Source organism: Pleurodeles waltl, chromosome 8 (assembly GCF_031143425.1).
Source record: "Pleurodeles waltl isolate 20211129_DDA chromosome 8, aPleWal1.hap1.20221129, whole genome shotgun sequence".
Taxonomy (NCBI): Eukaryota; Metazoa; Chordata; class Amphibia; order Caudata; family Salamandridae; genus Pleurodeles; species Pleurodeles waltl.
In genome coordinates this window covers 327,370,693-327,514,871 of record NC_090447.1, presented here as the reverse complement: position 1 = coordinate 327,514,871, position 144,179 = coordinate 327,370,693, and the positions used below count along the sequence as shown (strand labels likewise).

General features: G+C 43.9%; 1 long non-coding RNA gene across 4 annotated transcripts; it reads right to left on the bottom strand.

Moving 5' to 3' along the window:
- Positions 1-34,785: 34,785 nt before the first annotated feature.
- Positions 34,786-135,862, bottom strand: LOC138249935 (uncharacterized). Of its 4 annotated transcripts, none has more exons than XR_011194865.1 (6): positions 135,799-135,848; positions 92,307-92,587; positions 88,273-88,364; positions 88,022-88,162; positions 87,555-87,670; positions 34,786-35,232 (listed from the first exon to the last, which is right to left on the bottom strand). It is a non-coding gene; the product is annotated as an uncharacterized lncRNA (long non-coding RNA). The 4 variants fall into 4 exon arrangements; XR_011194864.1 differs by lacking the exon at positions 34,786-35,232 and adding an exon at positions 74,427-75,886; XR_011194866.1 differs by lacking the exons at positions 34,786-35,232; positions 92,307-92,587 and adding an exon at positions 74,427-75,886 and having other exon boundaries at positions 135,799-135,862.
- Positions 135,863-144,179: the final 8,317 nt, after the last annotated feature.

The following is a 144,179-nucleotide window of genomic DNA, read 5'->3' as shown; positions in this document are numbered from 1 at the left end:
ATGTGGGAAAAATGGGTGATTTCAAGCAAAGTTGGAGGTTTGCAGGGCATTTTGGGTAACAAAATGGTGTGGGGTGCATGTGAAGCACACCACCCTGGACTCACACAGATGTTTACTTTTCAGATGTGTCTAGGTCTCGCAGATTTTTCTACATGGCAGCGTCCCAAAGTCCAAAAAGTGCAACCCTCACCATTCCAAGTGGGACTATTTTGAGAGTTACACAATCTCTCATGTCCCAAATGTGAAACCAAAACCTAAAATAATCAAATGTCCTCTTGCTTGCCATTGGGATAAGATCTTTTAGTGTGCGAGGAGAGCTGAAGGACTCTTACCCCCTTCTGTTCATAACTATGCCCATACTAGTTGGTAGCCACCACCCGACTATTTTTAATTTTTTTGTTTTCCCTGGCATCCAGTAGGCTTTCTGCCCCCCCCCGGGAGCAGATTGGGAGTAATTGCCCCATGTGCCCACCGGTGGGCAGAACAACTTTGTCCCCATTTATTTGGCGTGGGGGTATGGCCATACCCCCACTCTTTTTTGGGAAAAAATCTTCCCTGGTCTCTGGTGGGCTTCTTATCCCCGTTAGGGGCAGGTGGGCCTTACAAAAATAGGCCGATCGGACCTAAGGGGGGGGGGGGCAGAAATGGGCAGCAATAATGTGCCCCCAGTGGGAGCAACACTTTCCCAAGGGGAACAGGGACAGGATGGTGATAAGGTGCCCATGTGCCAGTCTGCACACCCTCCATGAATGCACAGGCAGCTCCAGGACAGACTAGGGCCAAGAAGAGATGGGCACATACACCCGGAGGTTATGTTCAGGACAGTCTGCCATGTCCCTTGGTCCACCCCAGATGACCATTATTAGCCAGTGGGTAGCAGCAGCAGGTCATGATATGATGGCGTTGTGAGACTACAATTAGATTGCGCACTGGTCTGTACAGGGTTTGTTTGACGCACTGACAGTGCTTTCTTTGTTCCATATTTACAAAGTGACCCATCTAGGCAGATGCATCACTTTTTGTTGGGGTGCTTCATTTTTTTGCTTCATTGGAATCGGGTGCGTCGCATTAGAATCAATATATGCAAGGTAGGCGTTCCTTCATGAAATCCCCAGAAAAACTGGCGCTGGGGTATTTATGACTTTTTCCAACATTCACAAATCTTTGGGAAGTGAACCACTACATTTCAGATGCGTCAAAATTCGTAAGCCTCTAAAACCCAAATTTAGAAATGGCACATTGGTTGTTGCAGAGGAATTTGACCAGCTGAAGTGACTTGAAACAGTATAATCTTCAATCAGTTCACATCCCCTCAACAGGTAAGTGCACACATAAGGTAGGTTACACAGTAAATCACACATTACACATAATCAATGACTCATGTCATACAAACGAAGGCATAGTGGTACACATAAGTACACCATGGCTACTTGCATGACATCCAGGACCAATGTAATAGAGTGCAAGTTTAGTTTTTCACCCTACAGGTGGCCCAGGCCCAGGGAAGCGGTCCCATCAGTTGCTATTTACAGCACTTCATTAATAGCAGAGCCAACCACCATCACTGCTGCTAGCTCGAGTGCTTCAGATGCACCATGCACCACATCTGTGGGAAGCTCCCAGCCACATAATAGTCTGCTCATCTTCCATCTCTGTGATAACCTCCCAGTCAGGTATCCTCCTGCCTATCAGTGGACCTGTCACAACAGCACCAACACTCCCAGCTGATATGGTCACCAAATCACAGTTCAGACCCTTGATTTGACTCTACAAACCTCCTCTGCTGCTACAGGGGCCCTCACTTGACTGACTCTGAGTATCACCATGACTTCTAGTACTGCCACCATGTATCAAGTTGTGGCTGCTGTGAGCATGCTGGAAGGGGAAAGGAGGAAGATTAGGATGACAGCAAACAATATACTCATGGCAGAGGCAGGGGCAGACACTGAAGCCTGAGCAGCCGATAAAGTTTCACAGCCATGAACAGGTGAGGGATACGTAGCTCAAGGTAGCAGTTCCAGCACCCTGGAGCTGATATCCATACTCATAAAATTGCCAATGCAGGAACATGGCACCACCACAATAAAAAAAACTCAGGGTATCCACAGCAGCCGTTGCTGTTGTTGGAGGAATCTAAGCACAGTCAGTGGCAACATAGCAAACCCACTCCATCTTCCACAACACATTTCTGAGTCAGCTGCAAGGCACTGGCTGCGGATGCTCAGAGACCTGAGGTTGGCACAATGCCAACACATGGTGGACATAGTGGAAGCACAAGCTAATCCAAGGGGATTACACATCATGACAACTGCAATCCTTACGTTTACCAGCCAGATTGCACAGTAACAGTTTAACACGTTGGCAACACTGGAGGGCCCTGCACACACACTACAACAGGGCAATATGAGGAAATTGCTATCTTCACATATGTCTGCTTATCCAGCAGTTGCAGCAGGTGTTCCCCCCTCCAGTTTATCCCCATATTTCAGGCAGGACTCACTTATCAGGTCTTGGAAGTGTTCTGCCTGTTTGTCCGCCTCGCTTAGGCAGATCAGACCTATGTCAAGAAAAGTGGTCTGTTGGGAAACAGCGATGCATGTGTATATATCTGTATATAGTTTGGGTTAGGTTGATAAGAGTATCAGAGGTTAAAAGAAAATCTATTTCGACAGAAAATTAATTCCAAGGTGGCTGTCAGGCATTACAATGCATGCACACAAGTGTGATGATTAATTCATTATGACAAGTTCGTAGAAGTGTGTTATAGTTCCTGCCCATGCATGTGTGAGGACACCATATGTTCATGCACCATGAAGTGGCTGCCATTTTGTTTTTATTTTAATATATCCAGAGTCTTCGAAAATGTATCAGTTAACCACTCTCCATTCTGTTTGGAGTGCAGAGACAGGCAGCAGTGTAACCCATAGTATAGTTGCCTCCGGATCTGGTGTGGAACAGCATGGTCACGTTTGGACTAGGCTAGTGGGCCAATCAGTGGTGTTTTATAGTAATACAGACAACACACACATCATTTTCGTACTTTCTTCTATTGTAAGGCTAGCATTAAGGATACAGATGGTGGCCAAAATAATATTAAATAACTACAAATGCAATTATTATAATTTAAATGAAATAAAGGATTAGATTTCGAGAAAAAAGAAAATAGTGAAAGAATACAATAATTATTCACTTCAAAAAGGAGTAGAAATTAAATTAAAACATGTGTCAGGTATAAATCGATGTGAATAGCATGTGGGAGGAGGTGGCGCTAACTAAATATGTACAATACAGCAATCCTTTGCTCCATCGTGAAATGGCGGTCAAGGACAAAGCACGGAGGAGATGGCAGGAGCAGGAAAGGCAGGCAAGGTATTTGTCCTTAAAGAACGCAACATCACCAGTCAGAACAACCAACGCAGAATGAGTGTATTATACAATTAGGTCCCCAAAACGAGGATGAGCAACAGTATGCTTTATTCATGGAAAATATGCCAGCTCTCCATCCTCTAATTTTTAACCGGGTTTGTGCATTTTTGAGTTCCTGTTTGATGCACATCTTTACAGAGTGAAACTGGCAATGCACCTGGTGGTGATGGGAAGTAGGCCCTGCTTGCACATATTGCTTTACGTCTGCCATCGTGTTAATATTAGATGGTGGCCTGCTTCACTTCTTTCGCCATGGAATGTGAAATTCTTTCACCTACATGATTGGGTCATTACAGGTTTGTAACATTTATTGGTATGCCTATGAAATGTGCTGAAATACATCTAGTGAGGCTGTGTATACAGTGGACATGCACAATTCTATTGGAGTTGCCTTTTAGCAGGTGGGTATATTGGCAATGAAGGAATTTGTGATGACTTGGAATTTTGGGATTAACTAATGAGCATAGTGCCAGAAGGTTCATGATACTCTGCCAAAGCAGCACAAAGAAAGAATTATCTTTTATGCAATACATTTCTTTTCCATGTGACATATAAAAATAAGTAAACACTTGGATTCGAAGCATGATAAAAGGTCTCCAATTCAATTAAACATTAAACACAAATAAATAAGCCTATTTGGCCGTAGAATTTAACAACACATCACTGTAGCTTTTAAACATTTTTGTTTATGTTCGTTGCACTGTCTTCATTATTTAGAGTGTGCTATAACTGCAGCAACATCTTACACTCAGTTGCATCAGGGAGCTTTGGGATGAAAACATCAGTAACCTAAGATGGCCTGGGTGACTAACGCGCCCAGCTGCAGAGCATCAGGTAGTGAGAATAATACTTCTACAGATAGCTAAACATGCCGCTGTAAAAAAAAAAAAAAGGCGGTACATAACTATTTGCTCACGTGCAATGAATTCTAGACCTCCATTTGCGGATGTCCTAAAGGGGCTTGTGGAGGGAGAGGTGGGCAGACAGACTCTGCATCAAGACGCTGTGACAGCTCCAAGAATCTTGACCCTGCTTCACACTTGCCCTGAGTGAAATTAACTATTCAGTAGCAAACTGATCCGAATTTGTGCCTTTCTCATCCCTTAAAGTCATGTTGAAAAATAAAAAAAAAATAGAATGAAATTTATCAGCCACACAATTTAGGCAAATCGTGGGAATTTATGATCGGTTTCCAAAGTCTGTAAAAGTCGGCGGCTGAGTAACCTAGGAGCCTCTAAGACAGTATGGTTTAGCAGCATTCATGGTCCACTTTAACCTGGAACGTCTGTACTGAGGTTCCTTTATTAGGAACAAAGGGTAGTCCTACTTTTTTCTGATACCGATTTAGTTTTGGCAGAAGCCACGCCTCTGCTTAAGCAGATAAAACGCTACTGCTCCGACCATACAGTACTTCTTAAATGTCTTAGGAGTGGCTGCTTCCCACAAAGAGGGTTCACCACACCTGTTCTTCGCCCTCACTGCTGCCCGTGCTATAGTTCATGTGCAGCAGAGCTGAGGCAATCACATTGGGACGGGATGCGGCAATCGCTAGACTGATACTCTCAATTGTGCGGGCAGCTGCAGTGTTGCTGGTCAAACCATAGTCACTGTAGAGGACTTAACAGTCACAAATGTCAGGGTGAAAAGAAACAACATGATCTCTGGATATTTTAGGGGAAACGAGTAGAGTTAAAGGCCTTCTCCAAGATGGTGGCCCAAACCTCCACCTCCATTATCCACTTACTTCAAATTTGATGGGGCTCATTTTAACCCATTGTTGCTAAGCCTCCACCTCCCCCCTGACCACCTCCCCGTGCTAAGCCTTTTTTGGGGTATTTGGGGTAGTTCATGCATAGGCCCACTTAAATTTCTGACCACATAAGCTATCCACACCAAATTTGCATCCTTTTTTTCAACATTGTAGGAATTCTAAAGGTACCCAGGGTTTGTGAATTTCCCTGGTAAGGACCGAGAAATTAGGCAAAATACAGCTAAAATTTGTTTTTGGGTGGGGTGGGGGAATGTGAAAAAGTGCTGCAGAAGAAAGCATCTGCTTTTCCCCTCAAATGGCATCAATGAAGAGTTTGCGGTGCTAAAATCACAATCTTCCCAGTTTTCAGGAGAAGGCATACTAGAATCAGGAAAACAAATTGTTCAACACAGTTTTGGCATTTTACTGGAACATACCCCATTTTCCTATTTTTTGTGCTTTCGACCTCCTTCCAGTTAGTGACTGAAATAGGTGTGAACCAAAGCTGTACTTTTCTGAAAAGTAGACAAAATTCTTAATTCAGCAAGGGGTCATTTTTTTAGCTCCTTCACATTTTTCCCATAGTAAGTAACAGTTGAAATAAAAACATATGGGAATTGAGTTGAAAAAACCAGCCATTTCTGTCTACGTTTTCAACTGTAACTTTTTCCACCTATGGCATATTTACAAATGCAATATAGTGTTACATCTGCTGGACTCTTCTGGTTGTGGGTATATTTAGAGCTTGTAGGTTCATCGCAATCGCAAGATAATCACAGCCCATAGTTGAGCTGCTCCTTCAAATGGGTTTTCTTTGTGTACGGGTATCCAGCAATTAATTTGGCAAAATATATAGAGTGAAAAATAGGTAACAAGGAAACCTATGTATTTCCAAAATGGGCACAAGGTATGGAGTTTAGAAGCAGTGGTTATTTGCACATCTGAACTTGGGGGTATCCATACTAGCACGTGAATTAAGGGCATTTCTCAAAATTACTTCTTTCTTACACACTGTCTTACATTTGGAAGGTGCAAATGCAGAGAAAGGCAATTGTTAATACTACTTGTTCTGATATTCTGTGTTCCCCCAGATAAAAATGGTGCTAAAAATAATTTGCCCCCCTGGGGAGCGGCCCTTGCCCAAGGGGCCACTCCCCTCATGACAATAACAATAAAAAAAACTCCCTGGTGTCTAGCGGGCATTTCTGCTGCCCGATCGCGTGGCGATCGGGCAGCAGAAATGCTCAGAAAGACATCAAAAGAAAGGAAAGGCCTTTCCTTTCCATTGATGCCTATCTCGCCCCTCCACACGATAGGAGGAGAAATGCGATCGCGCGCTGATGACATCAGATGTCACGGGCAGGTCAGGGGGCCGAGTGTGGAAGGGGAAGCGATTCCCCTTCCATCCCTGCACTGGGGGTGCCGAGGGGAGGCTCATGGGAGGAGTGCTAGTGATCCCCCCATGAGCCCGTCTAAGGCCATAACGGTTACATCCTTGTTGCCTCAGCGCCACAGGCAAGGACGTAACCTTGGCTGCGAAGGGGTTAAAAAAATGTGCTTATGCACACGCTTTGGAGCCCCCTCATTCTCTACACGTTTTTGGTCCTCCCCTGACACAGCCACTTACCCACACAATGGAGGTATCATTTTTATTGGGAGTCTGAGGAGAATGCTTGGTGGTGAGAACTTGTGCGGGCGTAGTGATCCCACACAGAAATGTGTGGAAAATGTGATTTCGTAGCTAAATTTGAGGTTTGCAGAGGAACATGGGTAAGAAAACCTTGGAGGATCTATGCAAGCCACACCTCCCTGAACTCCCCTGGGTGTCTAGTATTCAGAAATGTCTGAGTTTGGTAGGTTTCCCTAGATGGCCGCCGAGTCCGGGACCAAAAACGCAGGTTACCCCTTGCAAACCAAGGTTGTTTTGTGATAGATAATTTTGATGTCTCTCCAATACTGTATGTGTTGGGCCATTTCCTGTCGTGGGAACTAAGTCTACCCACACAAGTGAGGTACAATTTTTCTCGAGAGACTTGGGGAAATGCTGGGTGGAAGGATATTTGAGGCTCCTTTTCAGATTCCAGAACTTTCTGTCACAGAAATGTGAGGAAAAAGTGTTTCTTTGGCTCAATTTTGAGGTTTGCAAAGGATTCTGGGCAACAGAACCTGGTGAGAGCCCCACAAGTCACCCCATGTTGGATTCCCCTAGGTGTCTAGTTTTCAAAAAGGCACAGGTTTGGTAGGTTTCCTTAAGTGCCGGCTGAGCTAGAGGCCAAAATCCACAGTTAGGCACTTTCCCAAAAATAGTTCTGTTTTCTTCGGGAGAATGTGATGTGTCTATGTTGTGTTTTGGGGCATTTCCTGTGGCAGGTTACCCCTTGCAAACCAAGGTTGTTTTGTGATAGATAATTTTGATGTCTCTACAATATGTGTTGGGCCATTTCCTGTCGTGGGAACTAGGTCTACCCACACAAGTGAGGTACCATTTTTTTTTAGAGACTTGGGGAAACACTGGATGGAATGAAATTTGTGGCTCCTCTCAGATTCCAGAACTTTCTGTCACAAAATTTGAGGAAAAAGTGTTTTTTTTCGCCATATTTTGAGGTTAGCAAAGGATTCTGGGTAACAGAACCTGGTGAGAGCCCCACAAGTCACCCCATCTTGGATTACCCTAGGTGTCTAGTTTTCAAAACTGCACAGGTTTGATGGGTTTCCCTAGGTACCGGCTGAGCAAGAGGCCAAAATCTACAGCTAGGGACTTTGCAAAAAACACGTCACATTTCAATGTAAAAATGTGATGTGTCCATGTTGCGTTTCCTGTCGCGAACATTAGGCCTACCCACGCAAGTGAGGTACCATTTTTATCGGGAGACTTGGGGGAACACAGAATAGCAAAACAAGTGTTATTGCCCCTTGTCTTTCTCTATAATTTCTCCTTCCGAATGTAAGACAGTGTGTAAAAAAGACGTCTATTTGAAATATGCCCTGTAATTCACATGCTAGTATGAGCAACCCGGAATTCAGAGATGTGCAAAGAACCACTGCTTCTCAACACCTTATCTTGTGCCCATTTTGGAAATACAAAGGTTTTCTTGATACCTATTTTTCACTCTTTATTTTTCAGCAAATGAATTGCTGTATACCCGGTATAGAATGAAAACCCATTGCAAGGTGCAGCTCATTTATTGGCTCTGGGTACCTAGGGTGAAACTACAAGCCCTATATATCCCCTCGATCAGAAGAGTCTAGCAGACATAACGGTATATTGTTTTTCAAAATCTGACATCGCAGGAAAAAGTTACAGAGTAAAACGTGGAGAAAAATGGCTGTTTTTTTTCACCTCAATTTCAATATTTTTTTATTTCAGCTGTTATTTTCTGTAGGAAAACCTTGTAGGATCTACACAAATTACCCTTTGCTAAATTCAGAATTTTGTCTACTTTTGGGAAATATTTAGCTTTTTGGGTTCCAGCATTGGTTTCACACCTATTTCTGTCATTAACTGAAAGGAGGCTGAAAGCACAAAAAATAGTAAAAAATGGGGTATGTCCCAGTAAAATGGCAAAACTGTGTTGAAAAATGGGGTTTTCTGATTTAAGTCTGCCTGTTCCTGAAATTTGGGAAGATGGTGATTTTAGCACCCCAAACCCTTTGTTGATGCCATTTTCAGGGAAAAAAATCACAAGCCTACTTCTGCATCCCTTTTTCCCATAAAAAAAAACAAATCACTGTATTTTGGATAATTTCTTGGTCTCCTTCAGGGGAGCCCACAAAGTATGGGTACCTCTAGAATCCCTAGGATGTCGGAAAAAAAGGACCCAAATTTGGCGTGTGTAGCTTATGTGGACAAAAAGTTATGAGGGCCTAAGCACCAACTGCCCAAAACAGCCAAAAAAAGGCTTGGCACCTGAGGGGGAAAAGAACTGGCAGAGAAGGGGTTAATACGTTTTTAGGCTGATTCTGCTTTAGGCACCCCACAAATGGGGTATCATTTTTATCAGGAGGTCAAGGGGAACGCTGGGTGGTATGACATTTGTGCCAACCTGGTGACCCTATAACTTCTGCAGCAATCCCCAAGCAGGAATTCACCAGGGAGGTGTACCATTGGAAAGGGAATATTCTCCCCTTTCCAATGATATCTCTCCCGTCAGTCACGGTTCTCGGGGAGCTGAGATAGCCCCCTGAGCATTGAGGCAGTGAAGATGGAATGAGCTGAATTCACTTTCAATTTCAGTGAAATGACGTCAGTGTGCCGTGCGCGCTGATCATCATTTTACTGAAACAAAAGTAACAGCCTCGGGAAATAAGGAAGCTCTCCCCCATCTCCGGAGGCTGGTTCTCTTTAGAAGAAGTCCCTCTGGTGCCCGCACTAGAGGGATTTCAAGTGCCATGTGACTGGACAGTGAAGAGCTGACAACGCACATGACCACTGTAGCGCTGGAAAGCTCCTGGCTGCCCGACACACAGAATAGGTTAACATACAGTACAAATAGCAATTCCACCACTAATTTGATAGCATCACTACCTCCTCCCTGCATCTATATTAGTGACCTAAGAGTTGTGGTGGGAGTTTGGTACAGAAAGGCCAGATCTTCAGTCCTTCTGCGAAAAGGCAGTAGCAATGTACAATTTCTCAGTGACTCAGGAAAAGAATTCCACAGCTTAGGGCCCAGATAGGCAAAATAACGCCCTTTCATACAGGCCAAATGAAACCCTGGCACAGTAAACAAGGCACGGTTCATTGATCTCACTGAGTGAGTCGGCTGATAAGGCTTCACCAGCTGCTGAATATAGATTGGTCGTAGTTCAGCTCTAGCCCTGAACATATAGCATATGGCTTTGAACTTAATGCAGTTGGAAATCTTGACCCAGTGCAATTCACAGAGAAAATGCGAGTCTGAGGCAAATTTTGGAAGCTGATACAAAAGCCTGGCAGTTGCATTCTGAGCTATCTGTAGCTGATGGACCATTGTAATATCCGAGCCCAGATACAGCACATGGCCATAGTCTAGTCGCAATAGAATTAGGGCCTGGATCACTATCCTCTCAGCTGAGGAGGGAATCAGCCAAATTATCTTTTTAAGCCATTTGAGTACTGTGAAACAAGTGGCAGTCACCTTATCCACCTATGGCTTAATGGATAGACTCTCATCTGGGAGAAAGTACAGAAAGCCACAATTCTGGCAAGTGTCATGGACTCCAGATGGAAGAGTTCCTGCCCAGAGCCATGACCTCTGTTTTATCACAAGCAAGTTTTTCTTAATCTAGCACGAGATTCTGCCAGGGCCCAGGTTAAGATTGGATGGTCCATCTTTTGTTGCTGATGACAGAGTAAAGATGATCTGTGTGTCATCGGCATAGGAAAACAGAGTCAGGCCACAATCCACACTATATCCATTAAAGGGTGGACATAGATATTAAACAATAATGGGCTCAGAACTGAGCCTTGAGGGACTCCTGAGTTTAAAGCTCATGGCTCAGACCTGGTGCTTGATGAAAAGACTTGGAAAAACTGATCTTTTGAAAAAGAGGTAAGCCAATTCAAAGCTGAGCGTTCAAGACCTACCAACACGTCTTTCCACCGGGATCGAGTGGGATACAGCATAGATGGCCATGCTAAGACCTAACCAAATAGGTGGCTTCCATACTGAGTCCTGCCCTAAAACCTGAATGTGAGTGATTAAGAAAGTTTTGAGTATTCATATACAATTAGTACAAATAGAAAGGAGAGTGCACTATGTACACTTTTACAAATGTAGAGATAGATATTTTGAGAATGATTCACAAAGGAAAGTAAGAGTATGTAAAAGAGTACTCCTATAACACTACTTCTTGTACTCATAAATGCTTTTGTTAATTAGGCCCTATAAATGTAGGATTACTACAGTATTTCCAGGAGGCTATGTTTAAGCAAATATTCATGTAAATGTCCTAGAGGGCATCATTCCTAAGTTTCACCTGCAAAATCTCTAATAAATAATGAAAAAAAACTTTAAAAGGGATTAGTGCCCGCCCGTTACTTATCATGGTTTAGCTGCAACATCACTCTCATTCCCTTGCTTCTCATTGGGCAGCACCTCCTGCTTTCCTGCTTTTACTTTCTCTTCCTTTCTTTCAGTCTTCCATAGAGCTTGGGCCAAGTACAGTTTTCTGTCAGCAGCAAGTGTCCTTCCACTGGCTGCCCACTTACAGAGGTACCTTTTTGTTACTTTTAAACTAGCACTCCATAAGAGTGTAGGGGCCATATTTATACTCCATTAGTGCAAAATTTGTGTCTTTTTTTATGCAAATTTGGCACAAACTTAACTCCATATTTATATTTTGATGCTAGACATGTCTAACGTCAAAATATTGGAGTTAGAGCCATTTTTTTGATGTGTGAACCCACCTTGCGTCAATGAGATGCAAGATAGATGTTCCCATCCAAAAACATGGTGTAATCCCCATAAGGCCATATTTATCCGCCTGTGCTAAACTGACGCACGGGTGGGAGGTGGATCTAAATAATGGTGTTAATCAAGCTTAGCACCATTATTTAACAACTCAGTCAGACCAGGCATTAGGGGGCATGTGTACCCATTACCATGGTTAATGGCCATGGAATGGGTCCACATGTTTCCACTCCAAGCCCTAGGAACACTCCACCCACACCAGAGGGACACCAGAGGATGGGGGACCCTGCCCAGGAAACAAGGGTAAGTATAGGTGAGTATTTAAAAAAATTAATTTACCAATAAAGTGCCATTGGGGACCCTGACGTGGGGCCCCCTGCATGGCACTGGGTGCAATGGCCATGCTCAGGGGGCACTGGTGCCCTGTGCTGGCCATTGGGGTGGTGGGCATGACTCCTCTCTTTTCTAAGACAGGAGTCATGTGTTATGGATGGTTGTGCGTCATGAAATTACGCTAGGCTGGTTAGAGGCATTTTTTTGCCTCAACCAGCCTAACATAATTTCTTGACGCACCACCTCCTATTCCCATACAGCCACCCCCACCCGGCTAGCGTCATTTTTGTTGACGCAAGCCTATGCTTGTGCCATTCCATAAATATTGGGCCCGCTGCTGCTCAGGAATGGTGCAAGCCGGCACTAAACTTTCTGGTGCAAAACTGTGTTAGTGCAGTTTTGCACCAAAAAGTTTAAATATGGCCCTAAGTGTTTTCCAACGCAGTCTATTCATCCCAATCCCCTACTCCCTCCCATCCTTGCTGCTTGCCCCACCCCCTCACCTCTTCCCACTTTGCCAGTGCTTCCTAGTCTCTCTCACACCCTCACACTTGGTAGTTGCTTGCCCCACCCCTCCCCCAGTAACCTTCTTTCTTGCCTCTACCCCTTTTTATCCTTTGCTTGCCCATGTCCAGTCTCATCCCTCCCGCATCCAGCTTCTTTTTCCCCAAATCAGAAAAAACAAGAGGTAAGACACCGATTTATTTGTTGCTTGCCCAGTCCCTCCCACCCACTCTTGCGTCGTTCCCACCCCTTTCCATGTTCTTCTTCTCCCTCATTTGGTAATTAAAAAATAGTGCTTGGCAACTTCTAGGGGAGGCAGACAAGGTAGACTTTAAAAATAAGCACTGGCAAATTCATTAGATTTTGGCTAAGTGAGATCCATTGGCTTTGTCAATATCTTTTAGACATGTCGCACAGCAACGCAGGATGCTGTGCAGCATGGCTTACAGTAATAAAAGAGTGCTATGATGTGGCCAGCACTGGCCACATCATTGTGCTATTATTTTCTTTACGTTCACCTGGTGTATAACATGTCTAAAAACACAGACAAAACTAATAGATGCTGCATAGGAGAAACCTGTTGGCTTTGCCAATGCTTGTTGTACTTTGCTTTGCAAACTGGGAATTCTGTTTTTAATTTTGTTTCCAAGTTAAAACATTTTAGTATTATTATCCACTTTTGTACCTGTGTCACAAGACTTAAAGGAATCTGGTATCTGTACATTTGAAGAAATCATAATCTAAATGTACACATTCTCTGCATCTCTACGATGATTTCATAAGCTTTCAAAATGAGAAGTTGGCTCAACAAATCCTTTTTCCATTTTCACATGTTGTTAGAGCTTAGGACCAGCGAAGGCCGCCACAAATCTCTAAGGGAGGAGGGGAGTGGTGGGCAGGGGAAGGGACCATGGGGGGAAATAAAATAATAATTTTTTTAAAAAGTATGGTTCTGACAACGACGACACTGCCTCTGCTTATCGCCTCGCTCCTTTGCCCTCCTGGGACACCAGCAGAGGCTCCCCATGCAATCCTAGTACTGCTCTCATGCTATGCCTAGCATGAGAGCAGCATCAGGATTGGTCTGCAGCTCAGAGAGTGCACTGTGGCTGTGCAGGTTCTCCAACCTGGCTGTGCAACTCAGTCAGGTTGGAGGAATCTAAGTACACATGTCATTTTGGCTGGCCTAAGACTAAAGGCCAAACTGACAAGAACACTTAGTGCACTCCACTCCTCCTCTCCCTTCCCCCTCACAGCCCCGCCACTCCCTGCACATGCTGTCTGAGCCAGCAGCTGAAAAATAAAACAATAGTAAAATATTGTTTTATTTTTCAGCTGCTGGCTAAGCCACTGGGGCAACGCTGCTTCGCCATTGAGACGGAGCGGCCCCTGCATATGACTCCCAATGTTGTGAATTTAATTTAAAACAGGATCCACAGCATCCAGAAGAACATTCCAAAAGTGAGAATTGTTGAGTGTATGGACACATTTGGTCTGCCTAATTCCTTTTATGGACCTACAGTCTGCATGACTATAGTGGACAAATTTCCACACTGCTCAATACATAAATCATTCACTGTGTATGATCAACAGATGGGTGTCAGGGGAGGTGTGATTTCAATTATAGCTTTCATATCATCCTTTGCAACCTTAAACAACCTCTTATGAGGGGTTATGTAAGACCTTGGTTCCTCTCGCTCGGTCATCCAAATATCAGTATAAAAATATATAAATTAGACAATATCAATCAAACAAATATTTTAATATTGTTTCTAATAATGAAAAACATTTTAAAATATTTTAAATGAGAAAGTCCTTTTATTTAAATGTAATAAATAAATAAATAAAAAATAAACAGTACAAAAACATTAATAATACGTTGAATCAAGAAACAAAATAATTCACATATAAAACCAAATCTGTTCACTATACAAGTATTATTAAAAAACATATTAAAAACAATACCAACCACTACAAGAAAATAAATATTACAACACATATAAAAAATACAATAAATGAAATGTTATAAATGTATTAATAGAACAACATTGCAGCAAATACACACATTCAAAAGTAAAAGAGATACACTGAAGACCACTAAAAAAGTGATAACTGAAAACAACTTCAAACGGGACACAAAGGCCCTGATTATTAGTTTGGTGAATGGGAACACCCGTCTGCCAAACTCCCAACAGGGAGGCAGCCACTGTAGCAGCGACCTCCCCACCGTGCCCATTATGACTTTGTCGCAGGGCTGAAGGGCAGAAAAAAAGATTTCTGCTCGGCAGCCCAGCGGGAAAGTGGCAGCAGCATCATCATCAGCTTTTAATCAAGCTGGCAGCAATGCTGCCGCCCACATGGGGCACCAGCACCCTCGTCATTTGGAGGAGCCATGAGAATTAGACGGCATTGATTTGGTGGTTCATTTAGAGCGATGATGCCGAGGTTGCGTGATTGGTTGCGGGTGTGGGAGGCTTCCGAATGCTGAGGGCGACCATGAGTTGTCCCAGGAAGAGGGGATGGAACCTAGGATGAGGACCTTGGTTTTGTCAGAGTTGAGTTTCAGGCAACTGTCCTTCCTCCAGGCGGCGACTGCCTTCATTCTGTTGTGGAAGTTGCTTTTGGCGGTTGTGGGCTCTTCATTGAGGGAGATGGTCTGCTGGGTGTCCTCCGCGCAGCAAATACTGTTGAGTCCATGGTTTCATATGATGTTTGGAAGTGGGGTGAAATGATGTGAGTAACACTTTTCTTATGTTCAAATTTACTTGAGTTTATTCAAGATAAAGATGTCATGAAACACCCCAGCCAACAGACGTCTTCTCTCTCCTTCAACTGTCAGATTTCCCCTAGTTACAGTCACCGGGTTCCTCCTATGACATACATTCTACACAAAGATTCTACATACAGAATGCAGGATGCCACATGGGGCTATGTAGATGTGGAAGAGGGTGGGACTGAGAGAAGAACCATGAGGAACTCTGCAGCTCATCTTTGCAGGTTTTGAGGAGAATAGTGGGAGCCTAACATCTGGGTTCAGCCAGTGAAGAAAGAGCGGATCCGCTCTAAGGCTTTGTCGTGGATGACGGTATTGTGGAGTCTATTGCAGAGGGTGTGGTGGGAGACGATGTCCAAGCGCAGGAGAGGTCTAGGAGCATGAGTGCTGTGGTTTCGCCTCAGTCGAAGAGAGTGCAGATGTTATCTGTTGCTGCGAGGAGTGCTGTCTTGGTGCCGTGGTTGCTTCTGAAGCCACATTGGGAGGGGTCCAGGGTGTGGTTGGTTTCGATGAACTTGGTGAGTTGGCTGTTAATGGCCTTCTCAATGACTTTGGATGGGAAGGAGAGCAGTGAGATGGGTCTGTAGTTTTTGAGGTCCGTCGGGTCAGCAGAGGGTTTTTTCAGCAGGGGGATGATTTCTGTGTTTTTCTAGTCTTTTGGGAAGGTGGCGGACTCGATGGAGCAGTTGATAGTGCAGCATAGTTTAGGGGCGATGGTGGCACCCTTTGGGTGTGGTGTTTGTGGGTGGAGTGGGCAGGTCTTGGGTTGCAATGCTGTCATGGATGTCTAAGATCTTGCAGAGGTGTGGGTGACAGAGATGTGGTTGCTGGCAGAGAAGAGGGGATGGAGTGTGTGTCCTGCAGAGTGAGTTGGGGAAGTGACCAGTTGTTTGAGTCCTAGGGTGGCAAGGTTCTCCAGTAGGGATGATGTGTTGTGGTCATTGAGGTTTTCCAGGTAGAAATTGAGGTCACCAAAGAGGAACTAGTCCATTGAGGTGAGGGCATGGTGTGCGATTAAATCAGCCATTAACTGAACTGTCGCAGAAGGTGGTGTTCAGGTTAGTCTGGATCTGGAAGTGGAGGTGCTCCATGTCAGGAGAAAGGTCATCAAAGCTGGTAGTGAGGCAGAGTGTATTTCTGTGAATGATGGCGATGCCTCCTCCCAGTCGGTTGATGCAGTACTTATGGATGATTTTGTAGCCATCAGGAATGGGGATGGCTATGTCCGGGACTGAGGTGGGGCCATCCAGGTTTCGGTGAAGAAGTCGACGTCTAGAGGGATGGTGTCAAGCCAGTCCCAGATCTCCACTGCGTTTTTGATGAGGGAGCAGGTGTTGAGTAGGATGCAGCTGAAATGGCCAGGGCTAGGTTAGCCAGTGGTCGGAGGGTCGGGTGAGCGGAGTGAGGAGAAGATGCAGTTGTGGCAGGTGAATACGCCTTGTGTGTCCTTTGGCGATGCAAGGTGGCAGATGGTGGATTGTCCAGTGTTGAGGGTGTGGAGGGTGCTGGCATCGTAGCAGTGGAAGGTGCGAGGACTAGGGTACATGGCGCTGGGCGTGGTCCAGGTGCAGACAGGTGAAGATGGGATTGCCTTTCGTGCGGCAGTGGTGCAGTGCGCAGTGTCCGCCATTAAGAAGATTTTCAAATGGATCCCCATTGATTCCAGGAAACAGTCACCCAGGCATTCGTCAGCAGCAAGTTAGACTACCGCAACACACTCTATGTAGGCACCACCCAAAAACTCCAAAGGAACCACAGAAAATCCAGAACGCCTCAGCCAGACTTATCCTGGACATCCCTTGCCGCAGCTCCATCACCGCTCACCTGAGAGACTTTCACTGGCCCTCAGTTAATACAAGAATCACCTTCAAGCTCCTCACGCATGCCTACAAGGCCTTCCACAACATTGGACCTCAACCACTGCCTGTCCTTCTACATGCCCACCAGACACCTTTGCCCCCCCCAAATACTCCCTCCACAACCCCAAGGATCTTCAAGAACTCAGATGGAGGAAGATCCTTCTCTTACCTCGCTGCTCAGATCTGGAAAGCTCTTCCGTTACACTTCAGGCAATCACCCTCACTGCCTTAAATCATGATGGACCTCAAGACCTGGCTGTTTGAATGAACTGCCCTTCCATTAGCACCTTAAGGCCCTTACAGGTTATTGATTAGCTGTTCTCTAGAAGAACCTGATTGATTGGTTTGATTGAGTGATTGTTCCCAAAGATGAGGACTTCCACCTTATCTGTGTTGACCTTCAGACAGTTATCGTTCATTGAGTCAGCAATGTTCATTATACAGCTGTGGAAGTTGGCTCTAGTGTTGGAGGGGTCAACTGGCAGCAAGATGATGAGCTTAGTGTCATCTGCTTAGGAGATGCATTGAGCCTGTGAGATCCGACAATGATGGCCGGAGGGTCATGTATGTGTTGAAGAGGGTGGGGTTGAGGGGGATACTTGGGGGACTCGCAGATTATCTTCATGTGTTGACGTGAACTGTGGGATACTGATATGAAGTAATCTCCAACAAAGCTAACACCATAAGTCACACTTACTACACCTACCCACACTCTCTACCCCTAAAACGCTAAAGAAAAGCTTAAAAAAGGTCCTACCTTGTCCATTGAATAGCAACAGGGAACCGTGATCGAAGCAAACAAAATCAACCATTTTGAGCAAGGGGTTGGGCATTAAAAAGTTTACATTGAATAGTCTCCCTCTAATCTAAATTTATTTTGGGGAAGGTGTTGGACACAAAAGTATTCAAATTAACTCTTCTTGCTCCAATGTAAATCATTTTGAGGAAGGTGGTAAGCACTAAAGGGGCTAAATTTACTTCTTGTACTCAAATATAAACCATTTTGGGAACTGTGTTGGATAACAAAGGGGTTAAATTTACTTTTCCAACCAAGATATAATCCATTTTGATGAAGGTGTTGGACACTAAAGGGGGTAACATTTAGGGCCTCTTTCTAAGTTTGGCGGTCCCTGGACCGCCATGGCGGAGGTGGCAGTTCGAGTGCCGTTGGGATGGCAGTCGGACTGCCATATTATGAGTCATGCCGGCAAAAAACCACTGCAGTCCCGCCGGCAGAGCCAGGCAGCACAGTGACTGATGGGCCAACTACCAGATCTCAGATGCCGGAAACCAACAGTATAGAGTGAGACACTGACCTGCAGGCAGCCTTACACGTCCAATGCTGCCATGAAGCCCATCACACACATCCCACTGCTCAAAGAAAGACCACCAAATCAACACTACGGTGGACGCTACTGACCGTAAGTACACACACCTACCTAAATCATTAACCTTAATAACAGATATTAGTGCCATTGTCCACATCATATGGGGGCACGCCACAGGCATCAAGTAAACGTTACATCCTGTACACAGTCCAAAACACACATTATGACGGGCACATCCACAGTCGCAATACACCCCATTTCGGCAGCCCACTCACACTGCACTGCAACACTACACAAAAACACAGGCCACACATCTCAGACACAGGGACAGTGAAGGCTACACAACATTGTCTCATATATTACCAAAAGCACACAAACATCACATATACAGCTACATCTCACACACTCACATTTTACTCTGGCCAGGGACTGTCATCACGGACAACACACATATGTATCGATGTGGCATGGAACACAAACAACACTAATATTTAACAGCCCTGAAATGGACACACACATCACATATCACAGCACATTGGAAGGACAATGGCATGCACAATACAGAGAGAGACAAATAGACAAAGATCACTATGCTAACAATACCTGAACAACAGGGTTTAGGGCATCAGAAAAACTCAAAGAAGGAGGCTGCATTGGGACACATCACATTGCACAGACCACTCAAACAACATGTGCAAAGGAACTGGCCCTATATTTGTCACAGGGACAAACAGTACTAGACCCAAATGTCATGCCTATCTATTCAAAGTAGAAGTGCAAGTCAACAAAGCATATACAACTCCAAATGCATGGGACATACCTTTACAGGAACCAGCTGCAAGGGACACAGACCTAAATGAACGCATGCACAGTCAATTGCAAAAAGAGGTAGCACAATTGAACACACTGCATATCAACACAAAAAAAAAACTCAAGCTGACACACATCAGATGAATACATAAGCCATATCGGGGACAAGTCTAACACCATACATGCTCACATTGGACAACACAAGATGAAATACTTACCACACCAAACAGTACACAATGCTGTGTCACCACCATTGTATTTACACCCACATATCCATTCATACAACACATACTCTTGCCTTAGGGGACACCAGCACTGCCCACAAAGTCACATACTGCAAACAACAGCACATATATCAGCAAGCAGTCTGAAGCACACACAACTGTAGTCACAAAACACAAGTCACGCAGGAACAACATAAAGGTAGAAAAGGAATTGCAGGATAAATGTATACCAAAGGGTTTATTTTTTAAGAAAATGTAAAATGTCCAAGGCCTTTGGCCAGTCCATGATCAAATGTTCCTGCACATCACTACACTCACACTTGACTCCTTAACTACCAGGGAACCTCCACAGGAAGGGGCATCAAGAGGGTAGGCAGGCACCTCAGGGATTATCTGGAGAGGGCTGGATTTGGGGGGGGGTTGGGCTTTGAGGGGTGGTCTTCTTTTTTGGAGGGGTGGACTTCTACTTGGGGAAAGATGTATGGGTGCTGGCAGGTGGGGGTGCAAAGGAGGCCTTGGAGGTCGAAGGGACGGTCTGGGAGCTGGGTGGGGTCCTCTTGTGTTTGGAACAGGGGTTGGAGGCAACAGGGCAAAGATCCAGGTCAAACAAAAATACTTTCTTAGAGACACAGGGATGGACATCAGAAAGGGGTCAGGATTTGCAGGTTGAGGAAGTGGTTGTAGGATGTGTGGTATGGATGACGTGGGTGCGTGCTTCTGGGTGGTAGGCTTGTGTGTGGTGGGTGTCTTTTGGGTGGGTGAGTGAGTGCGTTTGTGTTTCTTGGGGGTACGGGAGGTGTAGGTGCCAGGGGATGGAGTGGTGAATGTGTGTTTGTCTACTGGGGGCGGTGACTGCGGTTATGCTGGATGTGGTGGATGTCTGTGTGTTTGTTGTTATGGTTTTTGTGGGTGTGGTACTTGTGGTAGATGTCTTTGGGTATGATGGGTGTGGTAGGTGTGTCTCCGACTATTGGTGTGGTGCCTGTGGGTATGCTGGATGTCATGTGTGTTACAGCGGGGGTCGTGGGGGTGTCCGGGGAAGTTGTGACTGTTGTTGTATCTGTGGGTGGCTGTTGTTTGTGCGTGTGCTGGTGTGTTTTGTGATGCTTGTTTTTGTGTGTGCTCCTCTTGGCTGTTGATGTGGATGCCTGTGAATCTGTCTGTGTACTTTAGGTAGGGGAAGGGAGGACTTGAATTGGGAAGCGGAAGTTGGAGGGGGGGTGGAAGGTGGGGGGTGACAGGCTACCATCAGAGAGGAGGAGAGAGCCTGAAAAGATCTCTTTAGGCCAGCCATTGCACCATGAGTGCCTTCCATTAGTGCATTCGTTTGTTGTAGTTGAGTGGCCAATCAGGATAGCAGTCACAATTGCTAACTGATCCACAGAGATAGTTTTCAGGAGTCAATAGAATCCTAACTGTGGGCAGCAGTGGTAACAGGGGCTCGGGCGGAGGTGCCTGCGGCAAAGGAGATGCCGGGCACTGCCAACTTGGTGGGGAGCAGGAGGGAAGGCAGTGATAGAACAGGGGGTGGTGGACAAGGATGGTACAGGGGTTGACCTGATGGGTCCACCACCACTAGGAAGTGGCTAGTGGAGGAGGAATCCTATGATGTTGAAGATGTAGGTCCAATCTACCCCAATCCACTCCTCTCAGCCTTTGGGCCACTGGGTCCCTCTGTGTCAGTGGTGTCTTGAAACGAGGTTCTGTGGCCAGATTATTCCCCACTTGGCTCTGCACTGTCTCCTCCACTTGCTGGTGCTGATGCTGCCAAGACAAAGGGGAATACGGTCATCACAAGTCCATGATCAAACTTGAACAACAGTTCTGATTAGCAAACATTACCATGATGTCAAGTAGGCCCCAGCAATAAACTCCACCTAAGTTGCCCATACATGCGCCACACCATATGCATGCATGCATTCTGAATTATCAACATTTGCCCACAAGAAATTGTGGTTCTCAGACAACTACAATTGCATGGCTGAATCTGTGTATTCACAATAACCATTCAACAACTAGAAGACCTCATCACCCTCAAAGCTCTGCCCCATGGAGTAGACCTCAGTCACCTGGTGGCTTACAATAGTAGGCCAATACAAAGTCCATTTCCACAGATCCCACACAAAGTCATGCACATATCTATTTGTCACATACATAATGACTTAACAATAAGAAATGATGCTCCAAAATTCAGCCATGTAGATGAGAAAAGTAGCCTGGAGAAGTCGACATGGACATACCCATGTCACACTGGAAACATATAAGCAATGTACACTTAACCAAGTGATATTTATCCGAATAGATTCAAGATGGTAGTATTAATGTTGCTCTGGTAGGTCACACATGTGGCATGGAAATGTCCAATATGTCAGGGAGAGATGTCCCCAAAATACACAACACAGTGAATCCGAAACCCCTAGGATAATCATCACTAATGTTTGGCACCCCTCACAATGACATTCTCCTAGTGTTTCAGTAGAATCCATTAGTCCTTTACATGTTGGTGAGACACAGACGTTGCAAGGACTTTTAGAAGGCCCTCAACAGGATGCCCAGTAGGAAGCTACATCACTGTCCCTATCTTGGTCATGCAAACCCAGATGTCTGTCTGTGGATGAATGCCTGTACCCAAACACGTGTCCAAAACATTACTGAAAGTCACTCCATGATGCATGCCAACTGTCAGGGCACATACCTTACCCATTACACATGTGCAGTGTATTTTTCCACCAAATTCCACATCAAGGTCATAGCTATTCATATTGTGGCTCTAAACTCTAGGCCTACCTGTGATGTCCCTCATTACTCATACAGTTGTACTTGCCACATTACATGCTATGATGCATAAGGCAATGTGTCAGACAATGCTCAATGGTGATACACACCTGTATGTGACACAACCTTAAACGTAACCCCATTGAAAATGCACTATTCCATAAACAGTTTACCATGCACATATATGTGAGGAAATACAGACATCATTCCATCTACATAGGTAGACCATGCATGAAACTGCAGCTTACAAATGTTTTCTAAAGAGAAATGGACACATGCTGACATGTAGGCACAAGGTATGTTAGCAACAATTATGGGGCATAATTCATGCCAATGGACATTCCCCACGTGGGTCCCTTGCTCACTGTGCCACTGGATTCAAGCTAGCCTAGCTGATGAAGGGTAATACTCTGAAGCTGGTCCTAGGATGCTTTTTTCCGGTCCAGGGAGGACCTGGCCTGGCAGTTTGGGCTGGAATGTTCCCATGGGGAACAGGGTCAAGACTGATTTGCATATGGCTGGGTCCAAACTGGGGTGGCATGGTGAGCAAAAGAACAATGGATTAAACCCATATCTGTGACTGGGGGTGAGTGTTTGAAAAGTTTCAACACTCCGTCCATCATCCTTTTGTGTTGCTAATGATCATATTCTCCTGGGCAGCTTACAACGAGACACCACGGACCCACACCCTGCCAGCAAACCACAATCCTTGCATGTACTACAAGATATTTGTGACACACGCGTGCTGCGAGACCCTTGGCGCATCCACCACGCATCTCCACTGATATATATATTTTACTCTGCTCCCCACAATACATGGTCACGCATAGATTTCCGGCTACTATTGACTACAGCGATGCATTGGCTTGAGTCTATTACACATCTTCCGTGCACCCTTTCCGATCATTCCCCGGTTAAACTGACATTTCACATCCCTATCATAGGGAAGATTCCAGCGCCCATGGTGCTTTCCTGCCTTGGTACTGCACAACGAGGTAATCCGTACTGAGCTGGGTACTGTGATCACGGAGTACTAAGGACTGAACAAGGACTCAGTTACCTCATGTCATCCTTTGGAAGGCCTTCAAGGCATTTATCAGGGATGTTTACATTGCAAAACATTTCAGGGTGCTTAAGGATATACACAGGAGCATTGCTTGGGACAAAGCTGCATTAACTGAACTGAACAGGGAAGACACACAGCACCTACTCCGACCTCAACTTCATAAATGTGACTCTCTATTGGAGGTACTTTGTGACCTGGTGAAATGTAAGGTGAATTACCCTGGCAAGTATGCTGGGGCGCTTTGCCATTGTGGTTCTAAAAATTCTGGACCCATGTAATTTACTTTGCCACAGCAGTACGATTTTAGTATCAAAAGACCGATAATGACTAGTACACTAAGCATGAGCATTTTCGCTCAATTCCAGCAGCGTTTTCACCTCGAAATCGCCATTTTCGTCCTGCACTCGTGGCTCTCATTTTATACACGGCAGCCATTTTTAAAAGTTGCCCTCACATAGGCTTATAATACAGTCAGATTTGATTCCAAGGACACGTACACCTTGATTGACTTTTCTCTGACCTGAGCAAGCTGGAACCATTGCCTCAGGCCAAACCTGTTTGGTCAGTCCCTCTCCCAGTGGCCGAATCAGATAGCATCAAGGCACACCATGCCATAAAACCCTTATTATCGCTCACACACCCTGCCTAATCTTGCTCACACCTGCACCTGCTCTTTTCTTCTTCTTACTTTACGAGGGGGAGGTGCCCGTTTTTATTGGGGGTCCACACTTATCTGATGTAAAATACTAGGCCTTGCCGGGTAATTTATTATGGGTTGGATGACATGAAATATGAGGTTTCATCATGACACTGTTTTTTCCTTTGTAGTGAAAACATGTGAGTGACCAACCAAAATGTGAAGAATGTTTGCCTGAAGCTTAAAAAACGGTATATAAGGAAACCTGACTTTGCATTGAAACACAGTCTCCTGAGAACATACAAACCGTGCTGTTGTACTTCTAGGACGCTTGTTACTTGGTTGCAGCCAATAAATTCGATCTTTGACTTCACCTAGAAGACTCTGAGTTTCTGTGGTCTGAATCAGGAAAGTACCCAAGGTCTTTGGGTGTACCCTGGCACCACTGGGTTACCGGATCAGTACCGGTTCTGAATAACCCAGTACCTCAGTTGGCGCCCAACGTGGGGCGATACCAGCGGTACCGGTCCAAGCCTGAGGTCCGTAGGGAGCTTCGTGTGAAAATTCTGGAGGAAGGCCGCCACTTCATCGACCCCTGCATGTCGACGTGGTCCGAAAGTCTTTGCTGCGAGGTTCCCCGCTTCCCGACGGCTACGAAGGACTGCTGCCCTGGCTATCGCCCTGATTTGGACCCTTGATGTTTGGTAGAGCGAAACGATAAGACGAGTCTTCTGGTGACGTCATCGATATTTTCAGTTAAGTATAAGTGGAGCGTCTCCCAGTCCTTAGTTGGACACTTGGTTTGGTCCTTAGTTGGACATTTGGTTTGGTATCCCTTCGGGATCACTTTGATTTGGAACTTGCAAGTACCAAAGCCGAAGGACTCGTGTATTCAAAAGACTATCGTAAACGATAATCCTTTGAAGTTTGAAGCTAGACTAGTGAGCGAAGATGCCTGGTCTTAGCAGACTTGGAAATTTGTTTTGTCTTGGTTGTAAAAGGGACTCCTGGTTGGAGGACTCATGTCCGGTTCCTCCGATTGGAACTCCAACCTATGAACTATATGTGAAGCACGGAGTGGGCCCCATCACGTTTAATAAAGTATGGGTCCGCTATTCTTGGAAATAAATGTCTGTGAGGCTGTTTTTGCAGTTTTTTGGAACACTATTGAGAAAAGTTTTCTTTTCTCTTGTAAATATGACTTACAACTAGGATCTGCAAACGGTTCTGTAAGTAAATTGCGACGGCGCTATTTATGAAAAATGGCTAAAGCGCGCTGTATTGTGTGTCCTGAGTGTTTTCTGTTTATATCTGAAATGAGCTCAATGTGTGTTTGTGGGTCTTCTTGATGTTTTCAGTTTGTTAAGTAAAATGTTGGTTAATTAATATTAAGTAGAAACTTAGAAAAAATCCAGAAATGAACCATGTGATGTGCTAACATAGCTATATGTTGCTCTTTAATTTATAGAATGAGCAATTGTGCACATATACAAAACTGCCGTTAAATGCTTAATAAATTAGAAAACACATTCAATAGATATAAATAGGGCCCCCCAAAAAAAACGAAATTATCTATTTTTGCAAAAAAATAAATAAATTTACAGCATTTTTCTTAGATGCATTGTATTAGATGTTCACAGGCAAACTTTTCAGCTGCAGTATATTTGATAGGAATGTTCAATTCAGCCAGCACTTTCCCAGTTAAACACGGGTGGAATTTTGCATAACCTTCCTTTTAAATGAAAGTGGCGCAAAAATGTGACGCTTTTCAAGTTAGGCTTATGCGCTTAGGCTTGTGAGTTAATGTATCCCAAATAATAGGCAAGGGATGCAGCTTGCTTTTATATGTGGAATTATCACACAAAAAAAAAAATTTTTTTTTTTTTTAAAGAAAATTATTAACTATGGAAAAATTATTACAAAAATAAGTGCCTTTCAAAATCGTTTTTTAAATTTATAAAGCTTAATACCTATACTATGACCTCCTAGCATTAAAATTTAATTTAAGTTATGTTGCACCGCTAAAATGACATTTGTATGTGCAATTTTCCCTTGGCGCAGGAGCAAACAAGCTCATTTCTATAAAGTATAAGTTAATATTTTCAATGGCTGACTCATGGATTGTGGAATAGACATTCTGGTAATGCATATTATGCAAGAAAATTGTAGGATATTGATTTTTAATGCCTAAAATATCAAAGTCGATTTTGGGCAAAAGCACTGTTTAAACTGCGTTTTCTTTCATTCAGAGTACTTTTTAAAGTGTCTCAGGCTTCAGTAAATGCATACATTTAGGTTTGATATATATTTGCAGGTTGTGCCTTCTTATGATTCAATGAGTCAATGTGCCAGTACAAAGGCTTGTTTTAATATCGAGGTTGAAGGTTCTAACTTCAGCTGGGCCTACTGAGACGTTCATTCATTCGAGGTTGATGAAATATGTACCATTGCATGGGATTGCAACAAGCATTTATTCTAACAACTGGTATGTGTGTTAATAAGGTTTGTGAATTATTCACAGTAAATGTAGTTTAATAATCTGGAAATAGAGATAACAAATTTTAGCGCCTAAAAAGGAATTTTTTTTTTTTTTTAAATAGAGTGAATTATTGCAGGTTAGAAGGAAAACAGGAAGGCCTACTGTCTTTGACAGATTCAGAGTGGCAGAAGCTAGGAGAGCTACAGAGGCTGGCTCAAGTCACGCTGCTGAGATGCTATCTTTAGTTTTCCCATAAACAATGGAGGAGGCTGTCATGTTCACACTTGTGACCTTTTAAATTAGGGCCTTGTCTCTGTGAAATGCAGAATGACCCTACAAGCCTCTAAAAGTGGGATTTCTGGTTTCTCCAGAAGAACATCAATACAATTAAAGAACTTAATTCCAAAGGGAAAATATAAAAAAAAGGGGTTTCTTCGAAAGTCCCAACATCATGTTAAATGCTCTGCAGAACTGATACATTTGTGTCTCCGCTCTAAAAAAATAAAATGATGCCTGCTAGTTGCTTTTATTTGACAGAAAACGAAGTGTTGCATTAAGTCTTAGACAGAAAATAAGATGCAGCCCTTTTCTAAAATTTTGAAGACTACATGCCTTAATGAGAACGATTTACCAATTAAGACTTATTTTTCACAGTGGAAATTGTAGGTGCCAAATTAATATGGAGTGTCAGTGTAACAATTTTTACTTTTAGAAAGGTAAAACTAAGGTGGCTTGATGTTGCGAAGTAACTGACAAGAGGGTAACAGTTAAGTAATGGAAATTTATTTTCGTGTATTTGGTCCTATCATGAATTGTTCTTGCTGGTCCTGTATGTTAGAAGAGAAACAGTAAAGTTATATTTGACAGCAGATTTCCATTGCCTGGTGATCTACTGTCAAAAGGAGGGTAAGGATTTTAAACCTGACAAATTAAACAGGCCCAAATATTGGGTTTTGGGCTGCAGGTTTACATTGCATAAAGTACATGACATGGTGTTGTGTGTCACCGCTTATTCACACATGCTATTGTTTTGTCTATGCTTTTTGTGCTTGATACACAGCAAGTATATCTGATAGCTTGACGTTTTGTGCGTTTTTATTATTTTTTATTTGTTTTTTCTGCATGTTTGTTGCTGCTTTTGATACTATTACAAGCTCCCCTGTGTTGTGAGGGGATGGTCATGACGATGCCCATCGCTACGCAACAGTTGGTTGAACTTGTTCTGGTTACTAAATTCCACAGATAATGATATTTCATGCTGTGAACATAAAAGACAACACTTCACCAGTGCATGTCTATTTGGCTATAATGGTATTGAAGGAAAATAAAAAGAGATATACAGGATCAAAGTGTGTCACCTGCAGTTAGTCACGTTACTGCCCCTTCCCTTAAAGGAACAGGCAGCCCTACATTTATGTAGCCTTGATTGGACCTAAGGATGACATTATAGATCTGTTACTCAAGGTGGCCTAATTTCTATATTACATTAGTTAATGATGTTCTGTTTCCTAAGTAGCATATGGCTTTTGTTCCTTAAAAGAAAACCAGGTTTTCATTTTTTCCTGAAGAAGGAACTGAAACATTAGCTAGGAGTACCGTATATGGTGTAGTCACCAACGGTAGAGTTAAAATTTGTGTAACTTTGGCCTTTGTGTATCACCCGTACTCTCGGTGTTGTGTCACATGCCTGACTATCACCCAAATAATATTTTTGTTCTTCCTATAGATTTTTTCTTTTGTTACTTCCCCTGACCAATGTCGCATCATGCTTAGTTATTGAGATTTTAGCTATGTCCTAGTCCCATTTCTCTTTTTCAAATTCCTTTCACCAGTCAGACCTTTTATTATTATTGATGTATTGTTCAGGTTCACATTTCCAGACTGCAGTGATGTACCAGGGACCCCCATGTTATGTATAATTCCCTTTGGTATGACCAGACTGGTTTTCAAGAATTTGCCTTAGGCCTGCTTCAATGTTTTCCAGCCCAACTGTCAGGGTAGCGATAGACTGGTTAACTGACTCAATATTATAGTATGACAAGTTTTCCATCTCAATAGGAGATATCTTATGTTTACCTTTTTGAACATGATGAATTTTCAATGTCTATGTTAATTTGGTTTTCGGTTCCCTTCTGTTCCTGCTACTTTAATTTTTGGTGGGATCAGATGTGTCCTAATCATGCAAATATCAGGACCCTCTAGTTCTTGTCTTTTTGTTTGCACATTTGACTATTAGCCTGTGTATTGCATAGTGCACCTGATGCACAGTTTTTAAAGGAAGGTTTCTACATGTCCCTGATAATCGGTATCATGTGATTTCTCTATTGAGATGTTCTAAGATAAGGAGGAACACCTAGACTTAATCATTGAGGAAAATATGTGTTTACCCCATTAGACAATGCCACTGTGTGAGGAAATCCATTCAGATAGAATTCTCATGTAGCTATAGATGGCAGAGAATAATGGAGAGAACCCAATTAAAGATGCTAGAGACCCTGTTTTGCCCTTCTGCTTTTGTCTTTGTATTTTATGCCCATGGTGTATGGCTACTCCTTTGAAGATTGCAGACCACCTGCTTGCAGTCCCCTTGTTAAAAACCATGAACTGTTTTTGTACTAAATTGAAGGGAACTAACAACTGTGGCACATTTCCTACGTCACTAGATTCTGCGGGTATCAAGTCATAATAACCTGCAGGACATTGATTTAAGCCTAATTCCCATCAGTGACAGCTACAGATGAAAGACGGATGTTTTGGCCCTACAGTCTCAGCACCCAGAAAGTAGCAAAGCTGGACAGCGATCGCCAGCGCATGGTATCGTACTTGCTCCATCAGACGGCGTTGGACATCACAAAACCAAAGTTTCAGTGTAAAAGAGCTAAGGGAAGGATTCCTGTTGTTGATGGCAGAGCTGTTTTGAGGTTTCATTTCTCTACCTGTCATGTGCTGGTAACCTCTGACAGTGTGCAATCCCTTGAGCCCCTTGGCCTGAGTTTTGGCCACACACCCCCTTTTCTTTGCCCCAACGGAAGAAGGGCAGTGCACCGGAGATTTCAAGTTTGGAAAAAGGCACTATATTGTGGTGCCCATGAAAGAGCAGCTTGAGCGTCCTCTGACACTAAATAATGAGTGTTGGAGTCTGAAAGTGCTGCTGAGCTTGAGCTATTTCCCAATTAATGGTGCTTGGGTCTGCACGAGATGATTTGTGCCCTTGATCAATGAAGAGCACATTGTTTGTAGTGTCTGCCACAGAGGAGAGACACTGGTGCATTGCTTTAAGACATTGAGACTTTCGAGTGAGCTGTGGGTGTTTGCCAGGAGGGCACTCCAACTAAGCAGTACTTTTCTCACGAAGAGGCCTGAATTGAGAGGCCCATGCGAAAGAAAACAACAAAAGAAAATTTGATGGACAATAGAAGCCTGCCAGAGAGGCTTTTTGAACGGACTCTGGGCATAGTTGGTTTCACAAGAGGTTTCCGTGTGATTGTATAGACTAGGTGTTAGGAGACTGATTGTTTTGCTGGCATTGTTTTAAAGTACTATTCTGTTTAGTAAAAGCAGAATAAAGTCCATTTTCTGTGGAAAGAGTACCCCCTTTTCACCTTAGAGCATTGATGAGAGTCACCACTGTTCCACCTGAACATACCAAAATTACTGAAATGCAGAGGAGCCCTAAAAATGTTACTAGATAATTTTAGGATTTGCTTTTTGGTTAGGGTTGTGAAAAATTATTTCATTTGTAATAGTGGTCACTACTTTCTCCCGTTGTCTATATGTTCTTAATAACGTGTTTTCTAGTGTCTTTTAAACATGACGTTGTCATTTATGGGTGGGATTGTTTTTCTCTACTCAATTGACTTCTGCACCCACTTCCCAACCTATGTCTTTTCCTACTATTGTTTCTTTGCACTCTTTTCACCCTTTTCCTGAACATGAGAAGGTTAGAAGATCAGAATTCGTAAGCAAATCTTTTGTACAGCTTCTGCATCAACACTAGTTAGTAGTGAACATCACTAATTGTTGGGTGTGTGGACTCAGTTTTGTTATTTACAAATGTAGCCAAATCCTCGCTAAAAGAGGTCGGAGCTTTAACTGTCTAATCCAAGGCGGATGGATGAGCTAATTCTTTAACTATTTTAAATAGATCCCTAGATGCACCACTATTTTACACAAGCCTCTTAACAAAATATTGCCTCATAGCATATCTAAGATGTTTTTTTTATGATAGGCTTTAAGTGCATTTTTATAGGTCAAAGAGGTTAGAGGTTAGATTTTAACGCAAATGGAGACATGATACCATAAAGCAAATTTAGCGAGATATACATTAAAAAAAAAAAAAATAGTGTGCACTGTGGGACTGTGTCTCCTTTTTCTGATGGAGCTCTGCATTTACAATGTTTATTTTCGTGCACTGGAAAGGATTCACTAGAAGATGTTTGCACAAAGGATGGGTCTGCAGAAAAGAGCTGATCAGGTGTGCTGATAATTGTTTTCATAGCAGCACTGTCTGTCATTATAAAGGTATTTTTTAACAGAAGTGAAAGAAGAAAGACATGGGCCCATATTTATGCTTTTTGACGCAAACCAGCGCTAAGAGGCTTGGTCCTCAGGAAAAAAGTATTTCTCCTTGTTATGCCTCATCTAGGGAGGTGTAGGTTTTTGAAGCATTCCCAGGCCTACTACTTCTGGAAAAAACCTGGAATGCGTCAGAATCCATGGATATATTCTCGGAATGTTGTTTAAAATTGAATCCATGCAATTGTAATGCCCAGTAGATGGGATTTCGGACCTTCTATGAAATGTGTTGATCCACTCTCCATTTAAATTTACACCTGGTCCTGTTTCTTTCAAATACCATGATCTTCGACTTTAATATATTAATAATTACATAATTAGGTTGGTTCTGGTGACATCATAAACCACAAGACAAAAGGATGAGGGGTTTGTAAATGTCACCAGAACCTCAAGGTGGCAATATATGACCATGTTACACTTGCAACCTAACATTAATTTTAATATTACATGTTTATTTGGGGTAGTTACCTTTCAAATGGGTGTTCTCATGAAAGTGCAGCTACCGATGGGTGCTTACTGGAATTAGAATGTGTAGATTCTGTTTAACTCTTATGACTAACTTGTTGATAAAACAATGGCCAATGGTGAGGGTCAGTGGAATAATGAAAGTTTGTGGCTGCTGCATTTATTGCATAATTCTGAATTTAGCACATTTGTCACATATTTTCCTCCAGATTTCAGATTTCACAAAATAAGCTGTTTGTAGCTGAAATGTATGAGGATAATTTTTCCAGAGAATGTGTTCCACAATTTGCATTTTTACCACATCATTTAGATATTCTTGTTGCATATTTTGATTTTCCATGCTGCATTTTTAAAGTAGCTGTGATGCTGGTTAAGCTTTGCACAGTGGTTGGGGGCTGTCATTATGATAATGACCTTCAAATTTCACGGGAAACTGTGAAACATTTTCCATATTCCACAACAATTTCATTTCTTTTCAAATATGGATTTTTATACATTTGTTTTATATATATATATATATATATATATATATATATATATATATATATAGAGAGAGAGAGAGAGAGAGAGAGTTAGGTCTTATTATAATATTCCTCTATCACAACCCACAGTTAAACTACACAAATGTTAGAAAGACAATAGCTATAACTATTGGTTTCTATTTTTTTCTTTCAACATTAATCCTCACTCTTATACAACACTCCACAGCATCCCATCTGTTCTCAACGTGACTCATACCGTGTAGCAACTATAACTTACCATCTTTAAATAGACTATTATGAAAACATGATTCATATAATGTAGGGTACAATAGGTATAAGCAAAGAAAGCTTTTTTGGGAAAGTGCTTTTTTGATACAATAAAGAATGGACATCAAATGTGCAAGTTATAGTTGCACATTTAACAATATGTACTATATGTCCCATTGCTCTATTCACAAGTCCATGTTCCACATCCAAATTTTTATAAAATCACAAAAAAAATGTAACAAAGAAACAGGTCTTTTTTAACTCCACAGTCCATGACACAGATTTGTCCATGTTTAATAATTTGGTAAATAAGCATTTAGTTATAGGAAAGTTTACTCCATGAATTTCCAATGAATCTATACAACGTAGACATCTAATACGTCTATTTTCCAAAGATCTAATTTCTATATTTAAAACAGAGCTTTCCTTTATGGGTGGCATCAAACAAACAATGGGTAGAGTCTCTAAAAGAAGATAATGCATAACTTCTGCAACACTTTTAAAATGTGTGAATATAAAAGATATATGGCCTCATTATGAGGCTTGCGGTCCTAGGATTGCCAGCCTAGCAGTGGCAGTCGGAATGCCGCACTCCAGGCAGTCTAACTGCCAAATTACAAGCTTGGTGGGAGGACCAACCTCAAGAATGCCATACCCACCAGGAACATGGTTCCCAACATAGTGACGGCGGTCAGGGTTGTAACCAGCCAGGGCGGCACTGAACTAATTGCCGACTGGCTGATTACAACTTCACTTTCTGCCAGCTTTTTCAAAGGCTGGCAGAAAGCCAGTGCTGGGGGCCACAGGGGAGGCCCTGCACTCTCCATGCACATGGCATGGAGAGTGCAGGGGCTCCCCTGCCCAGCACAGTCAGAATGTGCACTCTCTGCCTTGCAGGCAGTGTGCATTACGAGGGTGTTGGAGTGCTAGGATATTGGCCTTAGCTCCCTTAAAAGAGCTGAGGCAATATCCTAGAAGTTTTCCCGCCAGTCAGCCTGGCAGGAACGCATATTACAATGTTCCTGTTAGTCAGCCCTGGAGGAACATTGTAATACTCTTGGGGGGACATCACCACCAGGGCAGTGGTGTCCTCCCTCGTGCCTTGGTGGTCACGTGGTGGGACTGCCAAAGTCATAATGAAGGCCATAGTTCATCTTTGAAGCATAGCCTTTGCCTGTTTGATTATAATTCTGAGCCTAATATCTTTCAATATATTGCAATATTGCTCATGATTGGCTGATCTCATATTTTGTGTGAGTTTACTATATGAGAAATGTAATCGAATATTATCATTACTTATACTTCCCAAGGAGTTGCGAGTTTCTTTTTCTGACTGTTTTTAAAATTGGTTCATCTTTTATAGGAGTAAGTTGAGGCAGATTGCGAAAACCTATAACATGTTTACTGCCAAACAGATTGTCATAGGATATCTTTAGTATTTCAGTCATGCGTAAGTGACCAAAAGACATCATTAAGTCAGAAACCATACCAAACCTGTCTATAATCAATATTTGTAGTTTTTCAGAACTCTGAGTTCCTCACAGATATCACAATTTAATTTTTCCTATTTTAGTTTGTTGTCATGTTCCACTGGTAGTAGTAGTTGTCTGTGTAATGTAATCCTTTTAATATTATGCGCTGCTAATTAAATTGGAGCAGTAACAATACATGATAAGTTAGAATTAGCAACTTTCTGAAGGTAAGCAGTTATAACTTGTATAAGCAAACTTTTACTCGTAACAGCCTGACCTGAGATATATTGTAATAAAGGCAAAAATGTTGAACATATATTTATATCAACCATGCTCATGTTGAAGGACATAATGTACACTTGTTTGAATATGTTGAAATATTAAGTTGTGCAGTATTTCATTTTGATATAAGGTAATCTAAGTTTTGACCATCTTTGTTATCTTCCCCATAACAAATTCTACCTCACCCATAGTGACAGTAGTTTAGTTACCAGTATTTAGTTTTCCAAGCGGGTCCGCAGGTGTAATATTGGTAGTTGCAATATATAATAATATTTCAGATTGTATTTTTTTCCTCAAACATTTCTTGGTCCAACATTTCTAGATACATTTGGAACTCTGGTATTGAAATCTGAGTTTTATATGCATAAAAAACCTTTCAGAACTCTTCGTCAAGAGCATCCTAAACTAAGCCACATAATGGTGTGAGATTAAGCATATAAACTTGAAGTGCTTAAAGGTCAAATGCCTCATAACTGCTCACCTGTCTGCGAGATAGGATTTGGAGGCTCAATCAATATACCCTTTTAGTTAAATATTGCTCAGCAGATATCTCTTTCCATGATCTGTTTTTTTCAGCCTTAGTAACATGTGAAGTATCAAAATCTGTGTCCATATTAGCAATCCAGCAATCCACATCTATAGTATTAAAGGGTTGTATTCATCGATTTGCTGTGATGCATGTCCTCTTTTTAAATTATATGTGTTTTTAGCAGACTTTCCTGTACAGACATGCTTGACAGAAGACATACAATTGATCACTCTTGCTTTATTTAGAATTGGTCTTGGGACTCCAAAATGATGTTTGGTGTAGTGTTTGGATTTGTTTATAAATGTATGCAAGCAGTGTTTTCCGCATTTATGATTTTGAAAGTTTATAATTTATTCAAAGAGCTTATTATTATTTTGGTTGTTAGGGAAATCACAAATAACATATCGCACAATAAAATTAAGAACAGACTCACCTGAGTCATAGGCAAACGTTGGAGCATTTTAATCCATAAGAGTACATAAATGTGAGGTGCAACTCTTTTTTGGTACTTGCTTTCCAAAAGAAATCAAAGACCTCTTCTAGGAGATATTTTTTCTATTTGTTAAGAGCCGAAGCATAGTATTGACTTTGTGATAAAAAAATCTGAAAACATTTGCCTCATCAAAAGAACACAATTTAACAGTTGTCTTAAAGGCAACATCTGTTAGATTATTCTTTGCTTCAAGTTGTCACAGTGTCCTTTCCTCAGGATCTGCACATCGCTGAACAAAAGGCCCACCTTCCGGCGTCACCAACTCAGTCGGTGGGGAAGGGAATTAGGGTGGGAACAGCAGGGAGAGAGATCTGAAAAGAAAAGTTTAGAACAAATATGCATTTACTCATTCATAGAAATTTAACTCATCAATAGACTCTTGACTAAACGCGTCTCCAAAATATCAGATGGAGACCCCTTTTGAAATGAGGGCAAAGCCCCTTCTTTGAAACATGGAACAAGAATAAACTACGACCTCAGAACCAAGAGATGGCAAGAGCTTTGGACTATGATTATACTCAGAATATGAATCCTGTAACATCTATGCATTCACAACATAAACCTTTGATCATGACCTAGAAAATCTCAAAGAATTAAATGTGCTTTTCACATCTTAAGCTTTTCAAAGAACAATGAAAACTATGATTTGTTTATCTCCAACAATGCTTTCACATTCACAACTATAAAGGCCGAAAAGTTTTTACTCATTGAACTTGAAGCACCTTACTTAATAATACCAGGAAGCACTTTTACTTGTCTTGCCTTAAAGCGCTACGCTCATTATGCTAAGGGGGCGCTTTTTCTCAAGTGGCCTGAATCACTTTGATTGTTGTGCCAAGAACCTTTACCCCTGTGAATTGAAGCGCTTTGATTGTCATGTCAAGAGAGCTTTACACCTGTGGACTGAAGCGCTTGAATTGCCGTGCCAAGAGCACTTTACATCTGTGAACTGAAGCGCTTGAATTGTTGTGCCAAGAGCACTTTACATCTGTGAACTGAAGCGCTTGAATTGCCGTGCCAAGAGCGCTTTACCTCTGTGAACTGAAATGCTTGAATTGCCGTGCCAAGAGCGCTTTACATCTGTGAACTGAGGTGCTTGAATTGTCGTGCCAAGAGCGCTTTACATCTGTGAACTGAAGCGCTTGATTTGCCGTGCCAAGAGGGCTTTACATCTGTGAACTGAAGGACTTGAATTTCTGTGCAAAGAGCGCTTTACACCTGTGAACTGAAACGCCTTTAATCTTTGCGCCTATGCCGCTGTACTCTGGAAACTGAAAACGCTTTGCTCGTTGTGCTAAGTGGCGTTTTACCTTTGGAAGTTACAACTTCCTCCAAAATTGGATTCATCAAGGCCTTACCACTACGAGTACGACCAACTCATTTTTTAATGCACCATGGAAACAAGGATACTTCGGTTGGATGTCGCTCTGCCATTCAGGAACTCTGCTCTTCTTCAGAGAAACCCCCACGAGGTCCGACTGCATCGAAGTCTTCCAGATAGTGAGCAATGTCCTTGGGTGTGGCTGGGCTTTATAGGCCTGCCACAACCTAAGATGGCTGCTGCCTCTAAAAACATGGGAATTGTAGTCCCTTCATGGAATAGCACTGATAAGTGCATCTTCTCCACCAATGTCCTGAACCTGCAGCTCTATGAGCTTTGCCACAGGGCAGACAACACTGATGGCCACCTTTGGAACAAGAGGGGATGACAAGTGGTGTGCATAAAGCACCGCAAAGCCGCACAGCGGAGTTTTGGGCGAGACCTGGACCGAGCATGGCCTTATTCCTGACCCAAGTAGGCAAGTGTATAAATCATTCAGCAGAACTCAAAGTTGGAAACCAAGTTAGAAATAGTTTGCACTGTATCCAATTCATAATGTTTCAAGTCCATAATTATATTTCCGTAGTATTTTTTGACTATACAATATCTTGACACAACAAAGTTTTTGATTCCACATCAAAGTATTGTGACTGTATGTAGTCTGTAATTGAGAGCACCTTTTGTGAATTATACCTTAGTAGAGCATAGTTAATTTGCTCCGACTGCATTGCTTGTCCTTTAACAAAGAATAAAGTCCATACAAGTTGTCTTATACTTGAATGATGAGTGTAGAGCATTTTTGTCATGGAAAGATGAATTACACATCTTGTTTTCAGAATGGCCTTGTAGCTGGGTTATATTTCTAAATGGGAATTTGCCCAGTTTTTGCTAAATATTAATTTTGCCCTGCAGATGTGTTTTCTTAAAAGTAGTGATACAGTGTCATGGATGTTTGATGGAATGGTTCTGGATATTGCCCATTGAAGTTCAATTCCATTCGTAAACATGATGTATAGTAGATATCCCCTCAAAATGCTGTTTAAACTGTTCAGATATATTTTGACTTTTTTTCCTAAGTCTACCACAGACCCATGCATCACTTCATAACAATGTCCTTAATCAGTGACAGATAGGGCCCAATTAGTGTATGTATGGTAAGCCTATTGGTGAAAGTATGGTTCTCTATTGGCCTAATGGTCACAACAGCCTCCACTCCAAATATGTTACACAAGTTTAATAAAATCAAGTTTGTTTTTCCTAAGTAATATATTTTAGATGTCAAAAACATATGAGTGTTTTCATGTCCTTTATAGCTAAAATGAATAATTTCCTTTTTACAAATGCTTTCTCCAAAATATGTTGAATGCATTGTTTATGCATCAGTCTGGCAGTATTTTTTCTGGCAGTGGGTTTACTTTGGAGCAAATTTGCAATTACTCTATTTTTATCCGTTTACGTATGATATTTCTAATGTTCTGCCTTCTTGTATGGGTGTACAACCCAAATAAATTCACCTTATTCTGTTTGTAATATTTTGAAGGTGGGCAGCTCAATGTAGTTTGATTTTTAAAGTAAAGTATGAATCAGATATTAGTTGTACGAATAACAAAGTGCTGTGATTTCATAGCAGGATAATTTTGTTGTATTTATCTTCAATGGTGGTCAGTGTTCTGATGTTGACTGTATTCATACTAGATTTTGTAATATTTAGCTCTATGCACAAACATCTGTTGTACTATAGCAGTAACCTAAGCTCAGTGCTCTTTGCATACATCTAATAGTAAAGGGCTAAGTTTGTAGCTTATTTAAAATATAATCCAATAAGATCTTTGTTACTGATTAATTATCTTTGCTATGTAGCACCCTATTTGTTTTTAATAAACAGGTGATTAAAGTTAGCATGACTTTCACATGTCTTTCTACCAAATCACCAACTAAATTACATCTAACTGCTGGCTTTCCCTTCTAGTATGGTACTGGATGGTTTAAATGGTCACCTAACGTGAAATCTGTGTGACATAGCCTTAGGTTTACTGTTATATTATGAAGGTATGCAGTCTAGTCTATTTGTCATTCAATGTTCTTCTTTAGTACTCTTTTGGAGATGGAAGTACCCCACTACTTCATATAACCAATTGCAGTCTTTGTTCTTAGCTCTCAAATATCATTCAATTGAACAATGTTCTACCGAACTACATAGATATTGTACTTTTATTTATTCAGTAACTCGGTTGAGTAATATGTTTCATAGTCTACAAACAACATGGGTCCTATGACAATTTTTGGACACAAATATTTTGGGCTAGGTAGTATGCCAAAAAGAGCGGTGTTGACAGTACGTTAGCTTTGCCAAACATTTACATCACTTGGGTGGCAGGAAGAGATTTGAGGTAAAATAACATCCTACCTCCAATTTCATATCTTACTGGTTGTGAGCATCCAGAGTTTATAATTTTTTATTGTGGAGGGAATGATATACATCACCTCACTGGTGTTCGAATAGAGGTAGAGATGAAAGCTATTTTTCAGTGTTTTATGACTATGGGCCTGATTATGACATTGGCGGTTGGACTAGCCGACTGCCAAAGCCGCGGGGAGTGCCCCACCATCATACCTGCGGTGCCCCCCTTGCCCTATTACAATGTTACAGCTGAGCTGACCGGTGGGAACATTGGAAAAGAGCATTCCCGCCAGTCAGTCCAGCAGGAACAGTGCTAAGGTATAGGACTCGGCTACCTTACCAAGTCCTATATCGTAGCAATGAGGGGGCCGATCAGTACCCTCAGAATGTGAACTGTCTGCAAAGCAGACAGTGAACATTCCAACAGTGCTGGGCAGGGGGGCCCTCCACTGTCCAAGCCATGATCCCCGGCACTGGCTATCTGCTAGCCTTTTCATGGCGGGGTCCCTGCCATGTAAAGGCTAGCAGAAAGTGAAGTTGTACTCTGCCATGCAGCACTGAGTTCAGCATGCCATGGCTGGTTACTAGCCGGACCGCTCTCACCCCATCTGGATCTATGATCCTGGCAGGGATGGCGATGTTTAGGTGGGTCCGTCCGCCTAAGTTGTAATTGGGCAGTCGGACCGCCTGGAGCCTGTCAGTCTGACCATCAACTCAATTGTGGCAGTCCTCGGATCACCACACTCGTAGTAAGGAACTACATTTCTTCACGCCTATTTTGCATTTTCAAACATTTGCCAAAGCATACAATGGAGGTACTCATTTGAGAATGCTAGAAACTTTGAGAAAACCCACAGACATATAAACAAAACTGGGTCTGCATTCCTATGAGATCCCCACATGTCTTCCAAGTATCACCTAAACAATGTTTTTTCCATACCCTGTCTTTGTCATGGAGATGGTGTACATTTCACCTCCCATGGCAATAATCTGTTCCTTACTAACATCAGACAAAGGTTTAGAAATTATGGCCCTCATTCTGACCTTGGCGGGCGGCGGAGGCCGCCCGCCAAAGTCCCGCCGTCAGGTTACCGTTCCGCGGTCGAAAGACCGCGGCGGTAATTCTGACTTTCCCGCTGGGCTGGCGGGCGGTCTCGTTCAGACCGCCAGCCAGCCCAGCGGGAAAGACGCTTCCACGATGAAGCCGGCTCGGAATCGAGCCGGCGGAGTGGAAGCTGTGCGACGGGTGCAGTTGCACCCGTCGCGTATTTCACTGTCTGCGCAGCAGACAGTGAAATACATGTAGGGGCCCTCTTACGGGGGCCCCTGCAATGCCCATGCCAGTGGCATGGGCACTGCAGGGGCCCCCAGGGGCCCCGCGACCCCCCCTACCGCCATCCGGATCTCGGCGGTCCGACCGCCGGGATCTGGATGGCGGTAGGGGGGGTCAGAATCCCCGCGGCGGTGCAGCAAGCTGCGCCGCCGCGGAGGATTCAATGGGGCCGCGGTACACTGGCGGGACCCCGCCAGTGGTGCCGGTCCGACCGCGGCTTTACCGCCGCGGTCGGAATCCCCATTGAAGCACCGCCGGCTTGTCGGCGGTGCTCCCGCGGTCCTCCGCCCTGGCGGTCAAAGACCGCCAGGGTCAGAATGAGGGCCTATATCTAAATCCAATTTGAAAACTTAAATTCAAAGGCTCTTTTAAGAACCAGCCTATTCCTCAAATTAGTAACCATGAAAATACTTTTCCCAATCTATTACTACTTTACTAACGTGATGATAGATAAGGAAAAAATACAAAACTTAATAATCAACTTCTATTAAGGTTTAACACAAAACACAAGCAAATAACAGTATGTAAAATGCATTGGCATTGAAGTCTGTTTTAAGACCCCCTTTTTTTCTTTGCACCCCCTTGACCAAATCCCATGAAACTTTTAAATTCTCTGAAGATGTAACGGAGCAACAGGTCTTCAAATGTTCACATAGGTTTTTCCAATGGGTGCAAACTTCTTAAGGGAGATGTGGCACTGTCACCTAGTTGGGAAAATGCACTCCTTAACTATTTACAACTGCATTGTAAAACAACAAGAATGAAATGAACGAACCAGGAAATGATGTTCTCTGGAGAGGAGGGAGCACCAAAAGCACTGATGCATATTCCATGAAAGCATTTTTTCTGTACAGACAAGTCACATATTTCTTCATTAGATCTTAAAAAGAGGGCCTACTGCAAGGGCCAACCAATAGGTTTCACTATGCATTCTTTCACACTAGACAACATTCTATAGTTTTCCACAAGGTCCCACAAGGACCCTCTTTACTTTCCCACAACTCACACTCCGATCACCAAGCCAGCTTTCTGACAGTAAAAATAGAGTGATCTATAACTGTTAGTGCTGGTCTCCAAGGCCATAAATGGCACTCCCCCAGCTACCTTTCCACAGCCATGGATGTCATTTAGGGGTAGCTAGGGGTCACAGCTGTGACTCCTACCATGTCCCTTGTGATCTCTGGCACTGCCTTTGTGACCCCTACCCTCAGAGGTAGCAGAGACAATGCCAAGAAAAAAGCAGAAATTAAACGGTGCTGCAATGTGCATTGTTTCTTGCAGCTGTGGTTGTGAAACACAAATAAGTACTCAGCAGTGCAATGTGTAGTTTACTGAATAAACATTTGAAATGAAATAAAAATTGCACATTTAAATAAGATTTAGCCAATTTTGATAGTGATATTGCTTTACAAGTGATGCTAATAAAAAAGTATTAACAGTGCTAAGGAACAATGTATGTGAACGCCATTGTTCATACTGGTCTAGGCTCAGCTGGACAACACCAATAATGTTTTTTTTTCTGTTTGTTTCTTTCTGATATTTTCCAAAACATTTTGTGCTTAAGGTATACACTAGGGAAACTAGTGACTCATTAGTTTGAGGTATAAATCATTTTCCTTCTGAGTGTTATTTTGTGTTTTGGTTGCACAATACCTTTCTCTTCCAATAATCACATAGTTTTTCATTCAATACAAACATTTAAATGTTTAATGTTTTGATCATCTTAGTACACTATTTACCATGTTGGCTGTATATAAAATGGGCATGTATCTATGTTAGTAATTTGTGTCACTATGTAATTGTGCACTTAAATGCCTTTTATTATTAGCATTGTCAGGTATGCAATGTCGTCAGAATTAAGGTGATGTCACTTCCTGGGAGAATCCAGTGCCAAATTATATGATGTCACCTTCTGTGATGTTTTTGGGTCAAAGGGAAGTTATGTGATGTCACTTCTGCTTCCTCTGGAATTTGGGGAGTTGATAACCATGCATAACCCTATTACACTCCAACCTCTAACCTTTCATTTTACTGAAACCTCCTGGTAGTATCTAATCAACCATGTGTGTCATTCAGATTCATCTCCTTCACTTACTGAGATCCTTACACTGGAACTCTTCTTCTAAAAACTTGCATTTGGCATCAGTGCCCAATTTATTTAAGACTGCCCTCAGAGAACATTACACGGACATCACACGAATAGACATAACAACCCACTCTCCATGCTCTTTTTCTCCCATCTTAGCCTCAAATATGCTTAGTTGAAAAATATTTTATACTGAGCCATCACCACATTCTATCAATCCAAACTCTACACATTCTCTGTATGTACCCAACAAAACTGCTTTTAACCTATGAAGTGTGATTGTGTACTTTTGGACAACATTCTGTGTCTAATTGCCTGTGTTGTTCATAAGTAATTCAATACATAATTAAATAAATACATGAAATCTTCCCCAACATTGCTTCAATTTAGAAAAGAGTTGAAGGCTTGCCTCTTTAAAAGAGCCTCATTACAACAGTGTTGGTCTGAGGACCGCCACACTCATGTTGATGGTTGGAACGCCTCACTCCAGATGGCCCGACCGCCCAGTTACAACTTTGGCAGGCAAACCGGCCTATAGATTGCTGTCTCTTCCAGTATTATAAATCCCAATGGGGTGACAGTGGTCAGGCTTGTAACCAGCCATGGCGGTGCTGAGCTCAGCGCAGCCTGGCTGATTATAAACCCACAAACTGCCAGCCTTTTCATGATGGGAGCCTCACCATGAAAAGGCTGGTGAAAATCCAGTGGCGGGAGCCGCAGGGGGGCACCTGCACTACCCATGGCTTGGGCACTGCAGTGCTTCCCTGCCCAGCACCACCGGAATGAGCTCTCCCTGCTTTGCAGACAGTGCACATTCCGAGGGTGCTGGGTGGCCTCCTCAGTGCTATGGTATAGGACTCAGCTCCCTTAAGGGACTGACCAGCAGGAGCGCTGTATTATAATATTTCTGCCAGTCAGCCTGGCGGGAACATTGTAATAGGGTGAGGGGACGCCACCGGTGTGACAATGGCGTCCTCCTTGCTGCATTGGCTCTCAGATAGTCCTACCAATGTGGTAATCCGGCCCTAAATCACAACACAAGCACTCCACAACTTAGCTTATTTTACTATTACTATTACTAAACTTTACGATTGTCCTGACCATGTACATCACTCTGCTTTCTTTTGTCTAGGTGTGCTATGGAAATACCATATACATACATACATATCAATATGCTCTAAATGCTTGCAAACAATCTCTGAATTCCTTAATATCCCAGAGGAATTTTCTCTACACGTCTACCAAGTTTGTTCTTCTTTGTCTCTAGAGGTAATGGCATAGTTCTGGCCAGGAAGATTCTTTTGTGTGATCTATTAATCACAAATATCCAGATGCAGATCACCACTAAAGAACGGCAACATTGATCAATATGAACCATTCCTCTTTTTTCATGCAGTTGATGAGTTCCATGAAAGGGGACAATGTTCTTCAAAAAGACTACCACTCTATTCAGTTTGTACAAAACCAATGAACTGTATTACTCTTCAGCATTCTTTTTCCTAAGTTTATTGTGACCTGTTTTTTAACAAGTATCTTTATTTGTATTTAATAAGGTAAACGGTATAGCACATGTACTTGAGATTATCAGCCTTGACTGCCACCAGGAAACATTGCAATTACATTTCCCTGAAATGGGCCATCCAGCAATTAGAATTAAGTGCCAAGTCACATACATAGAACTGCAAGAAAGGAATTATGGGAAGGGGAATTGTATTTGTACAAACTGAGGTCCACTATGGTGTAACTGAATTTCCCTTTTAAATGTAAAGGGCTAGCAGGGCAACCACAGGTCTTAGGGCACAATGTACAAAGGTAACAAGCCTTGCAATTTAGAAAATCACAGGGTTGTGACTGCAAAATATTTTTGAACGTATTAAGCTCCTTTTGTGATTCAGCAAAGTCTTTTTAAATCACAAAGGGGTTTTGTAACTCAGTGTGAATAACAAGTAGAAGGGTGCATGACAGAGATGTCCCCTTTCCTCCTACTTATGATTCTCAATGAGATGTATCAATTGTCTGTGACCGCAATTGAGGTCACAGACCATTGAAATGTTATAATTTGTCAAAGAAAGTGGTGTCAGATTTTGCAAAGAGGAAGCTGTTATTGGTGAACAGCTTCTTCTTTGAGAATTGTGTTGTGTGAACTGGAGAACAGGATATATAGATATATATATATATTTTTTTTACAATTCAATTATTTTATTTATGATTTGGAACTCGACTGAGGTCCACATAAAAGAAGAAAGCCGAAAAATCACATTTACCATTTACATCTAGCTGAGAACCACATAAAATGTACAATATTGGTGAGCAGAAGGTCGGATCTGCAATTTACACTTTATATCCAATCGAGTACCAAAAGGTGAGATAAATGAAAAATATAGTGAAATGTTGCATCAAAATCCTATGCCACCTGACATGCCTTACAACGAAAGTTTCTTAAAATAAACTTAAAAAACTATTTTAAAAGTTAAATATTTTAAAACAAAAACTTTCATTCAGAGGATCATACAGGGCTTGGAGAAACTCAGGCACTGACAATAGAGAAAACTGAAGACGGATTGGATCTAGCCATTTACGCCGAAATGAGGCAAGAGAAGGGCAGACAAACAATAGATGGTGTAAATCTTGGGAATCCGCCAGACAGAAGTTACACTCTTTTGCAGTACCGTACCATTTTGCCAATAGTGTATTCAAAGGGAGCAATTCCTGTCGGAGCAATGTCCAAAAGCGCCTAACACTATGGGGGATGTTCCAAGTGAAGTACGGTTGTATTTTTTTTATTACTAGAGTGTTAACTATATTCGCAGAAAAACTTCTTTTTTTACAGCACTCCAAGTCTTGGCGGAAGCTCAAGGCCCACGTTGCACTCTTCAAAGTCACCCTCAAGAGCAATGGGGAGAGTTCTATAACTTGGCTGCGATCCAGCTCCAGCATCTCCAGGGCAGTAGAAAAATTCTTAAAAAAGGCAAATTTGGGCTTGCTATTATCTAAGAAAAGTTCTTTCTTCAGAAATGATCTTAAAGTGCTTTCCTCACTCTTTAAAATTGAGGTAGCCAATCGTATAACCCCCGCTAATCCTTGAGCATACGCGCTTCGAAGCTCCATTTCCAGCCTCAGAGCCGCCACTGCGGCTGGCGTATTAACAGCTAGTAATTTTCGGAGAATTTTACCTTCTGCCTGATTTAAGAACCCCCATTTGGAGGTATCAATGAGTTCCACCCCATATAGCAGGGATGCAGGAATTTTAACTCGATAAGCAGATAGAAGGTAAGAGAAGTGCCTTCTCCCTGTAGCTGTATAAAGGGCCCCCAGACCTCTTGCCTGACATTCAGCCTTTGCTTTATTAGAGTCAATGTGGGCAACATCGCTAAGGTTCCCGCTCACTATTTTCCCTAAAAAGGGATAAGATTTGACGATTTCAAGGATTTGGTTGCCCAATGTCCACTGATAATTGGGGAAGGTCATCTTTTTTTCCCCAAGAAACAAAGGACCTTACTTTTAGATACGTTAACCTTCAAATAATGTAAGTCCGAATATTTTGATAAGCGCTGCAAGCGGTTCTATAAGCCTTTGGGGGTTAAATCAAGGATTAAGATGCCGTCCGCATACAACAGGCAACAAATTGGACGCCCACCCACCAGTGGGGGAAAACCCTTGCCCTTGGACAAAAAAGAGGGGAGATCTGAAATATGGAGGGAAAAGAGCAGGGGAGCCAATAGGCATCCCTGTTTTAACCCATTAGATGTAAAAATCGTATGGGATAAACCTCTATCACCCCTCAAGAGGATTCTGCACCAGGTGTTGGAGTGGAAGGCAATTATTAACTCCAGAAGTGGTAAAGGTATCCCCAGGCTGCATAGCTTAGTCCATAAAAGATCTCTGTCTACTTTATCAAAAGCTGTGGAGAAGTCGATAAAAGCGGCATAAACAACCCCCCCTCTCAGTTTTACATATTTTTCAGTAATGGTTTGCAGCACCATGATGTTATCTAGAGTGCTATGTTTGCGTCTGAATTCGGATTGTTCCAAAGGGATGATGTTATTCTCCTCCGCCCAAGACATTAGTCTAGAGAGTAGACATTTGGTAAAAACTTTTCCCACCGCATCAAGGAGGGCAATCTGACGATAATTACCAGGACAAGATCGATCACCCTTTTTAAATAAGGGTACAATTATACTGCCTACCCACGAGGGAGGAATACATCTGGAATAGAAGCATCTACTAAAGACCACATGTAAAATCTTAGTCCAAGAGCTCCTATCCTGTTTTATAACTGATAAAGGCAGTTCATCTGGCCCCATTGCAGCAGAGGGGCGCATTTCACCGATAGCACAGTCAATCTCTTTTATTGACGGGGGAGGGAAAGTGAGAATACCTGGAGACTCTGGAAACCGGAAAGGTACAACCCCATTTGAAGCATACAGGGAGGAGATGAAATCTGACCATCGGGCTTCGGAGATTGGAGCGGGGGGGACGAATTCTAGACCCACAACCTTGACCCACTAATGCCCACAAACGCCTAGCCTGGCCCTTTGTAGCGGCTTCCCGGAGCTTAATCCAGAGCCTGTCCCCCGCTTCTTTTGCAAGGTGGATCTTCAGCCGCTTCTTTCTCCTTTTTAATAGAGCAACCCTGATTTTCCTTTCCTCAGAGAAAACTAAAAACTGGGCCCTAACCATGTTATTTATTTCTCTGTTTAGGTCAAGCAATGCACGGGGAATAGCTTTCCGGGCTACTTTATGCCCACCAGACAAGTTGTTAGACACCAATTGCATCAGGAGATCAGAGAAGTATTGCAACTCCATTCCCTCCCAACTAGTCAAGTTAGCAACTACAGGTGCTAAAATCACAGTGACACCAGCTATCCTCTTAAAATTCCATTGGGTCCTCCCAGTCTTATTAGAAAAACTCTGGGTAAACCCACCAGATTTCCATGAGTCTAGAGACAATATGGAGATTTCTAGAGTGATAGAAAGCAGGTTATGATTGCTATAGGGGGAACATAATATCTTAAGATCTTCCAATAGACAATAAGAGGAATTACCAAGTACTAAGTAGTCCAGAATGGACCTTCCCCGTGAAGAAATATGTGTGAAGGAGGCAGGGGAGTCCGAAGTGGACCTACCATTAGCGATAATACAGTCATTTTTTTAAGAAGACTGAGGAGAAGTTTACCTCTTTTGTTTGTTTTAATTAAAGGGGGGAAAACACAATCTGGAATACGCAGCGCTGTTTCTCTCTCTACATCGCGCACTTGACATAAGGCGAAATTGGAGACTTTGCAATTTAAATCTCCCATTAGTGCTATCAGTGGAGGGAACTCAGTATCTAAGGAATCCTCAATAAAGGCAAAGACCCTTTCTAACAGAGAATCATATACAGCCTCTGGGGGCACATAAGCATTAATTAAAAGCAGTGAAGTCGGACCTAGCGTAGTATTATGCAGAAGAATCGTTAGTGCCATAAAGAGGTTGCTGGGATCTTTATAGCAGGAATAGTCCCAATTGAGAGAGTTGAACAGTAGACAAGCTACCCCCCCTTAGCATGACCTCTTCGAGACGAAGAGGCCTTACAATCGACTACAGAATAGTCGTCCCACAATAGATCCGTGTCTGCCCAAGTCTCCTGGAGACAGATTAAATCTGGTTTAAGTGTACTGAGGTAAGATAGTTTTTCCCTGCTAAATTTTACCACAGCAGCATTTTAAGAAATTAATTTTAAACCTCTATTAGGAAGAAGGTTGGAGTAAGTCCCTGGATCCCCGTTCTTGAACAAGAGCTCCCGAGAGCCAACCCCAATCATCCAGGGAATAGGTGGTTTGAAGATTCGGAGCGTGTTGTGTCTCCCGCAATAGCACCTGTCTATCCTTCCCTATTAAGGATACTCTAAGGGCCTGTAGGTCTAATCTAGATCTACATAAGGAAACGTCAGTGCCTTTAAAGTGGACCGGGGATCAGGGTCTCACAGGGCTCTTAGTCACAAACTTTTCCCCTACGAAAGCGAGGTAGGGTAAGAGTGGGATTACATCGATCCCCCTACACTGCAGAAAGTCAGCGTGAGAGAGGGCCAGGTTCGCCACATGCAAAGAGCGAAAGGCGACCCTCGCCCTGAGACCTCCACTAACCATCCTTAGGGAAACAATGTCAATATTATAACTGGTGATGTGTTTCAGTTGAATGCATTCTTACAGGACCCCTTTTAGTGGAGTTGGGCCTACGTAGTGAGGGCGGACTAGGCTGCTTCACGAGTGGCTCTATGTGGATTCGGGGGGAGGTTGTCCCATCAGTTGTCACTTCGGGGAACAGTACTTTCCTTCTCTTTTTCCTGCTAATCAGTCGATTTAGTTTCTTCGATCTCTCATGTTTTTTCCCGCGTTTGGTGATGGTTCCCCTCTCAAGGACTTCTACCGGGGATGGCAAGTAGGGGGAGATTGTTGGCCCATTTTTTTGGGTGACTGCTCTTTCGAAGATGGGGAACACCTTCACAGGGAGCTGATGGCAATGTGCCCGGTGATTGCCTTTCAATGTGGGAGAGTCAAAGATAAATCGAACGGAATCCACAGGGCTAACCAGCAGTGGCTTTACATCACTAGGACGAATGCCTTGAAAACTCCCCACTTGGGTGCCTGCATCCATGAAGGTGCGCATTTTTTGTGGTGCCCTGGGAAGAGCCCGGGAAGCCCTCTGGTTGACTAAAGACTGTCTAGGAACAACATTAGGCTGAGTCGGGTCGAGAGATACAGGCTCCTTTTGGTCTTTAATCATCTCAGCCAAAATTGCTGTTGCAGAGTCAAGAATACAGTCTGAGCCCCCTACGAATTTCTCCAGGAGCTTTAAAATAGAAGCGAGGAGATATTCCAAATTAAACAAAGAAGCTGAGAGCCAGACCTCTGAATCCAGAGGAGAAGTGGGCTGGATTCCGCTGATGTTCGGAGCCGGCGACACAGACAAATGAGATTGAATGTATAATGAGTCTTGTAACAACGGAGTACTATTAAACAGCTCCAGACCAGTAGGGGTCGGCAGGCCCTTGGACCCGAAGATCGCAGGCGGACTCAAGGGTTCTTTTACCTGGGGGCCGTATCTCTGAACTAAAACTGGGTCCAGGTCCGGCAGAGTGAAGTCACAGGGTCCGATAGCCATAGACATTGAAGAGGTGATGGCAGCACTTTCCTGAGAGTTTTTCGGGACCTGATCGGCTTGGGAAAGAGAGCTGACTGACCAGGCAGAAGAAAGATAGGGAACATACAGCGGCCCGACTGGCTCCAAATGGGCCGGACAGACCCAGTAGGCTCAACAAGAGGGGCAATAGGGCCCTGCTCCGAGACCCCAGCTCCTCCTCTCTGGCTTGTTTCCGCCTGAGATGGTTCGCTTGAGAGCCCCCCTGAAGACTCCCTAGGAGGACCTCCAAGGGACTCTGAGTCCGGGGATGTGATGGAAATAGCTTCACCTTTTGATTCCTGCGATGGAGGATTCTCTTTACCCCAAAAAGAGAGAAGATGCTTCTGCGGTTGTCCCTTCAGCAAGAAAGCCGAGTTGGTTTTGTTCCGAATGGGGTTGGATTTGGTTTTCAGGCAAGATATTCCTAGGAGAAGGCGACCTGAGCGGAGCTTCTTCAAAGTCATAGTGTAGAGTACACACGGTCGGGACGCGAGGAGGCTAAAGCAGCTGACCTACGATTGAACGCAGCACAAAAGAACAGACTCACTCTTTACTAATTTCACCCACCTTTTCTCTAGCTGACCCAGACAAGGTCAGCTTTATGGGAATACAGAGCCGACCAGCAATGGCCTCCGGCTGCTCGTTGTTCCTCAATGCGCTGCGTTCCTTGGCTCACTGCTGCCTAGTCCGCGTCAGTGACGGACAGTCCGCAAAAAAACGTCAAGGAGTGCCCGCTAGGCTCTGGCCTAGCCCCCCTCGCGCTAACGTTGGCAAAAGCGGGAGTGGCTGGAGGAGGGACTGTAACCTGGAAGCTAAACTGCAGAAGCAGAGAGGCTGAATTCTCCCTCGCTCCCCACAAGCTGCACCAGAACGAACCGATTCAACAGGGGTCTGAGAGAGAGGCCGCGGAAAAGAAAACTCCTCAAAGTGGCCCAGGCGGGAGGGAAGCGCTGCTAACTACTGCGGCGAAGGGGCTCCCAGGTCCACAGCCCCACACAGTGGCCCCACGCAGTGCAGACCCGGGGCGCTAACCCGACAGATCCTCGATCCACCTCCCAGAGTCTGCACACCTCTCACACTGCTCCTCCAGTGCCTGCACTGCTCTCACACTGCTCCTCCAGGGTTTCAGCTCTCACACTGCTCCTCCAGTGCCTGCACAGCCCTCACACTGCTCATGTAGTGGTTACACACCTCTCACACTGCTCCTGCAGTGCCTGCACAGCTCTCACACTGCTCCTCCAGTGCCTGCACCACTCTCACACTGCTCCTCCAGTGCCTGCACTGCTCTCACACTGCTCCTCCAATGGCTGCAGCTCGCTCTCACACTGCTCCTGTAGTGGTTGCACAGCTCTCTCACTGCACCTCCACTGCTGGTCTTTGAATGCTTCTTCCAAATGCCAACACAGCAGGCAGAGCAGGGGGAACGAGGTGTCCAGGGCAATGCCAAAAAGTTCTGCGGTAGCCCTCAGTCTAGACAGCTCTCTCTTCTGCTGACACAACTTCAGTGGCGTCTCTAACACTTTTTGTCACAGGTGACCCTGCTGTGGTATTCCTGACCCAAGCCTGTGCCCTCCTGGCTCCTTACATGACACTGCCGGGACACTGTTGAGTCGAGCCTCAGAGCTTCTATGGTTTCACTCCAGAATGAGTTGTTTGCGTTGAACAGTCTTTCCTAATCACTTCACTCACAGCACAGATATTGATATTGCCCAGTCCCCAATGTATTTCCAGATGGGGAAAATGCTTTAATAAGCTCCAGTTTCTTTGAGGAGTACATTCGTTTTAGAATAAAAACTACTTTTTAAATGAACTCATAGGGATGGGTGTGGGGCCAAACACATGGGGGCCACAAATAGCAACCTATCCAATTAATAATTATTAGATAAGTTGTTCTTTCAACTCCTATGACTAGACTTCTTGTGACTTAACCTATCAGTATATTGAGTACATTGCAAATTTACAGATAGGTCCCAAAAGGTCAGTGTGCAGTTTTCCCCTAATTGTTTCTGACCTGTCTATTAATACTTGGGCCCCCATGATGATATACAAATATAAAATATGCAGTCTTGGATTAATTTTTAAAACATATTTTTACATTGCAGTGAGTCAGCAGGTACATCTCACTCCATGATAGTCTTCAAGTTAGAGGAGGCCACTTCAACCTCCAAAAACATTGAGCTTTTATCTCCCAGGATTACTGAGAACTGTGCTGATTAAAGCACTGACTTGGGCTCCACAAAGTGTTTCTAAGGTCCTACAGTTTCTTACTTCTGGTGACAGTTGTGGGGGCACACATCCAGTGAAAGAGCAATCTCTGATTGAAACATATGGGGCTTCATTACGACCAGGGTTGCGGTGGCAGTCAGACCGCCATCAATGCAGCGGTCCAACCAACACATTACAACCTTGGTGGTAGCGCCGTGGTCAGACTGTCAGCACTGCCAGTTTTCGTCTCCACGACTCTCTGGTGGTGCTGTTGGTCCTAATCTGCCAGGGCAGCACTGCAAGCAGAGCCGCCCTGGGGATTACGACCTTCCTCTATGCCAGCATTTTCTTGGCGGTAAACCCACCATGAAAGGCCTGATGGAGATGGGGTGCAGGGTGGCCCAGGGGACACTTGGCATGGGCAGTGCAGGGGACCCCCTGACCAGCCCTGATGCAATATTCACTGTCTGCTTAGACAGTGAACATTGCAACAGGTGCTGGGGCACCCTATGAACTACAGCTCTGCCGCCGGCTCTATTACGAGCTGGAGAAAATGATGTAGGCCATTTCCTGCTGGGCCAGAGGGTGGACACTGGGTTTCCACCCGCTGATCCAGCGGGAAACTCATAATGGCCTCAGAAGGAAGGCAGCCACATTAGCGGCAACCTCCCCATCGGAACTTTGACAGACAGAGTTTTACATCCTCCTAAGTTGTAATGACGACCATAATCTTCCCTTGCTTAGTGGTTCACCTCAAAATCTTGTCTTGGTGCAATACAGCCTGTAGGTAGAACTAACAGCACAGTGTACCAGTCTCCTCCTTTGTTGTGTTTGTCTCTTTTCTGCAATTTCTCTGCTTGCTTCAGTTATGGGCATGGGGCCTTTTGGAGTCCAAATTTGGTCCATGAAAAATCCTCAACAGTACCCTGCATATCAAGATCTATAATGAGGTTCTGCCAGCCCAGCAGATGGAATTTAGATATCCTTTTTCCATGTTCATGTCTCTCCAACAGTCCTACAGTTTCTTACTTCTGGACAGTTGTGGGGGCACACATCCAGTGAAAGAGCAATCTCTTATTGAAACATATGGGGCTTCATTACCACCAGGGTTGCGGTGGCAGTCGGACCGCCATCAATGCAGCGGTCCAACCGACACATTACAACCTTGGTGGTAGCGACGTGGTCAGACTGTCAGCACTGCCAGTTTTCGTCTCCACGACTCTCTGGTGGTGCTGATGGTCCTAATCTGCCAGGGCAGCACTGCAAGCAGAGCCGCCCTGGGGATTCCGACCTTCCTCTATGCCAGCAGTTTCATGGCAGTAAACCCACCATGAAATGCCTGATGGAGATGGGGTGCAGGGTGGCCCAGGGGGCACTTGGCATGGGCAGTGCAGGGGACCCACTGACCAGCCCAGATGCAATGTTCACTGTCTGCTTAGACAGTGAACATTGCAACAGGTGCTGGGGCACCTTATGAACTACAGCTCTGCCGCCGGCTCTATTACGAGCTGGAGAAAATGATGTAGGCCATTTCCTGCTGGGCCAGTGAATGGACACTGGGTTTCCACCCGCTGATCCAGCGGGAAGCTCATAATGGCCTAAGAAGGAAGGCAGACACATTAGCGGCAACCTCCCCATCGGAACTTTGGCAGACAGACTTTTCCATCCTCCTAAGTTGTAATGACGATCATAATCTTCCCTTGCTTAGTGGTTCACCTCAAAATCTTGTCTTGGTGCAATACAGCGTGTAGAACTAACAGCACAGTGTACCAGTCTCCTCCTTTGTTATGTTTGTCTCTTTTCTGCAATTTCTCTGCTTGCTTCAGTTATGGGCTTGGGGCCATTTGGAAGTCCAAATTTGGTCCATGAAAAATCCTCAACAGTACCCTGCATATCAAGATCTTTAATGAGCTTCTGCCATCCCAGCAGATGGAATTTAGATATCCTTTATCTATTTTCATGCCTCTCCAAACTCATAATGAAGGCAATTGGGCACTGATAAAAGTCATCAAATTAATCTTTCAGCTCTCATTGGGTAATGAAGGAGGCTTCAAGCAGTCAAGGCTTCCAGTCTGTTTCATCTCAATTCTAACCACTTTCCCATGAATGTTTTCAAGTAACACAATCATTGTTTTTTCAGCTTCAGAAAGGTCAGAGAGATCAGAATCAGTACTCCCACTTGCCATGCTTTTCTCTCTTCTAGTCCAGGATTTGGTGTGAAATATTCTGGCCACAGGGTCAGAGCGCCTTTTTTTGTTCACTAATTTTAAGTAAAAACTGAATATTTTTTCTGGGCTCTAAAGATCCCACTCCTTATTAGTCAACCTCACTAAGCTCTCCGAACTAAATCAAAAACCCTCAAGTGAGGTGGGTAAGATTGAAAGACCCTTGGGCATCGATGCCCTCAAAAATGCATTGCTACATGTTACAACTTAGACTCTGGAACACAGGGGTACTGGATATTTTTAGACTACTCCTCCTGCCTGCAAACAGTAGACTCTTATTGCTGTCAAAGTACCGGTCATAGCCAAAAGACGGACTCTGTGCCTGCATTCATTAGCACCACTGTTGTTTACAGGACTGGAGCCACAATGCTTTAAAGAGTGATACAATGAGGATCCAACAGTCCCAGGTGTCAATGTTGCTTCTGCCATGGCAACAGGTGCACCGGCCACAGGGAAAGCTGCTCTCAATTAATAGCTTCCATTTTGGAAAAGGACACCTTTTGTCCTTAGCAGGTGATAACTAGTTAAATTATTTTTAACAACGTTGTCTAGGAAGTCATTAGGAGGAACCGATTTCAACTTTCTGTTCCCTTGAGACTTGCACGAGTTTGATTTGTGGACATTGTGACTGGCTGTGACAGCTGCAAAGTTGCAATTTCATTTCATGCATTGTAAAAGAAGACTTTGTACTCACTATGTCCTGTCAGTCATTTATTTAGGATTTAACACATTGGCCATTATGTTTCTTAGCTTATTTTTCCTTTATACCTTTTTTAAATTTGTCAGAGTAGGAGACAAGAGACTGTGCAATTCATTCAAAAAAAGGGACAAGCACCCTTAGCGTGGGTTGTAATACAAGTCATAAACATATTGATCCACCCACATTCATCTTACACTTTAGTCATTGCTTGATTGTTAACAATTGTACTGGTACAGGTAGAGATCATGGTGATATTAGCTAACTGTGGAATATGTGTAAATGGGAAAGTGAAACAGATATTACCATCTGTAGAAGATGTTTTGTTTCGTTAATCATTGGGGATCACAAAAATGCACTGCCATACATATTGAGCACTGTTGAATCTGAAGGAGATGGTGGGCTTCAATATAAGCTTAGCTAAATCTTTCATTTTTCTGTGAGTCCAGTAACTTAAATGGATATGTCACAGATCCCTACATACCTAGAGACAAAATGACCTTAAGTTTTCCTGAGAAGTATCAGCTTCCCTAGAAAAAAATAAAAATAAATCATTGATAAGTTTTGTGAAAAGTTGCATTCTAAAGGAAACTACTATTGTCAATAATAGAGTGATAATGCAAACGTCCTGCCTATACTCATATCCAATTTAGACAACGCCCTCTATTATATTGAACATGGGTATTAATTATGCAAATTTATGGTAATTTCACCCAGTATTAAGTTAATTTACTACCATGTGGTAGGGACAGGCCATTACGTAAGGCCTGAGAGTTAGTGGTAGAGGGTTTGACTTGTGGGAGCCTTCGTCCATCTGACCAATGGCTAGGTGGAGCCTCATTCGTACGGGGGTACACTCAGTTGCAAGGGCCTCGTTAGCATTATGGAACCGGTGTGGAAGACTGCAACAATATTCTAAAGTAGACCAGCATTTTTGTACTGGGTAAAGAGCTCCCTCACTTAGGAGGCCAGCGATATTACAAAGCCATTATCAGCTAACCAGAAGTGTTGCTACTGGAAATTAAGTAGCGTTTTGCAGACATTTCTGCAAGGGTGAAATAATAAACGTCTTAGGGCCAGATGTAGGAAAGGTTTAGCGACTCGCAAACGGCGAAAAACGCCGTTTGCGAGTCGCTAAACCCCTTCTGGTATGTAGAAATGCATTTTGCGAGTCGGAACCGACTCGCAAAATGCATTTCCGAGTCGCAAATAGGAAGGGGTGTTCCCTTCCTATTTGCGAGTCACAGTGGTATGCAATTTTCGCGGTCGCAAATGGACTCGCAGTTACCATCCACTTGAAGTGGATGGTAACCCACTCGCAAACGGGAAGGGGTCCCCATGGGACCCCTTCCCCTTTGTGACTGGACCTAATAATAATTTTTCAGAGCAGGCAGTGGTCCAATGGACCACTACCTGCCCTGAAAAATACCGAAACAAAAGGTTTCGGTTTATTTTTCAAAGTGCAGCTCGTTTTCCTTTAAGGAAAACGGGTTGCACTTTGAAAAAAAAAAACTGCTTTATTTAAAAGCAGACACGGACATGGAGGTCTGCTGTTCCCAGCAGGCCTCCATCCCCGTGAGTGCCCTGAGTTGCTATGGGGTCGCAAATTGCGACCCACCTCATTAATATTAATGAGGTGGGTCTTTGCGACCCCATAGCGACTCGCAGAAGGTGTCTGAGACACCTTTCTGCATCCCAAATTGCGACTTGCAATTTGCGAGTCGCAGGGACTCGCAAATTGCAAGTCGCAATTTGGGAGTTTCCTACATCTGGCCCTTAATGTAATCCCTCTCTACCACATTGGGATGACAGTCTAATGGGAGGTTTTGCTTCCTGATTAGTGAAACAAATTCTAAGGGTTCCAAAGCATTTAATGGACTTGGTGGATTACTGTGATATCTCAAATGGAATGATCTGGCACTAAAGGTGAAGGGAGGCATATTTCAGGGTGACTATGAGGGCAGCAGACTGAGAATACCTAATGTCAGAAAATACATTATTAATTTAGATTGGTGGGTCTTAACAACCTAATAACATAATTGAGTAAGGAGAATTGAAGATACAAATTCTACAAGTTTTGAGGCAAAAAAGAACCTAGAAAAAGTGAAGGACAATTGAAACCAGTTTGCATTTTTCTATTCACCATTTCCAAATGGAATGTTAGACCTTCAAGACTTTCAAGTCTTCACCTACTCACATGAGTGTAAGTCTCCACTTGGAAATAGTGAATTGCAAAACAAAGTTGAGATTTACATTTAGGTGTAGAAGTAGCTCTACCCATGTAAACTTATCTCTGCTAATCAGCCCCAATGGTTTCCCTTTCTGAATTTGTTTACTCTTTGTAAGTCAGAATCTTCCACTGGAGCAAGATCCAAGGCTGAAACCGGTAAGGGTTCCAATATACCATTGTAAAGCTCTTGCTGAAGCTTCTAGTTTTGGTTGCAAAAAGCTCTGACCGGAACAAAGCTGGATTTTGTGCAGCCGAGGTCACTTCACAGATGGGATAGATTTGCTACCTCACACTGATTCTAGGCGTTACTTTTGGAGTTAGTCACTTTTTTATCTATTAGAATCATCCAGTGGGGCAAGGCAGAAAGCTATATCCAGCCCCATGAGGCCAGCTCCACAAGGCTGGATATCTTTACCATGAGCTCCAGCTGAACCCATTTTCAGCATGGCAAAGAGATCTGAGAAGGCTGAATCTGGTTTAGTTGCTTGAATACAATGTGACTTCCATGAGTAAGACTCAGCACCTTGCTCTGATCCTCTTGATATGTTCTGTGGAAATACCGCCCCTAAGTCAAAATGATTGTGGCCCATATTTATCAAGGTTTTGCAATGTCCTTGTGCCATGCAAGGGGATGCAAGGGCAATGCAAAACGCAAATGTGATTTACCAAGCAACCAAGGCCACTTTGCGTGGCTTTATAAATCTGGAGTAACGCAAGGCAGCACAGGAATGCACCATATCTAACATTATATTCCTCTCCTTTCCTTGGGCTGGCGTAGAATGTGCTGCCTAATGCCAACACAGGCATCCATGTGTGGTGGTGCAAGGGTGCCTGCATTTCAGACAGGGTTGTTTCTGTGCAGGAAGAAGCACCTTCCCTCACAAAAACAATCCTCTGTGGCATTTTCCACTTTCAATGCGTCCTGCAGAATGCAGCATGCATAGAAATATATTTCTCCTCATTATACCTCACCTAGGGAAATGTAGCGTTTTGGTGCATTCTTAGTTCTACCAGTAATGGTAAATCTGGGAATGTGCCAACGTCTGTGCTTCACCCATGCAGCGTCTCCCTTGGGGCAGACTAACTCAGCACAGTGATTTGTACTGCGCTGTGTTACTCTAGTTTTATCAAACCACGCAGGGCCAAGCCAGGCTTGATAAATCTGACTTAGTGGTTGCATTGCCCTTGCGCCCCCTTGTGTGGCACAAAACCAACGCAACTCATTGATAAATATGCCCATTAGTGACTATGAGGACAGAACATTTCAAATATGTAGTCTGCCACTTGTTTTTAATATACTAAGCACTAAGCCATATGGGCTTAAAATTCACACTTTAGATGTGACTTATTAATATAAAAAATTTGTTTTTCCAAAGGACAAATAAACATTTCCTTCCCATGTGTTGCAATACTTTTAAACTGCAGCCCATGTAGAGCACAGTGGTATTCTTTGCGGCAATAATTTGGCCATATGAGGCTACTGGAAGTACGCACTGCTGCCTGTAACATTTAACTTCCACTTCACTTCTGCAATTTTTTTGCCACCTAGCATGACTTAAGATGAAATTTAAATACACCAATTGGGTGAGACCGATTTTGACAGCACCATTTTATAATCAGAGCACACACCATGACAAATCCAGGATGACCAGGCAGAGAATATGGCTTTGCTATATCGGACATGAAACTTTATGACAGGTTGGTGCCTATACACCACAAGGCCAACTTTAACTGGTTTAGAGATAAATACACATTATAAGTTAGGAAACCAGAAGTAAGACTCACTGTAGAATGTACAATTGAATAACTACTGTGTGCAGCTAACAAGGGATGTAATTAAAAACCATGTTTGGGGACAAGCCTTTTTTAGCAACATTGAAAATGGCGACAGAGTCATATTCACTTGATCAGTTATGCTTAAGAGCGCCTAACTGCATTGCGGTTGGCGAGGGACATTATTCACATTGAGCAAAGAGTTAAGAGGAGTTGCCTCAAGCTAAAACAACTTAATGTCAAGCTGGGATTCCTTGCACGCTATGTGGTATTGAATCCCAAATGTTCCAGTTCAGAGCAGTACCCCGAAAGTTGTAGTCCGGAGTGGTGAAAGTGTTCGGCTTTATCAATTTCAAGTAATGACGTGTAAGGAATCAATTCCCCTCAAATGACAATTGTGGGTGAAGTGGGAAGTAATCAGATGCACAAGATCTCAGATCCTCATTGGTAGATGTGTGCACGCAGTAGGAACATATCAACCTTTGCAAAACATAAACTGAATATTTTATTTATGACCAAGAAAAACACCAGTGGATCTGTCTATTGCAAACTATTGCCCAGTGCTTGAAATTTGCCCCTTTCTGCAGGGTCACCACAGATATTTCTTGCTTCAGAAGAGTTAGAACAGATGAATGCCACTGCAAAAGATGCAAATTGTCTGTGTTCATTCACCTGAGCTGGGAAACCCATTAAGATATAGATTAGTCTACCCTAGCTTTTGGCTGAGTGAGGGGGGTTGTGCTGGAAAATCACCCTTTCTCCAGGGTCAACTCAGTTTTTTACTTTTGTACTAAATCGTATTTCTGCTGACTTTTGGCCTCTGTGCACTTTACTCTTGCTAACAAGTGATAAGGTGCTGGTGCACACAATGATGCAACTGCTATTTACCCGAGTTACATATTAACTTACCTATAAGTGCCCATTATATGTTACCAAGGTGTACCCAGGACCTGCAAGTTAAATGTCACTTATGAACTGCAGAAATATGTCATCCACTACACTGACAAGTAAACATGGCTGTAGGTCTTCCACCAGTGTCCTGGCTGTGCAAGGGTTTACTTCAAATTCAACCTGTCAAAATGACAACTTAGGCAGGCGTTCCATAGGATAGCATCTGAATACATTATTATGCTGAACACATTTTATCTCTGCCTAAGAAACAGCAATAAATTACATTTTTGGACTTTTTGAAGTATTTTTACAAGCCCAATTCACTGATGGTGTCAGATTTGCAATAAACATTTTGGAGGGATGACTTTCAAAAGTCACCTTTGCCCTGCTGGTTGTCCCTGGAAGCTTAAACTGCATTTTGCTCTCTCCCTTTGCCAGCCAATAATTAGCATTTTAGTGGGTGTTAATAAAGTGTGAACTTGCTCCAGGGCAGGGGCAAAGGGTTTTGGGTGTGGAGAAATGTTGCTGTGCCCTTCAAAAAATGACCTGTTGACCGGGCCCAAGGTCTTGATTAACTTCAAAGAGGCCTACCCTATCACAAGAAGACATAGCTAACACCCAGGCCTGCATCTTTTTTCTCCCTCCAGCCAGACCAGCGTCCATCACATCTCTGGATGACATCACAGTGTCAGATGGATCCTGTTGCATTATCAAGACCTGCTTGATCGATCTGCTAGGGTTCTCAGTTTGACATTGGTGGGCACTCCAAAGGAGGGAAACAGAAGGCCAAAGCAATTTGTATTTACCCAGTATCAGGTTGTTGAAAGCTCAGCTTTATCCTACCAGTGTTCTGTCTTCAAGTTTGTTGGGAATACATTGAGTGCCTAAAACTGAAATTGAGTTTTAGGTGTGAGAGGAATGTTCATTGATTGTTGGTGTAGCCTTCATCCACAAACCCATGGGTATATGTGTCATTATGTGATGCACAATACCTACAGATGTTTGGACAGGATTCTTATAAAGCAGCTTGACCCGGGATCCTTACAGAGGGTTGATCACCTTGGAAGGTATCTTTCAGATTATTCCCCGGTATTACTCTGTGCTGAAGGGGGTGCTGATTGCTCTGTGCGCCGGTGGCGCATGCCTCCCGATCTTCTGATGGATGTAACTTGTAGGGAGACATTGGGGATGGAGCTTCAACAGCACCTAGATGGAAATTGGTGTTCCACTGCAAACAGGGCCGCAGAATGGGAGGCACTTAAAGTTATTCTGGGAGGGGTCTATATTGGGATGACATCTACTGTACCAGACATTGAGACTGGTAAGCAAACTTTGGCCTGGTTCCACAAGATTGAGGCAAGTTCTGCCATGGCAAGAGTAGAGATTATGTGCACTCAATGTGAATGGCAGTGACCATGGGACACCCTAGGCAGGCTTGCACTTACGTTCTATGGACAGCTTCTTCACAGGGAGGGAGATAATTCTGGCCATCTGTTGGCTTGGATACTGAAGCATGAGCAGGACATCCCACCAATTCTTAGACTTCGGTTCTGGGAGGGGTGGATAGTGACGAGTCAGCAGGACACACTGACCACCCTGGTAACTCACTTTTGGACAGTGGATGAGCAGATGGTGGTACTCACCCTGAGAAGATAGAGGGGTTCTTTGAGGGGCTGGTCCTAGCTCACCTTCCCTCTTTCTAGGCAAACAACCTGGATGAAGAACTAACGTTGGAGGAGCTCAGAGCTGCACTCTGGGATCTAAATAGGGACAAAGCCCAGGGGAAGATGGTTTCCCTGCCAAGTTTTATCAGGCCTACTCGGACACTCTTAGGGAAAAATTGCTGGAAGTTTTCTTAAAGGTGCGGAAACTTGGTTTCCTACCCCGACTATGCGTGAGTGGATAATCTGTCTTAAGTTAAAGCATGGGGGGGACCCTGAGGATCCTTCATCCTATGGACCATTCACTATGATCAATTCTGATATGAAAATTCTCCATAAGGTGTTGATGAAGCGGCTGCAGTGTGTCATCCGGGGATTGATTCATGATGGCCAATGTGGGTTTATGCCCTCCCGCAGCACTTCCCTCAATTTGAGGCATCTCACTCATGTTATACATGAAACAGCTGGCTCAGACCTCGGGGTGGCTCCCGTGTCGCTTGACATCGAGAAGGTGTTCAACACCTTTGGGTGGAAAAATCTCAAGTAGGTGCTCTGGGAGCTGGGAGCTGGTCCGTGTTTTCAGAAGTGGGTTTAGTTTCTCCATACTGGACTTATGGCCTGCATTAGGGTAGGGGGAGAGATGTCAGAAGCCTGGGCACTGGAGAGGGGTCGTCAGCAGTTATGCCCCCTCTCACCACTTCTATTTGCCATGGCAATTGAGACCCTTTGTGGTACTGTTGCACAGGGAGCTGGAACCCTGGGGAATTCGGGTGGGGACTCAACACATTGTCTCGATGTACGCAGGTGACACATTGATATCTGTTCATACACCAGTCCTGCTGAGTCACTTGGAGAGGTTCGGGAGTATATCTGGCTTACATGTCAATGTTAGTTAAATGTTGTTGTACCCTCTCTGAGGGTTAGCTGCGTTGCCGCTAAGTCAATATCCAGATTTGGGTATACGATGGGAACAAGAGAGCTTTCGGTACTTTGGAATCATGATCGGAGGAGGACAAGCGGCACATTAACATAGATAGGGCGGTGCAGGGCCTCACCAGACCCATTGAATTTTGTAACACTTTGCCATTGTCGGTCATGGGGATGGCAGCTGTTGCTAAGATAGTCTTACTTCCCTGGTCGTTATATTTGATACAAAACGCGATTTTCCCTCTCCCTGCCCACTTCGCACTTTAAACAGTCTCCTCGTCTCATTGGTACGGGCAGCGAGAAGAAGTAGAGTAGTGCTTCCTGTCTTAAAAAGGGGTTTGGAGAAGGGTGGCTTGGCCCTTTCCAACATTCAACTTTATTATTATGTTGTGCATCTGCAACGTGCTGCCCGATGGTTGATGGAGACTGACAACTGGGAGAAACGGCACCTGTGGAGTATGATCAGTGATGATACTTTGCTGCCCATCTTAATGCGGGAGCGTGCAACTGTCCTGATACCTTATCTGGTCTGTCTTACTGCACAAATATGGGAATTAGTGGTGAAAAAAGTGATTTGCAGAGCCCCCTCTGCAAGAGAATTATCTCTCTGGGACCTGGAGCTCTTCCAATCTATTGACCTTGATATGTTCATGGAGCGGTTTTGAGAAGGTAAATGACGCTTGACTGGGGATTTATATCCAGGGCAGGTCTTCGTCACTTTCTTGGGAGGATCAGGACACCTTTAACATGGTCACTTCCTACAATTTGCCAAACTAACGAACACTGCGAAGGAACTCTGGTGTACGTACCTGGCAGTACCCTCACTGTCGCAGGTGCTGGGAGGGCTGATTCAATGGGTGGAGAGTTGGCATCTTATTCCTCTGTTCTATAATGTACTCCAAGTAGACCTGGTGAGGACTGTGTATAAGACGAAGGCAGCATGGGAACATGATCTGGAGGAATTCATTGACGATTCAACTGAGACAAATGCCTTTGAATTGGTAAAGGCAGTGTCCTGCAATAATTAGTTCAAATTAATTCACTTTAATTTCTTGCACCGCACACATGTAATGCCTACCTGACTTAACCATAAACATCCCAGCAGGGCGCTGGGCTGACAATGCCCTGGGAGGTGGAGGCCACGTTCCTACACCTGGCATGGCAATGCACAGGGGTGCTGGATTTCTGGAAGGTGGTGGTGCCACACATCAAGGAAGCAGTGGGAATTGAAGTCACTCTGACACCAGAAGCATGCCTCTTGGGTAGGGTGGTGAATCCCAGGGGTCTCAAGATTTTCTGCAAGCTTCTGCAGCTGGCACTCCTGCTTGCTAAGCGACAATTTGCTACAGGTTAGACAGGGACTTGGATCCCAAGCGAGGCACTGAGGGTTAAAGATGTGTTGGAATGGGGAGTGCCAGAGGAACAGCACATGAGACTATCCTTCACAGATGATAAGGCCATAGATGATTTAGCAGCCTAGGGAACAATGCTAGATTAATTCAATGAAAATAGTGACTTGGAGCTGGAGCCAAGTCTGGGTGATTTGGTGACATGAAGTTGTGGGCCGACTATTCTTGAATAAGAGAGCTGGCATGTCAGATGGGAATTAATCTGATCATTGTTAGGTGTGTTCTATATGTTGACCTGGCACAAGAAATGTTTGTTATACTGAGACAGTTCTAATGCTTTCTGTACTGGGGTGGGGGGAAGGATGTGTTACTCGCATTTGCCACCATGCACCAGTTGCTGTAACTGTTTTTTTTTTTTAACAGATGCATAAATAAAGCTTAAAACAAAAATGTGTGGGAGGATTACTGTAATACCAGGATTACCATATTACAGTCCCCACATACACTCCCAGCCCTCAGAACCCAAGTTTAGTGTGGTTGAAGACTTCCGCCATCTTGAAAATGCCTAACATGGGTTGGTTTATACCTCGGAACCTTTACCCTGTAGGTTATGGGATCCTCAGGGCTCATTCCCACCTAATAGGTCATGCCAGACATTAATATGGCATCTCCAGACACCCACTTGAGACACTCCTGGGCCTGTGAAAGAGCAGAGGAGGACTGAACTTGCTGACTTGCTGTCTGACACCTGAAAAGAGCCTAGAAGACTTGCTCAGCTCTTCCTCTTGTACCCAGGACAAAGAAGGGGGATCCAAGGGTCAGAAGACTGACCTCCATTTCAAGCTATAAGTAGCTACAAGAGGCCTTTTCCTGAAACTGCCAGTTTAATCAATGGCAACTGGATCTGGACGCAGTTAGTGTCAAATCGTGTACAGGTCCTGTTCTACCATGACCATTGGTTAACATTGATATTTTGTGCTTCTTGCCACAGGTTCACAAATTCAAATATCTAGTTCCCTCTATTGGATTTAAATCATGTTGTTTTCATTTTATTTAATAGGTTTTACTCTTTTTTTCTCATTTATTTTCTTGTTGTGCATTTCAATTTTATTACTGTTTTAGCACCGTATAAATCCTTTACACATTGCCTCTAAGTATGCTAGGCCTGTCTGCTCTGTGTCACAGCTACCTCGGGGTTGATCTGAGGTTTATTTAGTGACTTTAGTGGTTCACCACATTATTATTACTTGAAGGGGTGCTTATACCACTCAGCTATTAGCCCCATTTCTTGCGCCCAATATTCACTAACTCTTAGGATACACGCCTTAGAGGAATGTCTTGCAGTGTAAGAATACTGATGGAAATACATTACTTTCGTAGATGCAACACAAAGAAACAGGTACCATACAGTATGTGTAGATGCTTATTCGTTGTATTCTGGATAAGGAGACAAACGTGTACAAAATTAATTTACTGTTAGTGCTGATGCTCATTTTGAGAATATCACTATTGAGGATGTAAATGAATAAACCTCTGGTGTTACCTGGACTTGATGGAATGTGGAGGTAAAATGTTTGACCAGGATGAACCTGGTTAACGTATCCAACCTGTGATCCATCGCAGTCAGTGTCAAATAGCGCCTAAGTTCTTTCCTATTCAGACCATTGACTCTTATTGACATTTTGTGCTTTATAGCAGTATTTCATTTTAAAAAGTTAAAAATTCATATCTCTGGTTCTCCTTAAAGGATGTGAGTCATATTGTTATCTATTTGTTTAATACATTTTACTATATTTTTCTAATTTGTTTTAGGAGGAAAATAATTCATGTCGAAAATATCCAGGAAGTCAGTTATCAGAAGCCTTCAAGGTGGAGTGGAAATGATTTGCACAGGAGCATGAGTCAGGAAAAGGCTGAAGACCCTAGGAAAATCCAAGCGCTATAAAAAAGGAAAGGTCCTGGAACAAAAATAAACTGGGAATGGTGGACACAGTGAAAAATACCCCTCAGAATGCATTGCTGTGCATGGAAGTGTTCCCAACCTCCTCCTTTTACAGGAGGGAAACAGGAAGTATCCACCACCCCACTCCCTCCTCCAAATGGAAGTTGTGTCTGATAGAAGGAAAATTAGCACCATCTTGGTTTGGGGAAGGAAGGCCCAGGGAATGTTGGGCATTCAGGAGGCTGCAGTGTTATTCTACTGTGGGGCAAACATAGAGGGGTGCCAGGACAACAGGTGGGACAATTTGCACCAGGTAAGAGGCTGACCACACTGAATCATGCCTATTCTCCCCTACCACAGAAGCCCAAATAAAAAGGAAGGGAGAGCAAGAGTCTTCAGTACACTTTGATTCAAAGGAAGAGATCAGTAGGAAGGGGCCCTAGGCACATCTCAGGAAGACAGAATCATAAAAAGTAGGGCTGAGGACCTGGGTGTAATCTTTTGATTTGCTGACATCCAGATGTGAACCTCTAGTCACTCCAGTTCCCGCAATTTTGGGCTATCAGATTTGGAATCACTCCTGCTATGACAGACTGCTTTCTGGAGGAAGTGGAAGCAGAAGAGAGGGCACTTCAAACGAAAGCAGACCCCCAACCTAAATCTTCTAGACTTAGGCCCTCATTACGAGTCTGGCGGTCTTGAGACCGGCAGACTCGCTGTGGCGGTCTGACCGCCGTGGAGCCAGCGATAAAAACTGCCGTATTATTAGTTGTGGGGTTTGGGTGAACCCAAACCTCCACAACTCTGCCTGGCCCACTGGTGCGTTTGCACTGCCACGGCTGGCAGTGAACTCCTCTAATCCGGCAGCAGGCCTCAAGCCGCCGTCCGGATTATGAGGTTGCAAACCACCAGGCTTTAGGTGGCAGTCACCCCACAATGGAAACCCTGGCAGCCACACACCCAGTGACAGGAATCTCCATTCGTCGCCGGCACACACATATACACATGTCCCCACACATGCACACTTCCTACCACCCATCCACATACTCACACCCCCTTCATGCACGCATGCACACACATGCAGCATGCGCAGACATCCACTCAGCCACCCCCACTTACTTGCATGTATCCACTCAAACACCCCCACTCACTCGCATGTATCACTCAGACGCCGCCATACACACACACACACCCATTCACATTAATTCGCATACACGCATGCATTCATCCACCTCCGCAGACATGCACACACTCACCCAAACACAGAGACCCCCTCCCCTTTCGGACGCCCATTTACTTCTGAGTCAAAAAGGACGTCTGGGAGGGGATGGGTCCTGATGGTCTTCCCTCACCTCCCACACCATGCCAGCAGGACACTGCGGAGCCGTATTACGGCTCGTAATACAGCAGGTGAAGTCATGCTGTCGTGGCAGTGCCAGCGAGGGAACAGCCTCTGCACCGCCGACCGCCAGAATTAATGATGGCTGCTTTCCACCTCAAAAATGGCAGTGAGTAGCCAGCACTCGTAATATGGCAGTCTGTTGACCACCAGCACTGGCAGTTGTCTGGCGGGTTCCGCTTTGGCGGTCAATGAAATTGACTCTCAAATTCGTAATGATTGCTTCAGACTCTAAATCACTTTTGGTGTCTGGAAATGGACTGTAAAAAGAGGAGCTTGAGACACTCAAATTTGTCAATAAGACTACTGCCAGTGATCAGGACTGGGGGCCAAGGCTTACTAATCTCCCAGTTGGGTGAGGGGACATCACCCAGGGAATCCAAGACCACCTGCCCTTGGAGCCTGGAGCACCAGCATCTGTCTACTTGCTAAGACCGGTGTGCTCTGTGAGGGAGAGAGAAGAACTGGAGGGAGTAAAGTCCAGTGGGGGATCCTAGCAAATAGATCTCCGTAATTAGGTGTTAGGAGATGGCTGATGCACCGATCTGGTTGCTGCTCTTGTGCAGGTACCAAGTCACCAACCAATTTGCCAGGTGGTGGAGCCGTGAAGATTGCTACCTTGCCGATCAGAATGTAGCCCAGCTGCAGAACCAAGTCAGCAACACAATATTCTAGGTGGGGCTGCCATGAAAATGACTGTTGTGCTGATCAGGTGAAAGAGAACCTGTGCATAGAGGAGGAACAGGGATCCTGTATGCTGGGGGGACCACCAGGACAAGGCAAGGAGTGTGGTCTGGTTGACTGTCATTGGAGAAAGTAGGCATCTGTGGTGACCCAAGTGGGCCCAAGCCATGACTGATGACCCGCACCAAGAGCGGTGCACTCCCTGCCTGTTGGGAGGATCACAAGAAACATATCAGCTTCAGAGACTCCATGTGCAAGAGAGCTGGAATAGGGCTCCTGAGACTCGGACTACTTGTGGAGCTTAACACAAATGTTGAGGGGGACTGTGTATATGGTTTGTGAATGTCATTTTTTACTTTTTATGTTCATATATAAATACCCCTTTTTTCATAAAAGCAAGTATGTGATTGGACAATCATTTATTGCTTTTGCTGAGCATATTTTGAGTTGTGAATATGTGTTCACTCCCCTCTGTCTACCTCCGCCTCTCAGAATCCTAAGAGTGCTCGGCCTGTGGCCGCACTTTGAGACTGGAAGGGGTACTTGGCTCAGTTGCTCAGGATCTGTAGTAGGTTGGTATCTGGGACATCAGGCCTAAACACCCACAGTTGGGCCCAGAAGCTCCTGCTTGCCCTGTGGCTCTCTGAATGGGGTTCTAACAATAACCACTAAAACAATATTACATTTATGCTGTTCAACGTGAATGTTGGAGATTTTTGGTTCATCTGAGATTACATTTTTGGCTAGTGTAGGGATATGAGTTCTGAACCATTTAGCCCCCTCCAGATTTTAGCTTTTTTGATTTCCTAATTGTTAGACTTCTGTTAGGAGGGACTCTCACTGAGTCTCACTCACTGTAAGTACTGTTAAAATGGATTGGGAGCGCTAACCACCAGTGTCTTCCTTTTAAAACAAGCCATGTTGCTGCACACCTGGGGTAAGAGGTTCTGGGTTGGCTGCATGTGAATATGTGCACATATTCCTGTGTTCATGTCTGATGGCTGAGTGACTACCCTCCAGCTTAACCCAGTACAGTCTATTTATTACGGCTGACCTAGGGCAAGCCTTTTGGTGTGGCCACTCATAGTGTGTATAGTGCTTCACTGAAAATGGTGTATTCTTCACTATATTATTATACTTTATGAGTAAAGTCACCCTAGATATTCCACCTGCAGACTTGTATATACTTGTGTATTAATGCATAGTATTGAGTAGTGTACGTGTAGTAATGTACTATTGTTTTTTTATAAGAAAAAGCTCTGAGTGGAAATGGATTTATTGGGGGTGTTTTGATGCACGCCGGTGGACTGGGGTACTAGCCCACACCACCACCCCTGAGTAGACCTTGATCTGCTCTGCCAACTTACCCAGAGAGAGTCACGTGCTACAACAGGATGCTTAGTTCCCAGTAGACTGAAGGTTGCGGGCTTATTACTTGAGAAGGACTCACATTCTTAACAACAAATAACACACTTTCTTACAATTAGCCATGACACACAAATCTCCACTGAAGCAAATCATAAAAAGGCTTCAAAACCCAGAAAAATACAATTTCTTAAATGTATTCTCTTTCTGCGACTACTGCTAAGCAATGTTTTTCTATTTTCTTGACCAGTTCATTGAGGTTAATTTTGAGGAAAACACACAAAAAGGTAAAAGGGCTGGTTAATTCAAGGCTAAGATTGTTTAATACATAGGAAGTGGAAACTTCTATATTTTATGTGACTCCAACATATAATTATGATGAATAGTCAGATGTCTGAAGTAGTTAATTATGTCATAGCACTGTCGAAGATTTTCTCATTGAAAGGAATCACAGTAATACAGAACTAATGCCAAATTTGGAGCACAATTGCAGAGACAGTCGTCAGTTTTTTGTTATCGACCTGCTCCTGATTAAAGACTTCATTAGTTCTTAGTTTGTGGCTGATTTATTTCCAAAACGAGTATAATTCTGAAAAAATGATGGAGTAAAACATCTGCCTTTCCAGGTTTGTTTGTTTTAGGCAAAACAAAGCTAGCGGTACTTGACATCCAGTTATATGAATATGTTCCCATTTGGAAGAAGTGGATAGTTTGGCTTTAAAAGAACGAACATAAAGGTAAACGTCTTCCAAGACCATGACAGTATTTCAACTTGAAACTTCCTAGCAAGATACTGAAGGATAGTCCCGTTAAAAAAAGAAGTGTGATCCTTGATACATGGTTGCTTGAATCTAACCAGTCCTTTAAAACACTGCCCATTCAATCCAGTTGGATGTAGCAGGAAATAAAAAGATCAGGACTATCAGGATTGTTCAGATAAATTCAGTGTATTCACAATGATACGCCAACATTTATCAGATTATTTAAAAAGCATATCTTTCTACTAATACAAAACCGGACACATTGGAGCATATTTATGAGAGCCTTGCGTCACATTTGCACTACACAGAGTGGTAAATGCATTACACAAAGCTCTGAGTTAGATTTATGAAGCCACGCAAAGCCACATTACATGACTTTGAGTGGCCTAATAAATCTTCAGTAAGGCAACACAGCACAAATTGCTGCATCACCTTACTCTATGCAAGGAAAGCATTCTATGGGTGTTGTAGTGAGTGTTCCCACACCACACCCATGAGTTTTGATGCATTCCCAAATTTACAAGGACTTGTAAACCTGGCAATACGTCAAAATATTATGCCTCCCAGAGTAAGTGTAACAAGGAGAAATATCTTTATTTCTCCTTGTTTTCCCTTTTTCTGTATGTGCTGCATTATGCAGCACACATAGAAAGAGGCAAGCGCTTCTATGGATTGTTTCGGTGCAGGAAGGTGCCCCTACTCCAACAGTGTAAGGGTGCCTTTGTTGGCGCTAGGTTGCCAAAATGGCACCAGTGCATGGAGAAAGGCTAGGAGTGCACCGTATTGAATAAAAACGGTTCATTTGCCCTTTCACTTAGCCCTGCCCTTTCATCATCCCCAATGCTTCTGATATAAATCAACAAAGAAGGCTGAGTAAAGGTCAAATGTGACTCCACACTTCGTAATAATGGCCCTCATTTATGGAGATTTAGCATAGGGCATAGAACCAACGGGCATATTTATACTTTTTCATGCAAAACTGTGCTAACGCAGTTTTGTGTGAAAAGTATACTGCCGGCTAGCATCAATCCAAGATGCCGGCCGGGCATCATATTAATGGAATGGTGGTAGCAGGAGGTGAGGCCCGGCTAGCTTCTTAAAAAAGGATGATAGCCGGGTAGGGGAGGAGTAGGGGGAACAGGAGGTTGTGTGTCAGAGGATGACGCTAGTATAGGCAGAGGCATAAAAAAATGCCTCTAACCTGGACTAGCGTCATCCTTTGACGAACAACCCCCATGGACATCACACCTGCCTTAGTAAAGACAGGAGTAATGCCCACCATCCCAATGGCCATGCCCAGGGGACTTATGTCCCCTGGGCATGGCCATTGGGCTCAGTGCCATGTAGTGGGGCCAAAGTTAGGCCCCCTATGGCACTTTAAATTAAAATTAAATATAATCAGCTGTACTTAGCTGACTTACCTGGGATGGGGTACCCCCATCTTCTGGCGTCCCTCTGGTGTGGGTGGGGGTGTCCCTGGGGTTAGGGAAGGGCACCTGTAGGCCCATTCCATAGTCTCTGAACATGGAAATAGGCTCAAAGGTCCCCTAATGCCTGCCCTGTCCCAGGCATAAAATAATGGCGCTAAGCATGCTTAGCGCCATTATTTAAGACCCCCTTTACCTTCATGCTTGATTTTAGCATGGGGGGGATCAATTTTGCGCTAAGGCCATATCGTCATTTTTTTGCCCGGGAATGCCTACCTTGCATCTCAAGCTAGCAAAAAATGACTTTAACTTCAAAACTTTTGGAGCTAGACAGGTCTAGCACCAAAGTATAAATATGGAGTTAAGTGTGCGCCGAATTTGCATAAAACAAATGCCGCAAATTTGGCGCAAAGCAAGTATAAATCTAAGCTTAAGTCACCTGCTGTGCTGCACTGCATGACAGGGAAAGGGCAGGAATGTGCCATATTTAAGTCAATATGGCGCATGCCTGCGATTTTCCCTGCGCTGGTGCCCTTCTGCCAGGCTAGCACCAATGCAGGCACCCTTGCAGCATGGTGCAAGGATGCCTGTGTTGCATGCAGGATTGGTCTTGTGCAAGAAGAGGCACCTTCACACAAAAACAATCCCCTGAATCATTTTCTTCTTTCTATGCATGCTATAGAATGCAGCACACCAACAAAGAGGAAAAAATGAGGAGAAATAAAGATATTTCTCCTCATTACACCTCACCTGGAAAGAAGTAGCATTTTGGCACATTCCCAAGTCTACTATTGCTTGTAAATCTGGGGATATGTCAAAGGTAATATTTATTATTCCCACTCCAGTCCGTGCAACAGTAGGGAACAAATTGGACTTTGTAGTGGCTAACTTTACCATTCCCACTGTAGTCTGTGAAATAGAGGGGAAAGCGTTTGACTTCAGAGGGGTTTAAACTTCCTATTTCCATTCAAGTCTGCACAACAGTAGGGAAAGTGTTGCACTCTGGAGGGGTAATAATTACCATTCCCTCTCCAGTCTGTGCAGCAGTGAGAAAAGTACTTCACTTCAACACATAACATATTTTAATAACCCTATTAGTTTACAAGAAATATTAAACTCTTATTAGGAAAATTATATATATAAAAATAAAAACAATGAAACAATTTCATGATTATTAAAAAATAATTATTTATCAAATAAAAATGTTATTAATTTATTTAATTAACGCCCCACACTAGACCCCTTCAAACCCAGCAGACAACACCTAAAATATAACTACAATGAATAAGTATAACACGTTTATCATACTTAATAATCAATTAAATAATTATGAACATATTAATAAATAATTCTAAATTAATAGTTGCTTACATAACTTCCCACGCTATACCCCTACAAACACAACAGCCTGCACCTGGTATATGACTTAAAAAGTATAATTATTGCACAGTTGACATAATTAGTAATCAATTGCATAATTAATAATAAGTTAATAAATACATTGTAATTAATGATTACTTAATTAGCTTCCCAACCTACACAGAGGAACGCACCAGCCCACACCTAATTTATAACTTAAAAATATAATTACTACACAATTAACATAATTAATAATCAACTAAATGACATAATACATTAATGATTCATTGTTAAATAATTATTACTTCGTTATCTTCAAACCCTATACCGCTATAAACCCAGCAGCCCACACCTAATATATAACTAAAAAAATATATTACACAATGTTCATAATTAACGACCTGTTTAGCAACTAATAATACATTAATAATTACTTAATAGTTATTACTTAATTAACTCCCAACTCTATACCCTTGGAACCCTTGAGGCCTGCACATAATATATAACTTAACAAATATAATTAGCATGCAATTTACATGAGTAATAATCAATTAAATTATCAATAATAAAGTAATAGTTAATTGGAAATTATTACTTAATTAGCTTCCACCCTATACCCCTAGATACCCACCAGCCCACACCTAATATATAACTTCAAAAACATATTTACTACACAATTTACATCATTAATAATCAATTAAATAATTCATAATAAATTAATAAGTAATTTTTAATCAATTATTACTTAATTAGCTTCCCACCTTATACCCCTTGAAATCCAGCAGCCCACACCTAATATACAACTTAAAAACATAATTATTACACATTTTTCATAATTAATAATAAATTAAGCGACTAATAATAAATCACAAATTAATTAATATTTATTACTTAATTAACTTCCCACCCTATCTCCCTAGAGACCCAGCATCCAGCACTTAATACATAGCTTAAATTATCTAATTTCTATACAATTTGCATGAATAATAATCAATTAATTTATGAATAATACATTAATAGTTGATTGAAAATTGTTACCTAGAACCCCCTAGAAACCCAGCAGCTTGCATGTAATATATAACTTAAAAATTCAATTATTACACAATTTACATAATTAATACTTCATAATTGTTACTGAATTAAATTCCCACCCTATGCTCCTACAAACCGAGTAAAACACACCTAATATACAACAAAAAATGTAATAATTGCACAATTTACATAATTAATAATCAAAAACCTCCTCTGCAGTGGTCTTAAGGCTAGAATTTGGCCTGAGAAGTGCGTTTGTTCAGGGTCTTGCAGGGATGGTGTGTTGGGTTGTGCATCTCGCCAAAAAGCGATGAAGGCTCCTTAAGGTCTTGTATAAAGGAAGACATTTTGGATCATCTAAAAGATAAATCATTAATCCAAAGGAACCTTGCTGTTGTCATTGAGATTTTGCAATTAGATCTTCTTTCGTTTTTTTGTTAACAACACAGCAATTAAAATCTAGTCTAAAACAAGCTATATGGTCCCTAAGTTTCAGTTCAGACAAGGAGGCATGTACCAAGAAAAGGGGTTGCCAAAATGTAATAGACTCCTGTATGGTAAATAAAGTGCAACCTTATATTTCTTGGAACTTACTCCATGGACTGAGACGTTTTCGGTATCTCTTGAGGCATGGTATGCTTCCACTAAGCACCTTGCTGGATAAGTGGTATGGTACTTCGCCGACTTGTAATCTGTGCCAAAGCGGCCCTCAAGACCTAAATCATGCTCTTTTCTTATGTTGTGCTCTACTATCATGTCGGGGGAGTGGCTGTGGCCCATTTGTCTGCAATTGCCTATCCTTTCTGCCCCAATGCTGCTAAACTTTCTTTATGTCCCTCCTAATGAAATGTTTTGCCATAGAGTTTGTAATTTTTGTACGTGTTTTTTAAAGTTTCATTAATGATGTTTTGGCATAATTGAAACTGAGTTTGCTAGGCATTCTTATTCGACCCATTATTGAATGCTCTGTAATCAGATAAGGCTCTTTGGGCCAGATGTAGGAAGCATTTTGCACGGTGCAAACGGCGAAAATCGCAGTTTGCGCCATGCAAAATGCACATCGCAATGCACGGTAACGACTCGCAAAATGTGAATGCGACTCGCAAATAGGAAGGGGTGTCCCCTTCCTATTTGCGACTCGCACCGCGATGCTAAATTGCTTTGTGACCGCGGACGCAAAGCAATTCGCAGTTACCACCAGTGTCACACTGGTGGGAACCCATTCGCAAAAGGGAAGGGGTCCCCATGGGACCCCTTCCCCTTTGTGAATGTTGCCAATAATGTTTTTTCAGAGCAGGCAATGGTCCAATAGACCACTGCCTGCTCTGAAAAAACGAAACCAAATGGTTTCGTTATTTTTTTTGTATTGCAACTCGTTTTCCTTTAAGGAAAACGGGCTGCAATACAAAATAAAAAAACTGCTTTATTTAAAAAGCAGTCACAGACATGGAGGTCTGCTGTCTTCAGCATGCCACCATCCCTGTGAGTGTAGTGACTCGCTATGGGGTCTCAAAATGTGACCCACCTCATTAACATTAATGAGGTGGGTCTTTGCGACCCCATAACGATTCGCAGACGGTGTTGAGACACCGTTCTGCATCCGAATTTGTGATTCGGAAATTGCGAGTCGCACCGACTCTCAATTTCCAAATCGCGAATTCGCTACATCTGGCCCATACTGTTTTATTCTGCTTAGAGGTATGATAGTCACTTTAATTATTTGTTATGTGCAACAGTTTGCTTACACCGTGAAATTGATGAGGTGTCTTTTCAAAATGGAGAAGCTTTTCACGATAAATGTTGTGGCCATTTTATTGTATCTTATATATGACAATTGTTTCCTTCTTTGTGACTACATGCTCTTGGTAATTTTTATGTGGACCATTTCGAAGTTCTGCAACATAACTAAAAATACAATTGAATTGATTAATAATTCATTTTTAATTAATTACCATTATTAAACTTCCCTCCGTGCACCGCTACAAACCTCACAACCCTCTACAGCACTAACTTACTATTAGAAAATTCAATGAAAATCATAAATCACTTAAAATGACAAACTATATGCAAAAATATTGTTAACAGTCATAAAAACAATATTTTGGATATTAAATTAATATATGAACTAAAATACAGAAACATTATTAAAAAACAATATTTTTTACAACAGTATTATTGAACACAACATTAACAACAAAGATATTTTTGAAAACAATATTACTTTCCTAAAAAATCGATATTCTTGTCAACAATATTTCAGGCTCACACTATTTTTGTATATTTTTTCCGATGTTTCTGTATGTTGATATTAAAAACTCTATTTTGACCAAAAACCATGGGAATTGTAGTACAACCAATTGATATGGTGTAGTGTGTGTCGATGTATAAACTACATATAGCTAATTATAAACTTTGTGTCAAAAACACATAAATCACATTGTAAACTATAGTAGGTGAACTTGGTTACCACTATATATTTACAATACCTATATACTTAAATTTCCACCGATCACACCCAGTACGTGTTTGAAAACATTGAGACTGATGACGCAATTGACACACAATTGCTACATCTATCATTCAAACTCCAACTATTAGGAGAGTAAACGCAACTTCATCTGTATTCAGGACATACAGACAACATAGAGCCCAGCAAATGATGATGTCTCTGATGACACGTCAGACAGTTCACAATTGTTTGGTGGGCTTGAGAAAACAAGAGCCACAGTCCCACATCTGCAAGCCAAACAAATTATAACAGTGAATAGGCAAGTGCAATGCATGTCACGTTCAATGCTGAAATTGTGAAAAGGTCAAGAGTGTTGGATTATGGAATGGAAAAGCAGCAACATATGCAAAGCCGCAAGCACAAGCAGCATATGCCATGCTATGACACATTATTAGCTTAATGGGATACCTTTCATCAAACTCAAAAGTAGGTATGGCTTGCATAAAGTGGTTATGCCCGGAAGTCCCTCCCCGGAAGTGGATCACTTCTGTCTCATGTGATCTACCAGTGATGTCACCGGTGACCCCTAACCCAGAAGTGACATCACTTCTGGCCCATGTGACCATTTTGTGATGTCACCCCTTGCCCCTCACCCAGAAGTGACATCACGTCCAGCCTATGTGATCAGGTTGTGATGTCGGCAGTGACCCCTAACCTGGAGGTGACATCACTTCCAGCTCATGTGACTAGGTAGCGATGCCACGTATGACCCCTAATCCAGAAGCCCCCCCTCTGGAAATGAAGTCATTGTGCTGTCACGTTTAGCTCATGTGACCAGGAAGTGACATTGTCGAAAGTGATTTTTTTCAGCTATGGGTAAATATATAAGGAGGTCCTGAGACAGTCTCAGCTGAAGCCTGTGCTATGCTGCTCCCAATAGCGACGTGCACCAGGAAGAAACATAGTTACCACAACAAAAATATGCCTTCTGCTAGAGGTCTGAATACTATTGATAAATATTACAGACGATTGACGCCTTCATCACCGGAGGGGGAGTCGCAGCACCCTATATTCAAAGATCAAAGCCATGATGTCACAGTGTTTGAGGAAGAGCTCTGTCCGCAGTTATCCAACCTCAGATTGCATGATGTGCCACAGCTAAAATCTCCTATTAAGGAGGACCAAAGCAGCACTGCCTCAGCCATTGAAAACCCATCTGAAAACAACTTTGCTGATATGGAAATTGTAGAAGAATCTAGAAATTTTCCTGACTCACCAGTGTATGAAGATATGTTTTTTTTGGATGATATAAGAGCTCAGCACCAGCCCTGAAGAAGGCTATCCATCTATGGAAGTACATGACTCTTAGGAGCAAAAAGGTGCCTTTATACAAGTAGAATGCTCTAAAGTGTGTAAAATATGTTCATGTGTCTTGCTAAACTGTATTTACATTCATATTTAATAGGAACTAATAGATTGTCTTTCTTTCAGAAATGTACTAAACACAATAATGGTGCACAATACATATTGACTGTTATAGATGTACTGTCTAAGTATGTCTTTGCAGAGGCACTAAAAGATAAGACTGGTCCATGTGTTAAGGCTGCCTTTAGGGCCATATTTAGCAAAGGCTGAGCACCTCAAAAACAACAAAGGGATGCTGGGAAATAATTTTTGAACAAGCCTTTTCAGAGAATATTAAAACAGCACTCAATTCATCATTTTATTAAACACATAGAAGTGAAAGCAGCTGTAATAGAACATTTTAATAGAACTTTAAGATCTAAAATATGGCTGCATTTCACAGCATAAAACACCTTTCACTACTTGGATATACTACAGTCATTTGTACGGTTTATAACGCTAGTTACCATCAGACTACACCTGATTCTGTAACACCCCAGTGATGCTTTAGTAGTTTGTAGGACTGTGTACAGTGATCGATTCATGGCTTGAGTAAAGACCCCCATTCTGAAAGAAGGGGATCACATTAGAGTATCTAAGCTAAAAGGTGTATTTCCGACAGGCTATCATCAGACTTTCAGTGATGAAATATTTATAGTGGAAAAAGTTGAGCTTAAACAAGATGTTTATATTTATCACTTACGAGATTATGCCGGTGAAGCTGTTTCAGGGGGCTTTTACAGTGAGGATTTACAAAAAGTCATGAGGATCCATGTAGGACCTATAGGGTTGAAAAGGTGTAAAAATGGAAAGGCAAAGGTGCAAAGAAGCAAGCTTTTGTCAAATGGTGGGGGTGGCCCGAAAAATTTAAAAGTTGAGTGGAGGCTAGCTCCCTAAAGGACATAAGAAGTAAAGGCTCTTGAAGAAATAAAAATATAGAGACCTTGTAATTTTATACCACCTTATCTTCAAATACCTCACCACACATGCTCCCCAACAATCACATTTCTAACATTACTGTGAAATTGGCAAAACAAGTGGATTTAGAAGGGGATTGGGAATTCACCCTGGCAGCAATTCAATATCCCCAGACCTGGGACACCTTTACTAGATCCAAGTTTACTATGAAGAGGCAACAATCTATATAGTTACTTCATGCCGAATTTCCTTATGGATATTATCTAAGTGTCGCATCAGTGGTTGAGACCATCAACAAAGCTCTCGCCAACATTGACAAGTATTCAGACATTACTTTTTTTTAGATAGTGTCAAAAGATTTTTTTTTTTAAGAAGCACCCACCTTGATACAGAATTTATTTGCACCTGCAAGTTAAGCACAGTTTTAGGAACAGTACAACATGTGAAAAGTTCTGCCCCTTTAGATCCATCATGTTCAAATATTAATGGTGGTTTCTACACTCTCTATGTATACAGCGATATTATTGAGCCACAGAGGGTCGGTGATGGTTAAGGCTAAGGTGTGTGCAGGTCAAGGGCGACAATAGCACATTTGTTAATATTCAGTATGTCACGCCTGACTATGTAGACATTTCTAAGAACCACTTTGGCACTTTGTCAGTTTTGATATTTGACGATCAGTCTCAAGAAGTGGCCTTGAAATATGTGATTACGAAGCTTCATTTAAGTCCGTGACATGACATTGAATACTAAAAAGAAATTAACATGGTGTTCGTAAAAACATATGAAGATCTGCAAGTCAGAAGAGGTCTTCCAAGAACAGGAAAACTGCTACACGTGTAAATATTTTTTAAACTCAAAAAGCAATAACAATGGCCTGTGCCTCCGGAGAATGTGCCCAGTTAGAGTTAGAGTTGTTTTCCCTCAAGCTAACACAGACCAGCAGTGAAAACAGTTTTTTCATGGAAGTTTCACCGTTAGGAGCTTTAATACCTCTGACCCCAATAGAGTTTTTTGTATCTGGGTCTTCAGACATGTATATGGATATCAACAATACTCTTTTACATCTGATTTGTAAAATCACAAAAGCCGATGGGACCAATATTGAAACCGATGTCAAAGTTGCAAAAATTTCTTACCACATTGCTACTATTTTTAATGAAGTAGACATGACCCTGGGTGGCCATCTCAAAGCACAAAGTGATAATATGTATGCTTATAGAGCCTAGTTCAATAGTATTCTCAATTAAAGCAATGTCGCCCCGGGTACCCAACTTTCTGCAGGGCTCTTTTACAAGGACCCGTTTACCCACCTTGAAAATACAGATCTGGATGGTGACAGTTGGGGGTTTGTAAAGAAAACCAGCTTTGCATCTAGAAGTAAGCAGTTTGACCTCCTTGTCTGCATACATTCTGATCTCTTTTTTCAAGATAAACTACATATCAATCAGGTTGATCTTAAGGTAAAACTTTCCTGCAGCAAAGATGCATTTTGCCTTATCACTGAAAATGCTGAGCAATATAAATTGGTAATACTTTCAGCCAGTTTATTCATAAAGAGAGTGAAGGTGTCACCCAGCATCAGATTGGCACATGGTGAAGATTTGCAACTGTCAAATGTCAAGTACGGTATTGAGTGGCTTTGAAGATATTCAGGAAACCTGCAGGGACACGCTTAACTCAGCAACAAAATGTATTTTGGGGGCAACTTCCTAAGCTCATCATATAGGCCTCTTTGTAATACTGCTTTTAGTGGGGAATATGCAGCAAATCCATTCAATTTCAAACACTATGACATCACCTATGTGGCTCTGTTCCACAAAGGGGCTGTGATTCCTGCAAAGGCCTTACATGCCAAGCTCTGATAATAGAAATTATTTTCAGGAATTTCTTGGTTTGGTTTCAATAAATAGAAAACATTTTACAGGACTCTGGTGTTGCTGTAGTCACAGAGGGATAAAGGGGCGGATACATACTGTTTGCCTTTGATCTGAGTCCTGATATGGAAGATAAATGGAAATCTGAAAGCCGATATACATTTTAAACAACCACTTGCAACAAATGTGAATGTGGTGGTGTTCTCTGTGTTTGGCAATGTGCTGCAAATCAATCACGCCAGACCGATTTTGTTTATGTATAAAGAATTATTTTTTTTTTACATTTTTCAGATATCTTATTTTTTGAGCAGACATAGAAGTGCAAAGACATTCTTTCAGGGGTTTTTCAGTTGACACCCTTCCTAAGGATATTCCGCATAAAAAGCCTCTTTCTCTTGTATTTAACACAGACCCCCACTATAAGGAAGGAACTCATTGGGCAGCCCTGTTGTTTAGATATGGACACAGTAATTGTCCTTGATAGCTTTGCAGCTTTTCCTCAACATAGCATATACACAAATCTCCTAATTAAAAAAAAGCAGCAACTGTGTTAAAGTATAATAAAGTACCAGTCCAGGATACTTTCACGTGTGGGAGCACTGTATCAATTTTATAAGTAAAATGTCAGAGGGTATGTCATTTGAAAATTTCTTGAAACTGTACTCCGATGACCTTTTGAAAAATGACCATCTTGTTATCAAATACATAAAAGAAAACTTGTGTGGCACAGCAAAAATGTCAAAAACTGCTTATACATTCTGCCAAAAATGTTAAACTATTTAACTGGATCAGTAACGACTCTCTAATATTACAATTTGTAAGCAGTACATATTTTCATATATACACATAACGTTTTTTGACATACGTTTAATATTCTGAATAATGAGTTTGCTATCCTTATCAAATACCAGGCCCCATAGTGATTCAAAATAGGAAAGGAAACTATAAAATGTTTAAAAGTGGTTTATTTATAATAATTAATTATGTTCAGAAAGGAAAACAGAATTGGAAAATAAAACAAAAATATATGTCTACACACAGACATAAATAACATTTTTTTAAAAGCCTGTTCCACGGAGCAAACCCTAAAGAAATATTAAAATAATTTAGAATTAAGAATATTAGGCAACCATGTGTTCATCTTGAAAAGTTTTGCCTTAGGTTCCAGAGTTAAGCTCTTTGGGTTTGGAAATGGTTGATTGCCCACATCTTTTAAAGAGTCTAAACCTACCTACAATGGAAAAAGAAATGTTAATTTCTGCAATAGCCTGCATAAAAATTTCCCAGCCTCTAGGAGTTTTCCACCGTGTGAGAGCCTGGGGTTGTGTGATGCCACTAATCCAATCATAGATGTTAGATCCTTTGACAGGTGGCCCTCTGTAGATAAACTCTCCTTTCTCGTTCCACGGGGCAGTGTCTTTTTCGCTGGACATTTAGTTTACCAACATTTCAGCATTTTTTGTATCGTTGGCAGATGTTGCTTATTAGTTCATGAACCAAATGGTATGAGGTTGGTGAGGGTTCTTGTGTGGCTGGTTGCTGCAGGATTTCAGTGTCAGAGGAATATAAAATAAGCTATTTATTTTTCCTCCATGCCCTGTCGAGTTCTGAAGAACTGTACGGTTTAGGATGGTTTTAATTTCAGCATCTAGTTTCTGTGTCTCATTTTTCTGTAGGTCCCAGTCTTCATGCATAGTGGCCCGCAAATGTTCCATCTGATGTCTGGGTACCAAGTACTTTTTGATGTACTCCATCAGTTTCCACTCAAAAGACTGACAATGAGATTAATTGCTATACCCAATAAAGACCCTATAAATCCAGACCGCTTCACCAATTTCTTTTTAGAAACCAGGAATGTGTGTTTATTACTGAGCTTTTTAATGAGATGATGCTTCTTCTTTTGACCTTTGAACTGCTGATCTGATAATGTGACATTACCTTTAAGGGTGTTTGGGGCATTCTCTGAAATAGCAGCCACTAAATCATCAGAAGTGGAGCACAAGATAGCCTTTCTTTGTTTTTGTTTTGGGCTTGCTGTGACTAACAATTTTAGGAGGGCTAGATTCCTAAGTAGGCATGCTGACATAGTGACCTTTAGTGCAGCGTTTAGATTATAAAATGTTGATAATGAGTCACTAACAATTCTTTTTATAGGGTTTGGGTGCATAAGCAAGTGGGAGATCAGGTGGAAAAATATCTGTACAGATTCTGTAGTCTTCTAGAGTTGCTGTTAATCAGTCTACCAGTAAGTAACCATGGTGTTTCTCTGCAGGCTTGGTAAAAGAATCCAAGAAAAATCTGGTGCTTCCGGAATACATTTGTGTGGCTATTACTGTTATTTGTTGTTTATCTCTAGGGTTTTTAACAGCACTAAGTAAGGTGTGTTAAGAGTTTTTGAGTCCCTACTCCTACCCTTATAAAACAAAGCATCCACTATATAACAAATGCTTAGGTTCTGGTGGTTTGAACATTGAGTAAAAGCTTTCTCTATTACTGGGCTATCACCAGCTTAACTCATTAGATCATCTGCAATAACCATGTTTAAACAACTTGGGAGCAGCATATTATCATCATTGAGAGTAGCAGGTATTCCTTCAATAGATTTTATGGATGGGAATGTATGTGCTAGCTTTGGATGTAAATTTTGCCAGCATGAATGAAGCCATACAATATTGGTTCGAGTTTGGCTTAAAACACTAGCATTTTTCTAGAAGCTTTTTTATCAAAAAACTTTCACCAAAATTTTAAAGACCTACTAAAACACTCAAAAATGGATGTTGCAGTCTAGTGCCAATTGTGTCGGTAAAGACATATGTCTGTCAATACCCATGGGGCAGTGTTTTGTCCTCTTCTGTCAGTACCTGTTTATCAAACTCTACATGTAAGATTTTATGCAGGGGCCTGGATGGAATTTGCCACTGTTTTTTGAGTCTAACAATACAAGGCTGTTCTATCACAATAGTTTTATTAAATTTGTTAGTACGTTCTTCAGTATAATCATTGACCAAATCCTTTAGGCAGTTAAAAATAATTTTGATGCTCTTGTTCACATTCAGTTTAATACCTTTCACTTTCATGCACACTACGGGGCATATTTAAGACCCCCTAGCGCCATTCCAACTGCACATAAGTGTCATTTTTTTGTGCTAATGTGGTGTTAGAAGGCCAAAAACGCAGCAGCATATTTACAAAGTGGCGCAATGCATGCATTGCACCACTTTGTACCCCTTTGCACTACATTATGCCTGCGCCATGATGGCAAAGGCGGAGCTCCCCGTTAGGAGGCCAAAAAAATGGCACAAGGAAATGTAACAGATTTTGTTGCATAATTTTTTCAGCTCCTCTAACACCTGCTCAGAGCAGGCATAAAAGGTGGCATGTAATTGAATACAAGGGCCCCTATGTACTTTGCAGGTGTGGCGCCAACATTTTGGTACTACTTCTGCAGAGAACATAAGTAGCGTAAAAACAAAAATTGACTCTATTGCCGCCTACCCTGCATTATGGTGAGCTGTATTTTAAATGCGGCGCACACATGGTAGCGGTAGGGGCAGTAAAAGGCACAAGAAAAGTGGCGCTGCACTGTGTGCAGTGCCACTTTCTTAAATATGCCCCAACATTTTTGGATGTGCAATAGCAATAAGTCTTAGGACCAGTTGGCACATCATTAACTACAGCATGTCCATTTAGGTAATATAGGCCCACCTGATATTCCCCACCCATCAAAATGTTCTGAATAAAGATGTTTTCTTTTTCAGACACATACATTAGTCATTGAATGGAAGGTGTAGATTTCCTCTTTTGTTTGCCATTATACAAATGAGGCAGCACCAGTGCTATACTTCCAGGTTGTAAAAACGTGCTTATATGATAGCCCTAAATATTGAAGTCAGAGTCACATATTGAAACGGTTCTATGCACTCAATACATTTTACCATGTCAGGAGTGTTTGGCTGTAAAACCGTTTCTTGTTTTGTCATCTGTATGATACCGTCTCTAAAGAGATCACAAATCTTCATTAGGATAAATACATTTTCTTGGCAGTATGCTTTCAACTCTGCCTGAAAATCAAATGCATTGTCAAGGTTTTTTGTGTACCATTTTAAAAATAATTCTTTCTCATCCAGCATCATAAAGGCTACACCATAGTGTTCAGTCAAAAGAATAGGCCCTACATAATTTTAGTTTGCTGAGGTGTTCGGAAAGTGTGGAAAATAACCCTTGGACCCCTGAAAAACCAAAGGCTTTTGGTAGTTTGCTGAGCTTCATGGGTAAAAAATTAAAGGAATCAATAAATCTTATTCTAAGTGGCACCACCAAGAACAGCATCCATTTGGAGCTTTGAGTGATAATTTTCACCTCTATTTTTTCAGTAATTATCTGGCGTAAGATGAAGAACGAGTTAGACACTTTTTATTTATGGGCTAGCGTTGCATAACCTGTAGATTTCTTTTGTAAGAACGTGTTAAGAAATTCATTTACGCAGGATGGACATGCAAACTTCCATTTTTCATTTGAAGTTAAATGGTGTGCTAAGATATAGTTGGGTTCATGCACTTTATGTTCTTGTGTACATTCAATATAAAATATGAAATAATTTGCTGTTTTTGTTTGTCTTAGATTTCTTTGTGCCATTTTTCAGCTCCCCTAATGGGGGAACACCCCCCTTGCATACATTATGCCAGGTGGCAGTTCTAATGTAGCGTAAGGAATTACAAAGTGGCGCAATGCATGCATTTGGTGTTCTCGATTTTGGCCTCATTGGGCTACATTAGCATAAAATAAATGACTCCAATGGGGCGTAAGGAGGCACAAGGGGCTCTTAAATCTGCCTGTTTGTGTTATATATATGGTTACAATGCGGACACACATATTTCGTCCCAAGAAAATCTTTTAAGTTCAATATGCCATATAAATGCTTGTCATGATATAGAATATACACAGTCTTGGATCCTCATTATGAGGGCTGGTTGTCTTGAGACTGCCAGCCCCACGGTGATGGTCAGACCGCTGCACTCCAAGCGGTCCAATCGCCACATTACGACCTTAGCGGTTGGACAACTAGGGGCCTGCCGTCCCCACTGTGAGCAAGGTTTCCGATGGGCTGGCGGCAGGCAGACTTGTGGTAAGACACGGGGTGCTGAACTCAGCGCTGCAATGCTGATCACAACTCCTGTTTCTGCAAGCCTTTCCATAGCCGGGACCCTGCATGCAAAAGCTGTCAGAAAGACATAGGTGCAGACAGTGTGCATTTCATGGGTGCTGGTGTGCTATGGTATTAGCCTTGGCTCCCTTAAGGGACTGTTCCCGCTGGTCCGACAGGCCGGAACATCATAATACAACCGGGGGAAGGCAGCGGGTATGATGGCTGCCTCCTCCCCGTGGCTTTGGCAGTTGGAGTTTTCTGATCACGAAAGTCGTAATGAGCCCCTTAGTTATTACATGCTCTCCAGATGAGAAGTACTTCCATGACCCATCACAGTAGAGAACGTCACTTTAAAGTAATTTTCAAACAAACCCAATTCCCCAAATTCTTCCATACAAATGTGTTTATTTCAAGATCAGCATGGGTTTGTAGCACCATAGATAATATAAGAGCGTCTGTTGTGCTGAGAGCAGCCCTTTTATACTCTCTGCCAGACATGTGATGTTCTTACCATGGTTAAAATGTAATAACCAACATATTTTTTTCTCAATGATTTTACTGTACATAGTAGTCTTTAAATGTCTGTACCCACCACCCTCTCTCCCTTGAACAATGTGAGATACTATTCTGAAGGTACAGAGGGCTGTGACTTCTGATTTACTTAGTACAAGTTTTTCAATATTTTCCCAAAATTCCACAACATAAAATGCTTCCCGTGCTATAAGTCTTGTAAATAAATGACTGTCAAGATCTTGTCAGCTGAAACAGACCTGGAAAAAATCATTTGGGCCTATATCTTTTAAGAGGAGTTCAATAAGCACTTGTATTGCCTGATAAATAACTACAAATCCTTGATCTGTAGATCTTATTCACTCAAGTACAACAAAAATTCTTCATAGAACTCTGTAGCTTGAAACCTCTGTCCATTTCCCTGGTATCTTCTTATCCTTACTAAAAATATGTTCGCAGGCATGGGGGATTGAGGATAAGGAGGTATGTAGGGTTCATTAGGAAGGCTCAATTTATTCCTGATGGGAAGTTTTTTTTAATGCCCCTGGTCACAATAATATTAGCTTTAAAAAAAAATGTTGAGTAAAATCTTCTGTTTTTTGGAAGTAGCAGCTCACGTCTACATTTTGTTACTGCAACACTGTTTAGAGTTTGACATCAATCCACCATGGTTTGTCTCTTGAGCAGCATAACTCTTTGAAGTGGTGCCTTTTACCATGACTGCAAATGTTGCTTTTGCTAGGGCAATTTTTTTGTTGTACCTCGACCTCTTTGTTTTGTATGCTAGTGAACACTTGTTTTATGAGACTGTTGGGCGCTAGTTCCTGGACTACTACAGACTCTTTGCCTGTTAGTTTTAAAGTGTGTGGGCTGGGCCTTTGAACGTTTTAAGACTCTTCCAACAATGTTTATACCTCCTTTTACTTTGTTTTGTAGTAAAAGATAAGGTTTAGAAATTGCTTTCTGTACCTAATTTGAGTAGTATGTTTTTTAATGCAGCTACTAACCAGACTATTGAATTTTTTTATGAAATGATTGTATTTTTTGTGTCACACGGAAACTAACCCTTAAATAGAGTGCAGCTAATTTTGTAGCCTTTAAAGACGTAGTTTTAAAATTATGCACCATTTCATCTGGTTTTTTTAAGAGAATATTCAGTTTTTCCATCTTTCTTTAGTTTTTTTAATGTTGAAGATTTTGCAGCGCACTTTGTTTTTAACTTTCTGACAGCCATAACAACCTCTATAACACTTGCAGTGAACTAATTTTGTAATGACAAAAGGGTGTCTTGTTGGCTAGAGCGACTATGACAAGGGATAGTCTGAATATTGGCTGCAACCTCAGAGAAAACCGGTCTGTTTAATATAGTGTCTAACACCTTTGGACACTCAGCACCTCATAAGGAGTCAAATCCTAAAAGTGCGTAACAAGCTAGGGGCTTAGGTACTGCTCTAGGGGAAGTAGATAGTACATTTTCAGTCTCAGCAATAATATTTGTGAAATTCCCAACTGGCAATGATTATGCTGTTAAATTTGTAGGATAATATTCATAATTGGCTGCTGAAATGGGGGTTGCACTTTGGTGATTCTTTGTCAAGAGCGGTAGTGGTTTCATAATCTTTAGAGTCTGAAGTCTGAGGGAATGCTGTTGGAGAATATGCTGGACATAGCTAGCCTTTTCTGCTCTTATTCCTGAACCATAACCCCTAGGGCCCTCTGTGGTGATGCCCTGTGTATGGCTGAAATGACAGCCTCTTTCACCTACAGGAATCGGGGGAGTAAGTTTGTGGCTCTATTGAAACCTCCAGCTCTCAATCAAAGGTCAGAATCTTGGGGGTATATACTGCTTGTTGTAGAGCCTTCTCTGGAGTTTTCTGTGCATAGGTGAGGTCTATAAGCTCTATACAGTTAGAGGCTATATGCACAGTTTCATCAGGTTCTATCTCTTTGGAACACTTTGCATTACTATCGGGTTTGGTATTGCAACATGAATCTTAATATGATTTGCAAGGTTGTTGTGTGCAAGAGAGGTCAATTATTTCCACAGTTTCAGAGCCTTTACATAGTCTTTCAATTATGGGATACATTTTTTAATCTCACCAGTTGCATGCTTTTTGAGTAGACACTGTATCACTGTGGCATGGTCCTTTTGCTGTTTAGAATATTCATAAAAGGTTTTAAGATTTCTGCTCCTGGTTCAGTAGCCTTCTCAGACGCTGTGGATTAAACAACCAGAACAACGTACATGTAATAGGTATAAAAAGTAGAATGCTTCTTGTAGCTCGTTAAAAGTAGCTAAAAGTACATGCCCAGCAATTTTTAAAAGGCGTAAAAGTAAATCAGAAATTCTTTTTGACACAAATGTTTTGAATATGTGGATATGGTCTACTTAAGAAGAAGATAATTTAAAAAAAAAGGAAAGCTCACCCTGCCCCTCGCATTCCCCTTTTGCCCACCATTGCTCCATTCACTCCCCCCGCAAGCGCACATCACGCACGTACACACACACACACACACACACACACACACTAAACACACCTGTTTTAAAATGTTGTGATGTAAGTTACCTTTTCACGGTCCCCCTGCTGTAGTTTTCCACTTCTTTACAACAGAAACCTCACAATCTGTCTCAGGGATTTTGTCAATGTCATATTCAGGTATGATTGGTTCTCTTTCTGTGTAACCATAATCTTTCTGAGTGATGTGCACTGTTACATAAAGACAAAAGAGGAATATAGAGATCTATATATAGCTACATATATCAATATCACGATTACAACCTCAACAAAGAAAGAAGAGAAAGTACGAAAAAACTGACCATTAGGTACTTTTCAGCATTTTTCAGATTGGCCTAAATATCAAACAAATCAACATCAAGAAGGTCAGGAATAGTATCATATGAGATGTGGTCTGCAAAAAACAAACAACCAAAAAAGGCAAGGTTAATTAAACAAACCAAATCATTCATAAAATGACTGTGAAAGTCACAATGGTATTTCATAGTAGACCTTTTCTAATATTATTATTGGATTGGTACTAAGTTTAGACATTTCTGACTGGCAGTGTAGCTGGCACTTCAAGCTATGTCTCCTTTTCTTTCTATGTGCTGCATTTAGAGTGCCACATCCACCTAAATGTAATACCTGTGCAAAAAAGTCTTAGAATTAGTTTTTTAATATACTTTGACAGTTTGGTGCAAACTGCTTTTGAAGTACTTTAAAAACAAGTATTTGACTATCTACCACCCCTCCGGCCTTCATATAACCCACAGCCATATCTGTCACTATGGACACATTTTGAATCTAGGCTGTGACACGCTTAGTAAAAATAGCATAAAAAATAAGATTATCTGCAAAATTCCAGATGGTTGCACAAAGCTAGAACAGTCTAAAATTCTTTAACCTAAAAAGTTTTATTTTAATACTTGTAAACTAACCCTCACAATTACTTTGCTTCTTTCACAAACACATCTTCATCAACGGTCAACCCAAAAAGACACTTAAATATCCAAAAGGCATATTACCTGTGAAGCAACATTAGTTTAAAACTTTGCATTTGAAGCAGCTGGTGTGACATGGGCTGTCATACTGCTGCACTTTTTTAAAGGAAATCATGATGCATTTGGTTCACAATAGTTGTAAAAACAGGTTTTGCTTGCATTTTTAATTAACCATAAACATTGGCTAAACATGGGCAAACCTGCGTTAAAACACTAAATAAAACAAATTGTGCTTTGCAACATCTAAAGCAAAGCATATGTTGGTGCTTCTGTTTTCTACAGTTTGAAACTAAAAACCCATAGACCCTTTACTTGTAGTATATATTGCCATTTGCATGTTATTTACACACCACATTAACATTTCTGAAAAAATGCACATACGATAACCATAGCATTTCTCTCAGAATTTGTTTTTAATATACTTTGACAGGTCGACACAAAATGGCTTTGAAATACTTAAAAAACTTAACAGGTGTCTACCAGCCCCTCCAGCCTTCATATAAGCCACAGCCATATCTGACACTATGAACATATTTGGAAACTTAGCTGTAAAATGCTTAGTAAAAACAGCATTAAAAAAAGGTGTATCTGCAAACCTACATGAACAAATTAAATAAAACAAATTGCTCATTGCACCATCTAAAATAAAACATGCGGTGGCTACTCTATTTTCTACAGCCTGAAACTAAAGGACCAGAGGCCCTTTACAGGTAGTACATATTGGCGTGCATACATTTTTTACACACTACATTAATATTTCTATTAAAATTCACAAACCAAAACCATAACATTTTTTTTACAAGACACTTTGCCTATATAATTAACTGAAATGCTACATTATGCAACATGATGCTTCAGTGAACTACAGTAGGCATATAGTTGCTCTTGAGATAGTTTGTCATACCAAAATAAATAAAAATACATTATTACACGTAGTTCAAAATAATCATCAACTAACCTTATATATGAGTAAAGTTCTTCACCAAGTCACATATGTAATTAAATGGACTACTTGTAAACAATGCACACTACTATACATATTATAAAACAAATATAATGTTACAACATATTGTTTATATATTTCAAAATATATCTTTTATTTACCTCTTGACTGTTATGTTGGAGTTAATTTTGAGGTCAGCGTCTTCGCACTGTGCTCTGCAGGACTAAGTTCTCATCAGTAGCACAATTATTAAAACCCTAACAACTTAAATACAGTTCTGGGGAGGGTCCCCTTATGACACATCTTATCTTAAGATAATACACAGACTCAAGAAGAGTCTTATCTTGAGAAAACACTAGGGTCACTTACATGTTCTGAGTGTATTCTTTTAAGCTTGTCCAAACTGTAAATAGAAGTAGTTTTCATTTTTCCAGCTATATTGATAAGTCCTTAAAACAGCCCATTTTTGTCCTGACTTAGGAGTCAGTATTTCCTGGGTTTATCTAAACAGAAAGTAAAAGCAGGTTTCCTGTTTTATTTTGTGCTACCATGTGCCAGTCCTTTCTGTCCTGAAAGCCTATAACTTTTTCCATTTGTGTGAGCAATGAGGTAATTCAAAACAACTTTTAAAAAGAGACCCTTTTAGAGCTAAGCCATGAGTCAGTGTTTTGTGTTTGTCTCTGAACAGAAAGTAGAAGCAGGCTTCCCTTTTCATTTTGTGCTGAATCATGTGTCAGTATTTTCTGTCTTAAAAGGCTACAGCATGTTTTTCATTTTTGTTTGCAATGAGGTCACTCAAGACAGATTTAAAAAAGACAGCATTTTTAGGGCTGTGCCATGAGTCAGGAATTTATGTGTTAAAAATAAATCCCTGGTGTTTTTTGTTTTTTGAGCAATTAAGTCATCCAGGACAGCTTTTCGGAAAAAAAAGGAAATACCTCCTCTCTTGCATTTTTTAAAATAGCCATGAACTCAGTTATATTCCTTGATGTTGAAAAAAGGCCTAAAGTCCTGTGTGTAAAAACTTGGCACATTCTTTAAGATTTCTGGCATAGTTTTTAAAAATAGCTCTAAGTTCATTTACATTTTTTGCACACTTTAAAAGGGCCTCCTTTCATCTGTCTAAAAATGTGTTATACTTTTCTGCTTGTAGCACTGTTACAGAAATTATTATGGTTAGTAAGCCCACCTGCTGTGTGCTCACACACTCTCACACACACACATTCCTTCATATTCATATTTCTCTTTCTTTTCAAAAAGGCAATTGAACTCTCATGATTACCAGCTATGTGATTTCTGGTGCATTGCCTTGTGGGATAGGTTTTGGCCTAATGTCACTCCCAGGGTCTTGGTTCCTGTGCACTTCTGAGGTTAGGGGTTACAGACGACATCCCTACCTTGTCACATGAGCCAGAAGTGACTTTGCCTCCAGGTTTGGAGTCACAGGTGACATCCATACCTGGTCACATGAGACAGAAGTGATGTTGCAATGACTTAAGTTTTGGAGGAGGGGCTTCCGGGTTAGGGGTCATAAGATTCATCCCTCCCTAGTCACATGATCTGGAAGTGATGTTGTGATGATTTCATTTCTGGAGGTGGGGCTTTCTGGTTAGTGGTCATAAGTGGCATCCCTACCTGGTCATATGAGCTGGAAGTGATGTCACCTTCAGGTTATGAGGTACCACCTACATCACAGCCTGGTCACATGGGCAAGAATTGGTTTCGCCTCCAGGTTATGGGTCTTAGGTGACATCAAAACCTGGTCACATGGGTCAAAAGTGATGTCACTTCCGGGGTAGGATGTCACTGGTAACAACACTGTGGTCACATGAGCTGGAAGTGATGCCACTTCCAGGGAGGCACGTCTGGAGTGTAGCCATCTGTCACATTATGCAAACCACACCTACTTTTGAGTTTGATGAAAGATATCCCATAATACTACTCACATTTACCAAATCTATAAATCGATTGTCAGTAGCCACTACCACTCTTGTCTGGAGTAGTGTGAACATCCAAAATTACATGGGGCGCTGCTGTCAAGATGTAGCATGTGGTTTGGTCCAAGTGGAGAATATTCAAAAACATAACCTGTTCATCCCTAACATTTTACTACCAACTGAAAGTGAAGATGACTCCTGCCTCAGTGGCATATCTGTGCCAGACGGATGCTGTTCAAGGCAAACATGCTGGCAAACATCTGGCACAGATATATCCCCAACTCCACAGTCTTACTGAGAAGGCGACCAACACCAGAGATCATATAAAGTAACGTTTGTATGAACTCAGATGCATGTTGCTAGATTTATGTTCACATTTTTTTGCTTTGCTTGATACAGTTGATGATATACAATTGCAAAACATAATTACAATCTGAATAAAAGTGAATCTTTCAGTAATTGCAAAACATTACCATCAAGTGGGTTGACTATTCTTTAGAAATGGTCAACATATTTCCTTTAAAAATAGTTGTTTGTGATCTTTGTGTGTAATGCTCGACTCTTTTTTGCACATGCCTTGTCCTGCTGAATCTGTAGTGGCAGTAGTTCATCATATAACTCTGATCCTGGCTATATGTTGACCTTGTGAAGACCCTTCCTCGTGGCTATGTTGTGAAGACTAGCAGATGAGGCAATGCTTTTGCAACAGGTCTCCATTCTGTAGAGTAGTGCTCTGCCAGTCTTATATAGGCATCTAAAACATGATTAGAGTATTGCAAAAGTCATTCAGTCAAGAGAACTTTATTTCAGCCACAAGAGCCATAAAAGCAAGTAGCAGCAATTAATAAATAAACAAGGTTGTATAAAATATGTACAGTACATATAAGTAAATAAAAATAATAAACTAAATGCACTCCTGGAGTGAATATATACATTCTTACTAAAATCATTACACAGATAAAAGTTTTCTTCTAACAATCCAGCTAGCCCCAAGGAACTTGACACCAGCAATCACTAACATCGGGCAAGTGTCTGATCTGAAAATTCGAAGGGCTATGGCGGACCTGCGGGCTCCCAGGAGTCTACAAGCCAGGGCCAGCCATGTCCTACAAAAGGCAGCGAATGCAGGGCAGACAAATCAAACATAAGGGAAGTTTTTAATGGGTGCTTTGCAAGCTGGGCAGATGGTTGTTTCTTCATGTGACCAGCGATTGGTAAGTAATCTTAGTGGCAAGGTGCCTATGGGGAACTGGAAGTACAATTTCCTTTCTCTAGGCACCGTGATTATGTCTGAGAAAGCCTTGTATTTGAACGTCTCTTTTAGGTTAGCAAATTCACATGATAGTGTGGAGTGAAGTGCAACCCCCAGATCTTCAGAGTCCACCATGTGCCAATATAATTTTTGAGGTCAGTTTTTGAAGGAAAGGAGGCAGTAGTTTGAGAGTCCCAGAGATCTCTAAGCCCAAGCAAATAAAGTAGCCCCTTGATGTGTCTGAGCCAGGGGACACTATGAGAATGGTCAGCTTCCAAAATGACCTTCAGGGCTACAGTAAAGGAAGCAAGGTCTGGGGTTGTCCAAAGATGCTGCCAGAGCAAAAGGGGACGTGAGTGGACCTTATGGATAATACGTTTCATGCCTGGGTCCTTAAAAAGGGGGGAACAGTTGAGTACTTGGTGGGAGGGACACGAAATTTCTTAGGAAATTATTTTCAGAAACTGTTAATTTTTGGGCTTTAACATAGCCCCATAGTTCAGCCCCGTAAAGGGCCGCGCTCACAGCCTTGGCTTGATATATCTGGATTGTAGGGTGTATTGGTTTGGTATACGAGAGGGTAAAATCCTTTATTAAAACCCCTGTTGTTTGCTTTAGTTTTAGTGCTTGCTTTGCAATATGTGATTTCCATGAAATGTTTTCAGTTAACATTATGCCCAGGTAACTAAATCTGGCCACCTTTTCAAGTGGGGTACCCTCAAGGATAAACTTCCCTCTGAAGGATCTGTGAGGATTGAGCGTCATTAATTTAGTTTTAGAAGCATTATTTCAAGTCCCCACTCTGAGTAGTTAGGGAATGATATAATTAATGTACAAAGAGAACAAAGTGGGGGCAAGTACACACCCTTGCCATACACCACTTGACACCTGAATTCTGTCAGTTAGCTGCCCCTTGTCATGCCAGCTGACACATGCATAATTACCCTCATGAAGCTGAATTAACAGTGCAAGAATGTGCTCTGGGATTTCCATTATGGAAAGAACGTCCCACAGCTTGTTACGGGGTACTATATCGAATGCGGAGTTTTCAGATCCACAAAAGCAACATACAGATTCCATTTGCCAATAAAAATTGTCTTCCAGGGTGAAAACAAAAACCTAGGGGCTTGCTCAATGGTAGATATTTTTTTGTGAAAACCTGCCTGAAGGGGAATAAGGATGCTGTGTTCAGTCATCCAGTCTTGAATCTTGCCCAAAAGGCAGTGACAAAACACTTTGGGCCATATTTATACTTTTTGCCGCAAAACTGCGCTGGTGCAGATTTGCGTCAGAAATATTACCGCGTCAAATTTATACTTTGATGCACGGCGGCGCAAACCACAGGTGGGAGTCTTTCTTTTTGACGTACACCGCAGCGTCAAGTCGTAAAGCAAAACGACGTTAACGTGGTGGAAATGACTGTGGGTCAATTTACGACCACGCAAACCAGATATGCACATAAGCTGTGGGAAGTTCTTTCCATAATGGAAATCTCAGAGCACATTCTTGCACTGTTAATTCAGCTTCATGAGGGTAATTATGCATGTGTCAGCTGGCATGACAAGGGGCAGCTAACTGACAGAATTCAGGTGTCAAGTGGTGTATGGTAAGGGTGTGTACTTGCCCCCACTTTGTTCTCTTTGTACATTAATTATATCATTCCCTAACTACTCAGAGTGGGGACTTGAAATAATGCTTCTAAAACTAAATTAATGACGCTCAATCCTCACAGATCCTTCAGAGGGAAGTTTATCCTTGAGGGTACCCCACTTGAAAAGGTGGCCACATTTAGTCAAATAACATACATGTGACATGCAGGTGGGCCATAGGCCTGGGAGAATGCCCATCTGAAGGACTGGAGCAATGAACACAAAACAAGATCACAATGTGAATTCATCACAAGGCAGGCATGTCACATCACTCATGCCACAGCCCAGACACACTAAGTGTACCCTGTTTCATTGCAGAGGAAGATGGATCTCCTGCGGACATGCCTGTCCCAGATTAGCCTGATGACATGGATGACAAGCTGATAAACATTCCTGAGGAGACTATCCAAAAGGTCCTTGAAATCCTCCAGACTCCACCTTCAGTCACAAGGAGGAGCATAGAACAAACAGCCATCGCAGAGGATCCACCCACCACCCCAATTGTAAGACCTGCCACCTCCAATACAGCTGAGGACTCAGACGACACTGGCACCAGCTTTGAGAGAACTGTAGTTGGAATACAGCGGGAGCTGGCCAAGGAGGTGCGGGTGGGGATGCAAACTATGGCAGCCAGCCTTGAGGGGGTGCGTTTGTGCATGATGTCATCTGCAGATCAGGCAGCACCTATGCAAGCCCTAACATCTATCTTGCAGGAACAGCAAAAAACCCAGAAGTAAATCAGCACAGCTGTAATACAGGTGACCCAACACCTACAACAGCAATCCTGTCAACACGTGCACGAATGCAACATTAAACCCCTCAGGGCCGACCTGGCTGCCTACCATCGTGATGTGGCTGCTATTCTCAAAAACCAGCAGACCCTCCTTTCTGCAGTACTGCCCTGAAGACCTTCACAGGGAGCAGTGACTGGGATGTCTGACTCCATGTCTTCTAACACTGAGGTGTGTGTTGCCCCTTCACAACCACCAACAACAAGGACAGAGGAGACAACACACATCAGAAGAAGAAGACATGGAACAGATCACATTCACAAGGAAAAGTACCCGGAAGCACTAGTCCCTGCCATATGGCCAACTATTACCAAGGTCCTGCGCTTTGTAACATGCCAGTCTTGCAACAACTCTACTTAATGACTGTTCTGCTTACCACTGTATATCTTGTCAGCCTGCCCAGTGATTGTCTCTCTCCTACTCATTGGAAAATCCTGTCCCTCTGCACTGTCTGAAACATCAACCCCAGCATGTCAAAAGCATTTCCGTAACCCCTTGTGTAGGATCACAATGTAAGATATCACTATAATGGACTCGCAATCATGGACAATGTACAGATAGCACTACAGCACTTTTCAATAAATAGCACTTACACAACAAATCTGTCTCTGGGTAATGTGACATATCAACTGTGCAGTAGATAACTGAAATGTGCCTACTGTCAAATTACGTAGCTTGTCAATACAACTGTCCTGATATTATGTAGTCAGATAAATCTGCACAGTGCCCATGACTGCATCATACTCTTACCATCCTGAGGGACATATCTGATGAAGTGAGAAACCATACACCATCATGCTGTGTTGGACAGAAGAATGCTTCCTCAAGGATATCTAAGTCATCAAATAGTGGCCGCAAAATGTTGTCACCATGCAATACTAACACATATAACAGTGCACACTAATCTAAGCAAAAACTTCAAAAACTGCATAAAGGAAGGTGTCTGAGTTTACATACAAATAGGTAATCATGCTGAGCTGTGTCACAAATGACGTATGAGAGTCATGAAGACAAGAATACAAGAGTGCCTACGAGAACTCATCTTATAAGGGTGTCCTTGATCATCACACAGCAGTCAGACCTAAAACTGTTCCCCCAATACCAAGTCTGGAAGCACTGTTTGTGACGTAGAAAACACACTTATCAACAGAAACACATTGTCATCCATATTAACTGTTGCAACGAAGGGTGGAAACTTTGCAAGGTAGCTCTGGGGTGGCTGCCAATCATACAGCTCAGTTGGGATTTGTTTGTAGCATAGGACACAAATGTAATAGTACAAAATTCATGTACACTGATTCCAAACCAGGATCAAGTACCATTTAACACATACTGTTAAGGGTTAACCAAATATTTATGAAATGCTAATCACAGAAGAGGAAACTGATGGAAAAATCTTACCTACCCTAATCTACACTGACTACCCATTACCCACAACTGTCCCTAACTAACCTAAGCTACACTTACTTATCACATGAAACAAAACGTTCTAAACATCCACCCCCACCCCCCTTATGAAACGGGACACATGGAGGACAGCACATACTAACCTAAACACATACTATACTATCCTAAACAAATATATTCTCCTTTTTTTAAAAAATGTCTTTGTTTTTTATGAAACACACAAGAACCCCAACATAGCCCCCCACCGATCCACCCACACATATAATAAGAAAAAATAGAAACAATCAGACCCCCCCACCCACTAACACTAACTAAACTAATAGCCTATACTAACCTAACACTAATCCCCCTAAGCCCACTAACTATAAGAACAAGGAAAGAGGAGGGAGGGGAGGGAATCATGTCCATATCAAAAACAGTCTAGAGGTTGGCCCTGCGGAGGGTCCTCTTGATTGACTACACACGCCGGTTAATGTGGCACACATCCCGGCTCAGATGGCTTAACTTGCGCAGCATACGGTCCATCTTCCGTTCCATGTTGTGGAAGGCTGCAGGGTCAACAGATGGAGCTGGGGCAGTCTGGGTAACAGAGGAGGAGGTCTGTGTGTGTGTGGAGCCAAGGCCAGTCGGCTGTCCTGCACCTGTAGCAATGCTGGGGCCTGGAAGTCCAGCAGATGTAGGCACAACAGCCCCAGCTGTGGGTGGGGCCATCTGGCTTGAAGTGGTGGTTGTGCTGTTGGTGGCTGTGGTGGGCAAAGTAGGGCCACCCTGTGGGAAGGCCCTCCTTGCCCCGGAGGCCCGTTCATGGCGATGTCGACGGGCCATCCTCCTGAACCCCGACTCCACCAGCAGGATGTGCTGGTATCTCATGGCCCGCCGCTGGAATTCACAGACCTGGTCTGGAGTCGTGTTTGCAGCTGTGAAGACAAATGTAAATATTCTACATTAGTAACTGCATTGTGTGTAATGGCACAAGAAGTTAATCAGACAATACATCTACTGTACTTGTAACAGCTCATATCACAATACAGATCATTGAATGTCCCTGAGGAAGTACATGGCAGGCCAGACTACAAAGGTCACATCACACATAGCACATCCATAACCTACAAGTTGGGTAACAACTGGCTTTGACTTGCCATCTGAGTTCTGCCAGTTATCAGCTAACAATCATGCTGCATATCCTCCGCCAAGACCTGGGCTACAAATGTCAGTGTACGGAATGCAAAACTAAAGCCACATGGTCTGCAAGTTGTAACTGGACTTGCCAGTATAGTATCAAGTGCCAAACCTGAGTGTGTATAATAGGTTCCAACCAAACAGTCACTTATTCACATGTATGTGTAACATACTGGTAGCATCAGTACTAGGTACCCCATTCACAAACCCATGCCTGTGTTTGAGGGTGGGGGGGGGTGGATAAACAACTATCAATTTCCAACAACATGTACACCGAGGAGTGTATAGAAAACTCCACACGTGGTTGGCTCTACACACACACCACAGGTAAGGTCTATCAACGATTAGGAGTCAGCAAACCCTGGACCAATCATAGGGCCCCACATGTCAGGAAATGCAGAACTTGGTACACAACATATACTTCCAGTAAGGCCTGACTTACATCAGACACAGAGTTGCAAGAACAACCATGATCATGATTAGCATACACACCTAGGCCATTGCACTCAAGTTCCACATACTTGTAGCACTACATGTGGAAGTACATGCTGCTAGGAGGTTCTACCTACAGTTTAATAAGTACCTTGGTAAATAGGGAAGCAGAAGTCTATTGGAAAGCAATTTGCTGTACCAATCTTGGAGAATGTGGGTCTGACAGGATGACTAAATCTGAGCTGACTTCCAGTGCGACTCTTGTTGATACAAGTGTCATCCACATGACTCACCCCAGTACTCACTGTGGGGCCTACAGGAATGGCATACAATCCCTAGATAATACCATAGGATACGCATTGGCCAACTCAAAACATTTGAGAAACTGAAATCCCACTCATGGAACAAGACAAATGATTGCCCAACGCATCACACCTTGCTATGCGTTCAACACACACGAGTCCATAACCAGCAAACACAAAACATAACAGACATATTAACACTTACTGGAGTGGTCGGGGTCCTCCAATGTAGCCACCTCTCCCACAGTGTAGGGTGCCGGTCCACCTGTAAGGCATGGAAGGAAGAAATGTGCTCAAAATCTGTGCACAGAGCAACAATTTCATTAACATATACAATGTGTAGGCTGAATAAGGAAATGGCAGCCATTCAGACATGATGATACTGCATCTGATATATTACGGCCAACTTGTACATAGGATGGGTCTCCTGTGACAGTTACAGACATATCTGCACACATGCATTGGCCCTAACTATCATGTGGTGGCAAACATGCCCCGTCATTGGTGACCTGAAAAAAATATGGAGTGTAATCGTCTCATCATGTGCATCCAAGAGAGACATCCAAAGCCTGGTTACTTGAGGACTGCATTACCAGTCAAACATGCTATGTGGCCATGACACATTTATGACACATAGGTACAATGTACAGAGGGAGGGGCAGGGACTTTTGTAAGCCCTCCTGTTGTTACAGTTTATTCAATTGATGTGGCCCAGCTATGGTGATTTGCACCAACCATGGAGATGTGAACCCATGTGCATACCTTTGGACTGCCATCCCTAATTGGAATGTGGCACAACTAACTCCAACAAACATTCTAAGATGTTAGCTGAGTGCACCTTACACCTTTTTACGATGTTTCTAAATCCAGATCTGACATGTATCCAAAAAGATAAAGGACCACAATAATCCCAAACATTCATAGTACTTCCATGAACGCTTTCCTTCCACACTCACCAGAGTCACATGAGACATATGTCTGAGCCACTTTGCTATAATCAATTGATGTGAAGCCAGCACTCATTTTCTGCATCATGTAGTGATTCTAAAGTCAGTCTAGCTATTGCGTCAACAAAGTTAGCCAATATGTTGGTACATCTTTACTTCTCTGGCAAAAGTGCCCAATATAGACATGATTGGCTCCTATTTTGTTTGGTTGTCTGACACAAAGGCCGCACAAATTTACTTCATGGAAAAGCATCCTGTAAGTTTGCTGAGCACGTGCTACCTGACAGCTAGCAATTGTGATCCTTACCATAGTGCATCAATTATCCCTGTATGTTTCCCCAGCATTACACACAGTCAGCAAGTTAGCTGGCAGACATGGTACAAATCATCTGATGTCACTACAGAGCATTTAATCGTGCACATTTACATGATTAGTACTCACCAACAGGGCCACCAATCACGATTCCCAGGTGGTCCAAGAGATCCTGCTCCCTGGTGATGAGGTCAGCCCACCAGTGCTTCAGCTGGTGGTCACTCCTCTGGCTGGCATACACACGCTGCAGGTGATGCAGCACCTCTCCCCACCCGATTCTGCGCGCCTCTGTGTGATACCCCTGTATAACCCTGCCCCCTGCCTCGATCATGAGTGGAAAGAAATAGCACACAAGCCATATGAAGCCCCCCACTCCTCTTCACCCATCCTGCCAAGACGTGGCCTACCAGACATTGTAGAAATGTGAAATGGAATAGGGGTTAAAGAAATAGAAAGGGGAAAAGGTGTAAAGTAGGGGTACAAATACAGAAGAAAAGTAAACTTAACCACTAAAAGAGCCCAACTATCCCCAAACTACCACTACCCACAACAGACTCCCACAAACAACAAAAACACTAGGTAAATGGACAAATGTACACAAAACACAGTAGGACAGTATACACCAACAATATTTATTTTACAAATTGACAATAGAGACAGCACACAGGACAAAAAAGCACAAAATCTTAGGACACCATAATCTACACAGCCACCCAGTCTAGAAGAATCATAGACTGCAAAGTGAAAGTGAAAGTACACCCACTGTACGTGATCTGTAAACAGGATATCCTATTACATCACTTCCTGTATGAAATGTCCGCCCTTTTTCGTGTTATGTGTCATTTTTTGTCCACCAATACTGTATTTGCGTCCTTTTTTTTGACGCACAGGAGTGAAAATTAGCCCGCATCCAAATAAGTGGCCTGTACAAATATCTGGATGCGGCCTAATGTTCACTCCTGTGCGTAAAAAAAAAAAAGACGCAAATACAGTATTGGTGGACAAAAAATTACGCATAACGCTAGGAACGTCAAAATTTCAGTGCATGAACTGGTTTGGGGCATTTTTTCTGTTTTTATGTTATGTTACATTTGGGACACATCAGAGATAGGCTGATTGCACCCACTATGGTGTTGATGGTGTATGTGCACATGTGTGACATCATATTGCAGCGGACAATGATTAGCTACTTCCTTCACAGTATTTTTACGGTTGGCTGACGCACAAGATGGCCATATGTGTGGCCTACATATATGTGTTGCACAAATTGGGCATGTTTGGCATAAGGAGAGGATAGCAATGTGACGCACATATGTACAATACCTAAATGCCTTTGGCTCAATGTGTGTGCTTTGGCAACTAATGTATTTGTTGACCAAGTGTGTGTGTATCACATGAAGCATTATTGCACATATGCTTGTATGAATGTGATGTCCATGTGTCCAATCCTTAGATGCAAGTCATTGTGGAAATGAGAGAGGACATGTGTTAGTCATACATGTAGCAACATCCGTAATGTGGACTTCCAAGATTTATGGTAACATAGACACCACATGTGACAAAGCATGCACCAGATAGATGGCAGACGCTTGTTCATGTCAATGGTCCACATTTTCAACATCCTATGTCCTAGAGTTTTGGTAACAGCTTCCTAGGCACTAGCTGGTGAATCCCACAGTGAGTCATTCACATGCATTGAGGAAGTGGGTACCATGTTGTTTGCCCAGACAGACAAAGGTGAATCACAAATGTATGATGACACCACAGTTGAGGTCATAGAAGTGAGCCACAACTCTCAAGTGGTTGTGGTGGACCAGCAGATGAGGCAGCACGTGTCCACATATTTCCAGTGATCAATTGCACATAGGTGTCTTGTTCATGTGTGTGGTCCAATGAGGATCCTGTATATTTTTTGGGGTGTAATTTGTCACAGTTCGGTCCAGGACTCATCATGAGTCAGTGGCAGCTATTCCTGTATCTACTGAGTATCCTTGGTTGATCAATGTGAGTAAAGTGGATGAGGACATGAGAACCTACATGGGGATGGTCCCACCCTGTCACTAAAGACGTGTAATGAGACAGTCAACAGGGCAACCTTGGTGTGCTGAGTGAGAGAATGTCTCAGGTGTCATGTTCCGGCAGGTGTCATTACAACATTTGTACACAGGTTAGCCTCTGCAATTCCCACTGCATCTGGGAACATCATAGCCTCTGTGCTGATTATTCTCGCAGCTATTAACCACACACAGCCCATCAATATGTTGTGAGCACTGTGATTCTGTGTGTGAACTGTCAGGGTCCTGACATGTGTGGATTTTTCATGGACATTATCAGAGGTTGCTGGTTCTGCTGAAGACCCCGTACCCAATCCCTGGATACGGCCCTTGGACACTGTCACACTTTGTCATTCATGCATAAATGAGACCCAGACAAGGGATGGGCCATGAATTCTGCTTTTCACAGAGGATTTAACTCAAATGGTACAGTTAAAAGGCAGATGATGCTATACAATGTATTTGTGTATGCATTGAAGAAGCCCATGCCCAATACCCCCTGATGAATGAGAGGTTTGCTAACGCAAGTGTGGTACATATGTAGACACAGGGATACTTTAGTGTGACGCACAGACAGATGCCAGTCAGGCTGACAGAATGCACGGTGATTCACGATCCAGCAATTTGACAAGTTACATAATCAGTGGTCTGACTCAGACTGTTTGGAGGATGAACTAGACAGTTGACATGTCAAACTGTGTATGTCCTGTGTTTCTGAAGGTGACAAATGAACCCAAGGGCTGTGTTACACGCCTTAATTAGTATCAATGCTTAACAGTGTATTTGACATAATGGCAACTCCTATGCTGTTCCAGGCATCATCAGGAGGGGCAGTGCTTGTTGAAATGGGTGGTGTACATGGAAGTGATCACAGGTGTGGGCTGCATCTGTTTCTCACAAGTCCTGTAGGTGAGATTTGCATTCTAATGGCCAACAGACTTTTTCACACGGGAAGCAATCTACAGGTGCTAACTGGGCTTAGAAACAAGAAGCCAGTGTATTATTTGACCTGACGTCCATGCAGTCAGATGTTCTATGACAATGGCATACCATAGGAAAGGGTGTAGCACACTGGATTGCTATTGTTAGTCTGTGTCTGTAGAAGAGGGAATATCAGGGTACACATCTTAGTATTCCAGGGCCCTCTTCAGACAGGTGGGTTGTGATCAGGTGCATGGGTGTGTCAGGAGTTAGGAAATGGGCTGACATGTACATGGAATGTCATGTGCGCAATGCTGCTCATATGAGTGGCACTTGTGCTGTCTATGTTCTGCTTCTATGGAACTCTGGTCACAGATAGTCCTTGCAAATATTGGATGCAGTTGGACTTACTGCTGTCAAGGGTCTGGTCAGACATTCCTGTTACTGATGCAAAAGCACATCGACTGCCTCATGTATGAGGCTTGTTTTCCCCTTATTGAGTGATGGTGTCTTAGTTGTGTGCCATATGCTGCGTTGGACCTTGATTTCAACATGTATGTGTGAAATAGGTGTGGTCCTCTGCTACTGGCCTCCAAGGAGAAATGTACATGATAATGTCATTTACAGTGTGTGTGTATGTGACCATTGTATGTTACGCATCACATTAGCTCTGGGATTTTCAGTGTCCTAATCAGTATATCAGCAATGCTCCATGAGGCAACACTCTTATTCTGATAAGTAGAGATGAAGGTGTGCAAAAATGATTAGCCAGACCATGATATGGAGATTATTATAGGTGTTTATTTAAATTAGTTCATTAAAGTGGTGATGGTGATTATATTTAAAACAAATTGTTGATGATATGTTGCCGCCTGCGTATACCAGCGGCCGTGTTCTGTAGTTCCCCCTCATGTTGCAGGCCACCATCCTCCTCTTCCTCCTCTTCAGGCATGTGTGGCTCTGGTTCCAGGAGGGGAATGTTCCTTTTGATGCAAAAGTTGTGCAATATTGCACGTTAGGATAATCTTACAGACCATCTCCGGGGAATGTAGGAGGCTACCACCAGTGATGTCGAGGCACCAGAACCTTGACTTGAGGATGCGGAAGGTCCTCTTGACTATGGTGCGTGTCCTCCTATGTGCGTCGTTGTAGGCACGCTCTGCTGCAGTACTCGGGTTGCCAATAGGTGTCATTATTCATGGCTGGATGCCATACCCCTGATCAGCTGCAAGAGAAAATGAATGGGATCATGTTGATGTAGCTGGCCCGATTGAAATGACCTTTCATGGCAGTAGTTGTCTTGTGTTGTCTGTGACTCCTTTGTGTTATAATGACGCATCCTAGGCTTCTGGGATGTACCATCTGCATTGTGTTGTTTCCTTGGCTGAATGAGTGTTTGTCTGCTGACCATTTGTCAGCAGTATGTTTTGGGATTTCCAGTACAGTGTGCCCTCATTAGCATTGTGACTTGTGATACAGGTCCCTGTGTCTTCACTGGGGGTGAGATGATAGTTCCATACACAGGTTAAAATTGACAGTGTTGTTAACACGTTCATATCAATGTACCCAGGACATCCCATACCTTTAAGACTTATGCAATGGATTAATGTAAATGTCATTGGGACACTTACAATTTGCAAGGTGACATTTAGGCAACCCACTCCACACGTTGTGATCATTGACCTCTTAACATTAGACTGTACACTAATTTCAGATGTGTGACAGGTTCACTGCAGACCTATGGAACATGGCTAGCGATGTCCCGACCTCAGTGTGTTCCTGTTCACATGTTGCTGTTGTGGTATATGTGTTGTGTGTCCTAGAGGGTTGCTGTGCAGTGTATATATAAGTAGGTTTTTGTACTTACCAACAAGTAGTCCATTGCCATACCGTCCATCCTGGAAGTGTTCATTGATGGTGCAGTGACGGAAGATGAAGGAGTCATGGACACTCCCAGGATATTTATCCATGATGTTGGTGATCAATCCCTGGTGATCGACAATGGCCTGCAAATTGATGGAATGTGTGTGCTTCCTGTTGCGGTAGAGGTGTTCAGTTGCAGCAGGTGGCACAAGGCGTACATGTGTGCAGTCGATTGCACCAAGGACGTGTGGGAAGCCACCTATGAGGTAGAACCCCTGTTTTGTTTCCTGCTGCTTCTGCAGTGTGTTAGGGAAGCAGATGTGGCGGGGTGTAAGTCCAATGATGGCATCCAGTACTTTGGGCAAAAAGGCAGAGAATGATGGTTGTGATATTCCGGCAACCAGGGCACCAGTTGTTTCAAAAGAGCCACTTGCCAGCATGTGGAGTACGGCAAGCAGCTTGGTTTCTGTTGGGATGGTGTGGGGTGTCAGCAAAGTGGGTGCCAACTGCGGTTCAATGTTTCGCAGCAGCTGCTGAATGGCCTGCCAGTTCAACCTGTACCTTTGGATGATGTTGTGTTCCCTGAGGCCATGAAGGGTTGTTCTGGGGCGGAATATCCTCTCCTGCCTTCTGTGCTGCCTTTGGGGTCCCTGCTGGTGTTGTTGTAGCTGCTGTTGTAGCTGCTGGGCTCTGCGTCTGCGTGCACGCTGGATAAGAATCACCTCCATGTCTCCCTTTTGCTGCTCTGCTGCTCCGCTGTTGCTTCTGTGTGTTCTGATTAAATACAGGTGTGTTTGCCCCATTTTAACGACTGCCCTGACACAGGCGTTAAATTTTTACGCAAATCGGGCTGTGCGTCATTTTCTGGCTCCGCCTCCCGGCCGTGCGTCATTTTTGCCCGAAAGCATAAATACGATGCACGGCCATTTAAGTCATTTTTTGGACGGGAAGGCCTACCTTGCATATCATTAACGCAAGGCGGGTTGCCGCATCCAAAAAATGACGCACACGGAGGAATTTTGTCATCCGCGGGCTCGGGCGTCAAAGTTTAAATAGGGGGCAACGTTTGCGATGAATGTGTGTCAAACTTTTTGACACACATTCGGCGCAGATGGAGCATAAATATGCCCCTTTCTGTACACAATCTATTAAGCTAATTGGCCTATAATTACAGGGGAGGGCTCTGTCACCCTTTTTAAAAATCGGGACTACAATAACATCTTTCCATGACTCAGGGATTGGCGCCCCAGATGCTATTGCATTCAATATGATGGTGATATATCCTGACCAGATTGCAATGTCGGTTAAGAATAGGTCTGCTGGAATACCATCCGGGCCAGGTGCCCTACCACGCTTTAGAGTACCTAAGGAATATGCTACATCTGCTTGAGAGAACAGTTGCAGCTCTGGAGGGGTGGGTGTTAGAGTGATAATTGAACAAGGGTCCTTATGTTCAGAAGTTTTACTAACATGGTCATAAGAGTACAACCCACTAAAATGGTCTACCCAGTCCTTTGGGACAATATTAGTTGTAATGTTCAGTTCGCTATTTCCTGGGCTGTGTGCTGCCAAGGACCAGAACTCTCTACAGTTCCTCTCTCGTGCAGCGTCATTAATTGCACCCCACCTTGTTCACACTTGGCTTTGCAGACAGCTGATTTGTAAGACTTTCTAGCTGAATGAATAGCGTTTACATCCTTAGATTTAATAGCTTGGATTAGATGCTTGTTTGAGGACCAACACTCTGTATTAAACCAGCTATGCCTACCCTTAATTCTCTTCCCATCAAGAGCTATAACTACTGAGAAGTGGGCCGCAAGAGCCTTGAAGCATGAGGTGTGAGTTAAGCTTATTTCCTCATGTGGGATTGTGGGACCCGATTCTAAACACATCAATGTGGTCCCCAATGTGTTGTTAGCAGAATTTATGAGCGTTGGTCGAGCCAGAACCTTACTCCACTTTAGGTGACGTTTGTCATTAACCAGACTAATTCCCTCTGGTGCTGTTACTGAGGTCTTAATCATGGACAAGTGGTTACACAAAGCTGTCATATAGACTGAAAGAGGGTTATGGCCGCTTTCAGATCTCTAAATAACTATTATGTCAATGACTAGGGGTAATAATCTTAAATCGACTAGACAGTAATCAATTCTACTAGTATGGTTGACTTTGTTATATGTATGGCAACCCTTTGCGTCAGATTTGGTCCTGCCATTGAGTGCCCTGAGTCCTAATTCCATGGTCAATCATTTAACTTGGATAGCAACCTGCGTCCACCTTTTGATGGGCAGCATATCCAAGGCAGGGATAGACTATGCCCGATCCTCCTCGTAAGTAAGCCCAAGATCATCCCAGTCAAGAGGTTCAAATGTGACATTGAAGTCACCTGCCACAATGATTTTATAATGCCAGGGACAGTTTTGCAAAAAATGCCTTCAGAACCCAGAGAGTTTTGGAGACCCGATCCCCCCAACCCCTCAAGTGTAGACGTTAAGAATCATCACAACTGTGTCTGTTCCTAATGATAGGCGAAGACCTAATAAGTCAGGGGAATCAATAGATAGCTGTGATATGCTGCAGATTAATGATGTCCTAGCCCAAATGGTCAAGCCCCCGGAAGGCCTGCCCCTGGTACTAGGCAAAGCAGGAATATAAAAATATGAGTAGCCAGTCTGAAAAAGTGGATCGATCGACCATGTCTCCTGGAGAAGACATATGTCATGTTCCTCAATAAAAGCGGTAAAGGACGGTATGGAAGGACAGATCTCAAACCTGCCACATTCCTTGAGACAAGTCGTACCCCAGTGATTAGAGGGACCGCCCTGTCCACTAATGTGATATTTGAAGGCTTTGCTACCAAAGCTTGATTTGGCAGGTGGAGTTGGTTGGGGGGAGGGGGGGTCGTTATCACTATTGCCCAGCAGGTTCTGGATTGACTGGCAGTTTCCATCTAGGGAAGCTAGCCTAACCATAGGTGTAGTGTTCTCATGCTTAGCTGTCTGTTCTTAGATTGGTAAGTGATGTTCATGGGAAAAGGAAAGTACGATGTTATCACGGTTATGCAATGGATCATGGGTGGTCTGATGGAATCTGTTAGGAAGAGGAGAGTGAATGCTCATGGTGACAATGTTTGGAACTACAGCCAGACCAGGGACAGTTGTTTTATGTGAGTCGGAGGGTAGTTCAACATGTGTTTTGGATGGTACTTCAAGCCAAACATTCTGATTGAGAGCAGACAAGTTACCTGCTGGGCAATGAGTAGTGCGAACCTCATAGTGCGCAGGCGGCCTAGGGTATTTGAACTGGATACAGGATTGCCCTGGAGCGCTTGTCCTTACTTCCAGAGCCACCAGGTTATCCACCATGCTCCTGTTCCTAAATGTCAACTGTAACATGTCAAGGTGTGTGTCTGGGTCAGGCTTTCTGACTGCATCAATTATATCCTCACGTGTTACAGAGTAGCATCCTCTCACATGGCAAATCCAATGAATTGCGTTATTTCTGATAGAATCTCCCCCTTCCCTTTGTGCCAGTGGGTGTAGTTTGGGAACGTTGACCACTAGAACAGTGTTTTTAAAGTGGAACCAGTCAATAACAGGCTGTGCAGTGCATTTAGGGACAGTGGCGCTCGTAAATATATGAATTTCGTAGCAGGCACCAGATGCCTTTCCTGCGCCTAAGCTGTTATATGGGGGAGCTGATAAGAATTCTTGATCTTAGCACCCACTAGAGGTTGGCCTGCACAACTAGTCGCTGGCATTTTGAGGTACCTGATGGATTTGGCATTGGGCTACAGATATGATTCATGATGGCCGTAATGTCTGAAGAAATTAGCTGCTTGAGTATTGCGATTAAGGAATTAACCATAGACTTGAGTTCTGATACATCGCTCTTTAAATCTTGGATGCATAAGATGTACTGTGCATTTGTCTGGGCTGAATAAACATTTAGGTCTACTGACCCACCCTGATGCCTGGGTCGGGGTCATCATGTGGGTCTGAGATATTTATTAAATGGCTAAAGCAGTTGGTACACTGAAGAGTGTCACTAGGATGTGATGGCTCATTCACTGGTAATGAGGGAACGTGGGTGATGACATTCCTACCCTCCCCCTGCCCTACAGTGGCTGTGACCTGTTGACCTTGTTTTACAAATATGTCAGCAATTTTCTTGTGACCCGCCCCTTTCCAGACTGGGGAACACTCGCCCCCAGTTTCGTTTGAGCCATTATCCGGGGAAGAGGTTAAAAATTCTTTGCATTCACCCAAAAGTTTGTCAATTCTGTCCATAACACAGTTGTTAGCTGCATGCTTGTGCCTTTTCTGACTTAGTTTTTAACACCGCCCCTGCCCCACCCTCTGTTGCTTTCCTTTTACCCATCAAAGGACTGTAATTAGTGGATAGGTGTTCTATAGAGAGTTAGTTCAATGATACAACCTGCAGGAGGATACAATAAAAAAGGCAAGAGTCAACAAGACCTACTGGAAGATAGATGTTAGGGGGGTAGCCCAGCCTCCTCTGGGCTGCGACAGGAGTGGACGGGCCTGCCCTTGGTCCGGGCTTCCCCTGAGTGCGTCCCGCACTGCAAAGTGCCCCCAAGCGCTTTATAGTGCTCGTTAGTCTGATCAAGTGGATGCAGGTGCTGGTGAAAATAGCCACCTCCTGGGGCCACAAAGCAGTCTGGGATATGTAGTCCCTTGTCAAAGTTGCTAGCGTGTCCCCCGCTGCGAAGTGCTCCCAAGCGCTTTATAGCGCTCGTTGGTCTGGTGAAGTGGATGCAGGTGCTGGTGAAAATGGCTGTCTCCTGGGGCCACAAAGCAGTCTGGGATATGTAGTCCCTTGTCAAAATTGCTAGCGTGTTGCAAAAGTCTGTTCAATTATTGGTTGTATTGTTTTATGTTCCCTATTGTACTGTCTTTCAATTTTGATTTCTGGACTCAAGTATGGTGTCAGTATTCAAGGGAGTCAGGTATAAGCACTGTCTCCTGCAATAGTATAAGAAGGAAAAACAATTAGGATATTTTACAATCATGCTATTGAACACAGTATGAATTGAGTTGCAATCCTCTTACCAAGTAAAAAAAAAAATCACCAAAATCACCCTGAGATATACAGTTATGTATTTCACTCCTGCAGAACATAAAGGAGCTGTGTGTGCTGTCTGTGAATCTGGCTACAATGTCAATTATGATGCATAAGGCATCACACACTACCTGAACATTGAGTAAAAGAGTGTTTTTGTTTTTCTGTAAATAAATTCACATGCATAGGGGGAAGATATGGCAATATATGTGCCATCAACACAGCCAGCAACATTTGGAAACTGGGGTACCTGTTAAAACACTAGTGTTGTGTGTTGTATATGTTGGGGAGTGTTTGGAAAAAAAAGAATTGATTCAAGTTGACATCCATGATGTCCACAAAACTATGGAAAAAACCTAGAAAATGCATTTTGAGACACCTCCCTGCCACTGCTATAACTCCATGGCAACTATCAGAAGCTAAAAGGTCTAGATACCACAATACCTGCACACGTGGTAGAATTGCATTACTTCTGACTGTTGGGGTTTGTAGCTGAGGATGTAACTCATCAATCGAATCCAAAATTACCTCACTACCAGCCACAATCTTCATCCTCCTCACCAAGACATAATAAGACACTACTTTGAAAAGCCAGATGTATTTTAGGTGACTTTTTATAGTTTGCACGATTACCACCTGAAACACATTGGTGTTATTTGCATCTTCTAAATGGACATTTTACAACTAGTCACAATTAGGAAATCATTTGTGCATACTGTTAGAAAATCACTATTTTGTAATACCAATTTACAATTTCCAAATTCAAAATGCAAAAAATTTGATTTCTACATTATGGAAAACACAATTTGCGCTATTCTAAATGCCTTTTGTACACATGAAAACATCATTTTGCAATTCCAAATGACCTAAAATAGTAATTCACACCATTAGGAAATGCTAAGTGGCTTCATAGATATGGCCCATATTTATTTATTTTCTCTACATGTCTGGGTCTTGTTGAGATTTACTACAGCTTCCCCCTCCAAAACATGAATAGATCCATGCATTTTGGTTAATTCACTCTCTAGGATCTTTCTGTGATTTGGCTTAAACAATGTCCATCACCATCACCTTCAAGGCATCTCACTGAGTGGTCACTATTTAGTTGTGTTGCAGTTTAGTTGGAAGTATTCCTTTCTGCTTCCGCTGGTAAGCCTCTGAATAATGGATCCTGCAAAAAGGAATTCTGGAGTTTCCAGGTTGGAATAGATGATATCTGATTCCCCCATTACATTTTCAGTAAATGGGGATTATGATCTATCAGTTTGCAGCCAAGGTACTCTGCATGTAAGATTATTTCTTTGAGTCTAAAAGAGCACATCATCTTGTGAAAACGTGGACTGTGAAATAGAAAGAGTCCTCGTCATGCACTCTCCCAGGCCCCAGTTCACCATCCATTTCATGAATTTGTGTGCCAGTTTAGTTGCTGGTAAGTCCGCCAATGACGGAGTGAAGCAATCCAAGACCACAACCATGACACAATTCTAGACTACCTCAGCACCATTTAGACGTGAATACTTCAGGCCAGGATAAGGGCTAATAAGGCCAGGAATTGCGTTTGGCAATCACTCAGGACACATATGCTGCTCAATGTCAATTTGACACAATTTAGCCTGCCCTATAAGATACATATTTGCCCTCCCCATCAACTTGGACCACCCTAGCCTCAAATGCCACTCCAGGTTTATTGCAAATTAGGAGTCCCTAGTGTAGCAAGAGGAGCTTGTAATATATATCTAGGCTTTCCAGCACCTCTTCAGCCTGACCACTTCTCTATTCATGAGGTGAGTCTCTCCATTGAAGAGAAACAATACGCCCGCACCACCTCCTTAAAGTCCTCCAAATATGCCAGATTTCTCTTTGCCGGTAAGGAACATGTATTTATTCAAATGCAGTGCCATCTTAATGGGCTGAAGAAGTGGGGACCTTCATGAAGCTCAGACCAGAGGGAGTCCTGCTCACAGCGGTCTTCATTCAGAGCCCTACTGCTGTCATGGGTTATGGCCCTATCATAGATTGTTTCTAACCTGGCAATTTCAAGAAAACATTCCTCAACTCCCACACTTCAGTTCAGAGTGGCAACAGCCTCCATTCGGTGAACTTTGTACTTATCTGGAAATCGCTGTGGTCTCCCATGTCTCATATAACCAAGGGAGTTGTATGGGGGTTACAGCCTATGAATAGTTTTCCCCATCTGATTTGCCCCTCCCATTGAAAACCATGACCAACTCCGCACAGGTGTAGTCTCCCAGGTTTTCCCCTCAGGAGCCCATCAAGCTTTGCTTATAGACATAGTTCTCAGTCTCATATGTTCCTGCTTCACCCCTCCACCTTTCAAGGTCCATAGGGCACGCGGCCTCACAGATCATCTGCTGCCCTGGGCATCAGCCACAGCTGTGACTGGCTGCCTTTGAGTAGTGTGTTCAAGTCTCATGAGTTGTTTCCTTTTGTGTTTTAGTTCAGTTCTAGCAATAGTGAAGTGCGAAAGAAAGTAGCTGTTTCCACAACAGCTAGGCTTTCCTGTTCTGATTGTGTTCTAGTTGATAGTGTAATTCCTTTGCTTGCTTTGGCACCTCCATTGTTATCATTTTGAGGGTGATTGGCGTTTCCAAAAAGCTTTATCCGTGACTGCCACATGCATGTTCAGCCGTTCCCATGTACTTTCAAGGTCACCAAAGAACAGTGAGTTGCTGTCTGTCATCACTTATGGCTAGAAACAGAAGTACCTAAGACCAGCCTCTTGGAGTCCCCTCTTGACCTCCAAAAACAATGTTGTTTTATGCTGGATAGCAACAGTGTAGTCCAAGAATATTGCCACTGAGGTATTTTCAACTCTGAACTGTCATGCTTTCCTGACTCCCTGTAGGATGAGGTCTCTCTCTGTATTAAAGTAATCAAGCAGTCAGCCAAACCCTGGGCAAGGTTGTGCCCCAGAGGTGTTGCCCCAGAATATTGCCACTGAGTTGTTTTCAACCTTGAACTGTACTGCTGTCCTTGCTCCCTGTAGGATGAGATCTCTCTCTGTATTAAATAAGTCAGCCAACCACTTGGCAAGGTGGTGATCCCAGAGGTGTACATCTCACTGGGAATCTATGTGCCCTCTGTAGCACAGAAACTTTGACATGCCTTGAAGGGCCACTTCCATAGACAACTAACCCTTCAGGAAGAACAGTAATAGTCCTCTTTGTGTTTTCCAGTATTCCTACCACTAGGATGTTGCTTCGACTGCTTTGGCCTTCAACATTCTATGATCCAGGAGCTCTATCTTTCCAGAAAGTTCTGCCATTTTCCTTTGCAGTTTGTCTATGATGGGCATACCTCACCTATTGTATCTTCATTGTGGTTGACATTGTCTGTCATCTGTGGTGGTCATGTCGAAGTATGCCCAAGTTTATTACCATTTTATCTTTCTTGGTCTCCAATGTTTCTCTGGTTGCATAGATGGTCTCAAATATTTGATCCAGTTTATTTTGAGAACCCATCTTGTGTGCTTCTGTTACTTCTATGTGGAGTTGTCATGCCTCCTGGTGAGGTGGTGGGTGTGGTGGTGGGCTTTTGGGTGCTGACTGAGGTTAAACATTCTGGTCTTTTGCAACCTTGCTCCAACCCATTATGATTGCCTCTTCTTGTTTCCGGAGAGCTAGCACCTACTGCAAACTGGTCCTTGTCAACCTTCACCACTGGTCAGGGTTCTCTTGCTTCCCAGGGGAAAGCCCTCAGAACCACTCTGTCAATGGTCTATTCTGTGATTCCCCATTGCTCCAGAGTTGTTGCCACCTCTGGCCAGACCTCCATTGACACGGCTCAGAACCACTCTGTCAACGGTCTATTCTGTGCTTCCCATTGCTTCAGAGTTGTTGCCACCTCTGGCCTAGGCCTCCATTGACATGGCCTTCTGTTCTAGCTTGCTCCCTGCCCCTCTGTGGCTGGTTGGTTTGGTTTCTGGGGGAGCGCACCCACACCCCCAGTAAAGAGGTAATCCACGTGGGACATGGAGCTTGTGGGGGCCCCTGAAGGGGCAAGCCACAATCTGCCACTTATCGAACACAAGGGTTTATGCGACTCACTCCCCTATCCTCAGGCGGGATCAAGCCTTTATTGGTTCCTGCAGCGCTGTTCTCAGACCCACAGGATTTTGCACCTTTCTTCACCGATCACCTGTGCTGTCCACCAATACTAGCTAGTGGACAGGACAGTGGCATCAGGTCACCAAGGCCTGCATCTTTCTTAAAGGGTTAATGACGTCCCTTCACCTAATCAAGAGGGCCTCACTTCACCTACTTGTGTCATCCTCTTAGCATCTCCCTACCGTGGGGTCTACACCTGGGCCCCGAGGCTGGTCAGCCTTCACCAATCTTCAGTGGTGGCTGCCATCATAGGTTCCATTCTCCCAGGATACAGGGGGCTGCCAGTCTCTGTTTTTCTGTCACGGAGCCAGAGAATGTGCTCTCTCATCCCACAATTAGTGGCCTCTCTGCTCTGGGCTATGCAGTGGAGCTGACTGACCCTAACTTTTGCATCATGATGGTCACCATCTTGGGTCCAGGCATCTCCGCCACAGACTCTTCACTCTCAGTCGAGCCCCGTTTTCTGCTCACTGCCAGTCTAGGGGAATGCGATGGTCCTGTTACTTTGCTCCACCGACTCTTTATCTGTGAAGATGTAAGGAGATTATGGGGAGACAGCTGGGAGCTCTTACGGAGCATCCATCTAAGTGTGCGGATGGCTGTAACCCTTATAGGTAGGTAATCTGTTAGCAATTTATTTGGAAATTAGGAAAACTAGAAACTAAGTTCAAACTTTATAATCCTCATATGGTGAATTACTTATAAGGTCAGATAGCGCTAATGTTTTTCATCTTTTTATACCCAATTGTTAAAAGACATCCCCTACATGTGATCTAATTGCTTTTAACAGAACCATTCTTGGATGAAATTATACCTACCAATGAAACACTTTATTCTGGTAGGTTCCTTGCCCTGAAAGTATTCCTGCAGAATTTTATACAGAATTTTCATCAAAAATATTCCCAATTGCATTAACGTTAGTATAAGTCAGCTGCTGTTGGTGGTTCATAAAGAGATGCCTCAATAGCAGTAATTCCCAAACCAGATAAGGATCTCTTCTATGTCTCAAATTAAAGGCTCATTTACCCTCTTACTCATGACTATAAAATATTTGCAGAAGTGTTAGCAAATAGGCTAACAAGCGACTTTCTTTCAATTATACATAATGATCAAACTGTTCTCATGAAATGAAGGTTTTCGTCCTATAATATCAGAACACTTTGGCCCTCATTATGAACATGGCGGCAATCACCGCTCTGCCGGTGGTGGGGGTAACTACCGCCAACAGTCTGGCGGTCCGGACCGCCAAATAATGAAGCACATGAGAAACAGCCAGCGGCCCATCCACACACCGCCAGCATTGGAGTGCCGATAACGACGGAAGAGTCCGCCCACAGGCTGACAGAAAGGCCCCACCCGCCCAAATAATAATGAAGCACAAGACTGCCGTCAGTTCCAGGGCGGGAACCTGGCGGGAACGAACCAAATAAAAGGAAACACTCACTGTAGGCACACAGAACAAACCAAAGCAGACATGGAGAGTGAGTTGCAAATAATGCCAGTCCTGCTCCTTGTAATATACCTCCATGACCGTGACCGCTGACGAAGACGACGATGGTAAGTACCGCAAACTAGTAAACAAGTGAAGAAAGGGCACAGTTACACACCCAATGCAACGCACTCCCAACCCCTCACACCATCACAAGCCACACACCAGAATAAGAGGTACTTACCTGACACAAGACAACTAAAACCTGGCCAAGGAGCACACAGGTGCACACCACACCCTCACAATAAAACGATGAACCATGTCTCCATATTGTGCCAACAGCACCACCGTGCACACAAACTTTATTACAAAATTAATATAGGAATGTCCAAATAAGGTTTCTGGCTAGTCAATGATAAATAGCCTGAAGGGCCCAAATGGCCCGAACTTGACTCCCACATGTGCACAGGGTACTCAACCGTAAAGGGACATCAATGGGGCAGCCAGGCACTTCAGGTAACAGGGGGTGGTGGGAGTGGGAACTCACATCTGGAAGGGGGGGCTTATGTTTGGGAGGTGGAGGGGGTTTGGGTTTGCCCTCTGAAGATGGGCCAGCAGACTTGGACCGGGGGGTGGCAGTGGGACCTGGGGCAGCACAGAGCTTCTTCCTCTCTGGGGAAGGGCCACGGCAATGGGAAGGGCAGACTGGGGCAGACTTAGACGAGGAAGGAGTGGACAGGGCAAGGAGATGGGCACATTTGGGGAGGAGATGGGGTGGTCCAGTGGGTTTGAACAAGTCAACATGGGACAGGAAAAGTTTTTTAGGGGCAGTTGGGGTGGATATGGAGGAAGGTGTGGGAGTGGAGGTAGATGGAGAGATTGTAACAGGTGTAGGTGTGCTGGATGCAGAAGCCTGTACAGTATGTTGATGTGTGGTGGATGTGTGTTGAGTGGAAGTCTGGGAACGTTTGAGTGTCTTGGGAGGAGGGGGGTGGACACTGTGGGACAAGACAGGCTGCCAGTGTAAATGGATGTTGCCAGGGTGTCTGCAGGTTGTGTGAGTGTGCTGCATGTCTCAGTCAATGTAGTTGTGGTGAGTGCAGGTGTGGTGTCTGGGATGGATGACTGGATGTCAGATGTTCTGGTGACTGCAAGAATGAGGCCAGCAGCAGCCACTGAGGGTACAGTGCTTGGGGGTGTGCATGTTGAGGTGACAGACAGGGATGCGGGAGAGGTGGACACACTGGGGGAAGTGGATGTAGTCATGTGAGCCTTTGTATGTTGGCTGTGTGTGTGCCTGTGGTGGGAAGTGCGGTACTTGTGTTTCTCTGTGTGCTTCTTGTGTGTTGATGTGTGTGCATGGCTTTCTGTACGTGTGCTTGGGATGGGTGAAGGGAGTAGGGTGCTGGAAGGGGTAGAGGTGGTTGGAGGGGGGACAGAAAGATCAGGGACACTGGCTGCCATCAAAGAGGAGGCTAGAGCCTGAAAGGATTTCTGTAGGCCAGACATGGCACCTTGAATGCCTTCCAGGTATACATTGCATTGCTGCATCTGGAATGCTAGCCCCTAGATGGCATTCATGATGGTTGTCTGCCCTACAGACATGGTCCTCAGGAGGTCATTAGCCTCCTCAGTGAGGGCAGCAGAGCTGACTGGGGCAGGGGATAAGGTGCCTGGGGCGAAGGAGACGCCCACCCTTCTGGGTGAGCTGACACGGGCAACTGGGTGGGGAGCAACTGGGAGGGTGGGAATGGTATAGGGGGTGGCGGAAGATGGCTGGGTGGGCCCACTAGGGTCCGCCACCACCAGGGAGCTCCCTTTGGAGGTGGTTTCAGAGTCACTACCGCCAGTAGTAGTTGCCTCCCCCGTGGTACTCCCCTCGCACTCCAACCCACTGGTCCCCCTGGCGTCGGTCTTCTCTACCTCGTTGGAACTGTGGGCCGCTGCATCCCCACTTGCCGGTGGACCTGCTCCCTCACCAGATGATGCTGATGTACACAAAGAACACAAGAGCACAGGGCTGGGGAGACAAAACATGAGAGAAATCTGTAAATACCTGAATGGATGTATATATTTGGTGCAGACACACTCCCATCCAGCTTACACACCTACACGCAGCACCTACAATAGTCATGACAATGCCCCTGACTAGTGGCCACTACCCCAGCATGCAACTCATTTACCACATAAAACACAGACCTGATGAACTGTGTGGACTACACACATGGGGAACCATGGCCAGCCAATGCACTTACTAGTCCATGTGCCCACAAAGCACCCTATAGTGCAGAAAGATCAATCCCCAAGGTCCTATTGTGCCTGTTCACACCTGCCCCACACCATCCCCGTGCCCATGGGGGGTAGGACTGCTGGAACACACCTTTCATGGTGCCTGGCACTAGACAGCATACATACGACAGCGCCCAAACACATCCATTGAAGCGGTATGAAACAGTGTTTGTACTCCCCTGTTGTGGCTGCTGTGCTGCCTTGTAGCACCCATCCATATCTGGATATGCCACCACCAGAATGCGGGACATTGGGGGGGGGTTAGGGTCCGATGGGCACCCCTTTCTCGTTGGGAGGCCTTACCCAGCTGGCCCTCACAGGTCTTCCTGGCCCAGCGCTGCAGGTCCTCCCACCGCTTCCTGCAGTGGGTGATCCATTGGTTGTAGACCTCCAGGGTCCACACCTCCCTGGCGATTGCCTGCCAGAGTCCCCTCTTCTGATGGGCACTGACCTGTATGGGACACACAGAGAAGAAAAACAGACATCAGGATATGCTCATCTGATACAACTGACATGTCGTCCCCAATGGTATGGAAATTTCACAGAATCATTTTACCACCTCAGTAACAGTACTAGCCACACAATCTACTCCTGTGCAGTTACAAATCGACCACACATGCATACAGGCATCCGCCACCATCACACACATCCATGCAAGACATCTGTCAACTCACCTGCTCCTCTGGTCACCCATATAACTTGGCATACAGGGGGAGGACCCCGTCCACCAGCTTCTCCAGCTCCTCCGTGGTGAAGGCCGGGGCCCTTTCCCCTATGACACGTGCCATTGTAGTAACTAGAGTCACGACACAGTAGCACACTCAGAGGAGTACTTGCATGCACGGGATTCAGGACTCAAGTGAAATTGGGGTGACGACGTGGCGTACGCACCGCGGCGATGTGCACCGTCACTGCCGGCGGCGATCATGATAGGCCCAGGTTCCCCATTGACAACCATGTAAACCAATGAATGGGTACACGGTGGTGAACACCACCTTCCGCCATGACAACTACCGCCAGCTAAATTATGTCACTTTCACTCCTTCATATCTGGAGGGCAGGAGGCTGCCATTTTGCTAGCACCACGTACATATTTCCTGGTCATGGGCCCCATTCAGGGCCTTCAGATCCCAGCCCTTAGTCGCCTGCCCACATGAGTGTCTGTTCCTTACATCAGACCACAGGTATCACTGCATACATGTCCCTAAAGTTGTACATCATCCATTGATTGTGTGTGTAACCTATGTATTGTACACCAGTTATTCATACACAACATATTTTGCATGTGTTTGTGTGTCCCTCATATGTGTTCTTTCCTCCCCATAGATACAGACCCTTGTGGCGAAGGAGGGCCCCATCTGTGTACAGACCTCTTGTTGATGTGGGTACCATAGTGGAACGTCACATCATTGTCACCTACAGACTCAATCGTACAACAACCCAGGACCTATGTGCTTTCCTGTATCCTGTACTGAGACCGGCTAATCGGAATCAGCATGCCATCCCTACTGAAGTGCAAGCGCTCTCTGTACTCCATTTCTTGGCTATGGGCTCATTTCAGGTGACAGTGGGCATGGGTGCAGGGTTCTCACAGCCAATGTTCAGCCTCATCCTGTCCAAATTCCTGGATGCATTTATACAACACATGCAAACATATGTCAAGTTTCCCCAAAGGGCTGAACTCCCTGCCATCAAGTCTGAACTTGATGCCTTTGCTAGCATTCCCCATGTGATAGGTGCCCCCAAGAATGAATGAACAGGTGTACAGGAACTGAAAGAACTTCCACTCAATGAATATACAATTGGTGTGTACTGCTGACCAGTACATATCACATGTAAATGCCAGGTTTCCAGGATCAGTTCATGAGTCATTTGTCGTGAGGAACAGCAAGGTGCCAAACATGATGGAACAACTACAAGGGGACAGAGGATGGCTCATAGGTGAATGTGTATGACACTGGATCTGTATATAGCTGACAGCCAGGCTGTATTCAAGTAATGGCAGTTTGTTACAGTCCTGTTTTGCCCACTTTTGCATGTGATTCTGGCTCCCCCAACTTGCAATGGCTCCTTAAACCTGTGAGAAATCCCAGGACAGATGCAGAGAGGAATTATAATGAGGACCATGGACGACCTAGGAGGGTTATTGAGCGCACTATAGGTCTCCTGAAGCCTAGATTTTGTTGCCTCCATCTCTCTGGGGGATCCATGTGCTATGGCCCTGAAAAGGTGTGTAGAATAGTGGTGGCCTGCTGAATGCTGCACAACATGGCTGTGAGGAGAGCTATCTCCCTACTAGAGGAGGAGGGTGCAGTACATCCAGACCTGCTACCTCTGAGAGGGGATGACAGTGATGGTGAGGATGAAGAGGGGGGAGATGTCCACTCCAGAAACCAGCTGATCCACCTATACTTCCAGTGACTATGAGGTACCGTTCACTGATGATGTTGTCTGCACTGCATAATGTTTGTCTGACCCATTTGTTTGGGGATGTGGTGTCTGTAGTATTTGGCACTGTTACCTGAAGACTAAGGTGGCATGTGCCATGGAAACAAACATGGTGTACATTTTGGTTTACTCCAGATGATGTTGTGCATGGAGTACCATTCCTGCAATAAAGGTATGAATATGGAATTGACTGGCTAATGCATTCACACTTACAATTGAACATTCATAATGACAGGGGACATACGAATCAGTGTAAATGTGTTTTATTATGTGTCACAATTGCATAGGTGAGCTGTACAGTGATAGAGAATGGGCTCATGGTGGATGTCCATACCAGGTACATGGCCTCAGTGATTGGTGGCAGTGGGTATTGGTCCATATAGACTGAAAACAGTGGCTGTGTACAAGGTTCGCACCTCCTATACATATGTATATTGAAATATAGCATACAAAATCAATGCATAATTTCGAATAATATCAAGGGTGCCCAAACTGGTAAGCATCCAGCCACTAAGGATGCAGAAGTATCACTTGAAAAATTAAATGCTACTTGAAAGTTCCATATTGTTGTACCACGGCACACCATAAAAGTCTGATTCTTCTTGTTGTGCCAATATGAATTCCAATTCAATATAGGTGTATTATAGCATTTTTTTCATCCAATTGTTCAATATGGTAACCTCCAACATGAATCCAGAGATACAACAGGCATCATGAATCCAGAGACACAACAGCCAACACTTGTTTTGTCAACTTGACTTCCTCAAGGCTGCAAAATATACCTATAAGAAAAATTATACACATATATATGTATCTTCCATAGAGTTCAAAATTGGACGAAGAAGGAGTTCCCTTTACATAAAACACCCAGAATTAGAGATCCGTGATCAAAATGATGTAAAAGCAGGTAGACCGTGCATACCCAGTAATGACCATGTGAAAAGTGCATACAGTCATATGTACGAGTAGGTCGAAGAGTATGATATTCAAAATAATAAAATCAAATATTACTTTTAGTCTCAAGAATCAATAGTGAGTGGTGAGATAGACCATCCGGGTAGTAAGAAAATTTGTACCCAGTTACCCCAAGTGCGTGATAAAAGGTTGAAATAAAGAAAAAGATAACCTACCACAAAGGTAAGTAGATTTTCAAATCGCCAAATATTGGTTATTGGATTTTTAAGCATCGAAAAATTCTAACATTGTAGTAATCAAGACCACGTATGTTGAATCTTGTATAATAGGCAATCGACATGACCATGATAAGCCTCAAAATATGAAAGCAGAGAGAACCTCAAAAAATGGGTGTAAAACAGTAGTAACTAATGTTGATACATGGACAAAGAGGAATTTTGGGAATCTCAGTACATGGTATTGACACATTGGGTGTATGCCCATGAGGTGGTAATAAAACTTTGATGTTGAGACGTATGGAAAGCAAATTGATCTTAAAACTGAGACCAGTAGAAGAAGGGCTAAACACTGAAAAGCACCTTCATATCTTTTTATAATAGTACATTACTGTTACATGTATATGTTAATGCCTATATCTTTATTAGATATTATTGACTGATACTGCCTCTTGACTTAAGTGCATTTACCTGCTGGTATGTACTTTTTTTACAGCATGATTTCTATGTACAATCCTAACCACGTAACAGTTTTTGTTCTTCTAAATGCGGTCTTGCTTTTTGATGATCTTTTGATTTTGGTTCTATGAGTGCTTAACTAATACAATGGATTGTCTAATGCATAAACATACCTTCTTTGCAGACTTTCTGTCTGGCTTTCCTCCCCTTGGGTTACATGCTTCTTTATCACATAATTTGACTTTTTCTGTTCTAATATATTCTGTTTATATTCTATTTGTTTTTGTATATATTTGTGGTTTTCTCTACCTTCAGTCTTCTGTCTATGTGTAGTACACTGAGGCTTCTAGCATTTCCAATTTGGCGGCACCCGCGTAGCCCGATAATGTTCACTCTGAGAACTGATTTCTGCTCCTTCGATTAATGGAAGTCCTCTCTCTATGACCATAAGGGTGGTGCTATATATATTATAGGGAAAATGTAGTACACTGAGGCTTCTAGCATTTCCAATTTGGCGGCACCCGCGTAGCCCGATAATGTTCACTCTGAGAACTGATTTCTGCTCCTTCGATTAATGGAAGTCCTCTCTCTATGACCATGAGGGTGGTGCTATATATTATAGGGAAAATGGCGGCACCCCGCATAGCCGATATTCATCGTACTGACATTTTCATAAGATTGACAGGCAACGTGGTGGGTTGGGCTTTACTAGCAATTGTTAACATTATGTACTTCTCAGACTTAAGGACTTACAACGTGACGTTATGGGTCAGTCAGGTTTGATAATGTTATTTGTGGTTGTGCTATATAGCTACTGTCAAAAATATTTAACCCATGCTGTATAATTTGTGATTTAGTACCACCGTTTTGTGTGACAGGTTTTGATATTGTCATATGGGCGTACTACTATGTGTTTATACACAGGGGACCATCTTGTGTTTTTTTCTACCTCCAGTCCTCTGTTTATGACTTACACTGAGGCTTCTAACATTTCCAATTTGGCGGCACCCGCGTAGCCTGAAAATGGTCACTCTGAGAACTGATTTCTGCTCCTTCGATTAACGCAAGTTCTCTCTCTATGATCATGATGGTGGTGCTTATATAAAGGGAAAATGGCGGCACCTCGCATAGCCGTGATTCATTGTACTAACATCTTCATAAGATTGACAGGTAATGTGGCAGTTTGGGCTTCACTAGCAAGAGTTAACATTTTGTACTTCTCTTACTTAAGGACTTACAACGTGACGTTATGGGTCGGCCAGGTTTGATGTGTTATTTGTGGTTGCACTATATAGCTACTGTCAAAAATATTTAACCCATGCTTTATATTTCGTGATTTAGTTCCACCGCTTTTGTGCGACACTTCATGATACTAAGTCATATGGGCGTTCCACTATGGCCCTCATTACAACCTTGGCGGTAAATGCCGCCTACCGCCGTGCTGACAGCTGCCAACATACTGTGACTGTGGCGGTATTCCGCTACGGGTATTATGACCCACACTGAGAAATCTGCCACTATACAGACACCCACACAAGTCCGCCAGACCAAAGGTCAGTGATAAACTGGCGGTACCAAAGCCCACACCGTTATGCCAACAGGAATACACCCACAGTATCATGACCCACGAATCACCCCGGTAGTCTTTCAACCGCGGTAAACCATTGGCAGTACACACCGCCGCGCTCACAATACACACACCAAACAAAACTCCACCACATTGGACAATTCAAACTACACACACCTGACACACACACCACACCCACACACTCACACCACTATAAAACACTAATCCACATTACCCACAACCCTTTACAACCCAAACATTTTAGCAAGTGAGAGAGTGAGAAGCCAGGAACACCCACTCAATCAAAGCCACAAAACAACCTCACCCATACACCATCCACGCATCTCACACCACACACCCCAACACAGCACCCCATACACCTGCACACATATCACTCACACCACATCCATGGCACCCCAAAGACACCCCAGGTTTTCTGAGGAGGAGCTAAGGGTCATGGTGGAGGAAATCATCCGGGTAGAGCCACAGCTATATAGATCACAGGTGCAGCAGACGTCCATTCCTAGGAAGATGGAACTATGGCCGAGATTCGTGGACAGGGTCAACGCCGTGGGACAGCATCCAAGAACAAGGGATGACGTCAGGAAGAGGTGGAACGACATACGCGGGAAGGTGCGTTCCGTGGTAGCAAGACACTAGGTAGCAGTACAGAGGACTGGTGGTGGACCACCACCTCCTCCCTCACAACTACCAACATGGGAGGATCAAGTCTTGGCAGGAGGACTGGACTCTGGTAAGGCAAATCTTTACTACTATATCCCCTACCCTACCTGCATGCCATCACAAACTACTACCCCTACTATCGACCCCATCACTCCACCACCTCACATATACCCCACTATCACAACCCACCCATCCCAATACCAAGCCCTGCATGCAACACCAACCCATGAACCCCCATCACAGACCTGCATGGTCACCCATCACCACAGCATCCACACTAGTGACAATCACTTTGCCATACCAAGCACAACTCACACAAGCCAAAGCTGCCTTGGAAATAGCAACCATAGTGGGGAACATACCCATGCACAAGATGGCACTCGCAGAAAAATTAATACTGCATTTGCATCCCCACAGGACCCCTACTCAACGTCACCGGAGAGGAGTTGCCAGCTACATCCAGTTTTCCTCCCAGAAGAGGCCCACAGTGATGACAGCAGCTCTGCACCGCCTGGATCAAGATGACCAACCTGGCCCATCAGGGACCGCTGGACAGTCATTTACCCTGCCACAGTCCCAACCCACCACAGAGCCTCCCCCCTTAGGAAACACCAGCACAGCACCCACCCATCGGGCCCATGCCACTGTCCCCAGGACACGTCAATCAGCAGTGTGTCTACCACTACAGGGACCCCAGGCAACCCCACAAACCGAGGACAATCAGGGATCTTGGGTCAGTGGGCACACGGTTCAGGGGACAGAGGCACAGGACAACAGGGAAGCTGGGAAGCTGGGAGGACTGCTGTGCGACAGGGTGAGGACAGGCCCAGAGAACCGACTCTCCAGGAGGCACTCACCAACTTCCTGGGAGCATGCCACCATTCACAGGAGACCATGGGCCAGATACTGTACAAGTTGCAGGAGACCCAGTGGCTGCAGGAGGGACAGTACCTGGGGATCAGGGATGACCTACAAAACATCTACACCATCCTGGTCACCATTGCAGGGGTGCCAGGTGACATGGGCAACACCATGAGGGAGGCAGTGGCACAACAATGGGCCCCTGACACTAGCCACACCAAAGAACAGCCCTCCACCGGCACTAGTGGACTGGAGGCCCCGGCATAGGACAAACAGGCCACCAGCACCCCACCCCCTGCAGAAGGAGAACCACCCCGCAAACGGTCCCTGCGATCCAGGCAGAAGCTAGAGAACATTGCCAAGACCCCGCCAGGAAATAAGACTGATTGTCACCCTTCTGTCCCACTCTGCCACCCTGACCACCTTGAACTGCCATTGCTCCACTTCCTATGCCCCCTTGGACAATGCACCTGTGATACAAATGGACTGGACTCTACCCTGATCTTTCCTCCACCATCACCCCAGCCCATTGCACACCCCCCTCTACTTATGAGCACTTAAATAAACACCCCTGGAACAAATGCAAATCTGGAGTCTGTCAAATGATTCAAATATGTATTAGTACCACATTATCAAAGCATAGCAAGTCATATGTACAGTTACATTTTCATTGGAATGACCTTTATTGGGCAGCAGTAAACACACCAGGAGCCAGACTGGGCCACAGCAATCTGAACATAGATATGCCAAAGGGAACAGTAAGTGGCCATAGACATAGGGAAATCAGGCTACCAGGTACAATGTCCAACAGAAAACTGAAATGTAAAGTGAAGTTACGGTTTCTTACCTGTGTGTCACTGGAACTACTGCTGTATTATATTACTTCTGTTGTCCACATCTTCTTCCTCTGCCTCCTCTTCCTCACTGTCCACAGGCTCCACCGCTGCCACAAGACCATCTCCAAGCTCATCCCCCTGCAGAAAAGGCACCTGGAGTCTCAAGGCCAGGTTGTGCAACATGCAACATGCAACGATAATCTGGCATACCTTCTTGGGTGAGTAGTGCAGGGATCCACCTGTCCGAAAGAGACACCTGAACCTGGCCTTCAGGAGGCCGAAGGTTCTTTCAATTTTCCACCTTGTTCACCCATGTGCCTCATTGAAATGTTCCTCTGTCCTTGTCCTTGTCCTGTCATCCCTCACTGGGGTCAGTAGCCGTGAGAGGTTGGGATAACCATAGTCACCTGCAAATATCGAGGGATAACTGTTAGACACACACTAACCCTTAGGGACAACCCCATACCCAGACACCTACTTATACTGGGTAGGGACCTTGGGCTCACCTATTAGCCACACCCAGTGCCTCTGGAGTTGGCCCATCACATATGGGATGCTGCTAGTCCTCAAGATAAAGGAGTCATGCACAAAGCCAGGATACTTGGCATTCACATGGGAGATGTACTGGTCCGCCAAACACACCATCAGCACATTCATAGAGTGATAGCTTTTTCTGTTCCTAAAAACTTGTTCATTTCTCCGGGATGAGGGACAAATGCCACATGTGTACCATCAATGGCACCAATGATGTTGGGGATATGTCCCAGGGCATAAAAGTCAGCTTTCACTGTGGCCAAATCCTCCCACTGGGGGAACACAATGTAGCTGCGCATGTGTTTCAGCAGGGCTGACAACACTCTGGTCAACACGTTGGAGAACATTGGCTGAGACATCCCTGATGCCCTGGCCACTGTAGTTTGGAAGGAACCACTTGCTAGGAAATGGAGCACTGACAGGACCTGCACTAGAGGGGGATACCTGTGGGCTGGTGGATAGCTGACATCAGGGCTGGCTCCAATTGGGCACACAGTTCTTGGATTGTGGCCTGATCAAGTCTGTATGTTAAGATAATGTGTCTGTCCTCCATTGTCGCAAGGTCCACCAGGGGTCTGTACACCGGAGGATGTTGCCATTTCTTATTCAGCCTCAGTGGTTGAAGCCTAGGGAGGAAAACGGTGATCAGTAGGTGATATTCAGACATGTATTGCACTAATGATGCATTTTTTCCTTTTCAGAACCAGTATGTGAATCTGAAAATCTGTTGCTGTGCCAATGTCTGCTGTGACGCAGTTAGGTGCCATGCCTTGTGTCCCCATGAAATAGCGGCTGCCTGACCTGTGAGGAGGGACAAGCGGAAATGAGGTAATTCCACTGGCGTTGTGCACCGTTGCGGGCGGGGGTTGAAGACTGCCGCGCAACTTCGCATTGGTTATCATTGGGCCCTATGTGTTCCAGGAGCCAATGGCGATGTACGCCGGTGGTGACGGTACGCACCGCCGCAGACGTGACCGCCATTTTCTATCTGTTCACTCACTTGCTACCTGACCTTCAACAGGAGAGGACCTACACTATAAGTTCTGCGGTGATCTGTGTCTAGAAGCGACAATGGCTCATGTGTCTGGGGAAAGGGCCCATGCCTTCACTGCGGAGGAGTTGGAGAAACTGGTGGCTGGGGTCCTACCCCAGTACACTTTACCCTTCGGTCCTCCAGACAAACAGGTGAGTACACTGTGAGCATGATGCATGGGCTTTAATGTAGGGATTGCAGTGTAAGTAAGCCACATTTAGGGGGGGCTGAGGCATTCTGGCCAGAGTGCTGCATGTATGGTGGTCACTGTATGTGCATCAGGGGGTGGGAGGGATCGGGTGGGCCATGAGTGTGACAGTCCAGACAGTTGACTAATTCCCTTTTCTGCTGTCTTTTCCATGCAGGTCAGCGCCCAACAGAAAAAGGGTATTTGGCATGCCATCGCCAAGGAGGTGCGGACCCTGGGGGTCTTTGACAGGTGGAGCACCCACTGCCGCAAATGGTGGGAGGACCTGGGCCGCTGGGCAAAGAAGACCGCGGAGGCCCAGCCTGGGCTGGCCTCCCAATGAGGAAGGGGTGCCTGTTGCACCATGCCCCCCCCGATGCTCCACATTCTAGCAGTGGCCTATCCGGAGTTGGATGGGTGCTTGAAGGCATCACAGCAGCCACAAGGGGCTGAGTACAGATTCTGAATCCTGACTTCGCGCGCGTTAAGGGTTACCTGGGTGGGGGATGGGGGCTGTGGGTACCCCTAGGCCAGGGCATAGAAGGCAGGGTAGGTCCCTTGTTGGGCAGGCTCTGGAGCGCTCCTACCCCAATGGTGTTAATGGGCATCTACTACTGGGCAGGGTCCTGTGTGTTTCAGGTGGGTTTCAGGTGTGCAGCTGATTGGCGGTAGGCATTGTACCCCATGGGCTGGTGACTATCTTAGTAACTGGTAGTGCATGGCCTACTGCATAGGGCTGCTCCATGTGTGTTGTGTAGGCCAACGGTGGTGGTGTTGCTGGCATTGACCAAATGTATCCTCTATCTCTCCCCCCTTTTTTGTTTTTTCACCCTGTCCTTGAGTGCATTAGCATCATCTGGCTGAGGAGCTGAGGGAGGGAGCTGCATCCCACATGGGCCTGAAGGCCGAATCTACAGATGGTGAGGGCACCAGTGGGACGGACGATGAAGGGAGCACCACGATGGGGACAGGAGGGGACACCACAGACAGTGACTACTCCTCCAATGGATGCTCCCTGGTGGTGGCAGAGACCTCTGTGCCCACCCCAACAACAGGTGCAGCCACCTCCCCCCTACCAGCACCACCCTCCTAGCATCCCCTCAGTGTGTTTCCCGTGTCCGCTAACCCAGGAGGGTGGGCATCTCCTTTGCCCCAGGCAACTCAGGCCCTGCCCAGTCAGCCCTGCTGCCCTCAGTGAGGAGGCTATTGACCTCCTGAGATCCCTCACTTGGCAGTCAACCATTCTGAATTCCATCCAGGGTGTCGAGAGGCATTTGCAACAAACAAATGCATACCTGGAGGGCATTCACTCGGGCGTGGCGGCCCAACAGAGAGCATTTCAGGCTCTGGCCTCCGCACTGATAGCAGCCATTGTCCCTGGCTCTAGCCTCCCCCTCCAACTTCCTCTACCCAGTCCCAATCCCCTCAACCTCAGACTATCCCAAACACACCTTCAGACCAGCGTTCACCCAAATCACCACACAAAGTGGCTCAGGCAAACACAAGCACCACACTTCATCTCACAGGCACTCACACAAGCACCATCCCCATGCAGACACACAAACATCCACTGCCTCCACTGTGTCCCCCTCCTCCTTGTCATCCACCTTCCTACCAGTAGCGTCTCCACTCACACCTGCATGCACTACATCCTCATCCTCTACCTCCATCACCTGCACGCCCATCACAACACACCCCTAACTGGAAGTCACCCCCCCACATCCATGCACACATCCCCTGTGTCCTCTCCCAGTGTGTCTGTGACCCCTCCTCCCAAAGTACACAAATGCAAGCACCCACCCACCCAACAGCCGTCCACTTCACAACAGCATCCAGCCCATGCACCTGCACCCAAACACAGCAGACAGACACCTCATACAACCACTCCCTCTTCCTCCACTCCCAAACCCTCTCCCTCTTCCCGCCCCAGTGTCTCTAAGAAGCATTTCCTGGAAAACATTGCCCTCTTCCCTACCCCTTCCCCCACCTATTCTTCCTCTCGGGCCAGGGTGTCCAGAACCCAGCCCAGCACCTCAGCCACCAAGTTGACGTCCGCTGTGGTTCCTTCGGCTAACAGAGGCTCAAAGGGGGAACCCGTCAGCCCAGCCAGTGTGCCAACAACACCTGCCAAGGACAAAACCATTCCACCACCTGCCAAGGTGAAGAGGGGGACAGCATGCAGCAGGGGGAAGGAGCACCAACCACCCAGCAAGGCCACCTCAAAGACTCCAGCTGCCAGACCCAAGGTGACACCACCATCTGCCAATGTGAGGAATGGGCAGAAAACACCAGGCAAAGCACTTCAGCTGTCGGAGGCTGCAGGTGAAGGCCTGATGGCTACCAGCACAACCGTCGGCACCTCCACCTGCACGGCTGCTAACACTGCCGCAAGCACCTCCACCTGCTCCGCCGCAAGCACCACTACTGTGAGCAGCAGCAGCCCCATTGGGCAGCCATTCGAGGCTGCAGGAGAAGGGCGTGTGCCTCCACCCACCACTTGTAGCACTGGCACCGGCACCTGCACCACGGCCAGCACCGCCACCTGCATCGCCGCTAGCACCGCTGCATGCACCGCCGCAAACACCGTCACCTGCACCGCTGACAGTAGCACCACTACCAGCAGTAGCAGCCCCAGTGGGCAGTCGTCCGAGGCTGCAGGAGAAGGGCTGGAGCCTCCCACCACCACTGGCAGCACCCCCACCAGCACCGGCACTACAACCAGTATGCAGCCATAGCCGCCACAGGATGGAGTCTATCCCTGCCTCCATGGACTATCATGCAACCTGGTCCCTGCAAACTCATGCCTCAGACATCCAGGTGAGGGACTGTGAACTGCCACATCCAAAGTGTTGCATCACTGGGCACAAGGCCCCCTCCAGAACCAGTGAAGATATGCATCCACTCACCTGATCCTTGGCAGGATGAAGCACAGTGGGCACCAAGCCCCTCCAGAACCAGTGGAGAAAGGCATCCACTCACCCAATTCTTGGCAGGATGAAGCATACCGGGCACCAAGACCCCCTCCAGAACTAGTAGAGAAAGGCATCCACTCACTCAATCCTTGGCAGGATGAAGAAGACTGTGCACAAAGCCCTCTCTAGAACCAGTGGAGAATGACATCCACTCACCCTGTCCTTGGCAGGATGAAGCACACTAGGCACCAAGCCTCCTCCAGAACCAGTGGAGAAAGGCATTCACTCACCCTATCCTTGGCAGGATAAAGCAGACTGGACACAAAGCCCCCTCCAGAACCAGTGGAGAAAGGCATTCACTCACCCAATCCTTGGCAGGATGAAGCAGACTGGGAACAAAGCCCCCTCCAGAACCAGTGGAGAAAGGTATCCACTCACCCAATCCTTGGCAGGATGAAGCAGACTGGGCACAAAGCACCCTCCAGAACCAGTGGAGAAAGGCACACACTAGAGAGACTGTGTCTTTGCACTCCCCAGGACCAAGCAGTGGGCAAACCACCCACTAGAGAGACTGTGGCTTTGCACTCCCCAGAACCAAGCAGTGGGCAAACCACCCACTAGAGATACTGTGGCTTTGCACTCCCTTAGGACCAAGCAGTGGGCAAACCACCCACTTGAGAGACTGTGGCCTTGCACTCCCCAGGACCAATCAGTGGGCAAATCACCCACTTGAGAGACTGTGGCTTTGCACTCCCCAGGACCAAGAAGTGGGCAAACCACCCACTTGAGAGACTTGAGAGACTGTGGCTTTGCACTCCCCAGGACCAAGCAGTGGGAATGGAGCCCCCTCGAGGAGCAGTGGAGTTATTCCATCTTCCGGCTGAGGTGCCCCCCTTCCCAATCCCTTTAAAGTGCCTGTGTGTTTTTGACCTGATGCCCCTGCAGTTTTGTCTCCGTATTGAAGCAGGAGTCGAGTGTGGGCTTGGCCCATGATTTTTGGCCCAGTGGCTCACAGACATTTCGAATGGACAATGTACCGCCTTATGTACAGATTGTATATTTTTGTAAATACTGTTTTTCTATTTATTATATATATCTGCCTATTTCTAATATATCACTGATTTGACTGTATTCCTTTTGCCCTTGAGTTCTTCCAGGAGGTTACGGGGTGTAAATGTAATGTTGATGCATGTTTTTGTGTGTATGGTGTTGTGGGTAGGGATGGGGGTGTTGCGTGTTGCGTGTTGCGTGTTGCGTGTGTGTGTCACTCTCTTTTTCTTCCCCCCTCCCCTGTGTACTAGGTGCCTTACTCACCTTGGTCGTCACCGCCGCCTTTCGTATTCCTGGTAGATGAGAAGGTAAACCAGCATGGGCAGGACCTGTAGCTCGGGCTCCATGGCATCCTGGTTCTTCGTTTGTGTCGAGTGGTGAGTGGTTTCCTTTCCACGTCCTGTTTCTGCTGTGCTTTTGATGGCATTCGTACCACCGCGGAAAAGCTGGTGGATTGGCGGGTTGTGATGGGGTGGGCGGTACATTGTCTTCCGCCTGTCTGTTGGCGGTTACCGCCGCGGTGTTGGTTGCTACTGCCGTGGCAGTCGGAGTGTGAAAGTGGCTGTCTGTGTTGGCGGTTTCAGCCGTGTTCGGGATCCCAATTTCTTTTACCACTGGCCTGTTGGCGGTATTAATCCTGCTTTAACACCAACCGCCAGGGTTGTAATGAGGGCCTATGTGTTTATACACAGAGGACCATCATACGATTGATTTTAATGTTATCGCATTAGCAATTAGACAATTTTGAAACCATTTGGTACTAGACTACTGGTCTATATTGACCATGTTTCTTCTCATTTCTGAGATTATACATTCAATATGCAACTGTTGTGGTTTTGCATGATAGTTATAGCTCTGATATCAAAAGTTACAATATAAGAGACAGACATTATATCTTACCTAGTTTTGCTTTATTTGTGATGTTGTATAACAAATTGTCTATGGGACATCGGGCTCTGGTCACCCATTTTTTGAATTGCGTGCGCAATGGGAGAACAGTCTTCTCGGGATCCGATAGTTTTCAAATATATGGACAGGTTTTCTGACATTAGTTACTACTGTTTTATGCCCATTTTTTGTGGTTCTCTCTGCTTTCATATTTTTAGGCTTATCATGGTCGTGTTGATTGCCTAATTACTACAACGTTAGAATTTTTTGATGCTTAAAAATCCAATGACAAATTATGGTGATTTGAAAATCTACTTACCTTTGTGGTAGGTTATCTTTTTCTTTATTTCAACCATTTATCATGCACTTGGGGTATCTGGGTAGAAATTTTCTTACTACCCGGATGGTCTGTCTCACCACTCACTATTGATTCTTGAGACTAATATTTGATTTTATTATTTTGAATATCATACTCTTTGACCTACTCGTAGATATGACTGTATGCACTTTTCACATGGTCATTCCTGGGTATCCACTGACCACCTACTTTTACATCATTTTGATCACGGCTCTCTAATTCTGGGTGTTTTATGTAAAGGGAACTCCTTCTTCATCCAATTTTGAACTCTACGGAAGATACATATATATGTGTATAATTTTTCTTGTATGTATAGTTTGAAGCCTTGAGGAAGTCAAGGTGACGAAACACATGTTGGCTGTTGTATCTCTGGATTCATGATGCCAGTTGTATCTCTGGATTCATGTTGGAGGTTACTATATGGAACAATTGGATGAACGCTATAATACACCTATATTGAATTGGAATTCTTATTGGCACAACAAGAAGAATCTGACTTTTATGGTGTGCCGTGGTACAACAATATGGTATTGGTCCATATGTCCTTTGCAAGTTGTTATGTTGCTATTGGCGGGCGAGGATGGTAGCACAGTACCACACTTGGTAGACAGTTCAGGTCAAAGTCACGGCAAAAAAAGAAGGGGGACAGGGAGATTAGCCAAGGTCCAGTGTACAGTCTCCCAAAACACTAGACATCTTTCAACAGAAGTGTGTGCCAAAGTAAAGGTTTGGAATATATTCAAACCTACCCTCAAAGGATGAAAGTCAGACGAGAGAAAAAACACAAATTAAAATTGGCTCAAGGGCCTCCTAACAAATAGTTTTTAATGAAGTGGAAGGCCTTGGTCAATATTAAAAACAAATTGGGAGTGGGCGAGCAATAAGGTTCCCCCACTCTCAAAAATAGAGAAGAAAAGAAAAGCTGCTAGGGACACTTATCCCTACAGAATGTATGTCGGAACAACGCATGCTGGAACAATGCAAGCCTTAACATCGATGTCGGAACAACAACTGCGTTGTGGAGAAGTGTGGCTCAATGGTTAGAGTGGCAGACCCTGAAGCAGAGATCTGGCTCAAGACCAGGGTTCAAGTCCCGCTTTGGCAGGTCTTGGGCTCAATTCCCCTTGACCAGATAATTCTCGCCTCGGTGCCTAATCTAATTCATGGGTCCCACTCTGGGCAATAGCTTGCTTAATCTCCACAACAGCGCTTGGATGCCTGGCTTCACCCTGGGGGTGCTCAGGAGTGGGCACCTCACAGGGAAAAGCCAGGAGGGGTTCCATAGCGGTATGAGTACAGCGCCTTGAGACCCTAACGGGTAAGTAGTGCGCTATACAAGTGCTAATTTACATTTTTTTTTTTTTACCACTAATGCCTTTACCACGAATGCCTTAACAACGATTTTTCATTGTAAAGGCATTCGTGATAGGCATGCATGGTTCCAGCATGCGTCCCCCCTGGCCCACCACCCCCACCCCTAAAAATTACCACAACCCCCCTACCCCCTCACCTAAAACCACGCCAACCCCCCACCCTTGCCCATAAAACTACCCCAACCCTCCACCTCATCCCTAAAATTATCTTGACCCCCACCCTGCCCCTAAAACAACTCCAACCCCCACCCCATCCCTGAAACCTAAAGTACCCAACCCACACCCCTAAAACCTAAAAAAACACCCCACCCTAAAACTACCCTGAGCCCCCCACCCCGCCCCTAAAACCTAAACTCCCCCAACCCCCCACCCCTAAAATTATCCGACCCCCCAACCCACCCTAAAGCCTAAAACCACCCCAACCCCCACCCCTAAAATAGCCTTAACCCTCACCCCATCCCTAAAACCTAAACTACCCCAACCCCGCCCCTAAAACCACCCATACACCCCACCCCTAAAACCTAAAATCCCCCACCCCCACCCGCCCCTAAAATTACCTGACCCCCAACCCACCACTAAAACCTAAAACCACCCCAACCCCCACCCTGAAATTACCGCAACCCCTCACCCCGCCCCTAAAACCTAAAACCAGCCCAACCCCCACCCCTAAAACCTAAACCATCCCAATTCCCCACCCCACCCCTAAAAACCTAAACCACCCAACCCCCCCACCCCCAAATACTGAAAATACCCGACCCCCCACCCTGCCCCTAAAACTAAAAATACCCCTTCCCCAAACCTCAACCGCCCGACCACCCACCCCTAAAACGAAAAATACCCCGACCCCCCACCCTCACCTTAAAACAAAAAATACCCCGACCCTCCCTCCCCCGCCCCTAAACCGCCCGACGCCCCTCCCCTAAAACTAAAACCCCAAACCCCCACCCCACCCCTAAAACTAAAAATGCCCGACCCCCCACCCCTAAAACTAAAAACCCCAACCTCCACCTGCCCCTAAAACTAAAACCCCAACCCCCACCCCTAAAACTAAAAATACCCCTCCCAGCCCTCCCCCACCCCTAAACCTAAACCACCACAACGCCCCCTCCAGTAAAACTAAAACCCCAACCCCCACCCCGCCCCTAAAACTAAACCCCAACCCCCACCCCTAAAACTAAAAGTGGAACATCTCCAGTATTATAATGGTTGAAGTAGTCAGTGTCAATTGTAAAAACAGATATAATCAAGCCAGGAACAAATCATGGATTGAATCTCCTAATAATGTTATATTTTACATACAACAGAGTCAGTGGGTGCCAACGTATTCTGCATTTATACACATGACCTGATAGGGACAGCGGGCAATGTGAATGAAAAACAAAGATCTAAAAATTTAGCCGGGTCGCGGGGCATAAATATGAACGCCCGCCGGTATTTTCGTTTAAGAGAAATGCAGCAGCAAGTTGCGTTTCGCTGCACGTTAGTGAAAACCCCGCGTGAGCGAGAAACTTATCTCATCATAAATGTGCTCAAAGGGCAACAAACGCAATAATATCACAGACATCCTGGAAGACAGGGTTTTCAAAGACAAGAAAGGAGAGCACTTACATATTCTATGCGGTCCTGGAGCCAGAGACCTACCCAGCGTTCGCTGTCCTGGAAGTGCTGCACGGGAAACAGCGCGTCAGGTAATGGTCCCCGGCAGAGCGTGGACCAATCGGAAGGGGGAATCCCCTCTGAAAGGTGGGACGGGAGAGGGACGATAGTCACGCCCAACTAATTCAGTTGAAGAAGGACTAGAATTTGCAGGTCTATTCTGAGACGTATTTTGACTATCCGGAGCCGACCAAGCCCTGATTAGTAGCTCTCCAAAAGTGTTTATCAAAGGCAGTCGGAGCGTCCCCCAACTAATGAAAGTGTACTGCAGGTAAATGGAAAATAATATGTCAATAAATACAGGATCCCTCGAAATGATGAGGATCAGAGTATAATAAAAAGAAAAATCAGGATAGACAATCACCAAAATTTGGTAATCGCCTAATGGGTACTGAATCAGGTCACAGTACACCCACCAGGGAGTGTTGGTTCCAATCAGAAGTTTAGCGATCATTCTAGGTAGATGTAGGTAATCACAACTTGACAAAGGGAACCCAAAAATACCGGATTCCCATAATAGCACCTAAAACATGCAGAAAAAATATTATCTGACGTCATGAAAAAAATTAATAAGTCAACTGGCTGTCAATTGAGAGAAAGGTGCAACTCAATAAACTCAATTATAAAGGACAGACATTAAAAGAAAGAAGTCCACGGGATATAATCGTTTAGCCCATGGATGTAAGTCTCCAATATGTATACCCAACGTTGCTCCCTCTCAAAGAGGCCGTGGGGATTGTTGTTATAATTAACGGACTCAAGTACAACCCACCACAGGTCATCTGGGGTATGATGGGTCTCACAGAAATGGGTACTCAATTTGGCAGTGGTATGTCCACATCTAATATTACTGCGATGTTCATTGATCCTTAGCTTTACTGGACGTGTTGTCATCCCTACATGGCGTAACTGACCAGGACATTGGATTATATAAAAACGGTTCCGTGTGGTGCAATTAGTGTGTTTTAGAAGATGTCACTGTTCAAACGGTTGAAGGTCTAGGACCTCAGTACATGTAGTCAAAATTCAAACATTACAATTCCCACAGGGGTGACATGTAATGTAATGTTTGTATTTGGACTACAGAGGATTTGTCTGCTTGGCGGTGATGGGGTGGGGTCCCTGGTGGTGGCTGGAGGTAGCATAATTTTTGGAGGTTTCTGTTTTTGGCATTATTAAATGGCGGTGTCCTGTTCACCGCCAATGGCAGTCTTCTGTTCACCGTCGCCACGGCGATCGGCAGTGTTTCCCGCCATGTTCATAATGACTACCTTTGTCATGTGCTATCTAAGTCTGCTAACGGTCACTCTCCTCTTAGCCTTATGGCCCTAAACACAGAGAAAGCCTTTTAAGCAATTCCATGGCAATTTGTGTTTAAATCTCTGTCATATTTTCAATCTGGTAGCAACTTAACTATGATTAAAGCTGCTTATGCAAAACCTGCAGTTATAATTTATGATAATAACTATAAATCACTTGTTTAACTTAGATACTAGAATGAGTCTGGGATGCCCCATCCCACCTTTATGCTTACTTGCAATTGAACCCTGTCTGTGTTTGATTTGTAAATCGACCTTTATTAATGGTATTACAGTCGCAAATGTTAAACTAAAATCCTTGGCATATGGAGATAATATCTTGTTTGTTTACTATTTACATTTTTAGAAATTACAGATACTTGTTCAACTGTATCTGGTTACACATTATAAATATCTAAGAAATATCTATTGTACTCCTGATAGGAGAACTAACTCTGGTATATTGTAGTGTAGTAACTCATTATGTATTATTCAGGCGTTTGTTCCTTTAAAAATATTAAGGATACGCTAAACAAAATTTCTGAAATTGTGATTTTGCCCTAAACAAGATAAGAGAAAACATTTAAAAAATGATCACCTTTATATTTCACTTGGTGGAGTAGAACTGAGGCAGGGAAAATGTTTCTGATGCTCCAAATATTGTATTCAATATATACATTATCTGTACAATTTCCTACCTGTTTCTTTATAACTGATAGGATCCAGTGCAATTATTTTGGAATTATAAAAAACTTACAATATGCTATCAGAGTCTTAAAAACCGAAAATTATTGGGGGACTATGATTTGCAGATGCTGCTAAATATCATAGTTCTTTTGTGATTGCTGCCAGTACATAATGGATACATGATAATAGTTGGACTCTGGAACCTAAATGGCTCAGTGTAGAAAGAAATCTAGTTGTTCCTCTTTGACTACCAGTCTTCTTCCACTGCCAGTGTTGCTTTATGTTTCTAGTAAAATACATTTCTCAGCTCACTTATTATTCGCTTAACAAGACTAGGGACACACCATAGAGACTCTCCTGGGGTGGGACTACATCCCATCACAGGACTAGCACCAGCTCAGCAGGAGGAGGGGGCTGCCCAGATGACATCGCGCCCATAAGTGCTGCTGAGATCTGCTGCACGGAAGATGCCAGCGAGACCCTGCTGTGATGGGACTACATCCCCAGCAGGACTAGCATCAGCCAATCAGGAGGAGGGGGCTGCCCGGGTGACATCACACTCATCAGCGCTGCTGAGATCCGTGGCGAGGGATGTGCCAGAGAGTCTCTGCTGGGGTGGGACTACATCCCTCAGCAGGACAGACATTAGCCCAGCAGGAGGAGGGGCTGCCCAAGTGACATCGCTCTCATAAGCGATGCTGAGATCCACAGAGTGGGACGCACCAGAGAGACTCTGCTGGGGTGGGACTACATCCCCCAGCAGGACTAGCACAATCTACGCAGGAGGAGGGGGCTACCCAATTGATTTCGTGCTAATAAATGCTGCTGAGATACACTGCGCGGGACATGCCAGTGAGACCATGCTGGGATGGGACTACATCCTCAGCAGGACTAGCATCAGCCCAGCAGGAGCAGGGGGCTGCCCAGGTGACATTGAGCTCATCAGTGCTGCTGAGATCCATGTTGGAGATGTGCCAGAGAGTCTCTGCTGGGATGGGACTACATCCATCAGAAGGACTAGCATCAGCCCAGCAGGAGGAGGTGCCTGCCCAAGTGATATCACACTCATCAGCGCTGCTGAGATCTGCGGTGGGCGATGTGCCAGAGAGTCCCTGCTGGGGTGGGACTACATCCCTCAGTAGGACTAGTATCAGCCCAGCAGGAGGAGGGGGCTGCCAAAGGTGACATCGCGCTCATAAACAAGGCAGAGATCCACAGAGTGGGACATGCCGGAGAGACTCTGCTGGGGTGGTACTACATCCCCCATCAGGACTAGCACCAGCTCAGCAGGAGACGGGGGCTGCCCAGGTGACATCGCGCTCATAAGCAACGCTTAGATCCACAGAGTGGGACGCGCCAGAGAGACTCTGCTGGGGTGGGACTACATCCCCCAGCAGGACTAGCACCATCTCAACAGGAGGAGGGGGCTGCCTAGGTGACATCATACTCATAGGTACTACTGAGATCCGCTGTGTGGGACATGCTAGTGAGACTCTGCTGGGATGGGACTACATCCCCAGCAGGACTAGCATCAGCCCAGCAGGAGGAGGGGGCTGCCCAAGTGACATCGCACTCATCAGAGCTGCTGAGATCCATGGCACAGGATGTGCCAGAGAGTCTCTGCTGGGGTACAACTACATCTCTTAGCAGGACAAGCATCAGCCCAGCAGGAGGAGGGGGCTGCCCAGGTGACATTGCGCTCATAAGCGATGCTGAGATCCACAGGGTAGGACGAGCCAGAGAGACTTTGCTGGGGTGGGACTACATCCCCTCGCAGGACTAGGACCAGCTCAGCAGGAGGATGGGGCTGCCCAGATGACATCGCGCTCATAAGTACTGCTGAGATCCACTGCATAGGAGATGCCAGCGAGAACCTGCTGGGATGGGACTCCATCCCCAGCAGGACTAGCATCAGCCCAGCAGGAGTAGGGGGCTGCCTAGGTGACATTGCGCTCATCAGCGCTGCTGAGATCCATGGTGGGGGACGTGCCAGAGAGGCTCTGCTGGGGTGGGACTACATCCATCAGCAAGACTAGCATCAGTCCAGCAGGAGGAGGGGGCTGCCCAGGTGACATCGCCCATCTTTGCCCATCATCCAATGGAGGAGAATGGGCTGGCCTCCCCTCTTTCATTTGCAATGGCTTGAGCTGTTGGTGGTGAGTCCTTTTCCTCCTAATTCAGTGTACATATCTCAGTCCTCCAATTCTGGACCCTAGGGCCTATATAAGGGCAGAATGGGCAAACTTAAACTACAGGGAAATAAGGATATTCCTAATAAGTCATCACAGGGCTCCAAACTTTACTCTTTTCTGAACCGGGAAATGGGGGTGATCGCCAAAGAAATTGACCTTGCGGAACGGCGATTGTCTTTGGATTCAGAGAAGGCCCAAGTTATGTTCTGCCAATACAAGACTTACTGGACTTACAAGCCACAATGGCCTTCACTCACCCTACTGATTTATTTATCCCCCAAGTACGGTGCCAGTTGAATGTGAGCATTCTATAAGGCCCTTAGCCCAGGACACCTTAAACAATAGTGACTATGCACCTGTGGCTAAAAGGAAGCACCAAACAAAGTGCCCAGCATACCGTGGTCCCCCCGGAGCATGGCAAATGACAAGAGCTCCTTAGTCATTCAGGAAATGGCTCTGCTGGATTGGGACTCTATCTTAGATAAATTTAAATCTGTGATTGAGCAATGCAGAGCTCTTTTAGCAGAGACATTACACAGCTTGGAACTGACAGTTTTTGCTTTATCCAGCTACTAATGTTAACACAGCTCCTTCTGCTACTACAGCCCATCCAGATACCTTAGCCTCCGTAGGGGCTCCTAGCAGACCTCACACTGTGGGGGTTGGGTCTATGGTTTCAAGTAATTTACCCACAGCCCTTGCCAGTATGTCCTCTCTGCCTGCTTCTATTGATAATATTATGTCCTCCCACACCAGTACAGGGTGGGGGTCAAAAGGTTCAGAACAACCAGGCAGAGAGTGGGGTCCCTCAGGGTTCAGGGGAGGAAGCACAGCATCAGCCAGCTAAATATTTACTGTGCCTGAACCTGCCACCCAATTGTTGCCCACACATCTCAGTTATGAGAGGTGCCTTATCTTAAATCATTCAGAGAAGAGCATTCTATTGACCTTCAGAATAAAGTATGTCATTATCTGAGTCGAAAGCTAATTTTGTTATTAAGGAGTATAGAGACATATTATTTGTAAGAAGGGTGGATTGGGTGGGCCCAATGGAAAAGAGGATAGAAGGTGATTGCGTGGTGATCAACTGCAGATCTTCTAGACTGGCTAGGTGATTAATTTACACATCTAGGCAAATGTATTTGCCAGACATGGGTATTTAAATCTTATCGCTGTTTTTTATCAAGCATTTACAGCCCTGACTTTATGTGGGGCTGACCTCTTTTTCCATGGGTACAGGGGCTTCTTCCATCCCTACTATGAATAGGTTTCTCCCTTTGACCGATCTGGATAGTAATGATTGACTGCTCAGTACCACTGTCCTCGGAGTTAACGCTAGGAGTGCCAAGTTAGATGATCCTCCTAATATCAGAGCTACCGTACCAGAGGATATGGAGCTTAGATATCTCTCCTGGAATTGTGCGGGCTGAAGGGTAGTCATTTATCTCCCAGTTTGACGTGATCTTATTCCAAGAAACATGGGTGCAGGAGCTGTTTACTGTGGATGGCTATGAGTGTTATATAGTCCCGGCTACCCCTTCCTCTGGTCATAGAGTTTGAGGGGGTCGAGCCACCCTGCTCCATATTTCTATACACCCAAGCGTCATAAAGGTCCTTTTTGGTCATAAAGGGATCCAGATATTGCGGATCATTTTTTTCCAAAGATTTTCATTTTTTCCCCAGTGAATTTTTATAACTCGGTATGTGATGTGGGCTGTCAGATTAATACCGTATTCCAAGCATTGTCCATCCTGGAGGCTGTGGCAAATTCAAAGTTGAGTTGTTTTAATGTTCTCCCAGTGGGAGATTTTAACACTAAATTGGGCACAACACCAACTATTTTAGACACCTTTGCACCAGAGGATGTTGCCCTGTGTCAATTCTAGAGGAAGGCAGCTGCTCAATGCTCTCGAGAAGGTTACCCTCTGTAATTTAATGGACCTGGTGGGAAATCCTTCCCTTAGTAGGCCCACATTTGTAGCGTGGGACAAGGGGACCAACCACTATCGATTATAAATTCACCTCAAAAAATTTTGAGCGCCTTTTTAATAGTGGGCAGGTATATGACTCACCATATAGTGACCATAATGCTTTTGAAGTGAGGTCCATAATGCCAGCTGTTGATTCCCCAATTGGTGCCCCAAGTGTGGTAGAACTGATCCCAAAAGACCAGGGCCAGGGCCAAAGGCAGAGATAGCATAATATCCTGATTCCTACTTTGCAGGAAAGTTTAGTTAGGTCAAGCCTAAATATGTTCTTAAATTTGCTATTAACATGTGATGTCCCTTCCGATGGTATTCTGGCTGACTTTCAGACTCCCACTGATGTAGCAACTAATATACCCGCCCTTAAATGAGTGGCTCATTTTAAAAATGTATATTCATTGGTTGTAGGTGCTTTATTATTGATGAATGTTTCAAAAGCTGCTGCTCAAACCGAAATCCCTAATTCTTGGAAATCTGTAGTTATTATCCAGTTTTCAAAAAGGGATGCAGGCAGGACCCAGATTGCTACTGCCCAATCTCTCTACTTGATTCCACTATTCGGATTGTGGGGACTATCATTTTGCACCACATTGAAGAATGGGTTCAAGATAACAATGTTCTTTGCCCAGCTCAGTATGGTTTCAGTGAGGGTATGGGGACGATGGAGCAGTGCCTGAACCTATATTTGTTAGTCAGCAAATTTGTGATGGCAGAGATGGGAGCGATTTACCTTGCCTTTATGGATTTGAGTTGTGCATTTGACAGGGTAAATCTCTCAAAGCTCTGGAACATTTTAGAGAGTCTTGGGCTAACATAACCACTAAATTAACTTCACCTGTGCCCTTCACATAGGTGTTAATGCTTCAGTTACATTCAGCACTGAGGGGGAGTATTCCGACTCCTTCAATTTGTCTAGGGGATTCAGGAAAGGGTGTGTTTTGGTCCCATTTTTATACTTGCTATTTGGTTACTAACCGTAAAGATATGCCAAGGGTTAAGTCCACCTTGGTGCCTTCTCTACTGTACATGGGACAGCTGAAGTTGGATGTCAATATTTCAAAGACTAATTTTATGGTCTATGGGAGGTGGCTTTCTAAACTCAGACCAGTCACTATCAAGGGTGGCCTCATTTTCTTAATTGGGGGATCATATTTTATCAGCAGACTAACTGGCTCCCATTATTTGCAAATCGATATTCATGTTTTACTCAAGCATGTGGCTCCCTCCTTAGGTTTGAGCTAAGGGTGGGTAGGAAACCTATTTTACCACTCCTTCAGATTTATAAAATGAAATGTGTCCCAGTATTAGTACATGGTGCTTCTATTTGAGGATATCGTAACTGCAAGGGCATTCAATAAGAAGAAAATCGATTCTGTAGAAGGTTGTTGGGCTTGGGGCCTTCTAGCTCTAGTCTTTTTATACACAACAAGTTGTATCTCAACTATGTTGAAGACCTTGCTGAATTTCCCTGTTGCTTTTATGGATTACTGTCTAAAGTGGTGAACACACTGCATTCAATAGGGAGATAATTGAGGATTGGTTTGGTTGTGAGCAAGGACACAAAATCCTGTGGTCATATTAAGAAGTATTAGTATCCCTAGGGCATCCCGAGATGTTTTTTTAGCTCACAGCTGATAACCAAATTTGGCAGAAAGCTATATAAGGAGCAATTTCTTCAGGCCAGAGAATGGCTTTGGGAAATACATCTATGAGAGCCTTATTGATTTTGAAATCTAACATCAGCCCTGAAGCACTTCTCTCCTTTGTCAGAAATCCGTGGGAGAGATCACTCCTCACCAAGTTTAGGCTGGGTGCTATTCACGTTAATCTTTGCTTTCCTCCAGCACAATATGAGCTGTCTTCCACTAAGGTTTGCCCTTGTGATGGTTGCTCGTCCCAGACCCTAGAGCACTTGGTTTTGTTTAGTGGGTATTATGATCCTCCTAGAAGAGGTGTTTGTTGCCGGCCCTTAAAGCAAAGGTTTTTTTTATCAATTTGGCCTATCTTTCTTTATATCCAATTGTTAAATGATTACAGTGTGGCCTTGGAGGTTTGTCGTGCTCTTTTTTTAAACAATGTGATTAATTATGAGTTTTTATTGCAACATTTTGTTGCCTCCTTATTGAGCAAATCTATGAATGTCATATTTCCTTTATTAATTATAAATGGAA